The sequence below is a fragment of the Dryas octopetala genome, chromosome 6 (assembly GCF_963921425.1).
Source record: "Dryas octopetala chromosome 6, drDryOcto1.1, whole genome shotgun sequence".
NCBI classification, from domain to species: domain Eukaryota; kingdom Viridiplantae; phylum Streptophyta; class Magnoliopsida; order Rosales; family Rosaceae; genus Dryas; species Dryas octopetala.
In genome coordinates this window covers 15,748,629-15,892,807 of record NC_141371.1, presented here as the reverse complement: position 1 = coordinate 15,892,807, position 144,179 = coordinate 15,748,629, and the positions used below count along the sequence as shown (strand labels likewise).

General features: G+C 35.6%; 9 protein-coding genes, 1 non-coding gene and 2 pseudogenes across 14 annotated transcripts; 6 read left to right on the top strand and 6 right to left on the bottom strand.

The window, feature by feature from the left end:
• Positions 1–953: 953 nt before the first annotated feature.
• Positions 954–2,695, top strand: LOC147282795 (uncharacterized). Its single transcript, XM_086248280.1, has 3 exons — positions 954–1,247; positions 1,852–2,181; positions 2,474–2,695. Exons 1-3 carry the CDS (start codon positions 954–956, stop codon positions 2,693–2,695), a joined length of 846 nt encoding a protein of 281 aa, XP_086104406.1.
• A 1,859-nt stretch (positions 2,696–4,554) lies between these two features.
• On the top strand, positions 4,555–10,396 carry EMB1241 (Co-chaperone GrpE family protein). 2 transcript variants are annotated; one of them, XM_086247078.1, is made up of 4 exons: positions 4,555–4,901; positions 8,655–9,197; positions 9,537–9,676; positions 9,887–10,026. In XM_086247078.1, the coding sequence occupies exons 1-3, from the start codon at positions 4,641–4,643 to the stop codon at positions 9,639–9,641; spliced, it is 909 nt and encodes a 302-aa protein (XP_086103204.1). In that variant the 5' UTR covers positions 4,555–4,640; the 3' UTR covers positions 9,642–9,676; positions 9,887–10,026. The 2 variants fall into 2 exon arrangements, with proteins under 2 accessions (XP_086103204.1, XP_086103203.1); XM_086247077.1 differs by lacking the exon at positions 9,537–9,676 and having other exon boundaries at positions 4,559–4,901; positions 9,887–10,396.
• Positions 10,397–15,835: 5,439 nt separating this feature from the next.
• Positions 15,836–18,648, bottom strand: LOC147282793 (protein FAR1-RELATED SEQUENCE 5-like). The gene is made up of 3 exons (XM_086248279.1): positions 16,421–18,648; positions 16,220–16,289; positions 15,836–16,024 (listed from the first exon to the last, which is right to left on the bottom strand). Exons 1-3 carry the CDS (start codon positions 18,646–18,648, stop codon positions 15,836–15,838), a joined length of 2,487 nt encoding a protein of 828 aa, XP_086104405.1.
• Positions 18,649–34,466: 15,818 nt separating this feature from the next.
• On the top strand, positions 34,467–40,376 carry LOC147282792 (protein DETOXIFICATION 21-like). The gene is made up of 9 exons (XM_086246565.1): positions 34,467–34,626; positions 35,427–35,719; positions 36,956–37,497; positions 38,497–38,583; positions 38,675–38,731; positions 38,995–39,233; positions 39,422–39,540; positions 39,941–40,027; positions 40,128–40,376. Exons 2-9 carry the CDS (start codon positions 35,456–35,458, stop codon positions 40,197–40,199), a joined length of 1,467 nt encoding a protein of 488 aa, XP_086102691.1. The 5' UTR covers positions 34,467–34,626; positions 35,427–35,455; the 3' UTR covers positions 40,200–40,376.
• Positions 40,377–44,522: 4,146 nt separating this feature from the next.
• LOC147282791 (protein DETOXIFICATION 21-like) lies at positions 44,523–53,704 on the bottom strand (annotated as a pseudogene).
• Positions 53,705–58,930: 5,226 nt separating this feature from the next.
• On the top strand, positions 58,931–69,759 carry LOC147282790 (protein DETOXIFICATION 21-like). The gene is made up of 8 exons (XM_086248563.1): positions 58,931–59,197; positions 60,459–61,000; positions 66,253–66,339; positions 66,506–66,562; positions 66,785–67,023; positions 67,217–67,335; positions 69,344–69,430; positions 69,587–69,759. Exons 1-8 carry the CDS (start codon positions 58,931–58,933, stop codon positions 69,656–69,658), a joined length of 1,470 nt encoding a protein of 489 aa, XP_086104689.1. The 3' UTR covers positions 69,659–69,759.
• A 643-nt stretch (positions 69,760–70,402) lies between these two features.
• LOC147282789 (ELMO/CED-12 family protein) lies at positions 70,403–79,447 on the bottom strand. Of its 2 annotated transcripts, none has more exons than XM_086247283.1 (10): positions 79,218–79,447; positions 78,623–78,781; positions 78,421–78,523; positions 77,830–77,942; positions 76,673–76,741; positions 75,673–75,788; positions 75,469–75,523; positions 71,094–71,214; positions 70,757–70,899; positions 70,403–70,669 (listed from the first exon to the last, which is right to left on the bottom strand). In XM_086247283.1, exons 2-10 carry the CDS (start codon positions 78,761–78,763, stop codon positions 70,568–70,570), a joined length of 963 nt encoding a protein of 320 aa, XP_086103409.1. In that variant the 5' UTR covers positions 78,764–78,781; positions 79,218–79,447; the 3' UTR covers positions 70,403–70,567. The 2 variants fall into 2 exon arrangements, with proteins under 2 accessions (XP_086103409.1, XP_086103408.1); XM_086247282.1 differs by having other exon boundaries at positions 79,223–79,446.
• An 11,384-nt stretch (positions 79,448–90,831) lies between these two features.
• LOC147282788 (small nucleolar RNA R71) lies at positions 90,832–90,938 on the bottom strand. Its single transcript, XR_015123196.1, has one exon. It is a non-coding gene; the product is annotated as a small nucleolar RNA R71 (small nucleolar RNA).
• Positions 90,939–91,478: 540 nt separating this feature from the next.
• On the top strand, positions 91,479–95,800 carry LOC147282787 (uncharacterized; annotated as a pseudogene).
• Positions 95,801–105,335: 9,535 nt separating this feature from the next.
• On the bottom strand, positions 105,336–123,222 carry LOC147282786 (uncharacterized). Its single transcript, XM_086248660.1, has 8 exons — positions 123,051–123,222; positions 122,016–122,126; positions 120,041–120,288; positions 119,367–119,522; positions 119,111–119,267; positions 113,408–113,547; positions 113,276–113,311; positions 105,336–106,830 (listed from the first exon to the last, which is right to left on the bottom strand). The coding sequence occupies exons 2-8, from the start codon at positions 122,095–122,097 to the stop codon at positions 105,955–105,957; spliced, it is 1,695 nt and encodes a 564-aa protein (XP_086104786.1). The 5' UTR covers positions 122,098–122,126; positions 123,051–123,222; the 3' UTR covers positions 105,336–105,954.
• Positions 123,223–124,958: 1,736 nt separating this feature from the next.
• Positions 124,959–129,481, top strand: LOC147282785 (uncharacterized). Of its 2 annotated transcripts, none has more exons than XM_086248651.1 (6): positions 124,959–125,199; positions 125,301–125,471; positions 125,624–125,815; positions 126,080–126,169; positions 126,701–126,820; positions 129,298–129,481. In XM_086248651.1, the coding sequence occupies exons 1-6, from the start codon at positions 125,011–125,013 to the stop codon at positions 129,355–129,357; spliced, it is 822 nt and encodes a 273-aa protein (XP_086104777.1). In that variant the 5' UTR covers positions 124,959–125,010; the 3' UTR covers positions 129,358–129,481. The 2 variants fall into 2 exon arrangements, with proteins under 2 accessions (XP_086104777.1, XP_086104776.1); XM_086248650.1 differs by lacking the exon at positions 129,298–129,481 and adding an exon at positions 127,427–127,705.
• Positions 129,482–138,694: 9,213 nt separating this feature from the next.
• Positions 138,695–140,874, bottom strand: CNX7 (co-factor for nitrate, reductase and xanthine dehydrogenase 7). Of its 2 annotated transcripts, XM_086248834.1 has the most exons (3): positions 140,742–140,874; positions 140,433–140,563; positions 138,695–139,188 (listed from the first exon to the last, which is right to left on the bottom strand). In XM_086248834.1, the coding sequence occupies exon 3, from the start codon at positions 139,140–139,142 to the stop codon at positions 138,825–138,827; it is 318 nt and encodes a 105-aa protein (XP_086104960.1). In that variant the 5' UTR covers positions 139,143–139,188; positions 140,433–140,563; positions 140,742–140,874; the 3' UTR covers positions 138,695–138,824. The 2 variants fall into 2 exon arrangements, with proteins under 2 accessions (XP_086104960.1, XP_086104959.1); XM_086248833.1 differs by lacking the exon at positions 140,433–140,563 and having other exon boundaries at positions 140,742–140,873.
• Positions 140,875–144,179: the final 3,305 nt, after the last annotated feature.

Genomic DNA, 144,179 nt, shown 5'->3' with positions numbered 1-144,179 from the left:
ACCCCCACACCCACACCCCCACCCTCAACCCAAACCGTTACCATTCATGTTAAGCGCCTCTCCCAAAAGGAAATGATCGATCGTCGTGCAAAGGGCCTTTGTTTTAATTGCGATGACCAATATAAGCCAAGCCATGTTTGTAAACACCCTCAGTTGTTTTTGCTTGCTGCGACCCCAGACGATCCCCCTGTCAAGGACCTTAAGATTGTTGTGGATGAGGATCCTGAGCCAACCCCACACCCATTATTTTGGTTTCGGACGCTGTCAATGAAGAGCCCCCTCTGACTATGCGTCTACATGGATTTATTGGTTCTCTTTTGGTGAATGTGCTAGTTGATGGCGGAGCCATTTATAATATTCTCAACCTTTGTGTGGTTCGTTGCCTTAATCCTCCCATTGATTGTTCCACCTCTCATAAAGTGACCATTGCCAACAGTGGTGTCCTCTCTATTAAGGGTGTTGTTCATCAAGTGCCTATATCCCTACTAGGATTACTCATTCTCCACTGCTTGTCATGTTTTGCCTGTCACAGGTTGTGATTTGTTGTTAGGGGTTGCTTGGCTTGATTCGCTTGGTGTTATTTCTTGGCACTTTCGCCATAAGAGAATAGAATTTACTATTGGTGATCAATCTTTCTGTCTTCAAGGCCAAATTACCCCAAACCCTGCCATATAAGTTGTTCTTCAATTGCTAAGCTCCTCCAGGCAGAGCAATTGGGTCTCCTTGCACAGCTTGTTCCCACCACCACCTCTTCCTCCGCCTCTTTTTACCCGCCTGCAATCCTGTCCTTATTGGACTCTTTTGCTGACCTTTTTCAACCTCTTTTTGGCCTTCCTCCTCACCGATCCCAAGACCACAAAATTCCCCTCCTCCCTAGCACTAACTCTGTGAGTGTCTGCTCTTATTGATATCTCTATTTCCATAAAAAAGAAATTAAGCTCTTAGTGAAAGAAATGCTTGCTAGTGGGATTATCCGGCCCAGCTTTAGCATATTCTCTTCACCTGTCCTCCTTGTGAAGAAGAAGGATGATTCTTGGCGCATGTGTATTGATTATCGTGCCTTGAACACAGTTATTATTAAGGATAAGTATCCGATTCTAATTATTGATGAGTTACTTGATGAACTCCATGGTGCTCAATTCTTCTCTAAACTCGATCTTTGTTCGAGTTACCACCAAATCAGAATGAACGACGCCGATATTCCAAAAACAGCGTTCCACACCCATGATGGCCACTTTGAGTTTCTGGTAATGCTCTCTGGTCTCTCAATGGCACCTTCTACATTTCAAGCTACTATGAATGATATCTTTCGTCCATACTTACGTCACTTTGTATTAGTTTTTTTTTTATTTTTTTTTTATTTTTTATTTTATTTTATGATATACTTGTGTATAGTAAGTCTATGGAAGATCACCTCTCACATCTTTCTGCGGTTTTCACTACCTTGCACAAACATCAGCTCAAGGTGAAGCTATCTCATTAAGTGTTCATTTGCCCAATCTAGCATTGTGTATTTGGGTCACATAATCTCTAAAGAGTGTGTGGCTGTTGACAACTCTAAAATATCTTGTATCGATGATTGGCCCAAGCCCACAACACTTAAGGCCCTTTGCGGTTTTTTGGGCTTAACGGGGTATTACCTCAAGTTTTTGAAGAACTATGGCCTCTTAGCTAAGCCTCTCTCTGACCTCCTAAAAAAGGATGCATTCCAATGGTCATTCGCAGCTGAAGCAGCCTTTCTTCAACTCAAGCAAGCACTCACCACTACACCGGTGTTAGCACTCCCTGACTTTTCTAAGTGATTCGTTATTGAGTGTGACGCTTTTCATGCCTATTGCTTTCTTGAGCAAGACCCTTTCGGCTCGCAACCTTACTCTTTCGGTCTATGAAAAAGAGCTGTTGGCCATTGTCTACTCTATACAAAAATGGCGGCCTTATCTGGTTGGTCGTCAGTTTAAAATCATCACTGACCACCAACCCTTTCGTCACCTTTTGGATCAGCGCATCACCACACCAATGCAACAACGATGGTTGACCAAACTCATGGGCTATGATTGCATTATTGAGTATCGATTTGGACCTCTTAATACAACACCTGACTGCTTATCTTGGCGCTATGAGCTACTGCCTCTTCTTGCGCAGTCTATCCCCATTTTTGATTCAGTCCATGACATTCATCAGGTGTGCCTTCACAATCCACCCACTTTGGATATTATCTTTGCCCTGCAGCAGGGGCTCCCAACTCCAACAGGTTTCTCACTTCACGATGGTATCTTGCTCTACAATAATCAAATTTTTGTGCCCAACCCTTCCCCTTGGCGTCGTCGCCTCTTGGCCGAGTTTCATGACTCTTCGACCGCTGGGCATTCTGGCTTAATTTCTTCGAACATATAAGAAATTGTCCAGCAATTTTTTGTGGTCGGGTGTACGCAAGGATGTTAAGCTATATGTCCTTGCTTGTGATGTATTCCAGCGCCAAAAATATGAATCTATTCATCCCCCTGGGCTTCTTCAACTCAATTTCATTCCTGAGGCAGCATGGCAAGACATATCACTTGACTTCATTGAAGGACTACCTCCTTCGAAATCCAAAAACGCCATTTTGGTTGTGGTCGATCGATTTACCAAGTTGGGTCACTTCATTTCATTATCCTACCCGTTTACAGCTAAGAAGGTCGTTGATTTATTCATCTAACATGTCTTCAAACTCCATGGCATGCCTAAAATCTATTATTAGTGATCGGGACCCGATCTTTGTTAGCAATTTTTGGGAAGCCTTTTTCAAAATGCAAGGCACTAAACTTTGTCACAGCTCTTCCTATCATCCTCAATCCGATGGACAAATTGAAGTTCTCAACTGTATATTGGAGCATTACTTGCGATGTTTTGTCGATCGCAAACCCAATTCTTGGACCCAATGGTTGCCTCGGGCAACCTATCAATCTTTCATTCGCATGTCTCAATTTCAGGCTCTTTATGGCCAACCCCCACCAACGATTCTCTCTTATTTACCTTGGTCCTCTGTTGTGGATTTTGTTGTTATTACTTTGCGAGATTGTGACGCTTTATTAAGAGAGCTCAAAACAAACTTGGTTGAAGCACATAATCGCATGAAGTTTTTTGCCGACAAGAAACGGACAGAAAGAGAATTCCAAGTTGGCAATTAGGTGTTTTTACGTCTCCAACCCCATTGCCAGCACTCTGTTTCTCGCCGCCATGTGAACAAGTAAGTCCAAGATTATATGAAGCCCTTCAAGATTCTAGCTCGGATTGGGTCTGTTGCTTACAAATTAGAGCTCCCTTCTTCCTCCAAAATCCACCTTGTTTTTCACGTCTCACTTCTTAAACAGCGAGTTAGTGATCATATCCCGACTTCTACAATCCTTCCACCTGCCATTCCTTTGGACTCCTCACAATGGACCTGCTCGCATCTTGGGTTGCCGCCTTGTCAAACGTGATAATGCACCTGTAACTTATTGGTTTGTCCAGTAGGAAGGTACAACACCAGAACATGCAACCTGGGAAGACGCATATTCCATGTTGGAGCGTTTTCCTGACTTCATGGTCTAAGGTCAGGCCACTTCTAAAGGGGGAGGAGTTGTTGGGCTCTCTCTTACTAAGCCTACTACACACTACCATTGTGGCCCAATAAGCCCACTACATGTGCTACCATTGCAACCAGCTAAAACCTGTTAACAAGATTCCTAGTCTAGATATTTTGGTTAGGCGTAGAATTCTCTGCTTTACTTGTAATTGTTCTCATTTTGGTTATTGCCCTAAAGACTATGTATTTAAGATCCCAGGGAATCTCTTGATCATTATGAAAGAAGAATATTTTCCTTTCATAGCTTTTCCTTTTTACAAGTTCTTCCTCTGACTCTCTGTGACCCTACCATAAATCAATAAAAAAATTTATAATTACATTTTAATCAATACACTTTTTCATAATTTCATTTTAGTCATTATTGACCAAAATAAAAAAAATATAAAGTACAATAGATTAAAAAATATACATTACTATTCAGATTTAGATTTGTTTTTGACTGCTACGTAGCAAAACGGGCTTAGGGTTTAGCTAGAGCCTAAAACCCGAGACCGAAATCCTAAGCCATAAGCTCCAGAACCCTAATTCTAAACTCTGCAACTCATTTATAAACCCTAAACTAAATTAAAAGCAACGTCATAATTTTATGCCCATAAGTAATAAAAAATAGGGATGAACAAATTAGTATTTTTCAATACACCAAAAAACATGATATCATCAAATGGATTGAGCTTAGTAATTAAAATGAGATATAATTTCAAAACTCATAGAACTTCACGAAAAAAGAAAATTTACATTGACCATTAATATTGAAATTTTTTTTGATATAAATGTAATTTGCTATTAAAAAAATTATAAAGGTATTAAAAATAGTTATTTCACAAAATTTCGGTTTATAATTAATAACTAAGAAAATAGAAATGAAAGCTCCCAAATTCCCAATACTACTAGAAGCATCGGATGGTTGGGAATTAAAAAAAAAACTGAGCCTTTTCATTAGCCATCATATTCATCGCCCACACTCCCAGCATCCTCTTATTAATTCCATTCTCTTTTTCAATATTGCCACCCTTATCTCCCTCTGAACATCTCTCCAATGGCCAATGTCCTCCGAACTTCACCCTTCAGCAGGGTACCATTTGCGCCACTTGCTTCCACTCTCTCGCCAAACTCTCCAAAACCCTTATACGTTTCGTTCAGACGAAGCCAGAGCAGCAGCAGCAGCACACCTTATCTCCCTCTAAGCTCTCTACGGTTCTCTCAATTGCCGTCCCTCCGGTTCGCCAAGTTCGTGCCTTTGGCTTCCCAGGGTGAAACCGAAACTACCGAGACCGTGGAGGAGGTTGAGGAGGTCGAGGTATACCATTTATTTATTTATTCTTGAAATTTTTAGACTATATTTTTTTCCTATATTTCATAAAGGGTTTGAGAAAAAAATAAAATAAAATACTGGGTTTAAGATTTATAAGTTGCCTTTGAGATTACTTTTTTCTTGAACAATTTCGTTTGGTTATCAAATGCTCATTAGCATAATGTTTATGAATTAAATGATGAAAGTAGAAGGCTTTGCTTAAACAAACTTGGACAAAATAAATATGGTTCTGAAATGCCTCACTAGCCCAATGTTAATGAATAAGTGATGAAAGTAGAGGGCTTAGCTTTGTCCATGATTTATTTTGATGCTGAAAAGAGTTTCTGTATGCAATCTTTCTTGAAACAAACATAGTTTTCCGGGGGGGAAAAGAGTTCACTTCCTTTGCCATGAACAGATGTAGATTAAGGCCCCAAAGAAAACAATCGATTGGGATAACACCTCCTGCGGATGTTTGAGATTGCTCCTTTTCATTGGAATATTATATATATGTGTGTGTGTGTGTGTGTCTATATATACATTGAAATCATGGGTACATATAATGACTTAGAATTATCACTTTCCATTATTTTCTATCTTAGTTCCTCTTCCTAGACTGACTCCACGCACACCTGCATTGTGTGTGATAATTCTTCTAGAAACTTAGAATTTTGAAGTAGTTTCCCAAAATTTGTGGGTGGTTATCTCCTTTTTCTTTAATATAAAAACCAGAGATACTTTATTAACCCTTTTGCCATCACCTTGTTACTTTTCGAAACAAAACAAATATGCTTGAAATCATGTATCTTGACAGTTATGAGGGTGATGCGCAACTCAAGTTCTCGTTTTCTATATTTAATAAAATAGATGACATACTACTAAAAAGTTCGTGCAAACCAACACACTAAAAAGTTTCAAGCAAGTGTGTTGCATGTGTATCTTTGCCAACCATATTTTTTTGTTGAGTAAATTACACCAATCCTTATGCTTAGTACCTCCTCCGTTTCTTCAAAAATTACACAGAACTTCCTTATCATAGTAGATATCCAGATAAGTTTTATACTTTTATTGCTAGATGTATGGCTCAGTTTTAAGATTAGTTTCAATTTCAGTTTGAAGACAGAATCGATGTTTTCAGAGGCGAAGTGCAAGGCATTTTATGTCTCGCATATAGTCAGCCGGTCTCAGCTTTTTCCAATATATCTGTTACTTGTCCTTTAAGCTCAGTTTTTTTGTGCAATAGCTACAAATTGGTCAGAACAGAAATGTTTCCTTTGGAAGCTCAAGACTAAGTCCATTGGCCCAAATCTAACAATAAGGCCTTTTTGGTCAAACATTAAATTCCCATGGAAGTTTAAGAGTCAGTCAATAAAAAAAACATAAATAAATAAGTCAAGGGTTAATCTAAATTAATGTCAATTTTTGTTAGGAGTATTTGTTTGGGACAAATGCTATTAAGAGTATTTATTTGGTTCAAGTGCTATTAAGAGTATTTATTTAGGTCATAGGAAAAACATTGTCTTGGGCATCAGAGCATGTCATTCTTACATGATTCTAGGATTAAGTAATGATTGGTACCTCTTTCGTAATTGTATAAGATGAGTGCAGTGATGGGGTATGGGCTGTGAGTCAAGTTACCAAGGAAATTTTTGGAAGGGTAAGGTTTTGGGAGGACAGGTGGTTGGAGGATGATTCCATGGAATTAATGTTCCCTTGCTGGTTCCTTCTAAGCCGGATAGAAGAATATGGATGTTGGAGTTGTCAGGAGATTTCTCATGTAAATCCTATTCAAAGCAATTGATGGACAATTCTTCTCTCTCTTCTTTTGGTCCCTCTTACACAATTCGAATGGCAAAAGTACCTCCGAAGGTAAAGTTGTTGGCTTAGATTATAGCCCCTGGGAGGATGAACACTTGTGACTTAGTTCAAAGGAGATGGCCTTCTTGGTGTCTCTCTCTCCATTGGTGTGTAAATGTGTAATGTGTAAGAAGCTTGCTGAAAGCTCAAATCATTTGCTGTTTCATTGTCCCATTGCTCTTACTTTGTGGCAAAGACCATTTAGGGAGTCTAAATGGAGCTGGGATGTTCCAGCTTCATGTGAGGACTTCTTGTGTGCTAGATATAAGTTTTTGGTGGGAGAAGAGAGGTGTGGTGTTGGGAGGTGTTCTGTGATGGTTGTTTTGTGGGTAATTAGGATGGAGAGAAATGAAAGGGTCTTTGATTTTGTGGATAATTTGTGGGAGAGAGTTTGGTTTTGGGCTTGATTATGGGCATCAGTCACTCCAGCTTTCAGGGACTACTCATTTTCTGCAATTATGTCTAATTGGGAAGCTGTTGTTTGTTAGGGTTTGATTATTGCTGTTTTTTTTACACTCTTCTACTCTGTTTGTTTGGCTTTCATAATATCCTAGAGGTTGTTACCCAGGATCTTGTAGGATAGTGGACATCGTGTCCACTGTATTGTACTATGTACTACTTTATTTTCATTTAATGAAAGTCTGTTTCTCATAAAAAAAAATGGTTTCTTAGGTAATACTTACTGTCCAGGAAGCATAACAAGAAGATTGCAAGGTTTTCAGATGCCTCTGTGTTTCCCTAAACTTGGTATTTTGGCTTTAGGAGAAACCTGAATGATTTGGAGGTGGAAAAATTTTCTGTGTTGCCAGTTAAGCTGGAGGGAGTATATCTGTTTTCTTCCTTCGAGGGTGGATGTTAGGCTGTTTCCGTTGAGGGTTGGAAGCTAGAAAGTTCAGGGGAATTTTGTGTAAATCTTACACCAGATTTTTGTGCAACAGATCCTTTCTTATTTCAACCTTTCAACCAGGTTTGGGAAATTAAAGCTCTCCCAAAATTTAAAAGTGTTGGTGTGGCTGGTGGCAAATGGAAGGGTTAATACTTGTGACCAAGTTCAACGGAGAAGACTTAATATATGTCTTTCTCCTCATTGGTACTGTCTCTGCTAGGCTGGGGAGGAAAGTGTTGACCATGTATTCCTGCACTGCCCTGTTACTTTTTACAGATTTGGTGGAAGTTTATTAGGGAGTTTCAATTGAGCTGGGTCAGTCGTTGGTGGTGCTACGATCTGCTTAGCATACAGTATAAGCTTTTGGGAAGGGGCAAGAGAGCTAAAACATTGTGGGAGCATTTGGTGTTGGCAGTATTATGGGTCATTTTTGAAGATTATAGTGGGGTGGGAGTGGATGAACTTTGGGAACGAATTAGATTGTGGGTAGCCCTTTGAGCTTTGGTCTTGGCAGATTTTAGGGAGCTTAATTCTGTTTGATTGGAAAGCTACTGTGAGTTGATGTTAAATTGAGGAGATGTCTCAGTTTCACTGTACAATAAGGACAAACTAGAGATTTTCTGTGTTGTACATTGGAGGTGGAGTTCTTGTCCACGACTTCACTTTGATTAATAAAATTTTGTTTTCATCCAAAAAAAAAAATGTTACCAAGGAGATTCTTCTGTCACATTTTAATTGACATCCATGGTTCTCATTTAAAACTATTGTTAACTTGCTAAATGGTTATTTCAGTATCCTTTTTTTTCCCTTAGAAGTAACAGTTCCTTTACTTGGAGGTTCCAACAGATTACTAATGTTTGGTTCAGATATTAAAGTTTAAATGCTCATCAGTTTATGTGATTTCTTGTATATAGAAATGAATTCTTTAAAATCCACACATTGAAAATGTGAAGACATTAGGTTTTTTTTTTTGCTTTCCCTACTTTCCTACTTTTGCTAATAGATTTATGTAACAGGACTCTTTAGATGGTGCAGTTCCTGTGGAAGATAGTACAAGTGCCGAAGAAGAAAGTGGTACAAGTTATGATGGGGAAGGTGATGTTGAGGAAAAACCTGTTTCAGCCATCACAGCATCACTGCAATTATACAAAGAAGCTTTAGCCAATAACGATGAATCAAAAGTGGCTGAGATAGAATCTTTCCTAAAATCCATTGAAGATGAGAAAATAGGTCTTGAAAGCAAAGTGGCTTCTTTGTCTGAAGAACTGTCGGCGGAGAAGGTTCGGATTCTGAGGATAAGTGCAGACTTTGACAATTTCCGGAAAAGAACAGATAGGGAACGCATTTCGTTGGTAACAAATGCTCAGGGGGAAGTTGTGGAGAGTTTGTTGCCCGTACTGGATAATTTTGAGAGGGCTAAATCTCAGATTAAGGTAGAGACAGAGGGAGAGGAGAAGATCAACAATAGCTATCAGAGCATTTATAAACAGTTCGGAGAGGTCTTAAGCTCACTCGGTGTTGCCCCAGTGGAGACAGTGGGGAAGCCCTTTGATCCATTGGTAAGTCATTCAACCTTGATGGTCATGTATAGCTGAAAGACTCGTTAGCATAGAAATGGTGCCCTTCCTTACATCCAGTGTAGGACATTTTCCTTCTTTGCTCAGTCAATAACAAAGAGTTAATGTTAGTTAAAAATAGGCGTTCAAGAAAGATAACACCATTCACTAACCATAATCCCATAAATTATCCTATTACTGGAGGGATGCACAATTACAGTGTGATCTATGATTCTTCCTGATGAACACAATGTCTTGAGGATCAATAACTTTTGTGTGCAGGATTTTGTCCTTTTGTTAGTTGACATAATGACTGTTCTATCTTATTATTGCTTTATGCAGGTAAGATACCAAGTTGGCTCGAAATTCAATCAATTACTTGATGATCTTTATCAAGTACTTGGTCAATTTTGTTCAGGTTTGATGAAGACCTGGATACGGTTTTAAGTTGGACCAAATCATGATTGAATCGAGCCAATTTGGTGAGTTCATGAGAGTGAAAACTGCATGTGAACTGTTTTGTATTAGTAGCATGAACACCTGATTATAACATTAAGGTTTTTGAATTGTAGAATCTTATGAAAAGATTGTTTGACATCATACTTGGTATGCAGTCTTTAAATCTATTAGTACATAAAGAATTTATGCAATTTCTAATGTTGAAAATTGAATCTGCAATTTTCTTATACCAGTTGCATGAAGCAATTATGCGTGAGGACTCTGCAGAATTCGAAGAAGGTATTATAATTGCTGAATTTCGCAAGGGGTTTAAGCTTGGTGACAGGCTTTTGCGTCCGTCAATGGTAAAGGTATCGGCTGGTCCAGGGCCTGCCAAGCCAGAGCAAGAAGTACCACCTCCATCTGAGGAACAGGATGTGAAAAAAACCACCGAGGAGGGCAGCACAGAAACTGATGAGTCAGCTTAAAGACCAGATATTCAATATAGTTTCAGTTTTGTAAAAGCAGTAGTAACATTATTTGTATTGTTCAATCAGTAGGATAGTAATTTTTGATGGGCATGCTTGCTTCTGGTGGCATATTACTAATAATTTCTTTTCTACTGAGAAAATTATACCGCATTGAGGGAATCACATGAATTTGAAGGAACCTGTCCTAATATGTTTGTATGTCTGTATGCGCTATGTACTCTTTTGAATGCACCTGGATGTTTAGTGCCTGCAATATTATCAAGTTCATACTTCTCTTCTTTGTGTTGTGTTCTAAATAGTTAATGAGGAATTAACGTACAAAGGGTTTGATAGGTGCAAAAGTTTTATCTACGCTTTGGTTTTAGCTAGTAAAGGATAGAAGATAATCAAAGGGGGTTGAGAACAACATTTATAAACAACAAAATGGATGTGTTGCGGAGCTGAAAGTGAGAAGTTGTGGAGTTGTAGGGTGTTTGAATGCCCTTTGATTTTGATCCTAAGGGCATCTGCAATGGTGAGGTTCATTTTAATTTTATTATAATAAACTAAACTAAAGGTAAAAAAATGACTTGGAGTGGTATAGTTCATTTTAAATTGGAGATTAATAGTTTATTTCAGAGATCAAAAATATGAATTCGAAAGTGAAATTCATTTTAATAAACTGGCCCACTATGTGAAAAAGTATATATTTATAGCCTCTCTCTTGTCGATTCATGAACTACGTTATATTTCTTTATTTTTCATCTTAAATTTTTGAACAGAACTATTGAATAACTGCTGCAATTAAAACTGCAGTTAAGTTCAATAGTTATCAAAACAGTTCACAAAATTGAACTATTGAATAACCACTGCGGATGCTCTAAGACGGTTGACTACTTTAAACTTTAAAGTGTAGGGTGATCAATTTAGAATATTAAACGATGGGATTTTGGGTTTAGCTCTTAGTTTTGGATGGAGTTTAATTCAGAAGCTAAACCTGAAATTCTAAGCAATAAACAAAATTGATCGATTTCAAGGTTATTTTGGGGTGTAGAATTGTTGTATTCAAAATTATTTCTCATGTTTTAGGCTTTTAAGTGATAAACAGAGTTCTATGGAAATGACTCTTTTAAATATATATATATATATATATAGAGAGAAGTGCTTTAAAACTAATTAGTTAGCAAGTTAATACGAAGCTAACCATACTTTTGGGACCACCACATAACTAATTTCATAATCTGAACCGTCAATTATTTAGGTCATACTTCAAAGATCATTATTGCAAAAAATCAACTAAATCGGAAATCATTTAGTCATCTAATTGCGATAAAATAAATAGACAATCAGTGTTTTCGATAAAAGCATATAAATAGTTGTTGTTATAATCAATTGACTACATGACTTCCGATTTTGGAGATTTTTTACAGGGATAATCTTTCAGTAGGGCCTAAAAAATAAACAGTTCGGATTTTGAGATTACATTGTGCGGTGGGCCCAACATGGTAGTTAACTTTGTATTAACTTACTAATTAGTTAGTTTTAGAGCATTCTTGTATATATATATATATATATATATATACAGGAAGCTTCAGTTACGGGATCCCGCATACCAGCCTATTTGCGGGACTTGTTTGCTGGCCGTTGGATCTCTTTTAATGAGATCCAACAGTGGATATTTTAACATTCTCTCTAACCCCGCATAACCCACTTAACCCATCCCCCAACCCGTGTAAGTCTAGCTACAGAGAAAACCCACACCTGAAGAAGAACAGAGGCGCTGAACCTGAAGAAGAACAGATCCACCGTCGAGCAGGGACGAAAGTCGGCCTTAGTGATCCGACGGTGCCGAGTGGAAGGGGGCGGGGACGCGACGGGTAAGGGAAGATCGTGTTTTGTTCGCGACGGCCAGGAGGGCTCGCGACGGAGAAACGTGGTGGGTTGTTCTTCGATTTGCGCTTTGACCGAAGCAACTCGGATTCGCCTCCCCAAATCTCTTGATTTTTCGATTTTCACGACGGGGAAGGGAGGTCAGGCTCGCGACAGGGAAGGGAGGCCAGGCTCGCGACGGGGAAGGGAGGCTCGCGACGAGTTTCAGGTATGTTCTTCTTGGTTTTTTGATTTGTATGATGAGATTTTCTTGAAATATTTAGGATATGGTTTCAAACTGATTTGGGAGTTAGGGTTGGGGATTTGTGAATTTCGAAAAATCAACAGATTTGGGGTTTTTGTGTTTTTTCTTTGTAATTCCATTTTGGTTAGTCTTGTACAATTTATGCTTGGTATTGAAAGAGTTGCTGCATTGTTGGTTGCTGCATTGTTGGTTAGTCCTGTACAATTTTGGTTAGTCTTGTTGGTTGCTGAATTGTCTTGTACAATTCTATAATGTTTCTAAATTATATGAATCTGAAATCATGAACACTAGATGGATTGGATAGCTCCATGTATTCAATTTATTTGGGCTCCATGAGATTTTCTTGAAATATTTAGGATATGGTTTCAAACTGATTTGGGAGTTAGGGTTGGGGATTTGTGAATTTCGAAAAATCAATAGATTTGGGGTTTTTTATTTTTCTTTGCAACCAAAAGGTACCCTGTATTCCCATTTCCCAGCATTTAGCTTTTACATACAACCAAAAGCCGAGGATCATCACAACCACGAAGTATGACCATGTCTGCTGACAAGAATATGCTTAATTCTATGGTATTTCGACAGGTTTAATGTTCCAGATGTCTTTAGCATATTCATGAATGGTTCTGTCACTACCTAACTTGTGGTTGCAATTTTTTTTTTTGTTGTGTGTGTGTAGATTTTAGTAGTTCTAAAATATCATTGCATAAAGTTCCCTCAGTTTGGTCTTCTCATTGAATGATAAGCATGGACAAAAGTGCATAATGGTAGCTGGTAATCAGTGAAATCCACAATGTCTAATCGTAGCGGAAGCAGTAGCAGTGAAGTTCAACATAGGCCAAGACAACAACAATGTGTGTGTGGCAGTGTTTTGGAGTTGAAAATGTCTAAAACAGATAGGAATCCAAACCGTCTGTTTTGGACATGCATGAATTGTGGGAAATTTATATGGGCTATTGAGAATTTAATTGATGACGTTCATGAATTAACAGTAAGATTTGATGTAATTGAGCAACAGCTTCGAACAATGAGAAATTTGAACGAGACTGTGATTCGATTATCTGCACAGGTAGCCCATATTTCAAGGAAAAATGTAGCCCTTGAGGAAGAACTCCAGAGGAGGAACCAAGCTAGATTTGGCTTTCTCATGAAAACTGTTGTACTACTTTTGATGTTTTTTATGTTTAAATTTACTTTGTTGTAATGTTTATTCCTTTTGTAACAAGAACAAACTTGGTTGTATTATTGCTTTGGAATGAGGTATTCAAATCCTTACTTTTGTAATGGTTATGTATGAATGATGGCCATGTGTGTTCTAAAAATTTGACAATGTTCTTGGTAGAATGATTATTGCATTAATTGGTATGAAGCTCTTTGTCTTTGTGTTGGAAGCCAGAATCTCAATCTTTGTGTTTTCCATATCCAAGTGAGGGACTGCTGCAGTGAACAATGTTACTCTAATGAATAAGAAACTCTACATAGTCTCATTGATTTGTTTAACCAAGAAAAATAGGATCTGATCTTACAGCTTTCAAGTACAACATAAGCATTCATATACAAAGCACAATGGAAAACAGTTTGGCCACTTGCAGGACATTATCCCTGTATGTAATGTAATTGTAACATCATCATAGAAACAAGTCAACCAGCCATAACAACATTGGATACATCAAGCATTTAAAACATTAAACACCAAAGATTTCATTATACAGACTACAAAGATAGACAAAAGATAAAGATAGAAAAATAAAGTACAATACAATTAGAGGAAAACATAGACAAAAGATGGTCACCAAGCCATCTAAACTAAACCACATATTTAACAACAAAGATTTTCTCCTCTTTTTTTAAGCAAAAAAATTATTTATTTGCCTAAAAATATCATCTGCAGATTTTCTTGCAGCTCTTTGAACAGATTTTCTTCTTGCTCTGCAATCATATCATCTGCTGCAGCTTGGTTTTCAAAATAAAAGGCAGTGTCGCTATCCACCTGAAGAAACTCCATGACCAACCTGCAAGGATGAGCAGGGCTGAAAACCAATTCAAAAGGATTACTTCAAAAAATCAAATTGACAACCCAATGAATTACAACTTTTTTCTTACCTGCTCCATATTTTCTTCTAATAGAGGAAGGTTATAACTGCTAATTTTAATATTATTTGAATATACACCAGGCATGATCCCTGTGTTCAGAAAATGAATGCCCTTTGCTATGCCTATTGCAGCTGCTATGCGTTGTGTCCAAGTAAGTGATCGTCTAGGATGTCCCTCTTCCAAACAAAATATAACATAAAAAGAATGAGACAACTCATTTATAATTTAGAGTGTCTTTTGATCCACTTGAAGACCAAGGTTCAAGGGTTGGGATAGTTCAGACTAGAAAACAGCAACCACTCCCCATTAAACAGTGTTGGAAGAATCCAAATCAGGAGTGGCCTTCCTGTATGCACTCGAAGATGAACTCATTTATATTAAGAGTTCCAACCGAAGCCAAATTTAAATTAACTCTTGCAATTTTGAAGAACCCAACTTCTGTAGAACAGAACAGACATGAGTACCTGCAAGAAATATTTGGCGCACACGCAGCTCCTCAATCCTCTTAAGTTATAAACTAAATGCCACTATAGTAGTTTGAGGGAGGCACATCGCAACCGACGAAGTTCAATGAAAATAGAAGAAGCTCTACAGATAGCAGGCTGGGACCCCCAACCATTCAAAATTGAAGATCCCAGAGCAGGGCAGTAGTGGAGAAATCCCAGGGGCCAAGTGAGTGCAGAAGCACAAAACCAATGAAGCAGAACCAGACGACACCTCAACACAAAAAGAAAAAAAAAAAAAAAAGCATAGATTTTTAGCAGCATTCTCAGAAACACTCTTAAACAAAGTTACGATGTTTACCACTTTACCTTTAAGATCCTTATGCCTACAACTATTGTGCATAGGTAAAATAAAACTAGCTCAAATGAAGAAAGGAAGGAACTTAACCAAATCAGAGAGTAGAGGCTGAGGGCGTCCCCCAATTTAAACAGAGTTGTGCTGAGGTCCAAGCACACAAAACAACACTTAATCCCAGTATATCCTCTCTTAAAAAAGCCATAAAGCCCCATGTATGCACTCTCAACTCCTGCTCCTGCGTCGATCCTTCAGACCATTACTGCAAAAGTTCAACATATAAAGATGCATAATTTATTATTTAATCAGAATGAGACAACTCACTCTTCAACTCCAGGTCGCAAAGGTAGACTTTTTGACATCAAAAACTCATTCATCGCAATTTTCTGTAAAATACACACCAATTATTAATTAGCTGGACTGACTCTTAATAGGAGAGAGCTAATAAGTCCTTAGCTAAGGTCCTTATTAGATTGTCATCTTACCTTCTTTTGCAGAACATTTTTCACAAATGGTTCCTTCTCACTTGTGGGCAATGAAGCAGGACATCATCCCCTGTACGTAATGTAATTGTAACATCATCATAGAAACAAGTCAACCAGCCATACCAACATTGGATACATCAAGCATTTAAAACATTAAACACCAAAGATTTCATTATACATACTACAAAGAACAATTGGAATCAGAAAATTCAAAGTGCTACTTAGTTAAACAACACTCCTAGAAAACCCTCTAGCCTTAAAAGCAGCTCCATGTTTTCGGCTGTTGTTCAGAAGTAAAGTGCGTTCCCTTTCCTTTTCTCGCTTCTCCCTTCTCAACTGTTCTTCCCTCAATTCTTCCAATGTCTTTTTTCCACTCTTGTTCTTCTTCTCCTCTTTGACCCCTCTGTGACCCCTCTTGAATGGATAGCAGAAAAAAGAAAACACACCAGCCACTTATGGAAAACACAGCAGCCCATCATCCTGATAAAAAAAAAAAAAAAAAAAAGCAAGTACCATTACTAACAGCAGCCCATCATCCTGATATCAGTACGTTGAAGACCTACAACGAAATAAAAAATAACTCAAATCAACTAACAAAGTCTATATTACCTCTGACGAAGAGCTATCATCATCCAAGGCCTCAACTTGAGAGTCATTAGGCTCTTGGGGATCAGAAGACCTACCAGAAAATATAAAAAAACTCAAATTAATCAAACCAATCACCTACAATTAGACAAATAATGCAGCAACAACAAAAAAACTCAAAAATAGCAAATGAAGAATTAGTGGCAGAAAGGTACAACTTCATACCTATTTAATAGCAGTGGACAATTTCTTTTGTCATGAGACACTCCAGTTTTCCCACAACCATTACAGCGCCTACCATTTTCACGTCGCTTTCCTTTCGACTTTTCTTTTCCTTTCTTAAGTCTTTTTCCACTCCCTTTAAACTTAACTGGATCTGGCTCATTATAACTAGCATCACAAGTAACACTCGGTCTATTAGAAACTCCAACACAAGAGCCAGTACTACCAATGTTTAAGATGGCCTCAATCTGGTCACTAACAAAATCCATGGCCTCACAAAATATTTGTCTTGCCTCATCATTTAATATGGCCTTATCAATCACATATGAGTATCGGTGGAATAAAGTACTACGTTTTTCAAGCAATGATTTGTCAATATTTATCTCCACACCAGAGTTGTCCACCACAACATCATCTTTAGCAGATCTAGTCCATCTCCTCAAAATGTATTGATCCGGCAAGATATGGAGTTGACGTACCTTATGTAAAAATGATAAAATATGGCTGCATGGAATTCCTGCACAGTCGAACATCTGACAGCTACATGATGCAAAGTCCAGAGACTTGTCATACATAATCTCCCGAACTCTCCCACTATGATCATCCATGTAACTTTTATAAATGCAATTAGTGACACTCTCTCTGATAAGCTCTGTGTTATAGTTGTAACTCTCCCACAACTCATCTTGAAACTTATAAAAATATTTGCGCGTGTAAATGTCAGCCATTTGCTTTTCCATCTTAATAGGGCACTTAAGTCTAGGCTTCTCAGTGATATCAGTGTGATCTGCCATAACCTCATTTTGACGCTGTCGTAAAAGTCCCCTATTGAATTGAATCATGAAGTCCACCAAAGAATTGGTCTTGGCCACATATCCCTTGAAGAATGAGTGCCCACTTTCTGCTCGTTGACTACTAGACATGTCAGCTCCGAAAACATGGTTTACATAGGCTGGCACCCATTTAAATCTAATTTCATATAGTGATTGCAGCCACTTATTTTCTTTTAACCCACTTTTTTCAAGAATATCCTTCCACCTTGAGTCAAACTCATCTCTACTCTCTGATGTCCAAACACAACGTTTGAAGTCATCCCAGTAATCAGTATATTTGACCGTGTCAAGTTTCTCAGAGAATTTATTTAGAATATGCCAGCTACAATATCTGTGAAATGTGTTGGGGAGAGTTTCTCCAATTGCTTTTGTCATTGCTGGATCTTGATCAGTAATAATCATCTTAGGAGCATGACCTGGCATAACTTTCAAGAATTCTCTGAATAACCAATTGAATGAGTTTGTAGTCTCATCACTCAAGAATGCCCCAGATAAAATGATTGTCTGGCCATGATTGTTTACCCCCATCATTGGTGCGAATATCATCTCATACCGATTAGTGTTGTAGGTAGTGTCGAAGATAACCACATCACCATAGAAACCATATGCTTTCCTAGAATTTGCATCTGACAAAAAACAATGAGTTATCTTCTGTTTGTCATCTGCTTTGATCTTGTAAGTGAATCCAGAATTTCTCTCTTGTTCCAACAGAAAATGGTCCCGTAACATGTTTCCATCATGCCCCTTCAACTCAGCACGTTTATCTCTGCGATAGTTGTACATATCTTGCATTGTACAACCAATGTTTTCAATTCCTCCTGATTGCACTCCAAAAATGTCAAATTGTCGATGAGGGGGTATGTTCACCATGCTTAGTTGTTCACTTAATGATTTTTGAGCACTTGAAAATCGACGACGAGACTTCATCAAGTGGCGTCTTCGTGGGCTTACCAAGGCATGGGTGTGAGCCTCATCAAAGATGGTGACTACAAATCCACCTACTTTCGACTTCACAATTATCAATCTCGCTTTACAACTTTCTCTTCCTACTCCACGACGCCTTTTTTCGGTACCTTTCAATTCTTTTGGGCCTTCTCCCTCTTTATTGCACACAAACTCCTTCCTTGTGATCTCATTATCCTTACCCTTCTTAGTTGAGTGACTTCGAATGTCAAATCCAACATTCTGTGCATATCTAGTGTAATAGTGTTCAGCTTCTTCAACTGTCTGAAATTGTTGACCTTTGAATGGCTTCAACTCATTGTTTTCTTCATCATTGGCATTACACATAAATGAATTTCCTTCTGACTCACTTTCCAATGGAGCTACCATCTCATTAGCTTCTACCATTACCATCTCATTAGCTTCTACAACTACCATCTCATTAGCTTCTGCCATCACTGCACCTGCATTTTGAAAACCCCAAATTCTAAGAATAAAAGCCCAAATAAATTGAATACATGGAGCTATCCAATCCATCTAGTGTTCATGATTTCAGATTCATATAATTTAGAAACATTATAGAATTGTACAAGACAATTCAGCAACCAACAAGACTAACCAAAATTGTACAGGACTAACCAACAATGCAGCAACTCTTTCAATACCAAGCATAAATTGTACATGTGTTCATGATTTCAGATTCATATAATTTAGAAACATTATAGAATTGTACAAGACAATTCAGCAACCAACAAGACTAACCAAAATTGTACAGGACTAACCAACAATGCAGCAACCAACAATGCAACAACTCTTTCAATACCAAGCATAAACTGTACAAGACTAACCAAAATGGAATTACAAAGAAAAAACACAAAAACCCCAAATATCTTGATTTTTCGAAATTCACAAATCCCCAACCCTAACTCCCAAATCAGTTTGAAACCATATCCTAAATATTTCAAGAAAATCTCATCATACAAATCAAAAAACCAAGAAGAACATACCTCAAACTCGTCGCGAGCCTCCCTTCCCCGTCGCGAGCCTGGCCTCCCTTCCCCGTCGTCAGCCTGACCTCCATGTCCCGTCGTCAGCTTCCCTTCCCCGTCACGAGCCTGGCCTGCCTTCCCTGTCGCGAGCTTCCTCTCTCGACGGGTGGGTTTTGCGTTAATGGATCTCTTGTTCGTCTGTTCAGCGCCTCAAGTTTCAATTCGCATTTTCTCTGTAGCTAGGCTGTTCTATTACATGAGTTGGGGGGTGGGTTAAGGGGGTTCGACTGTTGCGTTAATGGATCTCTTCTTCTTCAGGTTTAGCGCCTCTGTTCTTCTTCAGGTGTGGGTTTTCTCTGTAGCTAGACTTACACGGGTTGGGGGATGGGTTAAGTGGGTTATGCGGGGTTAGAGAGAATGTTAAAATATCTACTGTTGGATCTCATTAGAAGAGATCCAACAGCCAGCAAGCAAGTCCCGCAAATAGGCTGGTATGCGGGATCCCGTAACTGAAGCTTCATGTATATATATATATATATATATAGAAGAGTGCTCTAAAACTAACTAGTTAGCAAGTTAATACGAAACTAACCATACTTTGGGACTACCATATAACTAATCTCATAATCCGAACCGTCAATTATTTAGGTCATACTTCAAAGATCATCATTGCAAAAAATCAACTAAATTGGAAATCATTTAGTCATCTAATTGAGATCAAATAAATAGACGATTAGTGTTTTCGATAAAAGCATATAAATAGTTATTGTTATAATCAAATGACTAAATAACTTCCGATTTTGGAGATTTTTTACAAGGATGATCTTTAAAATATGTACTAAAAATAAGATGGTTCGAATTTTGAGATTACATTGTGTGGTGGGCCTAACAGGGTGGTTAGCTTTGTATTAACTTATTAACCAGTTAGTTTTAGAGCATCCTTGTATATATATATATATATATGTGTATATAGAAGAAAATATTTGCCCCTTAAACTAATTTTTTATAGAGTCTAATACCATTAGGTTTTTTTAATAGCTAAAGCTCATATTTAAAATAGATAATTTCAAATAAATCAATAAAACATTTCAAAATTATGAAAAGGTCAATACCAAATTTTCTATCCCATTTGAGTCAATCACATAATTTTATAAATTACGTTTTGATCAATAACCCTGTGGGACCTAGCCCATTACTGATTTTTCTTTGAGTTCGTTTTACCCTTTTGTCACAGCCCATTGTTTATATTTTAATTAGTTTGTCACCTTTAATTTGGACACGTGTCAACTTTTGGTTAGTTTTGACCTTTTTTTTTTATTTTTTGAAATTTTCATGGTAATGGCAATGGCTGTAATTTCTAGTATTTGTTATATCTTCTTTTGTATAATGCATAATTTCATTTAATTCATTTTAGTTAATAATGACTATTTTGGGATTTAGGAAATGTTCATTGACCTTTATGTAATTTTGAAATATTTTATTGACTTTTTTGTAAATAGCCCTATCAAAAATCTTACGCCACGTTAGATAACAATAATCCATTAGTTTTCTATTATTTACAAGTTTTGCCACTATGTAATGGGTGTTGTTATTCGGACCCAACTTTTTTATTTCTATCCCTAACACTTTAATAAAAATATAATTTTCAATTTTACCCTAATGTAAATTGACCTTCAAGGACTTAAAAATTTAATTCAAATTAAATTAAATTAACTTGAACCTATATCCAACATTTCTCAATACCCAATCAATTTTCCACTCACATTACATCTCAACTCTCTATCAAAACTCTAAACATACTATAACACTCTCCATATTGATGCAAACAAGTTTAATATTGACAAATGAATGGTTAAATTGTGGTTTGAGAGTCTTTAATAAAGTATTTTCATCATTCCTTTGAGTTTTAATAGACTAAATGCTTATTTTCAAATTACAACTGAAATCACAACATGTTCGGCACACTAGAGCCGAACATGTTATGAGTTGTTCAACAATAAAGCACTAAATATAGTGTTGTCCGTTTGGTCATAGACTACCGAACACCTCTAAAAAATTTAGAAAAAAAGGTGTTCGGTGATTGCCAACTGAACATCCTTCTAATTGTTCGGTTGTGCGCCGCTAAACATCCTTCTACCCATTCGGTTATTCGTCGCTGAACATTCTTATACTTGTTCGGTTAACCAGTGCCAAACAAAATTAGAAATTTTTTTTTTTTTTCCAAACTCTCCCCTCTATGTTCAAGTTCAACATTAAACAACTAGAATTTAAACTATTGCAGTCCAAAAATAAAATTTTTTAAGTAGAGGGCAATGGGTGGTGGGTGGTGAGGTATTGGCATTGGGTGTTGGGTGTTGGGTGTTGGGTGGTGGTGATGGTGTTGGGTATAAAAAAGTTGGGTCCGAATAGCGGCACCCTTATGTAATTAATGTTGATTTCAAATTTTTTTCTCCAACAAATTACTAAACTATAGAGAATCATTAAATTACTAGAATTATGGTTGTTCATATTTAAATATAGAAAGTAATAGATATATGAGTTTTTTATATTTTTTATTAGAGATATGTGAGATTTTTAATTTTTTTTTTATTGGAGATATGTGAGTTTTTATATTGTAGGAGTATTTTTTGTTGTTGTCTGGTGCAGGTGTATTAGCTATTGTATATTTGTATTTTCATATGTAGGTTCCTTATTAAATAATTCCAATGTAGGTTTCTTATTGAAAGATTTTGATGTAGGTTATTTATAGTATTTTTATTAAATGTATGTTCCTTATTGAATATGATAATGTAAGCACTTAGTGATAATTCATGAAGGTTCCTTAGTTTTTTTCTTTTTTTATACAATGTTCGTTCGGTTGTAGGTTTTTTATTTGTTTATGAGAATTGTATATAGGTTCATCCTTAATTTCAAGGTACTGACAAACTAAAAAATTAACCAAAACTGCCTTAATACACAAATTTAATTTGCTGGTAATCTTCTAGAAGAGCCAATAAAAAACTGAAACTAATACAAACCCAACCCACCCAAAATAAAAACTGAAACTAACACAAGTCCAACCTTTTCAAAATTAAAAACTGAAACTAACACAAGCATAACACACCCAAAACAACTTTAGCAAGCGCCAAACTAAAATCGCAACCTGAAATTGCAAACTAAAACTGTGACTGCAGACATATTTTCACTATACTTTGGACAAATATAAATTTTATATACTAAAGAAACTAAGAGAATTTGAGGGAAGAACATTCAAAACGAACAAAACAAAACGAGCTGAAACTAAACTAAATAAGCTAAGTGATCTAGAAATTACAAATATTATCTTATTGTTACATTTTAACAATAGGTGTACTAGAGGTTAAGTAGGATGTTTGTCATGAATCCTACGCTAATTTATTCTTATATTTACTTGTAGTGTAGGTCATTTAGTTACTCTGTAAGCTTATTAATACACATTAATTCTTATAATTAAAGACAAAGTATAGAATTCTATGTATATGTGAGTAGTGAAATTTTATGGTGTAGGTGCGTTAAAGTATATTCCGTAGACTCATACTTATTGCATAATTCTAATTTTATTACTGTAGGTTATTTAGAAGTTTATGAAAATTCATATTTGAAATTCAAAAAAATAAAAGTCCATGTAATGTATTATGAGCGTTAAGGGCCTGTTTGGTTCAAGTTTTGGAGACCTGAGAATGAGAAATTAATTTTATTTCCATGTTTGACAAGTACAGGGAAGACAAATCAATTCCTGGCCCAAATGAATATGATGCCCTTATTAGTGGGAAAATAAAACTCTTACTGGAGTAATGAAATTGATTTCCCCCCTCTGAAGAAAGCATTTATTGCTTATTTTTGAACAAAACTAACCCTGCTATTATTTCAAAATAAATAATAGATTATGGTACAATTAAAAAACTGACCAAACACAACATTGATTGCTTTCAATTCCTAGTTTACTTTTTGAAGCTTACCAAACACAAAAAAATAAATTTCACATTCTCTTCCCCTGGAAAATGCAAAAAATTGATTTTTCAAGAAATCAATTTCGTGAACCAAATGAGCCCTAAAAGCACAAAAAATTTAGGAAGTAATAACAGCAGTTACCAACAATAAAGAGTCAAATAATAAAAGAAATTTACAATATCTAAATTTTAAAAATTGCTTACTAGAAAATATATATATATATATATGAAAAGCAGATGAGTTGGCAACTAATCAAATGGGTTCATACATAAAAAAAAGAAATACTTGGGTTTTAATGAAAGAAATATAAATTTGAAGGAGATTTCTCTAATTTTTTTTTTTTTTAAGAAACAACAAGAGAATTGTTTCTTCATCCTGTCAAATGAAGTAATGTCATGTAAGTTGAGAAACAAAAATTGTTAAAAAAAAAAAGTTGGGACGTTAAACATTTTCCTAAACAAATCAAAAATATATGGACATAATTTGAATTAAAATGTCGATCTCTACATTAGTGTCGCATAGCAATATCATTTGCTAGGGTGGTTGGATTGAAGGAACACCAAAAGAAGGTGCACAAGGGCCAATTGCAATTGTAATTGTCCATGGAAGTATTTAAACACCATGGAGACAAGTGTGACAAGTCCATAGTCAAAGACTGAATATGTGAAACCCGAAATTGATAGTAGTTGGATTTGTTTCCATTCAGCCTATGTTTGCTAATTTCATTATCATTGTAGCCTTGCAGTTAATTCGGCTGTGTGAGTCTGGATTCAATTGTCAAGGAAGTACTCGAACTCAAATAAAAATTCCATTGTTAGAGATTAAGAGGACGCGACAGTAAGAGATAATAAACTAAGCTATTTGTTAAATTTATTTTATTCTTTAGTTTACTATTTTATCCCCTTTTTTTTCCCTAACAAATGGAGTATTTAGGTTTTCAAAAATTACACCCAAGTGATAGACATATTTTTAGTTTGACTCTGAGATGACAAATGATGTTTCTTTTCTTTTCTTTTCTTTTCTTTTTTGTAATGCTCATTTAAATATGAATGATATAGCAAATCGATTATGACACAGTAATTGAATTAACGGGAGCAACAATTGCAATAGTAGGCCAGTTGGTGGTTTTGTGCCTCAATCACACAATTAATGTACAACTGGAATCCTTCCCATATGGGAAATTTTGTCCCCCACCCACATTGCGATGGTCCATAACACAACAATTACAAGGACAAGTGTGATCAGGATCGTCGAAATTATATGAATACTGGGGAGTCTACATGCATCAACAGAGAGCTCCTCCAAGGATCCTTGTAAGGTCTATATGCATCAACCAAATACAGTTGCATTTTCCTCAGCCAAATACAGTTGCATTTTCCTCGGCCAATAAGTCCCTTTGCAAATCCCATGGGTTTTCACGAGATTTTTTATAGAACTAATTAAGCTTAGGTCTTTTAAAAACAAATAGGGCCCATTTGGAAACAAAGATTTCATGAGGTGGATTTGCATTTGGAATCCTCAAATCCAAATCCTCATGTTTGGATAATGAATTTGGATTTAACCCAAATCCATGGTGGATTTTAGAGGCCCAAATCCATGGATTTCAAATACTTTCTCAAACTAGGTATTTGAAATCTCACCACCTCTCTCTCTCTCTCTCTCTCTCTCTCTCTCTCTCTCTCTCTCTCTCTCTCTCTCTCTCTCTCTCTCTCTCTCTCTCTCTCTCTCTCTCTCTCTCTCTCTCTCTCTCATCATCATCTTCGGCCACCATGGCTGGCGACCACCGCTAGCCAACTTTCTAGCAACCCTCCGGCCAACTTTTCCTCCAACCTCCTCCGACCAATTTTCCAATGATCTCCGGCCAATTTTTCCGGCGACCCTCCGGCCAATTTTCCGGCAACCCTCAGGCCAACTTTTCTAGCGACTCATCCGACCAATATATATTTATCATATATTGCAAATTTGCAATATATATAAAAATTAAAAATTCTTAAATTGAAATCCTCATATCTTATTTTTTTATCCAAACAATAGGATTTGAAATACATGAATTTAAAATCCAAATCCAAATCCCCAATCCAAACGGGTTCATAATGTTTAGATAAAAGTTGGCAATGATTTCAAATTCATAATCAAGCCCTTTTGCATTGGTTTTTAAGTCCTTTTTTGAATGCCACAACAGACTATTAATTACAAGTCAACATTTCTGTTTTTTTTTTTTTTAATAATTATCATTTATTGTGTAGATATTGTTCAACATTATCTTTAAAATATATATATATTATCTTATTTTCAATTTCAAATTAATGTAGGAGATAATTATCATCAAAATACGTCTATTTTATCTCTCCCTATCTCGCAAAGATGGAAGATTCATAGGCATGTTCAATCTCCAAATTGTTATCCTCCATGTACACATGTAAAGTTGTGATCTCATGGTTGATTTTACTTATTTTTGGGTGATGAGTGTGTTCTCTCTCTCTCTCTCTCTCCACATAAGGTGAGTTGATGTAGGAGCTTTGAATATAGCACGCCAGTCATAATTTCTGTCCAAAAAACGTTACATGACATGCTGGATATAGCTGATGTGGCATTTTTAATGATATAAATACCAAATTTATGCATGTGGCCAAAATTAAAAAAAATTAAACCAAAACTTGTATTAAAAAAAATAGAAATAGAACAAAAAACCAAAAGAATTTGAGAACACCCTGCGAATCGTCCCACCTACCCACCATTCTCTCATTGTATCATTAAAATTGTCATGTCAGCTATGTCCAATGAGGCATTTAACGTTATTTTGGACTGAAATCTTAATGGGCATGCTATATTGTAAGTTTTCGTTAGTTAATATATAAATTTTTTTGTTTGTGGACCAACTTGAAATAACCGTTATAATTGGTTATTGTATTTGTATTTGAGCCTATTTTTTATGATACTTTTCTACATAGGCTTGTGGACCTCGTAGAGGCACTGTGGCAATCCAAAGGAGGGCTAGAGTTGAGAAAGTGATCTTGGAGATGGATGCACATGAAGCTGTTGGCATGATCAACGATTAAGATTTTTGCTTGGCCATGTTGGAACAATGTGTATGTGGGTAATGGCTAGAGAGGGAAAAATGCTTCAAAGGCACGTAAAAATTTACGCTTTCCTTAAGACTTTATTTGCTCCCACAACAAGTGTGCAAAGAGGATATGCAAATAAGTCTCTAGGATACAATGAAGCCTAGCAATATGCTAATGTTGGTCTGCGTTTTGTACAACCGAAGACCAACCCAACACTCAAATGAAGGTTTTTAAGAGACTCAAGGCTCCTAGTAAGTGTTTCTGCAGTATAACAATTACTAGATGTTTTTCTAGAATAATAACTATAGTGAAAGCTTGTTAGAAATCTCAAAGGAGATGAAAGCACAAGATACAAGTAAGGAATTAGAATTTTGGATGTGATCAATCTGCAGGAAATCATCTCTTTATATAGAGATGATGTACCTTTTCCAAATGGTGTAATACCTTTTCAGATTTTTGGGTTACCACTCTTGTTGTCAATTGCAGCCAATATTAATTAATGGCTATTAGACACCTTTTGATCAAAAGTCACGCACTAAACTCAACAGACATCTTTTGATTAAAAGCCATATATTTTAAACTCAATAGACACATTTTGACAAAGACATCCCTTTGCAGATTTAACCCTAGTGGTGCAAAGTGGTTCACAATGAAAAGTTAATTTCATGCGGTTATACAACCACCACTTTACTAAATCCACTTTCTATCTCATATTTATATTATGAAAATGCAATGGAACTTCTTGCTTCCTTAACCAATGCAGATTGTCAATTACAATGTCATGAAAGTAATAAAGTAGCCGAGTAGATAATATATTTAGAGCAAACATGTTGTTTATTGAATTTCTATTCTGAAAATTCTCAAGTGGCATTAGATCTTGGGATTATGGATGGAGAGCCTCATATCATCCATTCAATATATGTTGCCTTCAGAGTAGAAAGTCCTCCATCCTAATAATTTATGCCCATTCATATGGTTTGGTGGGTCTTGATTGTTTGATCGTGGCTGTCAAATTCTCTGATAGACAAAATATCAGGGTGTTAATTCATAGTGCTAGGGCAGATACGTACAGCTGGTGCAATAATTTTTTTTATTAATTTAAAATTACAAATTACACATTGAAACTTGAATTGCAATAAATTTGATAGTTGAAAACTTTCTTTGTTCTCTCTTTTTCTGTCAAATGATAGTTAAAAACCTTGATGGACCGAAGATAGTTGAAAACCTTGGTGATTACTTAACTAGCTAGAGTAACACTCATTTAATTTGTTTCAAAAGGACAATTAGCGCACGTCTATATCAAGATTCTCGAGAGCTCGGTAGTTGCGGTGCAACTGCATTTGTAGTTGTATCTGCAGTTGCCATTCAATTTTTTTTCTTGTTTTTCTATTTGAATTTTAATATTTGTAGACTTGATTATGGCTTTTCACATTGTGTTTACGTTTTGGGTTGATTAAGTAAATTTAATGCTTTTATTGATATATCTATAATGTTGTAATTGCAAATGTAGTCAATTGTAGATGCAAATGCCAAGCAATTGGTGATAATTTTTGTCTTCGAATGTAATAATGCAACCGATTGTCCTCTAGAATCAGAAAATTAAAGTTGTCAAGTGTTTTAAGGTAAAATATGCTTTTTTTAATCTACCAACTTAATTTGGGCTCAAGTTTAAATCTAAAATCTTAAACTTTTATAAACGCAAAATTTTTATAAATTTTTAGACAATCATAATTATGATTATGAGACTGTCACACAAATATAGAAATTAAAAAACCCTATAGAGCAATCGTAGAGAAATCAAATAATAGATCAATAGATCAGTCGATGTCGGTTGATTAGCAGCAAAAAAAAAAAAAAAACCTTCGTTTCTCAGGACATTTTTTGCAGAATAATGTTATATTTACCACATTTTTATACCATCTGACGTGTCATTATTTTATTGGACAAAGTTTTTCTTTTCCTTTTTAGATTTTTATTTTTATTTTTTAGTATCCAATATATAAATGTTATGTAAGTTGCCACATAAAGTGATATAAAATTGTGGCAAAAAAAAAAAAAAGTGATATAAAATTATGGTATAAAAATGTGGTATATGTAGTATTACTATTTTTTGCATGATAAAAAATGTTTTGCTTCATGTTGGAATCCTAAATTCCTAACTGAAAAAAAGGTAGTCATGTACTATTTTGCTAAAAGACTTATTTCCATAATTCCATTTCATATTTAATCCATGTTTTTATTATTTTATTGCTGAATAATATGTGTAAGTATTTTTATTTTTTTAATTTAAGTATATTAGAATATTATTATTATTATTTTTTTTTTGAGAAGAAAATATTTTATATTTTTGTAAGCACACAACTCAACTAAAAATAAATTCATTGGTGTTCAGAACTTCAGCGCACATGTTATAATGTATTAAATATTAATGTGCAACCGACGCCTTGTGGTCCGATGCCTTATGATGACGGTACCATACAATCAATAAAGCTTCGGACACCTTCAGGAAATGGTTTTATGATGACGGTACCTTGGACTCTTGTTAATTAAAGCTTCAGACAGCGCCGTGCAACCAATCAAGTCTACACAGACGATCAATATTCTTTTATATTAGACATTAGTTTTTTAATGGATCACCCGTTATAAAATTATAAAAATATTATTTATAATTTTATAATATGTTTTTTATTTTTAAATTACGTCATGAACTTGTTAGGATAAAAAAATCATATTGGTTAATCAATAGATTAATTCATCTTTGTGTTGACTTTTTTTGTTTCGATGGCAACTGAGTGAATATTTTTATCCATAAAATTTATTAACAATTAACTTCGAAACAAGATATATGATAAGTTTTTTGTTTATTGTATAGTTGTTCACATTAAAAAAAGATCTTGTTAATACTATAAGTTATAATTCTGTTATATATTGATGATTTTTATGTTATGAAAAATTGTATGACACAACTTAAGCAGGTGTATTTTTTACTGTTTATTAATAAAATTCACTTCAAATTTTTTTTGAATAAATTACATTTTAGATTAATGAAATATTTTGACAAGTTATTTAAATTTGAAAAATATCATAAAAACAAACAATATGATGCCAAAATTTCGGTAGTCTTAAAAGTTTAACCTATCTCATTTTAAACTTTTGGGTTCATCCTTGCACACACCCACCATCCTTCCACTGTATTATTAAAAATTTCATGTTAATTATGTCTAATGAGGCATTTAACGTTGTTTTAGACAAAAACTTTGAAGAACGTGTTATATTATAAATTTTTATTAATTAATATATAAATTTTTTCTATTTGTTGCTCAACTTGAAATAGCCTTTATTATTGGTAATTGTATTTGTATTTTAGCCTATTTTTTAGGATACTTTTCTATTTTCTACGTAGGCTTAGGACTAGAGTTGAGAGAGTGATCTTGGAGTTGGATGCACATGCAGCTGTTGGCATGATCCACGATTCAGAGTTTTGATTGGCAGAGGCTGGCTCTATGGTCGAGGATGCAGATTGTCAATTCCAATGTCATGAAAGCAATAAAGTAACTCATAGTTTTAGCTCAGTACGTTTTGTCTAGTCATGAAATTAATGTTGGTTTAATGTGAAGAGCAAAATGCCGTTGGTCCACATATTATAATCAATTCCAATGTCTCCAAATTAATTTTCGTTCCAAATTGATTTATTTATTTTTAAATCGTTAGTTCGTTGCTCAAGTTGATCTATTTTATCAATTTTTAGTTAAATATCATTAAAATTCAGTAAGTGCAAAACATGTACCCTTTTTCTAGGATAAATATGTCTTTTCCACTCCCAAGGAATTTTTAATTCTTTTTTAAAAATCACAGAAACTAAATAAATACAAAACATATAAAGAACTAAAAGAAAAAAAAAAAACTAAAAACCATTGGACCTCCTCAAACAGTCAAACCCACCACCTTCCCCTCCTCATCTCGGGCATGTCGAACCTCATCTTGTACTCTGTCTCGACTTCTTTGATCTCCCATGGCGTCCTTAATTCCCTTGTTGTAACCACCCATCTTGCTTGGCAACAGTGATGATGCCCACGACCCGCCCGAGTACGCAAACGGGTCGTCCATCATTCTCTCCATCGTCCCCATCATCTGTTGCACCGTCCTTGCCATTGGAAATCGTCCCACAACCCTACAAATGTGTAATTTTGAGATGGGGTTTTGGGTTAGTGAGTGAGTACCTTAGGGGGGGGGCTGGATTGGCGACTCGCTTCTTGGGTTGGGCTTGCTGGTCCTTGTTGCGCCTCTGCAAGTGGTCAAGATTGTCTCTTGCATCGCTTCTCATAGCCCTCACACTCCCATTGATTGGTTTTGAGAAGGTAGGTTAAGCAACACTTTTGGGTCTGATCCTCCCAGATGACATTGGGACAAAGAGGCTCAAATTCGATAGGGCCTGTGAGTCTGTGACATTTAAGCCTGTGAGGCTTAAATGTTGGGTTATGTTTTTTGGGGGTGGGGGGCCGACAGTGGTGTCGCTACCAGTAGAGACAGAAAGAGCGTGACGAAGAGATAAAGAGACTGAGAGAGAGAAAGAGTGACAAAAAGGGTTTGAGAGAGATGCGACAAGGTCGGGGGGACAGCGGGGCTGGGTGGGGGGAACGACGTCATCCTGGACGGAAGATGATGCGTGGTGTGCTGCAGAAGAAGAAAGAAAGAAGAAGAAGGAAGAAGAAGAAGAAGGGGTGGGGTCAGTTGTGTGTGAGCTTAGGTGGAAAAGACACATTTGCCCTAAAAAAAGGGCACATGTTTTGCACATGCTGAATTTTAATGGTATTTGACTAAAAATTAACAGAAATGGATCAATTTGGGTATCGATTTTAAGAAAGTAAATCAACTTGGACGAAAATTAATTTGTGGACCAATATAAGAAATTTATTATAGTAAATGGACCACAGTGCATTTTGCTTTGATGTGAATGACCGGCCAAATTGGCCTGGAAAAATGTTGTATGACAGTATGAGGATGTTCTTTCTTTCTCAATAAAGATCTCCTTTCAAAAAAAGGACTAGAGTTCTCATCATTCGACCCAAGTCTTGTTGAAGCCGAGTAGATAATATATTTTCGAGCAAACATGTTGTTTATTGAATTTCTATTCTGAAAATTCTAAGTGGCATTATATCTTGGGATTGTGATTTGTAGGGGTGGGTCGGTGTCGGTAACCGAACCGCCAGCCAAATACCGTCGACTGATCGACTAGGGTCGAAATGGGCAAAACGCCAACCGCTGCCGCCACAGACTCTGTCGGTGAAACCGCAAGTGACGGTCGGATCGGTTCAAAATGGATCCAAACCGACCAGCTTAAGGCATCTGTTTGGGTGTGGCTGTGCGATGGTTGCAGGACTTGCAGGATGAAGAAGAAGAAGAAGAAGCTGCGGCGGCATCTGAGGTTGTCCATCGCAGCGGCGAGGTTGCAGCAGTTGAAGAAGAAAGGTCGTCCATCGCGGCGGCGAGGTTGCAGGTTGAAGAAGAAGAAGAAGTTGTTGCGCGCCAGAAACTAGGAGAGGAGAAAAAGAGAAACCAGGAGAGGAGAAGATGAAGAAGAAGAAGCTGCTTGTTGCCAAAAACCAAGAGAGAAGAAGAAGATGAAGAAGGGTCGGTCGGTGCGGTTTACCGACGGTGTGGGGGTTTAGAAGCCGCCTTCACCTCCGCCCCCTGTCGGATCGGTTGGAAAACCGCAACCAATGCGTCGGCTCTCGTTGGAGCGGTTGCTGGGCGGATCGGTCGCGTCAATTTTCGGGTGCGGTTCGGTTATAGCGGTATTTCGACCCACCCCTAGTGATTTGTGGATGGAGAGCTTCATATCATATATTCAATATATGTTGCCTATTCATATGGTTTGGTGGGTCTTGATTGTTTGATCGTAGTTGTCAATTTCTCCTGATAGACTGATAGACAAATATCAGAATGTTAATTCATAGTACAAGGGTAGATACGTACAGCTGGTGCAATAATTTTTTTTATTAATTTAAAATTACAAATTACACATTGAAACTTGAATTGCAATCAATTTGATAGTTGAAAACTTTTTCTTTTCTCTTTTTTTTTTCTGTCAAATGATAGTTCAAAACCTTGGTGATTACTTAACTAGCTAGAGTAACACTAACGTGCATGAGAGACTAATTATGAGAGACAGTTTTATAGAAGCTCTTATATTGATCAAATGGCACATGATTTATTGGTTTTTTGGTTAGGTTTTATTTTGATAAAAATTTTATAGTTAAAACCTAACATATATGCAACCTCTACGAGCCTTATTCTACCTTCTAAGAAAGTATGAGGTGAACCTATTAGCAAATAAGGTAAAAAATGACACGAGGAATAAAATAAGTTTGGGTGAAATTAGTTTTTGTAAGGATTACTAATTTTAAACGGGGTGTTAGGTAATAAAAAGGTTTGAAGGAGCTTAGATATGTGTCATGGAATAATCTAAAGGCTCTTATAAAATAGTCCATCATAAATTAGTTGACTTTAAGTAACAAAACATATTTTTTTAATTTTAAAGATTTATTACTCATAAGGATTTAAAAAACTCAACGGAACACTCACTTAATTTGTTATCAAAAGGACAACTAGTGCACGTCTATCAACTAATTAGATTCTCGAGAGTTAGGCAACTGCATATGCAGTTGCCACTTATTTTTATTTTTTTTTTCCTATTTGAATTTTAATATTTGTGGGGTTGATTATGACTTTTCATATTGTGTTTACATTTTGGGTTGATTAAGTAAATTTAATGTTTTTTTTATTAAGGATATATATTATACCTACAATGTTGTAATTGAAAATGTAGTTAATTGTAGTTGCAAATGCCAAGCATTCGGCGATAATTTTTGTCTTCGAACGTAATAATGCAATCGATTGTCCTTTAGAATAAGAAAATTAGTTGTCAAGTGCTTTAAGATAAAATATGCTTTTTTTAACCTACAAACTTAATTTGGGTTCAAGTTTAAATCTAAAGCCTTAAAACCCTTATAAACGTAAAACTTTTATAAATTTTATGTAGTCATAATTATGATTTTGAGGCAGTCACACAAATATTAAAAAACACTCTGGAGCGATTGTAGAGAAATCAAATAACAGAATTATGAGGCAGTCACACAAATATAGAAATTAAAAAACACTCTAAAGCAACTGTAGAGAAATCAAATCATAGAATTATGAGGTAGTCACACAAATATAGAAATTAAAAAACACTATATATAAAGCGACCTTAGAGAAATAAAATGATAGATCGGTAGAGCAGTCGATCGATTAGCAGCAAAAAAAAATTCTTCGTTTCTTATGACATTTTTTGCATAATAAAAAATGTTTTGCTTCAGGTTGGAATCCTAACTGAAAAAAGGTGGTCATGTACTATTTTTCTAAAAGACTTATTTCCATTTGATATTTAATCCCTATTTTTATTATTTTATTGCTAAATAATATTTGTAAGTATTTTTATTTTTTTAATTTAAGTCTATTAGAATATTATATTTTTTTTTTTTTGAGAAGAAAATCTTTTATATTTTTGTAAGCACACAACTCAACTAAAAATAAATTCATGATTATAAGCTAATTTGGTGTTCAGAACTTGAGCGCACATGTATAATGTATTAATGTGCATCCGATGCACCTTATGATGACGGTACCTTGGACTCTTGTTAATTAATACTTCAGACAGCGCTGTGCAACGAATCAAGTCTACACCGACGATCAATATTTTTTTATTTTTTATTTTTTTTTCAATTTTAGTTATTATTCTAATTAGGAGTACGTACTCAAACTGTTATTTTTTCTAATTTTATAGTTCAATTTTTATTTTGTCTCAATTAGAATGTAACTTCAATCAAATAATACTGACAGACTTTAATCATGTGTCATAATTGTCATCACATGTTTTATACTTATAATTAATTTAGTCCAATTATGAATTTGAGTCGATTAAAATGTCTATGTGCTAGACGCTGTCTGTTAGTAATATTTAACAAAAATTTCATTAAATATCAAATTAGAACAAAATAAAACTTTGAAGTTTGAACACAAAATTAGGAAGAATAATTGTTTGAGTACATAGGAATAATAGTAAAAGTTTAGCACCCAAAATTGACAAATACCCTACTTTTTGTCTTTTTGAGCATTTAGTTTTGGATTTTTCCATATATACAAATATTAAGGAAATAATTAAAGGCCAAGGCAAATAATTTTCTCTGCTCTTCAAGTCTCAACTACCTGATATTATATCTCTCTGTCTCTTCCTCCTCCTCTAGTCCTCTGCTTGGGCAAAACTCAATTTCCAAGACTATACTTGAGTCAGCAAGACTATAGTACTACTCCCAAAAGAATTGGGGACTCTCCTTGGCCTTGGCCTTTGCAGCTGCTGTTAAATAACTCCTGTGAGTCTCTCTCTCTCTCTCTCTCTCTCTCTCTCTAGTGTGAGAATACTTCTTCCTCTCAAATTTTGCATCTCATGCTGCAAAGTTATAATCTTGTTTTTTGTTTTTCCCTAAGCATATAAAATTGGGTAGAAATGAATCCTTTTGTTGGTTGGAGCTCTAGAGAATACAGGGATTGATCTGATGATGGACTTAATAGAAAGTGTATATATATATATACACACACACACACACAGATATAGTTGTTTTGTCAAAATATTCATCTTAATTTTGCTTGACATAATGGCTAGCATTTGGGGTGTGGTGGATGGGCTTGATGCTGCTGAAGCCTCAACTGCTCAAGTGAAAGACCGGAAAGCACCTCCTAGTTACTTTAGGAATTGTCAAGTAATTAAGTTAATTGTTTCAAAAGAGTAATTAATTAAGTTAATCATTCAGAAGTATTAACTTTGCTATGCCATTTGCACAGCTGAATTATATAAATGCATAAAAAAGAAGTTGATCTGTCAACCTTTGTTGGACTAAGTATAGAATTCTGCAAAAGCCTTTCACTTAACTCTCTATAGTCTACAAGAGTCAATAAAGATTCGTTTCCATCACTTAAAAACTCTAGAAAAATTTTACCACATGTCTAAGGGGGTTGTATTCGATTTAGATTCATACAAACTTTTAAATTATCTATATTTCGTGGCCTTGTTTTAAAATATTAGTGGATGTTCATTTGATAATCTATGAGTTTTTTTGTTTACCAGGAGAATAATTTCCAATCTTTGCTTAAGGGAATCATGTATATTTTGCAGGTTAAAGGGAGCTAAATATACTTGCTCAAATGGAAGAAGACATTAAAAAGAATCTTCTGACAAAAGAGATAACTGAACAAGAAAGTGCTGATGAGGATTTGCCTTTCAAGTACAAGCTATGGAATGAGACCAAGAAGATCTGGGTGGTGGCTGGTCCTGCTATATTCACCAGATTTTCCACTTTTGGAACAAATGTCATCAGTCAAGCCTTCATTGGTCACATTGGGTCTACTGAATTAGCTGCCTTTTCACTCGTATACACCGTACTTGTGAGGTTCGCAAATGGAATCTTGGTAGGTTTTGGCTCCTGTTACTTTTTGTAGCTACTGGTATATAATTATGTATCTATAAACAGCTTCACATGTGAGATTGATTAAAAAGATAAGATAAAAGGATTTCTTTTTCTATATTTACACACTTTGCTCTCTTTTCACAGACTTGTTCACATGCATACCAACAACTTTTGTTAAACTAACTAATTGTATATTCACATGAAACTTACAACTTCTATATGCTACTATGCATCCTCTACAAACTACTCCATAAACTGGTACCTGATATTTTCTGATAATTGGAAAGTAAACTTTTATTTTCAGATGAAATTTAAAGTAACAGAATGAAAGCAGACTCTGGAAATATTGACTGAAACTTGGTTAGACATGTCAATTGAAAAATTGGTTTTCTTGGTAATTTTTAGTGATTAATTCATGGAATAAAATCTTATTTTATGTTAAATTGTGTAGCATACAGACAAAGTAACTCATAATATCCTGAAATAGGGTAATTGAGCCATATTTTGACTGATCAAACATTTTGACTGTAGTTATTATCTTCACTACCAATTTGGAACTAGAACGTACCAAGAGAAAATTGTTGTCAGATACAACATTCTTATTGAGAAAAATAAAGATAGGAAATCTATCTAAAAGAAAACAAAGCTAGCCAATATAATGCATTATTGTAGAAAAAATTATTTAAGGTTCATAACTTCAACACTAAATGGGATTTAAGAGGCCTCAGCTTTTTGTTTTTTGTTTTTGTTCAAGTTTTCACTTCTATAAGTACAACATGTGAAGAAATTTTAGAAGCTAAGTTGTACAGTGCTTAACATCCTTAGCTTATAAGTAAATGAAGTTTTGACATTTGTGTTTGTTTTGAACTTTAGCTGTTCAATTTCAATTGCTTTTCACTTATTATTTCTGTTGTTTGCAATTACTGTACTGCAAATGAAAAAAATTCAAATATATGGCTTCTAAGATCAGCAGTTTCTTATTAGTCAAGTTTTTTAATTTATGACGCATCATATAAATTTATGAAATTCATTTCATAGGGAAGTCAGTAAAATTAAAATCCAGATTACATATATTGATCTTTAGTGAATGTATTGGGGCAGTGTGAGATAATCAACCTTTTCCTGTGGCTAGAACATGCAATTAGTTCATGTAGTCATCTGCTCCATTAAAACTTCACATAACAGCTAGGCTTTACATTGTGATATGAATTATGCTTCTGAATCTCTTAATCTACAGCTGGGCATGGCTAGTGCTTTGGAAACTCTTTGTGGTCAATCCTATGGTGCAAAACAATACCACATGCTTGGGATACATCTTCAAAGGTCATGGATAGTATTGTTTGTGAGCGCAATCTTCCTTGTTCCTATTTGTATCTTTACAACCCCAATTTTAGAGGCTTTAGGCCAAGAAAAGAATATTGCAGAAGTGGCAGGATATATTTCTCTCTGGATAATCCCTGTGATTTTTGCCTTTGTTCTATCCTTTACCTGCCAAATGTACTTACAATCACAGAGCAAAAATATGATCATTACTTACTTGTCAGCATGTTCGCTTGCAATCCACATTCTCCTTTCATGGCTTTTGACCATGAAATTTAAGTTTGGGATTCCTGGTGCAATGGTGTCGACAATTGTAGCATTTTGGTTACCCAATGTGGGTCAGTTTTTTTTTGTTATATGTGGAGGATGCCCACAAACGTGGACAGGTTTCTCGATGTTAGCTTTTAAAGATCTGTGGGATGTCATCAAGCTTTCTTTGTCATCTGGTGTAATGCTTTGGTAAGAATTTTTTCTTGTGTATTAATGCTTTTTGTCTTTCCTTTGCTTCTTTGTTTATTTTTCTTTAAATGTGTAAGTTCTTATCAATAATAATGTTAATGTGCATTCCTTGAATCCCAAGGAATCCTAGTCTTAGTGCTAATTTTGTAATTGTGTTTAGTTTGTAGTCCTTTGTGTATTGGCTCGGGTGACCTCTGTACCTATAAATACATGTATAGATACAATCAATCAATCGGAACTTATTTGTTCTACTGAATAATACAACCAATCAGAAGTTCAGAACTTATTAGTTCACAAATAATCTATTGATTTTGGTCATTTGAGAAAATCTAGATAGAGGCATGATCAATTAAGAGCTGTCATATAGATAGATTCGCATAATGCAATATTGGCTTAAGCTTTGTATTTCAAGAAACAAAAGAAATCAACTCTTTTCTCTCCAAATACATCTCATATTCTCATCAAAGCTATTTATTTAGTGTTTAATGTGCTAAGGTCTTTTCCTAGTCCTGTGTTAAGCATTATTAATCTTGAGCTATGCTACTGCATGGTTATCTGCGGCCATTAGCAGATTCTGTGGTCTATTATCCTTATATAGGTCACTAGACTTTGAGGATATATAACTTGCTAAAATCTAATTGATGGAAAATTTTCAAGAGTATGTTTAGCTTTTTATTCCATTTGAAATCTAGTATCTAGGTTTCATATGTTTTGGAATATCATTGTTAAAGGGGTCTGTATATATATCCACAAAGCGCTTTAAGTAAGGGATCCCTTACTTTTGAAAATAAGGTGACCGATAATGAATATGTATGTAGAGCGTAGAAAACTAACCTTGCAGTAGCTTCCTCATTACTAATTTGGTAGTAGCTATTGATAACCTTCATACAAAAAATGGTATGGTTGTGTAGGGAATGAATGTTTTATGATTCGTCATTTTAGTATACATTTGGAGCTTTTGAGTTGAAAGTTGATTTTCCTTGATAAATTATTGTACAGCCTCGAGCTTTGGTACAGCACAATCTTGGTTCTTTTAACGGGAAACTTGAAAAATGCTGAGGCTTCTATTGATTCTCTAGCTATTTGGTAATTTTCAAAAGCTACTTTTCTTCTTTCTTTTGTTTTCTTTGTATTCTGATGTATTCAACTAAAACATGTGTGCATAAAATAATTTCAGCCTCAACATCAATGGTTGGGAAATGATGATAGCCTTTGGCTTCTGTGCTGCAGCAAGGTACTTATCATTCTGATAATCATTTTCTTCAGAAAATATTTGATTCGCTGCAAAAATATAGGATCATTGAAAGTATTTAAGATGTCTATCAAAAAATGGGATCGATAGTACCTACATTTCCAAATTGTAAGTATAAGACTTGAATCACTACAATGCCTTAAATTCTGAACATACGGCCACTATTGTTCCATTTTACATATGTTTCATGAATGCTTTGTAACTAAATGTTGTAGTAGTACTGATGTTTGGTTGAAATCTTCTAGTGTACGAGTGTCGAATGAGCTTGGAAGAGGTAGCTCAAAAGGGGCAAAGTTCTCAATTGCAGTTATAGTGTCCACATCGTTGGCGATTGGTGTTGTGCTTTTCTTCATCTTCTTGTTCTTGAGGGAACGTCTTGCCTACATTTTCACCAACAATGAAGAGGTAGCTAAAATGGTCGCGGAGTTGTCACCTTTATTGGCCTTCTCCATCTTGATGAACAGTGTTCAACCTGTGCTCTCAGGTATTAATGCCATTTCATTGATACTCAAATCATATTATAATTAATTTAACCATTACCAGTATATAATGACACAAAAGGAGAAGAGAGTAAGAAATAACTGATTGGTTATCTGCCTTGCAGATATATTTTGATGTAATGCATTATAAATCTTGAATAATTTGCAACATAAAATATATTTTTATCAACAGGAGTTGCTATCGGAGCTGGATGGCAGAGTACTGTAGCATATGTCAACATAACATGCTATTACGTTGTGGGGATTCCTGTTGGAGTTGTGCTTGGTTATGTTCTAAATCTACAACTCAAAGTGAGCAATTTTTGTATCTTCTCACTCATTGTAGTTGGCGTTATTTCACCTTTGGCTCATTTGCAGGCAATGTCGTTTTGAACAAAAGCTTATGTTTATTACACTAGAGAAAATAAATGTGCAGCATCATAGGCTCATATATAGCCTAGCTTCTTATGATAAGAATACTTTTTAAAGATTTAGGTTCATTTGTAATCTGTAGAATATGACTTCTTTGGCAATTATCACGCACAAACATACATGCCGTGTTCTTATTCGAACTCTAACCTTAGGTGTAGGGTAAAAGCTATCAGTGGAGCAACAAGCTCCCACGCAAAATCACATCACAGTCATACGTGTTTTTTCCTCTTTTTCTTTTATTTTCTTATTAAAATAACTCATTTTCTCAACTCTTCTGCAGGGTGTTTGGATTGGAATGTTGTTTGGAACATTTGTTCAAACTATTGTTCTTGTCATACTCACCTACAAAACTGATTGGGATAAGCAGGTATTAATTTATTGGTTTTCATATGAGGCCTTACTATGAACTACTTTAATGCATGTGACTCTTAAATACTTAAAAAAGCTGTATCAATGTCACTCTACAGGTAATAATAGCTCGTAATCGTGTTAACAAGTGGGCTGAAACAGATATTGCAGAATCGACGCCCAGCACATAAAATGTCTGGCTTTCATTCTTTTGTTTTTCTTCTACAGTACTTCATTCTTTTGATCGAGCGCTTTGCGTCTCCTTTATTTTTTGTTTTTATGTATTGCGCATAGAAACAACAATTGTTAGTGTTGAACAATAATAAACTATGTTGAACAATAATAAACTATAATTGTTACTGTTGAAATTAGGTGGATGTGACTCCATAAACTTGAATTTGATGTTTTATTTTAATCGTCTCTCAGTTCAGGTCGTATATTCTCAGAGATAGCAGCCTTTTATTGTTTGGAGGCATTTTTACTCTTTATCTATGCGATAACCTTGTTCTTAATGGCTGGTGGTACATTAATGCATTTTCTTTACACTCTTTGATGGATTATAACCGACCAAATAGTACTTCAAGTGTGTAATGCATCCACTTTTCATGATAAAATATGCATGTGGTTGCATATTTATTGCCTTCTACAGTAGTGTCATACTTATATGTTGGATCAATCCCAGTGCTTACATTAAGCATTACTATTCGCCATTTGAAATTTATCATCACCTAATACTAGAAGAAATTACAGATTTAGTCCAGTTATTTTATACCTAGTTCAATTTTGGTCCACAATCTTTTTTAAGTTCTGTTTTGGTCCACTAAATGTTCCACTTGTTCAGTAAAGGTCCATATTTGTTTTCTCAAATTTGGCATGTTTTTTATCCTATCAAATCTCACCCAAATTCAGCGAACATATACTTGTTTTAAAGCTATGTATTTCCTCTTTACAACCATATAAAAATCATTCAAATTGGAATTCTAAAACTCAAGATAATTGACCCCAAAGTAGGGTACCCGAAACTGCCAATTTTTCAAACTTCACCCAATCTCAATTCTTTTAGATTATAATACTCCAAATTTGTTTTTATGACTAAGAAATGATGAAATATAACTTATAGTTCAATTATAATTGAAGAAAACACAACCCAAAGGATTTAAAGTCACAAATCTGGACCTTTACTGAACAAATGAAACAATTAGTGGACCAAAACAGAACTTAAAAAAGATTATGGACCAAAATTGAACTAGGTACAAAATAAGTGGACCAAATCTGTAATTTCCTCCCTAATACTAATAGCATATAATTAATTGTATAACAGTCTAAGTGTATAGCTTATACTATAAACCTATTAATAACTGTAAGGTTTTATAGTACGTAATTGTAAAATTAAAATAAAAAAAAAGTCCAATAAGAAACATCATTAAACAATAAAGCCCTTGAACAATAAATAACAAACCTATAATAATAATAAAAAAAAAAACACAGCTATTATAAAAAATAGTAAATTATATAAATACAAGTATTATTAGATAAAAGAAAAAAACAAACCATGTCTATATAATTTTTATTTATTTGTTATTATTAGAATGTTATTCCCTATTAAATGAACTTTATACCATCTTACATGACATTCATATATTGGACATTAAAAATTAAAAAATAAAACCTAAAAAAAAATGAAATACCCTTCCAGTAAAGTAATGACACATCAAGTGAGATATAAATATGGAAAAAAAAATGTGGGACAACTAGTATTATTATATTATTTTAACATTAATGCTAGTTACATCCACTTTTCATGATAAAATATGCATGTGGTTGCATATTTATTGTCTTCTACAGTAGTGGCATACTTATATGTTGGATCAATCCCAGTGCCTACATTACTATTCACCATTTGAAATTTATCACCTAATAACATATAATTAATTGTATAACAGTCTAAGTATATAGCTTATACTCTAAACCTATTAACAATTGTAAGGTTTTATAGTCTGTAATGGTAAAATTAAAAAAAAAAAAAAAGTCCAATATGAAACATCATTAAACAATAAAACTCTTGAACAAAAAATAACAAACCTATAATAATAAAAAAAAAAAACACAGCTATTATAAAAAATAGTAAACTATATAGTAGGTTTGTAAACACATCTAAATTTGGAAGATTTTTAAATTTCGACAAAAATTAGATGGAAACGACGGCAATTACTATCAAAATACGAAAATTTTGAACGAAATTTTACCATATGTTTATTTAACATATTATCTACTACATTAATAAAAAACATTGAAGAAATCAAATTATATAGTAGGTTTTATGTGATATAATATGAATAAATGCGCGCTGGAGACAAATACTGTTAAAAAAATAGTTTACTAATTAATAATTACATAAATTTGATTGAACAAACACCTCAGACCTTGTGTAATTTATTTTCCAGCTGTTCATAAATGAAAAGAACTTTTCAGAGCTTTGGATTGTTGTTGTTTGTGCTTATTTGAAGTTGTTCCATTATTACTTTAATTTAAAATTTCAAAGACGAAATTCTTTGAAGGGGGATAGATTGTGAGACCCCTTTGAAGGGGGGTAGATTGTGAGATCCCGTATTTTTCCAAGTTTTATTTTGAAAAATATTTTAAATATTTTAAAAATTTATTTGAGAAATAAAATATTTTAGGTTCATTTTATAATTTTTGTTTTAAATTAGTTTGATCCGTTCTTTGACTTTTTGAACTATTGTGCTTTTGACTTCGATCTGTGGTTTGTTGGAAAGGTCTCAAACACATGAATATGTGAGCGCAAACTGTGCATTAATCGGAGCTACGGTTTGAGAGATATGAGCATTTGAAATGATTGACATTTTTGTAAATTTATAAACATGAATTTTAAAAATCCAAAATCAAATTTTGTATGTTAATTCTCTCTCCAAATCATAACACCAGATGACAGAGAAAGGTTGATGATATTCTTTTTTTCTTTTTGCACACCCTTTCACTCTTTTTTTCTCCTACACACCCCACACACTCATCTCAAATTCAAAATCTTTCAACACACACCTAACTCATTACCAAAATACCCTCATTTCATTACACACCCACACACCCCATTTTTCTCTTTCTCACACTCTCTCCTTCCCTCTCTCTCTCTTTCTCTGTCAACACACACCCGCGCAGCACCAGCTTCCCCACCATCCTGCTCGCAGCAGCACCACCGAGCGCAGCACCACCACCGAACCTTCCTCGCAGCACTACCACCGCGGGCAGCACCACCTTCCTGGCACCACCACCGCGTGCAGCACCACCTTCCTGGCACCACCACCGCGCGCAACACCACCTTATGCACCTTTCTCTCTCTCCTCACTGCTGCTCTGCCCGACAGCTCTGCCCAGCTCATTTCTCTCTCTCCTTCGCGCCCGACAACTCTGCCTAGCTCGCTCGACCACGCAGCAGTGCCAGCCAAGAGGATGAGCTTCGCAGGCCGTTCGACAGTCATCCGTCGAAACCGGCTGGTTCGTTCGGCAGTCATCTGCCAAAGCCGTTAGTTTCGTTCGGTGGCTGTCTACCGAACCAACCGCAGCGACAGAGAAAGGGAGGGAAGAGAGAAGGGAGAGAGAGAGAGAGAGAGAGAGAGAGAGAGAGAGAGAGAGAGAGAGAGAGAGGACAATGGGAGGAGCTGAGGAGGGGCTGCCGGGCTAGTTGTGGTGGCTGTTTTGGGGGTGGTGTGGTGATGGTGCATGCGGAGAGAGAGGAAGATGGTGGTTAGTGGTGGCTCAGGTGGTGCTGCGCGCGGTGGTGGTGCGAGGAAGGTGGTGATCGGGCGAGTGGAGAGGAGAAAGGGAGGAGCCGAGGAGGACTGCCGGGCTTGGAAGGAAAAAAAAAACAGAGGAGGGTCTGAACGAGAAAAAAAAAAAAAAAAGAGGGAAACAGGGAGGGGAGGGGAGGGGCTGTTTAGTCCTTTTTTTTTTAGTTTATTTTATTTTTTAATAGAGGTGTGCAAAAAGAAAAAAAAGGGTGTGTAAAAAAAAGAAAAAAAAAAGTATGCAAATAGCAGCATTCATACTTAATCTCAAATGGCAAAGAAACCTAAATATACTCTTGAAAGTGTCTTTCGGTTAAATTGTAGTCAGTTATATATATCCTGCAAATATCAGGATAATACACTACCGAATATGCTAATGGTTTCAGGTAGCTCAAGATTAATAATGCTTAACACATTAAACGTAACACTAAATAAAAAATAGCTTTGACATGCAAGAATAATAATGCTAATATGCTCAGGATTAATAATGCTTAACCCATTAATAACACTAATTCTCTTGATTTAATTTGTTTCTTGAAATGCAAAGCTTAAGCCAATCTTGCATTATGTGAATGTCTCTAACTGATAATGCCTCTATCCAGATTTTCTCAAATGGCCAAAATCAGTAGATTATTAATGAAAACTTACAAAATTAAAGAAAAAGAAACAAAGACAAAAAACCAAAAACCAAAAACAAAACAAGCAAAAATTCTTACCAAAGCATAACACCAGATGACAGAGAAAGGTTGATGATAACCCAGAGATCTTTGAAAGCTAAGACCGAGAAACCTTTCCACGTCTCTGGGCATCCTCCACATGTAACAAACAAAAACTGACCCAGGTTGGGTATCCAAAATGCTAAAATTGTCGACACCATTGCACCAGGAATCCCAAACTTAAATCTCACAGTCAAAAGCCATGAAATGAGGATGTGGATTGCAAGTGAAAATGCTGACAAGTAAGCAATGATCATATTTATGCTTTGTGCTTGTAAGTACATTTGGCAGGTAAAGGATATAACAAAGGCAAAAATCACAGGGATTATCCAGAGAGAAATATATCCTGCCACTTGTGCAATATTCTCTTCTTGGCCTAAAGCCTCTAAAATTGGGGTTGTAAAGATACAAATGGGAATAAGGAAGAATGCGGTCACAAACAATACTATCCATGACCTTTGAAGATATATCCCAAGCATATGGTATTGTTTTGCACCATAGGATTGACCACAAAGAGTTTCCAACGCACTAGCCATGCCCAGCTGTAGATAAGAGATGCATCATTCAGATCACATTGCAAAGCCACAGAAACTAATTTCATGTTGTAATAGAGCAGATGACTGCATTTAACTAATTTCATGTTGTAGCCACAGAGAAGGATGGTTAAATTATCTCACATTGCGTCAATAATTTGGAAAACAGATGCTAAATTAGAATGTAGTTGGGGTATTTACAGTCACGTAAGACAATATATAATCTGGGATTCTAGTTTTATTGACTTCCCTATGTAATGCATTTCATAGATTTATATGATGTGTCATAAACTAAAAGAAACTTGACTAATTAGCAACTGCTAATCTTCAAAGCCATATATTTGAATTTTGTTCATTTGCAGTACAATGACAACAAACCAACAGCACTAATAAGTGAAAAGCAATTGACTTTGAATACCCAACACAAACACGAATGTTGAAACTTCATCTACTTATAAACTAAAGATTCTTAGTACTATACAAACTTAGCTTCTAATATTTCTTCAAATGTTGTAATTATACAAGTGAAAAATTGAACGAAAACAGAAGCAAGAGAATGCAAATTAATGTACCGTGAGGCCTGCAGAATCACATATTATGTTTAATAAAGCTGAGGCCTCTATTACAGGACTAAACAGGTTCTCTGCCATTCAGTGAAGTTATAAACCTCGAATATTTTGTTCTACATTAATGTCTTATATATATTGGCTAGCTTTGTTTCATTTTTGATATATTGCCTAGCTTTATAGTAGCATGTAGAAGTTATAAGTTTCATGTGAATATACAAAAATTGTTGGTATGCATGTGAACAAGTCTGTGGAAAGGGAGCAAAGTGTTTTTTTAATCAATCTCACATGTGAAGCTGTTTATGGATACATTATACACACTAGCTACAAAAAGTAACTGGAGCCAAAACATACCAAGATATATGCCATTTGCAAAACTCACAAGTACAGTGTATACAAGTGAAAATGCAGCTAATTCAGTAGAACCAATGTGACCAATGAAGGCTTGACTGATGACATTTAATCCAAAAGTGGAGAATCTGGTAAATATAGCAGGAGCAGCCACCACCCAGATCTTCTTGGTTTCACTTCATACCTTGTATTTGAAAGACAAATCCTCATCAACATTCTCTGTGATGTCTTCCTTCATATTTAGTTCTCTGTAACCTGCAAAATACACATGATTCCCTTTAGCAAAGACTGGAAATAATTCTCATGGGGAAGAAAAAAGTGCATGGATTTTCAAATGACGATCTGATATTTTAAAAAGAGAGCCGTGAAATATTTATATTTATACAGACTTTTTCAGAGTTTTTACGTGATCAACACAAAATTTTATCAACTTTGACAGAGTTAAGTGATAGGCTTTTGCATAATTTATATTGAGTCTAACAGAGCTTCAGAGAATTTTTTTCATCCATTTATATAAATCAGCTGTGCAAATGACATAAACTAGTTAATACTTCCAAATGATTAATAACAGTTTTTTTTTAGCAAGATATCCACCTGAACTTTAACTCGATTTGCATGTTATCACCTAAATTAAAAATTAAAGCAAGTTGCCTCCTCAATTAAATTTTGTTTGCAAGTTACCACCTCCATCTAAATCCTCATGGGTTTTTTGGTCTTTTCATAGAGAAGAACTTGGGTGAGGAAGCTTTTGCCACCTCAGCATGCTGAGTGACAAGGCCTAACTAATTACGAGTGACCACATGTACAACCATTTTTCTATTTCTATTTTCCAATTTTTACAAACTTTGAAAATTAATTAAAAATAGTTTCAGACTTAGAAAAATACACGAAAAATTCTTACGGACTCGTCTTGACTAATACTAATTTATTATGAAGTTAAATTACCAATTTGCCCTCTAAGAATTTCCAGAAAATTTAGGAAGTCCAAATTTATTTCTAAAAAATTAAAATACTCTAGACTCTTTAAAAATTCATAGGATAATCTCCCAAACTCCAAAAAATACAAGGTCTGCACCACTGGTCTTCTAAAACTTAACACTACCTTTTTCGTGAACATTTGCTATCCAAAAGACCTCTAGGTCTTAGAGGAAAATAAATTCAAGAAAAATTCTAGAATTTTCGTAAAGTCTCGAAAGAATATATTCTCTAAAACAGGTTTTTGGTAATTTTCAAAATATTTTTTTGAATTCTTCTAGGACTTTACGGAAATTCTATAATTTTTATAGAATTTATTTTATGGAGGTAAATTTATTTTAATTTTTTAGAAATAAATTTGGACTTCCCAAATTTTTTGGAAACTCTCAGAGGGCAATTGGTAATTTGACTCTACAGTAAATTAGTATTATTCAAGACGAGTTCATAAGAATTTTTTCGTATATTTTTCTAAGTCTAGAACTATTTTTAATTAATTTTCAAAGTTTGTAAAAATAGGAAAATAGAAATAGAAGAATGGTTGTACATGTGGCCACTTATAATTGGTTGGGCCTTGCCACTCAGCATGCTAAGGTGGCAAAAGCTTCCCCACCCAAGTTCTTCTCTATTAAAATATCAAAAAACTCATAAGAATTTGGATGAAAGTGGTAACTTGCAAACAAAATTTAATTTAGGAGGTAACTTGCTTCAAGTTTTAATTTAGGTGGTAACATACAAATCGAGTCAAAGTTCAGGTGGGTATCTTGCTAAAAAGCCTTAATAACTTAACTACAATACTAATCCCTATAACTAGGAGGTGCTTTCCGGTCTTTCACTTGCGCAGTTGAGGCTTCAGCAATAGCAAGCCCATCCACCACCACCCAAATTAATGTTAGCAAACTTAAGATGAATATTTGGACAAAAACAACTATACATACACTTTGTATCAAGTCCATCATCACATCAATCCTTGTATTGTCTCCTACCAACAAAAAGGATTCCTTTCTAACCAATTTTATATATTTAGGGAAAAACAAAACAAGATTAAAACTTTGCAGCATGAGATGCACAATTTGAGAGGAAGAACTAGAAAAATATTCTAGTGAGAGAGAGAGAGAGAGAGAGAGAGAGAGAGAGTCACAGCCTCACAGGAGTTACTTAGCAGGGAGAGTCAGAGTCCCCAAGCAATCACCAAAATTGTTTTGGGAGTAGTACTCTAGTCTAGTTACTATAGTCTAGTCTTAGGAGTTGTTTTTTGCTCATGCAGAGGAAGTGGAAGAGAGAGATATCAGGTATTTAAGGCCAAGGTACAGTCCGCAGAACACAAGACCTCGGACCACTAAAGTAAACAGAATCTCCAACAGGCAACAGTCCAGCCCCATCGGACTATTTCAATACTACAAGCCACGTATTTGGGAGCAATACACTATCAGGTATTATTATTAGAGGGCTGCTATTTGCACACCCTTAAATTTCTTTTTGCACACCCTTTCTAAACAAAAAAAAAAAAAAAAACTCAAGGGAAAAGCCCATTTGGCCCTCCCCTCACCCTCACCCACACACCCCCATCCCCATCTCCCCCCCTCCCCCGTACACACCCCATCTTCCCATCTCCATCTTTTTTTTTTTCTTCTTCACCATCGAAGCCCACCCCCCACCCTCCACCCTCCTCTCTCTCTCTCTCTCTCTCTCTCTCTCTCTCTCTCTCTCTCTCTCTCTCTCTCTCTCTCCTTCCTCTCTCCTCTCACCCAAGCAAACAACCAAAAAAAAAAAATTTGCAGCGGGTTCGGCGGACCAGTGCCGAACCCGCTGGTTTCGTTCGATAGGTACCCGCCGAATAGAATAGGATTGTTCGGTGGGTACCTACCGAACGAAACCACTGGGTTCGGCATTGGTCCACCGAACCCGCTCCAATTTTTTTTTTTGTTGGTTTTCTTCTCCGGTGAGCTGGGTAGGTTAGGTGGTCGGCATGGTCTTGGTGGCTATGCATGCATGTGTGCAAGTTGGGTGGGGGGAAGAGCGAGGGAGGGGGTGGGTTGTGTATGGAAGTTTGTGGTCTGTGGGGGTGGGCTGTGGGGGTGTGGCAGGGGGAGGGGAGGGCGATGGCAGAAGGAAGAAGAGAAATGGAAGGAGAAAAAGGAAAGGAGAGGGGGAGAGAGAGAAGAGAAGGGAAGGGTTGAGCCGCCGGCAACCTTGCCGGCGGTGGGGGTGGCTGAGGGAGGTGTCGGGGTGGGGTGTGTGTTGTCTGGGTTTTGGGAGGGGTGTGTATAAGTTGGGATATTTTGGTAATTGGGAGGGGTGTGTATATGAGAAATGTTAATTGTTGGAGGAGTGTGGGGGTGTGAAGTGAGAAAAAGTGAGGAAAGGGTGTGCAAAAAGAAATTTAGGGGTGTGCAAATAGCAGCACTCTATTATTAAAGTACACATCATATTATATTATAGTAAAAATCCCATGAGCCTCTTATCCATTCTCATTCGATCACGGTGGAAAGCAAGTAAAAATAGAAAAACTCACATTGGGTTTAGGGATAATTAGGCTCGAATTGATGACTTCCACCATGTCAAGGTGACACTCAACCGCTGAGTTATAGCTCTTCCCTTAGACCAACTAATGAACTCAGGATATAAAGCAGCTTAATGCATGTGACTTGAGACACAAGGACGAATCCATAATTTTAAAATGGGGTGAGCTAAACTTAGCTTACGAGTAAAACTCAATCGTATGAATGAATTTTATTAGCAAAAAAAAAAAAAAAAGTTATACCTAGTTAGAGAGAACATAATGAGCCTTACTCTAAAAATGCATATCTAAACAAAAAAAAATCGCACAAAAAAAAAAGGATAGCAATACAACAATTAAACATGTAATGCAAATACAATATAATACTATCTAAGTTGGGCTCTAGATATATAATACCTTTTAAAATTTCTAATTTTAATAGATAGTTGAGTAAAAAAAAAAAAAAGTATAGAGATTGGGTGCAAATACACATATAATACCTTAGCGGCTTGGCACCCTTGGAGATTAGAGAGTTGAGCTATTTGTTTGGGGACGGAGAAATGAGTTTTGGAGTTGCATAGGAAATAAGTTGAAGCAAGTGGGGATCTATGGGCTGTTTTTGGGAGAAGTGGAAATAAAAGTAATTTTATTTCATTAAACAAAAAGGCAGTAGCTGTGCATGTCACTACGCGAGAAGTTGCTCCTCAGCAGAAAAAAAAAAATACTTAAACAGATAGTGCACTAATATTTGTAGTGAGTTGTATAATCATAACCATGACTATAATCATAACGTGCATAAACTGTGGGCAGTGGGCTTGGATGGAAATTGGGTGGGCTAAGCTACCTAGATAAGTTATAAAAACCAAAAAAGATGGTGCACGAATATTTGTAGTGAGTTGTATAATCATAACAATGACTATAATCATAACGTGCATAAACTGTGGGCAGTGGGCTTGGGATGGAAATTGGGTGGGCTAAGCCACCTAGATAAGTTATAAAAACCCAAAAAAGATAGTGCACTAATAATTGTAGTTAGTTGTACACTCATAACCATGACTATAATCATAACGTGCATTCGTCCCTGCTTGTGAGGTCGTATAATCGTAACCATGACTGAAAATAATAGTGCACTAATATTTGTAGTGAGTTGTATAATCATCAATTAAAAGACCCTTGGCCGAAAGAAAAAAAAAAATATCAATTAAAAGACAACTTTCAATAATTAAGCTTTTGCACCCCTGCCTTACTCTCCAAGTCTCCATAAATATTGCTTTGTGTTTTAGTTTATGGTCCACGAAAATATATATCAATATCTGGCTCTGCCCCTGTCCAAGGGTCAAACAATAGAAAATTATTGAAAAATTCTAAGTGAGAGTTAAACTCTTTCATTGCCACCAAGCTCTTTTTCATTTATTTTTCTCCTTAAAGAGTCAAAATATAATTTTTAGTTTTATGTTTGTTTAATTTTATGATATTAATTAATTAGAGTTTATTGGGATTTATTAGTGTAAGATTTTGCATGTATAGTCTATAGTGTTTGAGCTAGAATTTAGAATTGATTACTTTATGGTGTGGTGTAGAATCGTCATCATAAAACATTATGGTTTGTGATTTAGTATCATATTTTGGGCTTTGTCCAAAATTTGGGAATTAAGCATTAAACCACAACTCGTTTGACCATTTGATATCATCATGATTATTTTACTGTTTATTGGAAATACAGTGTTTGTCAATCTATTTATTTGGACATAGTTAGATGACTAAATAATTCCCGATTTAGTTCATTTTCTTGTAAGGGTGATCCTTGAGTGTGGATCTAACAAATGGACGGTTGCATCATTAAATTATATCCCTTTTATTCTTATAAAAAAGGAATACCTTTTAAGAAGCTCCTCCTATATATGTAGGGCTATTATGTTGAGGCATACCTAATCTTAAGCATAATGAGGTACAGTTTGTAGAACCTACTCTGCATTGTAGTTTGATATATGATCAAAAGCGTCAATTTTCTAAGTCTCAATTTAAGGATCATCCTTGCAGAATATTAAACAAAATATTAGACATCTAACTGTGACCAAATAAATAGGCAAATATAGTGATTTTGGTAAATACTTGAAATGATGACCATTTAATCAAATAGTTAAGCAATGTTTGATTTGTCTAATTTTTTGCAAGAATAATCCTTAAATTAAAATTTAAAAAATAGTCAGTCGATCATTCAAATAAAATACGGAGTGGGTCTCACAAACCATACCTCATTATGCCTAAAATGAGGTACACCTTAATGGAATGGCACTCTACATATATATGTATATAGAGAGAGAGCTTCAAGTGTGGAATCCTACATTTAGACTTCCTTGTAGGATCCCTCATGGGGCCCACTCTACATTATATTTTGATAATCAGAATCGTCTACTTTTTTGGTCTCTATTGAAGGATCGTGCTTGCTAAAAATTAGGTTAATCAGAAATCATTTTACCGTTAATTAAATGATCACCATTTCAAGTGTTTATCAAAAATATTTTGTTCGTCTATTTATTTAATTAAAGTTTGATAGCTTAATGGTTTCTGATTTGCTTAATTTTTTGCAATGATAATCTTTGAATATAGATTTAAAAAATAAATGGTTCGGATTGTTGAAATACAATGTGGATTGTGGAGTAAGCCCCACTTTGGGATCCCACAAATAAGCCTAAATGTGAGATCTCACACATGAAGGGAGATCTCACACATGAAGGGGCCTGGATATATATATATATATATATATATATATATACAGAGAGCTTCAAATATGGGATCCCACATTTCGGATTATTTGTGGGACCCCTTATGAGACCCACTCCACATTGAATTTTAACGATCTGAATCGTCTACTTTTATTGTCTCCATTGAAAAATAGTGCTTGCAAAGAATTAGGATAATCAAAAACCATTTGACCATTGATAAATGATCACCATTATCGAAAATATTTTGTTCGTCTATTTATTTGATCAAAGTTTGATAATTTAATGGTTTCCGATTTGCTTAATTTTTTGCAAGGATATCCTTGAATATAGACTTAAAAAATAGACGGTTCGAATCATTAAAATACAATGTGGATTGTGAAATGGGCCCCACATTGGGATCCTACAAATAAGCCTAAATGTGGGATCTCACAATTGAAGGAACCTGTATATATAAATATATATATATAGGCCTCTTCAATTGTGGGATCCCATAAATAGTTTTATTTGTGGGATCCCTCATATGGCTCACTTTATATAGTATTTCAACGATCCAAATCATCTATTCTTTAGATCTCTATTCAAATACCATCGCAAAAAATTAGCCAAATCGAAAATCAATTGCCTATCTAACTTTGATCAAACAAATACATGAACCAAATATTTTTGACAAAACCATCTATTTGTTTGATCAAAGTTAAATGGGCAAATCATTTCGATTTGGCTAATTTTTTGTGAGAATGATCTATGAATAGAGGCTTAAAAAATAGACAGTTCGGATTGTTGAAAAATTACATGGAGTGGGCTCATTCGCCCCATCCCACATTTAACACTAAATGTGGGATCCCACACTTGAAGCTCCCTGTGTATATATATATATATATATATAGAACTTTAGGTGTAGGTGTTCGTTATATTTTACTACTTGCAGTGCATGAATCTATATATAATATAGATGACAAACAAGGTTGGTCCTACGAGGACTAATTAAAATCTTCAAATAATAAACCTTAGAGCTAAAACAAAACAAGAAAATAAAACACAAGTGGCTGCCCAAGTTGTCACACCTAGGGCAGCTACTTACTGAAATGAAACACACACACACACACATGAGTTGGATGAGGTTTGTATGACTTGAAAACAACAAATTAAACCTACTTTAAAGACTAAGATGCGCAACTAGTAGAGAGGATGAAAACAGCAAGTTATCTTGTGAAAATAGATGGATGATGATACTAGGACTCTAGGACTTTACCACTAGATCTTGTACTCAATGTCATAGTGCAATTTCTAAAACCTTTACTTCCTATTGATGATAGCATTCGCATATTCACCTATGGCATAGCATGAAATGCATGATTCCCCAAATGTACAAACTAATGCATAGCGTCTACCCTAGTTTTGTACCCTAAATGCAACCTAGGTGTCACGGGCTCACTTTTTACGCAGCGGAATTTGCCCGTGCGGCGCCAAGATTCCTCTGAATCAAGGCCAGCATCCTTTCTCTGTGCTCTTTTTAAGATTTTGACCCATTCGTTGCCTTCTTGAGGCTTGCCAGCAAGAACTACTCATCTCGAGTCTCGCTCATAGCGACTATACGATTGCTTCCTTGTGCCAAGGTTCTCAGCCAAGACACTCGCCCGATCGATAGGTTCTCATGACGCCGGCATTCCATTCTCACATGTCGGGTCTTACTTTGCTCCCACGTCTCATTTGTCATGGCACTAAGGGCTAGCTCGCGCCCATAGTCCTTTCCTCGAGTTGAACATGCAAGCCAACTTGCAAGCATGCCACCCGAGTGAGCAACTCTTCTCCAATGCCCTACATTAACTTTCTCTCGTTGGCACGGGGTCGCCCCTCCCGTGCCTGCTAGCATCATGTATTGTGCATGGCCGAACCCAAGCCGATGCCCTCGTTGAGTACTACATGGCCAATGTGCACCATCAAGTCTCCGGGAGTTCACATGTAGTGGGCGTGATGTGCATACGGTGCGGCATAAGGGAATTCCTCTTGTAGCCTTGTGTGCGCGCGCCCAGCGCAATACAAGCACTCCCGCTCGCTTGTACTGTCCGTGGGACCTCCTGTCCCACGGAGACACATGACCGCCCTCCGGAAGTCATGTGCCCGCCCCCTAGGTCCCCAAAGGTTCCTAGAGTAGCTCGCTTAACGCTTCATGGGTGTGAGCGTTGGGGGTGGTGGAGAGCCTGACACCATGTCTCCCCCTAAAGAGCATTTTATGACTTTCTTCACAAAGCAGGAGAAAATATCAACTTGCGCGATGAGTCATAATTGGCCATAATTAATTCATCCGAACTCTGAATGACGAACCGTCAGTTGCGTTGGACTCATTTCGACCTCCTGGATTTACCGGTATTTTTAGATTTTCCAAATTCCAACCGAAAGACTCCGAAACAGCCAAATTACAAAATTACCCTTCCACGCGCACAACCCGGCCACTCTTCGCCAAACAATTGCTATTCTCTTGCCATTTGACCCTCCATACTTCATATTAATGTCACGGAAGCACAACTCTAAGTGCGGACCATGATACTAGGCATGGCATCTACCTAAGAATGCAGCAAGGTCCATTAATACACAAATGAGATTATGAATGTAAATAAAACCCTAAGGCATGGCGTCTACCTTAGGTGATTTAGTATTGATTTCACACAATTAGAATTCAGCCAATTACTAAATCCTAAGTTGTTTATCACTTGTATTAGGGGCTAATTGGTTGTCCTCACCCTAAATTGATTAATTCTAGATGCAATAACCCTAGGTGATCAAGGATTGTAAACACATAAAGAACAATGATAAAAGTGAAATCAAAATCATCAAATCCATGAAATTAAACAAACAGCAACTACATCACCAATCCATTGAATATTCTGCCTAGGGCTGAACCCTAGGCCCTAGAAAACGTGATTAGTTCATGCTAGAAAACAAGAACATCAAAGAAATCATGTTTTTCATCTCCAAAATTACAAGAAAAGAGGAGAAGAAAAGCCAAAACCCTAGGAGAGCTCACGCCTCCAAGCTGCAGCCCCTCTCTCTCTTTTTCTGATTTTTCTCCCAGTATGGGAACCTTAGAACTCAGCAAGATTTTGGTTTAAATAGGTAAGTGTAGCTGATCCCTATAGACTTGCATGTAGCTGATTTCCTCCCCTAATAAGCCTCCAATAAATCAGAAATTAAAAGGAGATAATTAAGAAAATTAAAAATCTGATTTTAAGAGCCAAATTAGGAAGGAAAATCTTTGCAAGGTGCGGCCAGCCATTCACTTAGCACACACGCCACTTCTCTTATGGTTTGGGCTGGGCTTTCACCTTTTTTCGTACTCTTGGACCCTCTCTTGGTCTTGGGCTTCTCTTTAAACAAAAAATACTCATTTAAGCTCAAAATAGGCTGATTTGCATCCATTTGTTACCTATGGGCTTTCCACCTACAAAAGAGAGAAACACAAATAAATAACACAAAATATAGGGACTAAGTACTAAGTACTAAATACATGAAGATAGAGGGCCTAAACTGCACACATTTAAGGACCCAACAGTAGGATTCCACATTTAGGCTTATTTGTGGGATCCTCATGGGGGCTACTCTACATTGTATTTTAACGATCTGAACCGTCTACTTTTTTTGTCTTCATTGAATGATCGTATTTGCAAAAAATTATGTTAATCGGAAACCATTTGACCATTGATTAAATGATCACCATTTTAAGTGTTTATCGAAAATATTTTGTTTGTCTATTTATTTGATCAAAGTTTGATAGCTTAATTGTTTCCGATTTGCTTAATTTTTTGCAAGGATAATCTTTGAATGTAAATTAAAAAATAGACAATTAGAATTTTTGAAATCTAATGTGGATTGTGGAGTGGCCTCCACATTAGGATCCCACAAATAAGCCTAAATGTGGGATCTCACACATGAAAGGGCCTGTATATATATATATATATATATATATATATATATACAAAGAGCTTCAGGTGTGGGATCCCACATTTAGGCTTATTTGTGGGATCCCTCATGGGGCTCACTCCACATTGTATTTTATCGATCCGAACCATCTACTTTTTTAGTCTCCATTGAAGGATCGTGCTCAGAAAAAATTAGGTTAATCAGAAATCATTTAACTGTTGATTAAATGATCACCATTTCAAGTGTTTATCGAAAATATTTTGTTCGTCTATTTATTTAATAAAAGTTTGATAACTTAATGGTTTCTGATTTGCTTAATTTTTTGAAAGGATGATCTTTGAATATAAACTTAAAAAATAGACGGTTCGGATCGTTAAAATACTATATGAAGTGGGCCAAATGAGGAATCCCATAAATAAGCCTAAATATGGGATCTCACATCTGAAGGGACCTATATATATACAGGACCCTTCCGTGCATATTTAAGGGATCTCTCATGGGGCCCACTCCATAGAGTATTTTTTATAATCGGAACCATTTATTATTATTTTTTTTCATTGAAGTATCATTCTTGCAAAAATTAGGAAAATAAAAAATCATTTGACTGTTGATTAAATGATCACAATTTCAAGTGTTTATCGAAAACATTTTGCTCGTCTATTTGTTTCATCAGTCATCACAATTAGATATCTTAATGATTTCCGATTTGTCTAATTTTTTTTATAAAATCATCTTTGAATAGACACCAACAAAATAGACGGATAATTGAAATACAACATAGAATGAGCCTTATGAGAAATCTCTTAACGGAAGGGGCTTATATATATATATATATATATACAGCCTCCTTCCAATAAGAGATCCCTCATTTAGTATTAAATGAGGGATCCCCCTTGTAGGGCCCACATGAGTCGTTTTGTGTCGATCCGAACCGTCTATTTTTTACATCTTCATTGATAAATCATTCTTGGAAAAAATCAGTCAAATCAGAAACCATATACCCGTTTGATTAAGCGATCAAAGTTTAGGTGTTTATAAACGAACTTGTTGTTCATCCATTTATTTGATTCAAATTATATATCTTAACGGTTTTCAATTCAGCTAATTTTTACAAAGATGATCTATCAATGGAGATGTAAAAAATAGATGGTTCTGATCGACATAAAATGATCCGTGTGGACTCCACAAAGGGATCCCTTATTTAGTGTCCCTCATTTAACACTAAATGAGGAATCCCTTATTGAAAGAGAGCTATATATATATATATATAAGAATGCTCTAAAACTAACTAATTAATAAATTAATGCAAAACTAATCGTATTTTCAGGTCACCACATAACTACATAACTAATTTCATAACCTCATGTATATAAAAGTTTTTGTCGGTAGATAAAATTGGACTGTAGTTAATAATGTGCATCCGAGCTGGTGCCTAGTGGTAACTGGTAAAGCTAGCGGCCATGCAATCCATTCCAGTCAGACGTCTATTATGTAGTCTATTATGTTCTTAGCTTTTGTCTTTCTTATAGACCGAATACCAATAATTTGGTCTGCTCATTATTCATTAATGCTCTCATCGAACTGGTATCGATCTCTCTCTCTCTCTTCATCTTCCTCTTGCTCTGGTAGCTTGGAGCAAAACTCAACTACCAAAACTAGACTACTCCCAAAACAGTTTTGGTGATTGCTTGCTAAGGATAGCACTGAAATGGTCAACTTCGTTACTCTATAAGTCCTTGGCCTTGGCCTTTTCAGCAGCCGCTAAATAACTCCTGTGAGTCTCTCTCTCTCTCTCTCTCTCTCTCTCTCTCTCTCTCTTACTCTTTGGTTTTTTCCCTAAACATATATATGATATATAATTTGGTAGAAAGGTGTCCTTTTTGTTGGTCTGAGAAAGTACAAGAATTTGATGACTTACTTAATACAAAGTATATATATAGAGGGCCCTTCCAATAAGGATTCCTCATTTAGTGTTAAATGAGAGATCACCCTGTGTGGCCCACACCGGTCGTTTTGTATTAATCCGAACCGTCTATTGTTTACATCTCTATTGATAGATCATCCCTGCAAAAAATCAGCCAAATCGGAAATCGTTTACCCGTTCAATTAAGCGGTCAAAGTTTATGTGTTTATAGAAGTATTTGTTGTTCGTCCATTTGTTTTAAACTTTGACCGCTAAAACGAACGGGTAAACGATTTCTGATTTGGCTGATTTTTTGTAAGGATGATTTATCAATGGAGATGTAAAAAATGGACGGTTCGGATTAATATAAAACGACCGGTGTGGGCCACACAGGGTGATCCCTCATTTAACACTAAATGAGAGATCCCTTATTGGAAGGGCCCTGTATATATATATTGATCTTAATTTTGCTTGATCAACTGTTCAAGTAAAAGACCGGAATTGTCACAGTTAAAATGTTAGTATGGTAGTTAAGTTAATCATTTAATTTGCAAGTATTAACTTTGCTGTGTCAGTTGCACAGCTGAATTGTATAAATGAATGAAAAGAAGTAGATCTGTCAAACTCTGTTAGACTCAATATAGAATTTTGCAAAAGCCTATCACTTAACTCTCCATGGTCCATAGTCTATAATAGGCGTCAATAAATTAAAATCTGTGTCCATCACTTAAAAATATCTACGAAAACCTGTATAATATAAATCGAGTACACATCTAAATAAGTTATATTTCACAGCTCTCTTTTTAATATATCAGTGGATCATCATTTGAAAATCGATGCACTTTTTTCTTTACCAGGAGAAATACATTTCCAATCTTTGCTAAAGGGAAATCATATATATTTTGCAGGGTAAAGAGAGATATATACTTGCTCAAATGGAAGAAGATGACATTAAAAAGAATCTTCTGGTAAAAGAGATAAGTGAACAAGAGAGTGTTGATGATGATTTGCCTCTGAGGTACAGGGTATGGAGTGAAACCAAGAAGATCTGGGTGGTGGCTGGTCCAGCAATATTCACCAGATTCTCCACTTTTGGAACAAATGTCATCAGTCAAGCCTTCATTGGTCACATTGGGTCTACTGAACTAGCTGCATTTTCACTTGTATTCACTGTACTTTTGAGGTTCGCAAATGGAATCTTGGTATGTTTTGGCTCCTGTTACTTTTTGTAGCTACTGGTATATAATTATGTATCTATAAACAGCTTCACATGAGAGATTGGTTAAAAAAACTGATAAAAGGATTTCTTTACCTATATTTGCACACTTTGCTCCCTTTCCACAGATAATCACATGCATACTAACAATTTTTGTTAGACTAGCTAACTGTATATTAACATGAAACTTGTAACTTCTATATGCTACTATGCATCCTCTGGAAACTACTAGATAAACTGGTACTTGATATATTCTGATATTGGGAGAAAATATAAACTTGTATTGTTCGGATGAAATTTTCAGTAACAGAATGAAAGCACACATCGGAAATATTGACTGAAACTTGGTTAGACATGTTAATTGAAAATTATGAGGAAACATGTGATTGTTTTCTTGGTATTTTAAGTGAATAATTCATGGAATAAAATTCAAATATCTTGAAATAAGGTATGAGCAATATTTTGACTGCAGCTTTTATCTACACTACCAATTTGGTAGTAGAATGTATCAAAAGAAAATTGTTGCCAGATACAACTTTTTTGTAACTTCAAAAAGAAAACAGAGCTAGCCAATATAACGCATTAATGTAGGAAAAAAATATTCAATGTTTATAACTTCAAATCTAAATGGCAGAAAACTTGTTTAGTCCTGTAATAAAGGCCTCAGATTTATTAAACATAATATGCGATTTTGCAGGCCTCATGGTACATTATTTTGCTTTTAGCCATTTTCTTTTATTCAAGTTTTGACTTGTAACATGTGAAGAAATTTTGGAAGCTAAGTTTGTGTAGTACTAAAAAGCTTTAGCTTATAAGTAGATAAAGCTTTCACATACGTGCTTGTGTCAAACTCAAATTGTTCAATTTCAATTGGTTTTATTATTTCTGTTGTTTTGTTGTTATTGTACCATGCAAATGAATAAAATTCAATTATATGGCTTCGAAGATCAGTAGTTGCTTATTATTCAAATTTTCTTTAATTTATGACACATCATATAAATCTATGAAATGCATTTTGTAGGGAAGTCAGTAAATTAAAATCCCAGTTTACATATATTGATCTTATGTGAGTCTAAATACCCCACTATATTCTAATTTATTGATCGAGGCTATGTGAGATAACCATCCTTTTCTGTGGCTAAAACATCCAATTAGTTAATGTAGTCATTGGCTCTATTAAAGCTTCACATAACAGCTAGGGTTTGCAATGTGATCTGACTTATGCTTGTGAATCTCTTAATCTACAGCTGGGCATGGCTAGTGCTCTGGAAACTCTTTGTGGTCAATCCTATGGTGCAAAACAATACCACATGCTTGGGATACATCTTCAAAGGTCATGGATAGTATTGTTTGTGACCACATTCCTCCTTGTTCCCATTTGTATCTTTACAACCCCAATTTTAGAGGCTTTAGGCCAAGAAGAGAATATTGCAGAAGCGGCAGGATATATTTCTCTCTGGTCAATCCCTGTGATTTTTGCATGTGTATTATCCTTTACCTGCCAAATGTACTTACAAGCACAGAGCAAAAATATGATCGTTTCTTATTTGTCAGCATTTTCAATTGCAATCCACATCCTCCTTTCATGGCTTTTGACTGTGAGATTTAAGTTTGGGATTCCTGGTGCAATGGTGTCAACAATTTTAGCATTTGGGATACCCAACCTGGGTCAGCTTTTGTTTGTTATATGTGGAGGTTGCCCAGAAACATGGACAGGCTTCTCAACCTTAGCGTTTAAAGATCTTGGGGATGTCACTAAGCTTTCTCTGTCATCTGGTGTTATGCTTTGGTAAGAATTTTTGCTAGTTTTTTTTGGTTTTTTGTCTTTCCTTTGTTTCTTTTTTCTGTAAATGTGTAAGTTCTTATTATTAATCCACTGATTTTAGTCATTTGAGAAAGTTGCTTCTTTTTCTTTAAATTTTGAAGTTCTTAGTATGAATCCACTGATCATAATTAGTCATTTGAGAAAAAGATAGAGGGAGAGGGAGAGAGAGAGAGGAGAAAATTAACCTTACAGTAGTAATAGTTCTGTTTCAAAAAAGGAAAAAAAGAAGAAAAACATAGTAATCTTAGTACATAAATAAGAAACATCAGTTATCTCATCACTAGTTTGGTAGTAACTATAAGTTAGCTTGTATATAGGTTTTTCTTATTTAGTTAGGAATTAATGTCATAGCTGTATAGTTGACTTATCTTAAATGGTCTTATGTATCCTGTATAAATATACCTTGAGATATATGAAATTAAAACATTCAGCCATATTATCAAGTTGGTATCAGAGCCTAGAGATCTAGGTTTTCCAAAGATTTTTTTTTTCCGTTCTACAGTACCCGACGCTACAGTGTCTCCGCTACAGTACTGCTACAGTACATCATAAAAAAATATCTTTGTTTTTTGCTGAAACCCTAACCTGAAGAACTGCTGCTGCCGCACCCTTCCAAGAGCAACTCCAGCTCTTCTCTTGTGCCGCTGCTAGCCTATCTTCCTTTCTTAAAATCCTAGCTAAACACCATCAGCAAACCCTAGCCAAACATGAAGGTGCCGATCAGTGATCAACCAAGCCGAAACCCTAGCCTCAATCTTTCTTTGAAAGAAATCCTAGCCGCATCCTATGTCTGACGAAATTGTCACTGCCTCTGCCAGCGAGACTCCTGTGATTTCTGAAAACAAGATGTCATCCATTGTGACTTTTCAGGAGACCTCTTCTCCAATCCATATCAAATTGGATGGTACTAATTATCGCATTTGGTCTAAGATTTTGGAGATGCATATTGCCGGCAGAAATAAGAAGGGCTATATTACAGGAAGGAAGGTTGCACCTACAGATCGAGACTGATCCGACCTATGATGAGTGGGAAGCTGCATATGCCATAGTGAAGTCATGGCTCATCAACTCCATGACGCCCAACCTCATGTCTCATTTTGTTCAGTGTGGAACAGCGAAGGAGGTTTGAGATGCTGTTAAGAGGAGCTATCTTGATGCCTTTGACTCTTCTCAGGTTTATGAATTGATGAATAAGACCTTTCAATTGCGTCAGGGTGGCCGACCTCTCACTGAGTACTACAATGAGTTGAACTCCATTTTCATGGAGTTAGATTATCGACGGCCTAATGATATGGAGTGTACAGCTGATGCTGAGAAACAGAGGAAGCGTATAGCTGAGGATCGGGTTTATATGTTTCTTGCAGGTCTTGATCACAGTTTGGATCAAGTCAGCAGTCGTGTTTTGGTTGCTTCTCCTTTACCAAGCCTGGAAGAAGCCTACTCACTGGTTCGTCGCGAAGCACAACGACAGGTCACCATGGGAACTGAAGATAGTTCTGTGGCTTCAACCCTAGTAGCCCAGAAAAGCAGCTTTCGGCTAGCCCCTCCTGCTGTTTCCTCTGAGCTTTCTGCTCGCCACTGCACTCATTGCAATAGTACTCAACATACAATGGATGTTTGCTGGAAGAAGCATGGTTACCCGGAGTGGTATAAGCTTAAGCAAGCCGAGAAGAGGAACAAGAAACCCTCTCAGCCTGTCCTTGTTGTCCTTCTTCTACTTCTCAGGTCTCTCGAGTTTCTTCCCAAGGAAGAGGTAATTTTGGTTTTGCCTTTCTTTCTTCTACTAACACTTGGGTTATTGATTCAGGGGCTACTAATCATATGACTAGTAAGTCTTCCTTGTTCAATTCTCTAATACCTCCGCCTGTTAAGTCTGTTCAGGTTGCCGATGAGACTCCCATGTCGATTACAGGGGCCGGGACTGTCTCTCTTTCTCCTTCATTCTCCATGTCTTCTGTTTTGCTTGCACCTAATCTCTCTAATAGTCTCCTCTCCATTAGCCAGATTACTAAAAGTCTTAATTGTTATGTGACCTTTCATTCTACTCACTGTGTTTCTCAGGACAATCTCACGAAGATGATGATTGGAATTGGTAGGGAGAGAGGGGGTCTTTACTACTTAGAGGGGACCCGACAATTGCAGTCAGAGTCTAGCCGTGGGCTTCAAGTAGAAAGAGGAGGGTCTGAAAGGGAGAAAATTCTTTTATGGCATTGTCGTCTAGGACATCCATCGTTTGTCTATCTAGAACGTTTGTTTCCTAGGTTGTTTATCAATATTCATGTTGCTAGTTTAAGGTGTGAACAGTGCATTTATGCAAAAAACCATCGTGTTCCTTTTAAAGTGAGTTTCAATAAAAGTTCTATTCCTTTTTCATGTGTTTATACAGAAGTTTGGGGTCCGTTTTCTACTCTTTCTGCTTCTGGTCTTAAATATTTTCTCTCTTTTATTGATGACTGTACTCGGGTGAGCTGGGTGTACTTGCTAAAGTCTAAGAGTGATGTTATCCATGTTATTCCTTAATTTTACAAAATGATTATTACACAGTTTAATTCTCAAGTTCAGGTATTCATTCTGACAATGGTCGTGAGTTTGTTAATCAGTCACTTACTGATTTCTATACACAACATGGCATCATCCACCAGACGACGTGTGCCTACACGCCACAACAGAACGACATAGCAGAACGTAAGAACCGTCATCTTCTTGAGGTGACACGGGCCTTATGTTTTACTATGCATGTTCCGAAACGCTTCTGGGCTGATGCTGTCATGACTGCTGTCTTTCTTCAATAGAATGCCTGCTCGTATCATTGACTATCAGACTCCATTGCGGATGTTGTCACGATTTCACTCTATCCCTTCTGCCCTAAATCTTTGCCCTAGGGTCTTTGGTTGTGTTTGTTTTGTTCATGTTCACTCTCTTCATAGGGATAAACTTGATCATCGTGCTCTTAGGTGTGTTTTTCTGGGTTACTCTAATTCTCAAAAGGTGTATAAATGTTTTCATCCTCCTATAGGTAAAATCTATGTGTCCATGGATGTTGAGTTTTGTGAGCGTGTGTCTTATTTTTCTGGAGAGGTTTCTCTGGTTCCTCTTCAGGGGGAGATTCGAAGTAAGGAAGAGGAACAATTGTGGTTGGATGAAAAGAGATTGTGGATTTCGGGTAAGGGGGAGGATGCAGCTGTTTCGGGTTCTGATCTTGTGATGGCTGAATCCGAACCTGAGGAAAGGCCGGCCCGGTTGTTCCAAAAAGGCTATACAAGGAGAAACAAAGTTACTACTGCTGTGCCTCCCTCTAATTTCAGTACTCCTCTTGATGATACTATCATGCCATCGGATGACTCTTCTGAGATCGACTCTGAGGTACATGTTTCTTTCCCTATAGCTTCAGTTTCAGATACTGATTTGAATCCTAGTCATTTTCAGGAAGCTCTTGGAGATCCCAAGTGGAAGTCTGCTATGGTAGAAGAAATGAAGGCCCTCCAGAAGAATTCTACTTGGGAGCTGGTTGAGTTACCTCAGGAAAAGAAGAAAGTAGGGTGTAAGTGGGTGTTTACAGTGAAATATAAATCAAATGGTACAGCTGACAGGTACAAGGCTAGACTGGTTGCCAAGGGTTACACCCAGACTTATGGGATTGACTATTGAGAAACCTTTGCTCCTGTGGCCAAGATGAATACTGTTAGAGTCATACTTTCTCTTGCAGCTAATCTGGATTGGTCATTACGACAGTTTGATGTGAAGAATATCTTTCTTCATGGTGATCTAATAGAGGAGGTGTATATGGATCATCCTCCGGGATTTACACCGAAATAAGGTAAGGTATGCAAGCTGAAGAAGGTGTTTTATGGACTGAAACAGTCGCCGAGGGCTTGGTTTGGCAGATTAAGCCACTCAATGAAGGCATATGGTTTTAAGCAAGCCTTGGCAGATCACACCCTGTTCTATAAACGGGATGGTGATGATATTACTTTGCTTATTGTTTATGTTGATGACATGATTGTTACAGGTAGTAATCCAAGTAAGATAGATAAGCTTCAGGGTTATTTGGCCAAGGAATTTGAAATGAAGGATTTAGGAGCTCTAAAATACTTCTTGGGCATTGAAGTGTCTCGGTCCAAGTAAGGAATTTTCCTCTCTCAACAGAAATATACATTAGATCTCTTGGCTGAAACTGGTAATTAACTCTGCCTGCGAACCTGTGGATACTCCTATTGAGGTGAATCATGATCTGACTATCTATCCTGATCAGGTTTCGACAAACAAGGAAAGGTATCAGAGGCTAGTAGGGAAGTTGATCTATCTAGCTCATACTAGGCCTGACATATCATATGCAGTTAGTGTTGTGAGTCAATTCATGCATAGTCCGAGCAACCGACACATGGATGGAGTGAATCGTATTTTGGCTTATCTAAAGTCCTCTCCAGGTAAAGGTATTATGTTCTCCAGGCATGGACACCTAGATATTGTGGGATACACTGATTCTGACTTTGCTGGGTCCAGATTGGATAGGAAGTCTACTTCAGGGTATGTGTCATTTGTTGGAGGAAATTTGGTGACTTGGCGGAGTAAGAAACAGAATGTGGTATCACTGTCTAGTGCAGAAGCTGAATACCGTGCCCTTCATCATGCGACTACAGAGATTACTTGGCTCAAAATTCTCTTAGGTGAACTCGAGTATGGTCCTCAGAAACCGATGATGCTCTTTTGTGATAACACGGCGGCTATTGAGATTGCTAATAATCCTGTACAGCACGATCGAACCAAGCATGTTGAACTTGACAGGAACTACATCAAAGATTATCTAGATGCTGGTGTGATAAAGGTTCCTTATATTAAGAGTGCGGATCAGCTGGCTGATATGATGACTCATGCTATTGCTAGTGGTCCATTCCATGCATTGCTATCCAAGTTGGGCATGAACGATATCTATGCACCAACTTGAGGGGGATAGTTAGCGTGTATATAGGTTTTCCTTATTTAGCTAGGAATTAATGTCATAGCTGTATAGTTGACTTACCTTAAATGGTCTTATGTATCCTGTATAAATATACCTTGACATATATGAAATTAAAACATTCAGCCATATTATCAAGTCTATAAATAACCTTCATACAAAAATGGTATGGTTTTATTTTTTTGGAATGAATGTCCTATGATCCTCATTTTAGTATACATTTGTAGCTTTTGAGAAGAAAGTTGATTTTCCTTAACAGTCTGGAGCTTTGGTACAACACAGTCTTGGTTCTTTTAACGGGAAACATGGCAAATGCTGAGGCTTCTATCGATGCTCTATCTATTTGGTAATTTGCATAACATTCCTTCCTGTCATCATTTATATTCCCTTACCCCTTTCGTTGTATGTGAACATAAGCTACATCATCCCAATGTTTCAAAAGCACTCTCTTCTTTTTTTTTTCTTCATATTCTGAGAGTTCATCAACTATAACGTGTATAAAATAATTTCAGCCTCAACATCAATGGGTGGGAAATGATGATAGCCCTTGGCTTCTGTGCTGCAGCAAGGTACTTATCATTCTGATAATCGTTTTTCTTCAGAAAATATTTAATTTGCTGCAAATATAAGATCATTGTACCTCCATTTCCTAATTGTAAGTGTATGACTTGAATCATTACAATACTATTTTGAAATATGGTTAATTACTATTGTTGTATTTCAGATATGTTTCATGAAAGTTTTGTAACTTAATGTTGTAGTACTACTGATGTTTGGTTGAAATGTTCTAGTGTACGAGTGTCGAATGAGCTTGGAAGAGGTAGCTCAAAAGCTGCCAAGTTCTCAATTGCAGTTATAGTGTCCATATCATTTGCAACTGGTGTTGTGCTTTTCTTCATCTTCTTGTTCTTAAGGGAACGTCTTGCCTACATTTTCACCAACAGTGAAGAGGTAGCTCAAATGGTCGCGGAGTTGTCACCTTTATTGGCCTTCTCCATATTGTTGAATAGTGTTCAACCTGTGCTCTCTGGTATGAATGCCATTTCATTTATACTCAAATCATATTATAATTAATTTAACCATTATACCAGTATATGATGACACGGGAGAAGAGGGTAAGAAATAACTAAATTTTTAACTGCATTGCAAATATATTTTGATGGAATGCATTATAAATCTTGAAGAATTTGCAACATAAACATTTTTTTTTTTTTTATCAACAGGAGTTGCTCTGGGAGCTGGATGGCAGAGTACTGTAGCATATGTCAACATAACATGCTATTACCTTGTGGGGATTCCTGTTGGAGTTGTGCTTGGTTATGCTCTAAATCTACAAGTCCGAGTGAGCAATTTTTCTATCTTCCTCTCACTCATTGTAGTTGATGGTTATATTTTGTATTGTCTATCAAATCTCTTAATTGCATATGATAAATTGATAATTTGCATGCAATCTTATTTTGAAAAAATGTTTTATGTTTATACACTAGAGAAAAAAGATGTGCAGGGTCATAGGCTCATAGCCCAGCTTCTTATTTATGATAAGAATACTTAAATGAGTTAGTTAGAGATACACCCATTTTTGAGACTCAATTTGATCTTACCTCATCCTTTTGATATACACCAATTTTTTACTTTGCCACGTAGGATTATCCATTTTCTTTAGAAGATTCATTTTGTGATTTCCTCTTTTACCCTTTGTGTTGAAAAAAAGGTAAATTTTGGTTTTGTCAATTAATGCTTTATTTCAAGGTATTTTTATGGAAAATTTATGTAATTAATTGGCATTAATTTATGAAGTTGAATATTAAGATTTTCCATTTTTTATTTTCGTTTTCAAATTTCAAAGTTTTGTGCATTATGTACTAATACCTTATTTCAAGGTTTTGTCATTTATTTTTTTGGTAATTAATTGCATTGTGTTGGCTCTCTCATTAAATAACGAGAAAGACATAAGATATACAAAATAGGTTTTATTCCACTTTATACTATATTATGTGTAGCACTTCATCATCACATTATTTTATTCCAACTCTTTGGTGCAATGAATATGTTTGTAAAGCATTGCGAAATGTGAAGACTAACAGTCTAACACCTTGTCCAAGCCCAAATTAAATTTTTCACGATTTCCATTGTTACTCGGGTCAAAGCATGGAAAATATATTTCTTTGATTTTTCTTCATCTTCTATCCTTCATCATCAATCTTCGATTTTCTTCTTCTTCGATCTTCTTTTTTTTAAACACCAAGCCCTCTATATTGAGTAAGAGGTGATGAAACCATTGGTATATGTATCTCAAAAGGAGCTAGGTTGGATTTGGAGGGATATGTATCTTTGGTTTTTACCTGAGCAAAAGATATCTTCTTCTTTTTCTTCTTTTGTTTTATATACCTGAGTCTAAGGTTTTGGTATTTGTATTTATATATCTTAGCTAGTGCTATGTTATTTTTGTGTTGGACGTTATATTTTTTACCAAAGTGGAGGCTTACTATGTTCATTTATATATATATATATATATATTGTAGGTATATTATATGTATATATATTGACCTAAGTGATAGATATCTTTTTCTTTTTCTTCTTTTGTTTTATATACCTGAGTCCAAGGTTTGATATTTATATATCTTAGTGCTATGTTTTTTTTATGTTGGATTTGTTATATTTTTTACCCAAAGTGGAGGCTGTGTTCATTTTTTAATCTATATTCTAGGTATAGTATATGTATATTGACCTAAGCGATAAGTATTTTCTTCTTTTTCTTCTTTTGTTTTATATCCTTGAGTCCAAGGTTTTGGTATTTGTATTTATATATTTTAGTGCTATGTTTTTTTTTTTTATGTTGGATTTGTTATATTTTTTACCCAAAGTGGAGGCTTACTGTGTTCATTTTTTTTATCTATATTCTAGGTATATTATATGTATATTGAGTGTTTAATTTTTTTTTATTTGAGTGTTTATTTTGTGATGCTCATAATTGGTAAGAAATTTTTTTTTGAATTGGATGCATGAATCATTAAATTTCATCAATAATAGCATTCAAAATTAAGAGTAATAAATGCCTCAAATCATGGATCTTTAAATATTGCTTAAATTAGAGCAATGTCATATTTAGTAAATATTCACAAATTCATGCCTAAGCCATTATCTGACGTGGAAAAAAAAAAATCTCACACACATTTATTTACATACTGGGCCTACTCTAAAATGAGATATTGAAAATGGAGGTATATCTAAAATACTCTACTTAAATAGATTTAAGTTCATTTTTAATAAAATCACTCACATAGTTGTGTTTTCTCCTCCTTTCTTTTCTTTTCTTATTTTATTAACTCATTTTCTTAACTCTTGTGTAGGGTGTTTGGATTGGAATGTTGTTTGGAACATTTATCCAAACTATTGTACTTCTCATAATCACCTACAAAACTGATTGGGATAAACAGGTATTTATTGGTTTTCTTTTAAAAGCCTTCACTATAAACCTACTGTTTTTTTTTGGCCAGGATACTATAAACCTACTTTTTTTTTTTTCTTTTTTGCCAATGAATACTATAAACCTACTTTAATTACTTTTAAAATGTTATTATTTTACTCTACAGGTAATAATAGCTCGTAATCGTGTTAACAAGTGGGGTGTAACAGATATTGCAGAATCTACCCCCAACACATGAAATGTCAGACTTTTTACTCTTTTTCTTTTTCTCTTTTTTCTTTTTCTCTACTGAACTTCATAATTTCTTGAATCACGCTTGAGACCAAATAACTTATTTTATTGAATGTGTCACAATTAATAACTTATTTTTATTATTAATTAATATATGTAAGAAAGTGAAGAAATAGAATTCGTCTTCTAACCTACTTGCTACAACAATATGGAATCAAATTACCACTATTTTTTGGACATGTTTAGTAGTGTTTGATAGAAAAAATTGAAAATACTTTTGAATTATAAAAGCACTTTGTAGTGCTTCCCAAAGAAGTGCTTCTTCAGGAAGTAGTTCCGAATACATACAATCAAATGTTATGTACTAACAAAAGTGCTCCAAATAAAAAGCACTAACGAGCAAAAGTGCAACTATGGCCACTGATAATGGAACTATGCAACTATTTCCCGTCAGCAATGGTTAGGCACCACCAACTATGGCCACTGATAATAACCTTTTTTTTTTTTTTTTTTTTTCTTTCTATACTCGAGTGTCAAGAGAAAGAAAGTAAAAGAGAATAGGATAAAATGGTAATTTAATTTGCATAGATGGGCATGGAGAACAATTTATAGTTTTTTAGGTTTAAACGGAATCAACTTTTCATTGTATGTCAAAGCAAAAGTAGCCAAAATGTAGCTGGGAGTGAGAATATGAGGAAATTGGCCAAGGATGGAATCCCGATGGAAAGATGAGACAAATTGGAAAAGAACATGAAAAGTGAAAACAGTCACTTCTACATAGACAAATAACCTTACTGGATTTTCAAGAAAGAATTTCTTCAATGATATTACAGATGTTGAGAACAATATATATGTAAGAAGAATTGCAAGCAAGGAAGGAAAACTGGAAGTAAACATACAAAAGACTGAGAGGAGATCATCTTCTCAACAGATTGTATGCTGGTAAATCTTTTACACTGGAGACATCTTCAAGTGCCAGCTCGCGCTCTAATTGAGCTGTTGTAGACTTCATAACATCCTGGAAAAAAATAAACTAAAAGTACAATGAGCAGGAGTGATATAACACTTGCATCTTAAAGTAGCAGAGTATGACTGGATCATTTACATTGAATTCCATATAGGAAGCACGCTTTGCAAGCCATTGAGCATCCATCATTTGAAAGGCTACACAATAAAGGTTATCAAATGCCATTTCGTCTTCACTAAGCAGTTCTAGAAAGCGGATTCCCGCCAAAGAAGTTGGCTTTGCTGCAAGAAAGATATAATCCAATTATATTCACTCTTCAGAAAATCGGATTAAGACAATAATAAGTTACTGACTAATCAAATAAACATTCTAAGATCTAGTAATTTTTCATCGACTAATTATCTTATCTGACACAATCCTCATCAACATTGTCATACTATCTTGAGTATCCTTTCTGTCGAAAATTTATCTTTACCTGACTGAAGATCCAACATTTGTGCCAAGACAAATGAAATATTGATGCCAGCTGTAGCAAAGGGATATTCCCATTCAGCTCTGGTTCCATCTTGTTTGTGCAACAATCTTTGGAATGATTCCTATAAGAGAAACTCATTAACCCTTTAATGATTTTTGTGAAAACACAGAACAAAAACAATATTTTTTGAAAGGTCACAAAAACAATATTTAATTATAAATAAGACTGCCTCTTCAATCGAATGCTCCTTCCAAGAGAATGAAAGAGCTTGACAACTACACGTTTAAGCAAAGGGAAATCACTTTTTTTTCCTTTCTCATAGGAAACAATACTTTATTAATCAAAACAGAAAAATGTACATACTGAGGACAAGGCCGGTGTCCTCTAAAGGGAAAAGCAAAAGTCCAAAACCATCATCTACCTAAACCAAAGTAACTACAAATTATATCCAAGACTTCTACAGGATGCATTAATAAACAACAACACTCCAATCTGCGAAAACAACAGAAAATGAGCTCTCCTTAAAACTCTGATAACACTGATGGCCAAAGAGATGCCTAGAAACGAACCCACTCCCATAAATAATTCACCTCCTCACCCCTCACATCCTCAAATATCTGTCTATTCCTTTCTAGGTTTCTAGCCAAACAACTCAAATAATGGTCACCACTGCACACCTTCCCAGCAACAAACCCTTCTTTCTTGCTCCCAAAAAACTTGTGCTTCTCACAAAATAAAGCCACACACGTAGCTGGAATCACCCAGCACAGATTGGCTTCCCTGAAAAACCTTAACCAAAGATTCAATGCTTTCAGACAATGCAAAAACAGATTACCCGCACTCTCAGCATCTTTCTTACACATTGCACACCACTACCTTTGCCATGAGCAATAATCCAACCTAACACCCTTTCCTTTGGAGCTACTTTGGTCTCCCATGTTGTAGAAAAGGGATAGAAGTGAGAAAGAGTGGGATTATCCATCAGCTGCCTCGAATAAGATTTACAAAAATAAATTCCTGAAGCCTCCAATATCCACCTCCTCCTATCCTGCCTAGATGGGAAAAACATAACACTCTGTAACCGAGATAATAGAGATGTGAGTTCACCAACTTCCTTATCATTTAAATTTGTCCTAAACCCAAAATCCAAACTCACAAGGAAAGGAAGAATATTTCACAGACATCCTTACAATAGAAGAATTATGATGTTGTGATCATCTATATAAACAAGGATAAAAATGGCACAAAGTTGTTTCCCCCACACCTCTCTTCCCAAAACCTCAACCTTTCCCCATTATCCATAAACTGACAGCAAGAAACAAAAAAAAAAAAAAAAAAAAACTGGATCCTTGGGAAATGTCTTTCCATAGGCATCGGCTTGAGCCCCAAATAAAAGAACCATCACAAAATCAAGTCAGAACTTCCTTTTCATGTAATGCAAGCAGTCAGCTAAAACTTTAAATAAGATACGACAGAAGTGTAAGACAAAATGTCCTTCAAGCATGATGCATGAGAAGCAAGGAATATCTAGAGGAAGTCAGACTAAAATATAAGAGGGTCAATATGGAGGAAGTGGTAAACTTCAAGTTAGAACAGGAAAAATCAGCGTCATCTTCCAGACAAATAACCCAAGAAGAGAAAACAGCCCCTACATCCAACACCAAAAGCATGTATCTCTCTGTAGTAATGATTTACTTGAACCCTTCTCTTCTTAGATGTGAAGGTAAAATCATAAAAATAGTACTAATTAACCAAAATATCAGAGAGGGTCAGACTTCCAGTTTATCTCAGGCTAGCAACCAAAATAGCACCAAGATATGCCTTAATACCACCACTAAAAGTAGGAAGCTGCAACTGTCATATGATAACACAAAATACAGCTGGGACAGTGCAAACTTAGTAGAATTGCTTTTGGGGCCTCGGATTAGCATTTAGACTGAACAATTGAGGGAGGCACTAAGTATAGGAGTTGTACAGTTGCACCATTCAGTCAAACAATATTTAAACACTGTATGAGCGCATTTATAAAATCAGAGCCAAAATGCATACACAACCTTACATTCTTCACTGGTGAATACATGCTTGAAAGACATTAAAACTATAATCCTTGAGATAAGAAAAATCCAATGTTCATTAAGGAGGTATGCATATAACTAACAAATTCAGGATATAAAAGCATAATATTTAAAAGAAATACTGATTCTAATGAACTGCTCTTTTTTTTTTTTTCTATTTATAAATGAGAATCAGGAAAGGCTAAAGTAACACCTAAGGTAATTTTAATTCACCGTATAATAATTTACAAACTAATTAACTTACATTGAAAATACTAAAAAAAAAAAAACATCACTAATCCCCCAACAGAACAGCAGCCTCCAGTCAGCAAAGATTACACAAAAAGGAATTTCCCAAAATTCTGAAGATATTGAAGCCTGTAGTGATGCCCAAACACAAAAATTATCCCATAAAATCTCCACCTCCTCTTCCCTAAAACTATCAAATATCCTCCAATTACATTCCAACAAAATTACCAACACACAGCCATCACACCGGATCTCCATAAAATTTCACCCTTCTTTCTACCACCAAAAATCTTGTGCCTTTCAAAAAATAAGGCAGTACATGATGCTGGAACCCAACTCAAACTAGCCTATGAATCCTATGAGAAAAAAACCCAAGCTAAAACTTGTACCTTAGGTGGTACTTCAGCCTTCCAAATCATATAAGAGGGATTGAAAGAAGAAAGAAAATGATTGTTCATCAACTTCCTTGCATAGGATTTGCAAGAAAAAGGCTTGAGAAGTCTTAACTTCTAACTCCTCCTATCCGAACTAGATGATACCAAGGTGATATTCTCTAACACTGAAAGGAATGAGGAAAATTCCCGAATTCAAAGTCAATTAAATTTCTGTGAACTCAAAATACAACTCAAAGGAAGGGAAGAAAGGAATTTGCAAGGAAAGGTAGTACACAAAGCTGTTTCCCTAACTCAAAACCTTACCCTTTCTTCATTTCCCAACACAAAACGACAACAAGAAAAAGAAATTGATACATTGAGAAATGTATTTCTATGGGCAGTGACTTAAGCCCCTGATCACTACCTTGAAGTTCCAACCATTCTCATGCAATCCATATTTTATTCTTATGATAACATTCTACAAAGGTATCCCACCAAAGGGAATCTGCACAACCATTTCCCAACTACTGCCTCACCTCTTTTCACCAAACTACCCACTTCTAAACCCTCTTTTTCCTTTACTCTAGATACAAAATAACATCTAAGCGGATGGTCCTTCCTCCCCTCCTCAACACTTTCCCATCAAAAATTGCTCATCAAACTCAGGATCATTTTGTCTTATCTTCAACCCAAATAAGGCACAAAAAGGTTCTACCACCGTTAACAAATTGCTCATTCTGCTCTTCCCCCAAATGAGAAAAGATTGTATCATTCGCAATATGCAAATGAGAAATTTACACTCCACAACCAACTAAAGTGGACCCAAACTATAAGGAAGAAAAATAAATATAGCCAAAGTTTATCCATGCAGTAATCCGTGTTTATTGCACTTTTTTTATAAGAAACACAATGTCATTACAAAGAAGATGAAGTTATAACAAATGGGACAAGGTGTCCCCTGACAGATCTTCCTTTTAGACTACATCTATAACTAGAAAAACAACAAACAAGACTTACATGACAACAGCATTCCATTCAGAATAAATTGCATGAAAGGACCAATCCCTAAATTCAAAGGAAACCAAAGCCCACAATGACGTCCATAATCAAACTCTAAAGGTCCCCCCTCCTCCTCCTTCCTCCTTAAAAAAATCCTTCGATTCTCCTTCCAAATCACCCAAAAGAATGCTAACATAGCACATCTCCCAAGCACCAAACCCCTATTCCTTCCTCCAAAAACTTTCGACTTTTCACTCCACACCATATCACAAGAATCTGGAATGACCCAGCTCAAGCAAACCACTCTCATCAACCTCATCCACAAAGGAAAATGCAAATGGGCAGTGAAGCATTAAATGGTTGAAACATTCAGCATATCTTCTACACATTACACACCATTGAGGAGAAACACACCAAAAAGGTCTCCTCCTTTCACCGTGTTTATTTCAATTGATACAATCACTTTCGGACTAGGACAAATGAAATCACATAATTACAAGAACAATGAAAGGACCAACGAAATTAAATGGTCCAAACTTAATGAAATAAAGAAAAGGATAAATCTTAAAGGAAACAGGGGAAGTCTAACAGAGATACATAATTTTTTATAATCTGATATTGAGATTTATGTTGAAAACATGAAATAGAACTAGTGGCCTAATATAACTGGTAAAGAAATTAAGAGAGAAAGAGACAAACCGGATACTGTTGAGCGAAAAAGATGAGATTCTCCAATGATATAAACCCCCCACCTCTACAGATAAGGCAGAAAATTTCTCATTACCAATTTATTTAAAAAATAAATCTAAAAAAACAAGTAAACAGAAAATGAATTAAAAAAAATTTAAAAAATGGCAGATGTGACTCACTTTATGTTACTCTAATCTTGTTTCATCTACTTACCTAAAATCTGTAGAAGGATCAGAACCTTGCCAACCCATCTCTTTCCAAAGCTCTGATTTAAGAGGTGGGATCTCCCTATCCGGATAAGCCAACCTCCATAACTGTTTAAGTGCATCCTGCAATCCACATACGTAATTTGTCTTAAATATTGGAATAAAATTAAAAGCAATTACTCCTCTAAGGTTTAGTGAAAATACAGAGAACGCTTCTTATTTTTAGAAATACCTAAGGACCTTCCCGGGACTGTGAATTTTATAACATTTGTGGCTCTTCAACGTTTCATGTATAACTGAATTCAAAATGTTTATCATCTAAATAAGTATTCTCAATATTTTTGTCATAACCATTCTAAATAAAAATTTTAAAACTGCAATTTTGCATCCAACGGTGAAACAACCATTAAAACCCATCTTAAATTAAAAATTGTATATCTAGTACAAAAATTTACAAAATCAACAATGGGAGGTTAGAGTAATTTTTGAAAGCTGCATCCGATATTTCCCCTAAACTCAGAGAACTACTAAGATATTTATGCTAGACATAATTGACCGGTAGGCAAAGCTTTTTTCAGTTGGAGGGTACACCAGTGAGAAAACAGGGAAAAGGGGCATAGTATGAATAAGCATAAACTTTTTGTTTTTTGGAATCACAACAATTTTTTAAGGCCCGATCTGCTTGACACCTTCACAACACAGTGCGGACATGCAGACATGTCCATCTAAGGAATGAATTGTATATATAAAATTTGCTAGTATGGCTTCCTAAATAAAAAGAAAATCATTCCTAAACCATCTTTTTTTGGTCATGAGAAGTAAACCATCTAACTTTGAACAATTAATTTCTACAACAAAAAAAAGAGAGAGTATATTATTGGGCATTGTGTGAATGAAAGGTTCAACCAAAATAGAATATACACATAAAAACATAATAGTATTAATAACTCTAAATCTTTATATTTGATATAGTGGTAATACTGATGTAAAGTGGAAAGAAGACCTACTTGATGCTCCACACGAGAACCATCAAAGGGGACTTCAAGCCTTTGCCGTAGATTTCTGAGTCTTGCTTCCTAGTGGACAGAAATACCAATAACAAGTCAACCCTGTACTCAAAAAATATGTAATATGCAAAATATACAAGCCAACTATGTAAGAGGTAGAAAGTAAGTGTTATCTCACTGTTCCCAAAAGCCTTAGTGTAGCTTATAAAATGCATCTCATATTTTTACTAAACAGAAAATACTACTGGAGGCTCAAGAGCAAAGAGATCCACTAGTAAAATTACACAATCCTCAAAGCCCAAAAACAAAAGAAAATTGAAAAACGAAATAAGAAACTACCAACTTACAAAGCAATGGGCAACAAGAACGACTGTATTTTTCCATCACATATCAACCCATAGTGATGAAGAATTTCACAGTCCAAACTCTAATCCCCCGAAGTTAGCAAGCCAGAAAAGAAAAATGCAGACTTAACAAGCATGAAGGAACACCATTGTGTCCTAATGGAAACCCCTAGAGCCTATAAATTATAAACTAATGTTTCAAAATTATGCCATGCAAAATGTACATCAGTACCCTCCTGATTGAAAGAAGATAAATTAAGAGTACAACATGAATTATATTAATGAAAATGAGAACTGCTGAATCGTTTCTCATCTTTCCACCTCAGATGGTCTAGAATTAAAACATATGTCAAAGATATATACAATCATTCCCAATTGGCATCACCACCCCTTTGAACAGACATAAGTATTTTACACTCATCCTAATGCAAAGCTTTTTCAACTGGAGTACCAGTGTACCGCCAATGAGAAAACATGAAAAACAGTCTTATTAAGGATAAGCCGACTTTTTTTTTTTTAAATCACAACAATTGTTTATAGAGTGAATCACCTCCTCACTCCAAAAAACTTTTTCACAAGATATCAAATCCATTGATAAATATAAGAAGATAGTGAGCCTATAAAGTAGCCCATATCACTTGACAATACCACCAACAACAACAAAAACATATATCACAAAGATAAACACATTTGATAAAATAATATTAGACATTTGAAATGTAAGGCTACGTATTAATTGTTTTCATTTATCTAGGATCTCAACTAAATATAAATTGGAAGGAGATAAAGGTAAGATCATCTTATTGGACATACTTGTAGAGGACTAAGGGGAGGTGCAAGAAGCTTCGTGCTTTGTCCGTTTTGTATAGTTGAAGGGAACGTCAAAATTCGTCCAATTAGCGATCCAGATCCAATGACAATAGTTGCTACAAAGACCATGATGGAAAAAATTAAGTTACAAAACTAAAAATATATTCCCACCATGAAAACTATAGACAAAAACCACTAAATCACAATATCTCCAGTCACATAGAATGAACAGTATGCAAGTAGATGCCTATGAGCAGGATCCTAAGTACCCTTGCAAACAACAATGAAACTGTCTCTTATCAGTTTTAACTGCGGTTCTTTACCTCATTGAATGAATAAGTTTCTACCAATGAAAGATAATTCAGTAATTTGAAACTTGAATTCAATGAAACATTAAAACAACTGATCAGCAATCATATTCACTTCCTAATTAAATGGTTTCATTATCAACTGGGACCTTCCTGAGCATGATTCTACAATCAGTTCAAGAATAAAATAAATTTAACAGATTCTGCTACTTAGCTAGATCATGTTATAAATATGTTGGCTGAATAATATGTCATGCCTTATTGAAAGTGTTGAAAAAATCCATACCTAACCACTGTGCCCACTGTGCAATCAACTGAGAAAACAGAAAGGTCCAATGGAGGTGTTCCTTTCTCCGCCCATCATCCCATAGCTCTTCAAGTGTGCTTTCCTATAGTACATCCCAAAAAGATATCAACCACGAAAGGCCAAAGAAAATGATTTAACAACAGAAATTGCATCCATGTAAATGAACAAATAAAGGCCTCACCTCTGCATGCCTCTCTGCATAATGATAATTCCCCAGTAGAGGCTCATCAAGACCATCTGCCCCGGATGTCTCCAAATGCTCATGCTTTTTCCCGTCAACATCCCCGTGATGAAGCCTTTTCCTCAAAGTTCTCGATGACATGACGGTTCTTATATCTGCCTGCATTTTCAAATAAATCATTTCATCAAGAGAATCATTATGAGCTAACTGCAGCATCCTCATGTATATGACAAATTCTCAGTAAACAACCCAATGACAGATTCTCTCCAGATTTCCATTAAAGCAACAGCATGCCACCAAATTCAAAACCAAATCATACCCATAAATATATAGCCGATATTCACCTACTGTATTACATACTGTAAACAACTACAACTTCATACTAATCAACTTTGATTGACAAAAAAAAAAGAGACATACTAATTAACTAGTGCATACAGTGTCACAGTTACTGTGATATATAGACGACATATTTAAAATCAAGAAACCCTAAAACTGAAAGTTTGGGATTCAGCTTTGAATATCATATGGGTTTGTGTCGTTAGTCAATTCAAAGACATAATTTGCAAAGGAGACAGAGGGTTGCTATTGCTACCTTACCTTTGGCTTTGGGCTTTTGCAAAGGATCCCAAACTGAAAAGCTTTTGTTCCTTATTTTGGCTAACAATCCAATAGCTTTTAGTTTTTCCCTCTCTGAACGAGTTAAATCTTTGAGCAAATATCCAATCCAAATGCTCTACGTGACTTTCTGAATTCTGAGTTTGACCCCAATTCAATGTGAGAGCACCACCGACGTGACGTGACAAACCAATAACGTGTTAGCCTGTACCCCTTTTTTTGTTTTTTGTTTTTTTGGTGTTAAAACGTACTGACCAAGAATTTAGAAGAGTTCAGCTCACTTAACAGCTGCGACTATTAGTTAAAAGTCGAACTAAAATATTTTTTTGGCTCAAAAGCATCAAGGCAGGTAAAATTTATGGTGAATCTTTTAGGTCCGGTATACCGGTCCAAAATATTTATTTGGTGTGCAAAATCTAGTTCAGGACATTATTGGTTACCAAAAAATATATATATATTTTTGGCTCAATTACAATATGGAAAATTCTAGCTATATCTAATAATCTTCTTTTCTTATCCAACGTAAATATTGAACATGAATAGATCATTTTGTCCCACTATAAAATTACTATTAAGGATAAATTATATTTTAAAAAAAAAAACTCAATTTTCTCTCCATTCCCAACTCTTTAGACCCAACAACTTCAGTCTTCATCAATCTCACTTTTACTCACACTCTCAAAACACACTTTGAACCTCACCTTTTAACAAATATCAAACCCTAAATAATTTTGAAAACCATAACATCAAAACAAGGCTTTTTAGGTGAATGGATGGTGAAATAGTTCCTTATGAGCTTTCAAATGAGGTATGTGTGCATATATTTTTAATTTTTCTGTAGTTTTTCATGTTTATGACGTCTTGGGAGATTGCTGGTTCGCGATTCGTTTGGTGGACCAGGACCGAACACGATAACCATTTTCGACGGATGCAACCGAATATTTAAAACTAATTCTATGGACATCTGACGAACAATGCGTTTGAAAATTGTCCCAGGTTGTCTATTCGGAGTATGTCAACCGAATATATGTAATTTGTTCGACTGCCATACTCCAAAAGTACAGACTTTGTTCAGTTTCATGAAACTGGATACTGGGAGTGCCCAAGGTGTCTGTCCAGAGGATGGTAATCGAATATATGTAACTTGTTTGGCTATCATGCTCCAAATAGACTGACTCACACACTGGGAGTTGGCTTTCATTTTTCTGTTTTATTTTGTAGGAGGAGGAAGAGGGTGAGCAAGCAGAAGGTGATGCATCTACTCGAGGTAGCTCAGTTGGAACTGAACATGCCGACCACACTAATTAATGAATTCATGACTGATAAGGTACCAATTGAAACCAACTTAAAGCATGTACCTTTTCCAAAAAAAAAAAAATTTTATGTTAAAACTTACTATCTAAGAATTTAGAAGAGGGCAACTCACTTAACAACTACAACTTTAGTTATAACTTATATCGAACCAAGATATTTTTTTGGCTCAATTACAATATCTTACACTAGGGTTGCAAGTCAGGCAGGTTGGGCGGGTTGAAAGGTCAACTCAAGCTCAACCCATACTTTATTTTTCGGGTTCGGGTTTACCCGGAGGAAAATGTTAAGTGTACCACATTTTGGTACCATCTTGTGTTCACCTTTCTAATAAAGGTGAGACCTACCAATACAAATAGGTTTCACCTCTATAAGAGAGGTGGTACACAAGATGATACCAAAATGTGGTACACCTAGCATTACCCTTAGGCAGGTTGCAAATTAGTGAGCCCAACACAACCCAACCTTAATTCGGGTTGGGCTTAGATTGGGTTCGGGTTGCCCAATTTCCTTAGGTTGGACTAATCCCGCAAAATCAAGGAATGAGTTGGTTTCAACTTGTGAAAAAAAGAATCTCGATAAAACCCCCAATTAATTAAGGATCATAGTTCAAAACTTCAAATATCAACCAGGTTCAAATAAAATCAAGCAATATCTTCAAGGCTTCAACATGAAGAGAAAATAATAATAACAACATCATAATCATATTGCTACCAAACACCATAGTTTAGGTTTTATTCCAAACAAAAATATATAAGTTAGAATAGATATTTCGACCTCCTTTAAAATCTCTAGTTACTCTTCAATAACAATATATCAACTAAATATTATATTACTTATTTAAACTAAAATGTAATCTACTATATAGATTATAGTATAATACTAATACAAATCGGGTTGGAATTTGAGCTCGGGTTCGGGTTCGTAAACAAATATATATTTCAAGCACGTCCATTAATTATAAAAAAAATGCAAACAAGGAGTAAAATTTTGGTTTCGAGAAAATTTTCAATGGAAATTTTTGCCGATTTTGACAAAATTAGACAAAAACGATGAAAATTCATGACCATATGTTTATTTAACATATTATCTACTACATTGAAGAAACCAAATTATAAAGTAGGTTTCATATGATATAAGGTAAATATAATGCACATTGGAGACAAATACTGTTAAAAAAATGGGTCACTAGTTGTCCTTAAAACATATGTGGACAAATAAGAAAATGACATGTATTGTTATTTTCTAAACCCCTTAACTCAATAACCAAACACAATCCAAATAGATTGTGAGATCCTAGAAAGTTGGTTTCTAATTTATTTTGGAGTAAATAGTGATTTATTGATAATTATCTTATTAATTTGGAGATATTAAAATTTTTCTGAGAAATTTTGGAAGGCAATAAATGAATTTGAAGTCATAGAAAAATAAGATTTATTGAGACGAGCTCACGGGATTTTACAGAACATTTTTCGGACTTCAAAGTTAATTTTGATAGAGTTATTTGGATTTTAAGTGATTTCTGCGGGCCATCGAGGAACAATAAAAATTAGGAAAGGCTCAATCTTGATTTTAGTCTTGTTGGAAAGGTCTCGGGTCAACGAGCGCGTATAAGCGAACAGAACGTGTTTTGAAGTTACGATTTAAGAGTTACAGACAAACGAATGTTGAGGGATATTTTAGTCTTCTCACCAACTAGGGTTTAGTATAAAAGAAACCCAAACTGAGAATTTCTGTTTCATTCTCTCTTCCAGCCGCACACACCAGACTTCATCTCTCTCATCTTTCTCTCTCCCCAACCTCATGTCTCTCTCGCTGTTCCTCTTCTCTCGGCGATTTCGCCGCCTCATCTCGCCCCTTGTCGTCGCCCCTATTGCCGAAACCACTGAAACCCAGAAATCTCACCCCTAAGTCGATATTTTTGCCGAAATTTCCGAAATCTTGACGAAAATATTTTGGTGTCGTGATAAAATCTCTCCCTCCCTTATAAACGAAAATTTTCTCCTTGAATGCAAATGAGCATTCTGTCAAGTATTCCAGCAGGTTGGGTGTTAAGTTCCACTCAATGAAAAATTATTATATGTAATCGTAATATCACGTGTCATAATGACATAATGTTACCAATCCATTTAAATTATAACACGTGTATAATTTTAAGGGTATTTATTAGGATTTAGGGTTTAAAAATTATACACGTGTTATAATTTAAATGGATCGGTAATACCACGTTATCATGACACGTATTGTTACGGTCACACATAATAATTTCACCTAGTCTAGACTTGGATGAAGAGAAATTTTAATTGACGTGACAAATCTTTTCCCGCCAAAACCATAATACGTCGCCACCTACTCTTGACACAGGCCCATGCACCTACTCATCAAAATTTGGCAGAAACCCATAACTTTTCAAAGAGGATTTTTTAGGTTCAAAGAATATGGGGTAATTGAATGTTCAAAGATATGTACGTGGGCTCCCAAAAAGATGGGTTTTTGTGTTGTTGATTTATTGAGTTTGTATTTAGCTTTTTGTTTTTGTTTTTTTTTTTTTTTGAGTTTGTGTTTAGCTTTCTGGTATATTCGATTATGACTTAATTGGAAGCTTGAGCAACCAGTTTTTTTCTTCATTCCTTGTCGATCTAGTGGTTAGGTGGCTGTAATGTTTTTCACTGTTATGGATTAAATTTTGTTGTTTGCATTAGGTACTAAAACTTTTCTTTATGCAGCAACTCTTATTTTCTATTTGTTTTCTCAGCACATTGGTAGAGATATGCAATATATTTTTCTACTTTGATTGCTCTTGGCTCATGTTTTGCTTTCAAACTTTGGATATGAAGCATATAAGATGCAAAGCCTCACTTTTTCCTTTCAATGGCACGAAAGATTTTTTTTTTTTTAGAACCCTTCTAGCAAACATACCCTATTTTCTTTGCCATAATTAAGGTTGAGTTTTTTTTCTCTTTATTTTTTTTTTTTATCTTCCTCTGTTTTGGAGTTGGAAGAATTTTGGTAAAACCAGAAAGTCAACTTAGTTGAGTGCTTGTGTGTGAACTAGTTGGAGGAAGTGTTGAGTCCAAGTTTGAAGGCAACAATAACGTGAAACTTGAACTTGAGTTTTAGACTAGAAGTTGGTTATGCAGTATAATTTTCCCCTGAAACTTGTATTTACAACTATTTCGTGTATCAAGTAGAAGAGCATTAATTAGGAATGGATGCATTATATTGTTACTTTGAGACATTTTGTCTAATGTGTACGTAAAGGGTTATAAATTGGTATTTACAAGGGGTTATCTGAATCTATGTTTATTATGGCACTATATGAAAATAATGAAGGCTATTTTCTACACATGAAACATACTTGTCCATTGACTATATGATTGGACAAGATTTGTTATCTGTTGGATAAAAGTACACTCTATATGGTCATATACTAGTTTTGCCGCTAATGAAATTTTGAAGGATCATGAGTCATGAGATACATATGTTCATCAATGAGAACCATGTAAGAAATCATGTAATTTATTCAAAGAAATCATATAATTGATTCAAAGCTTTCAACTATGTAATTAATTAGGTGCATTTCATTCTTCTTCTCCCTTTTTTCAATTTTGGGCTTTTCTTTTGGGATTTTTCAATTTTAAAAGCCTACAAAAATTAAAACAAACTAATAAAAATAAAATAAAATAAAACTAGTAAATCCTAATAAAATCTAGGAAATAAAGTAAAAATCAATAAAACCATATAATTAAGTAATTAATTAAAACAAGAAATAAAATACAAAAAATGCTAAAAGACAAGGACTATAATGTAAGATTTAAAGGATATAAAATATATATAAATTGAGCTCAACAATCAAGTATCCTAATTTATTGACCTAAACCTAAACAGTAATGCTACACTTACCATATTTTTATACCACAATTTCATACTATCTTACATGGCATTCATATATTGGACACTAAAAATTAAAAAATAAAACCTAAAAAAGAAAAAGAAAATACCCTTCCAGTAAAGTAATGACACATCAGGTGGGATACAAATGTGGGAAAAAAAATGTGGGACAACTAGCATTATTGAAACCTAAACCAATGACTGATAACTGCCAAAATCAAATATCCAAAGTTAGGCAACTTTTCAAAATCCATATACCTAAACATAAATTGATGACTGCCAAGTTCCAAAAATGCACATTCCAGAAAATAGACATAACAATATCTTATACAACATTCCAAAAAGGGTTAAATGGAGCAATAGTTCTTCAACTTTTCCTCAATTCTCACTTTAGTCCTCCAACTCATTTTTTAAACTAGGGCTCCGTACACTTTTCCACTTTTCCACTTTTCCTACTTTTGTCTATTCCGTTAAGAATTCTGTTAAAAATGGTCACATGACCACTTTTTTTAAGGATGATAGTTTAAATTAATATTCTAATGTGGATGAACTTTTTTGTCCTTTAAAAAAGTGGTCATGTGACCAATATTAATAGAATTTTTAACAGAATAGACATAATAGACTAAAATGGAATAATTGGAAAAGTTTAAGGACCCCTAAATTTAAAAATGAGTAAGAGGACTAAAGTGGGAATCGAGGAAAAGTTGAAGGACATATTATTGCTCCAATCAACTCTTCCAAAAAACATAGTGAATCATGAAAGTTGAGCCTTTAAGCCTTCTTCGATCATATCTCTTCCCACCACTTGTTGATGTTAAGGCTATTGATGTTTGGCTTGCATGCATAAGTCCTTAATAGTATTAATGATACCATTGCACAAACTATTTCTTAATTTTCTAAAAAGTATTAATAACTGGATTACCTGAGTATTCTTTACGAGTCTTGATATTAGGGGTGGGTTCGGTACGGTTACCATACGTACCGAAACACCCATACCGAGTTCCGATACCGTACTGTCATAAGACTTCATATAAGTTTTTACTAAATTGCATGAATTAATCAACATATTCCTCAACTGTCTTCCCTCCTTTATAGTGTATGGCATGAATTGCATGTTCGCATGAAACCTTTAATAAGTCGCATAAAAGTGTAAACAAATTTAGTACGGAAAACAAAGTGTCAAAATTTAGTACGAAAAACAAAGTGTAACACGTTACTCTAAGTCATAATAATACATTTTCTTCGTAAGTTGATGGGTAAAATTATTTTACTGTAGTTGGTCAAAAGGAGGGGTTATTTGAACTCAACTTTTAAATGGTTAATACTTATCTGAATTATACACTACTGTTTGTATAATGATATATTTATGCCGATTAGACTTACACTACTAAAATACGACCGACCAATACCTAAGAAAAAAATGTGGAAACCATCTAAATATAACTAATAAAAAATCCCAAACATTTTAAGGAATTATACTTTGTTTTTTTTGTACACAATGAATACCCCTTTTCTAATTTATCTTAATGCAAATCGATATTAAGCAACATTATTTGAAAAAAAAAATTTTGAATAAGGTATTTGACGGTATTAAGTTTGGGGGATAAAGTGTCAAAAATTTAGTACGAAAAACAAATTGTCAAAAAATTTAGTACGAAAAACAAAGTGTCAAACATTACATACTTTTGGGTTGATATTTATAATTAATAGTATTGGTAGCTTGCTTCATCTTTAAAATACTCTTCAAAATATGTTAATTGTATTGGCATTATGTCTCAAAATTAAGGATTTAAGTATTTGGCTTATATTATAGTGACACGTTACTCTAAGTCCTAACAATGCATTTTCTTGGTAAGTTGAAGGATGAAACTATTTCTTTTTAGTTGGTCAAAAGGGTGGGGTTATTTGAGCCCAACCTTTAATGACTTATACTTCTCTAAATTATACCTTACCATTTGTACCATTGTATATGTTGAGCTTAATTTATATACATATTTTATCCTTAAAACCATACATTTTTGTCTATGCCTTTTAGCATTTTTAGTGTTTTAATTCTTATTATTATTATTTAGTTAATTAGTGGGTTTTATTAGTTTTTGTCATAATTCTTAGATTTTATTAGGTTGCACTTATTTTTCATTTAGGCTAGATTTAAAATTAGAATTTTTATTAATTAGTTTCTTTGAATTTTGTAGGTTTAATTAAAAGAAAGAGGGAAGCCCAAAAGAAAAAGAAGAGCAACCGGCCCAAAATGAATTGAAAGAAAGAAGGAGCCCAGTCCGGCCAAACTCACAATTGAAGCCCAAGCCCGCGGGAGGCGAAGAGTCACTCGCCAACAGAACGCTTCCGCCCAAATGACGTTGATTAATATTGGCTCCAGTCAATACCAAAGTGACACGTGGCGGAAATTTTTCCTCCCCAGCGCTGTAGCCTTCCGCCTCCCTCTTTTCTTTTGATTAATATTACCTTTAGCCACTTCTTGAGTGACACGTGGACTCCTTACCCCTCTTTTCTCTTCCGCAAATCAGCACCTCACCCATGTGAGCCACTTCCAAGCCACAAGCCACGAAGCTCACAAACCAAGCCGGCCCCCCTTCTCTCTCTCTCACATTTTCCCATGCAGCCACTCAGCCAGCTCCAAGCCGCCAGCCGCTTCTATTTTCCTTCCGACCAGCAAGTTGATTTGATTAATCAATCTCTTAGCCACTCTTGGAGCAACACGTGGCGCATGAAGACCGGCCCAACGACTCTTTTTCCTTCCATCTCTCTCTTTTCACAAATATCCTCTCTCAGCCAATCAGCATGCGACATGTGGCGATCCCAGCTGTGTCCAGCCTTGCACTAGCCTTTTGTGCTGGTCATTTTCTCATCACTAGCCCTAGTATTTGCCTATTTAAAAGAACATTCAGCCCCTTCTTCACAGTTTTTTACTCTACATTTTAATTTTCTGCCTTTTTCTAGTATTCTCCTAGGATTTCTCTCTCAAACCCTTTGGCTATGATGTTTGAGAGAGAATAGGAATGTAATTTTCTTGCACTTTTAATTAATAAAACTTTAATTTATATCTCTATTCTCTTTTCTCCTAATCTTTTATTTACTTTATACATTTTATTTTATGTAGTTCTTTACTTTATGGTTAACTTTAATTTATGTCTCTCTTCTCTCTTCTCCTAATCTTTTATTTACTTTATGCCTTGTATTTTATGTAGTTCTTTACTTTATGCTTAGTAGTGTTATTTATTTTCTTGTTCTTTAAATTACATGCTTCTTTATTTCCTTCTTTATGGTTAACTTTAATTTATGTCTCTCTTCTCTCTTCTCCTAATCTTTTATTTATTTTATGCCTTATATTTTATGTAGTTCTTTACTTTATGGTTAGTAGTGTTATTTATTTTCTTGTTATTTAAATTACATGCTTATTTATTTCCTTCTTTATTTAAGATCTAAACTCATGGGTGGTCACTAAACCCCCTTACCAAGGGAAGCACCACCATGAATATTATTAAGTGAGGTCTTTATGTTAATTTCTCCCTTGTTTAAGATCCTACAAGCTCTAGATTTTGATATTAAAATGAGAAAGAGATCATCTTTCACCCATAATGTCATATATTATGGGTAGTTAGATTTTTTTTTTCCACATTTTAGCTTTATGGTTAATCTTTTAAAACACAAACTTTTTTTGAACTCTAGTTGTTCCTTAGTTTTGGTTCACTTGAGTTGCTTAAAGTTTGTATTCTCTAAGCAAAATCAATATCTACCATATAAATCTTCAATTTTTGTGTTCAATTCATATTAATCTTTGTAAGAGGGAATCAAGTGACTCTTGGGTGCCCCCCTTTTTGGGAAATTACTAAAAATCTCACTTAATATGTTCATAAGTGGTGTGGAACCCTAACCTTGGTTCTTATACCATTGTTTAGCTTCTAAAACAAAAAAATTGTTATTTTCCTTTTTAGATTTAATATTTAAATTCTTACACCTTTATTTAGTTTATTATTTTTTCAACTACTTCATTTGCTTTTTACTTTAGTTGCATTTTATTTTAAGTTGCCTCACAAATCAACAAAATTTTCAAACTAGGTTAGTTTTAAATTAACTTAAGTTTAAGCTTAGTGTATCGTTTTGCATGACTCCTTGAGGTTCGACCTCGTTAGTATACTACTAGACTCGTATATTTGCGAGTAAATAAAATTTCACAAGAAGTTTTTGGCGCCGTTGCCGGAGAGTGTTTTGATGCACTAGTTTAGGCTTTTTGTTAGTTTAAATCTTCCACTGGTTTTCATTTATTTTGTTTTTCTAAGCAAAAAAAAAATTCATATATTAAAAAAAATTTCAAATTTTCCTTTAATTAGTATTTTTTTTTTTTTAGTTTCCTTGTTCTTTTTCTCACTTTTATAAATGCCGAAAAAAAAAAAACAAACAAAAAAATTTATTTTTCTTTACACTTTCTTGCATCTCTTCTCTTGTAGGTGCCAAGAAAAGAAAGAAAAACAAATATATATTTATACTTTACCATTTTTAGTTTATTATTTTTGTGGTCTTCTTTATTTTGTGCTTGTGATAAATAGAAATTCTTGCTTTTATTTAGCATATTTATAGTTTCCTCTTTCTTTATAGCTTCCATAACTAGTATCTAGCATCATCTTTTATTTTCTTTACCTTTAATTTTGTCTTCTTTGCCATTTAAAAAAAATATATAAAAAAAATTATATATCTATTAACATATTTATTTCTTTGTTGTCTTTAGGTTGTTGCATCTAGTTTCAATTGTTGAATTTTTCTTATTGTTTTTGTATTTTTTGTTAAAAAAAAAAACTCATATATTTTTGTCATTTAGTATAATTTGTTTAGATCTTATTTATTGTTGTCTTGTGCATCTTATCCATTGCAACATTAGATAAGGTAATTTATATTTCCTCTTCTTTCATTTCTTTTTTCCTATTTCCATCTCTTGTTTATTTTTATTTTAGTTCTATTTCCTTTTCTCCTTTTGTTATAGTTTTAGTATTTATTCTAGTATTTTTCTTTTTAGTGCTTGCATTGGGAAGAAGTTTGCAAATGTGTAGTCATTAAGAAAGAGGAATTGTTAGCAAAAGTTTGGTTGCCTTCTCCTAGTGTGTTATGGCTAATGTCACCACACTAGTGGTATACTCTAAACTTTTTCTTTTTAAAGCTTTCTTGAGTGGTGTTTGCCTTACTTGTGCAATTTCAACTTCCATATATCGTTGTTTTGTTGGATTGTTGCATATTCAATTAGCATTCTTGCATAATCAACTAGTAAGGGCATTCACCCTAACAAGATAAGGATTGGATTTCATCACCAAGTCCTTGCCCACCTAGGCTAACCATCTCTTGCATTTGTTAATCTCAAACTCAATTTAATTAAAATCAAGTAGACATTGGCCAAAGGGTTCACGAAGCTTATAGGACCCTTTTGGAAGGAGTCAATTAGTAGATACTCCGGTGAGTGTTTTTGAAAGTACAATGTCTAGAAAGGTTCTTTAAGGTTGCAATCATCTTGATGCTTAAAGAAGACTGGTTTTTAAGAGAAACCGTATGTGACTCCTCCACCCCTTCCGGAACCGGTCTGGTTGTATTTTTGAGAACCTTATAACGGTACGCCACAAATTTGCTTTGAAAAAGAAGAGGAGCTTGTCAAGTGCTTAATCAAGATTAGGATTGTCTAAAAGACACCTCCCAAGGCTAAATCAAAGATAATTAAATTGCTTGTTTGGATTAACTCTTTGTTTTGTGATTTTGTTTGGTTGTGTTTGCTTTGTTTGTTAGTTTGTCCATATTTTCGTCTAAGAGGGGTAGTTAATTAAATTAAGAAAAATTTTTTAAAAAAATCTTAAAAAATATATATATATAGTTTTTGAAAAATTCTTTTCCTGAAAGCCGTCTAGTGTATGCTTGGTCGTCGTTCATTGAATCACGATTTAACACTTTTTGACTTTGAAATTGAGAAAACACTTAGACATTTAAGAAAAAGAATTGAATCGATAATTGAAATAGGTGAAAACATTGAAATTCGTCCGTTAAGAGAGTATTTTGCTTCCGTTATCATTGACACCCCTTCTTGCATAGTTTTGCCCCACACTACGACAACCCATTTTGAGATTAAACCCCACATCATTCAATTGTTGACCTCTTACCACGGATTGGATCAAGAAGACCCGTACACACATGTTAAAGAATTCATTAAAATTTGTTCAACCTCTAAATACCAAAATTTTCCCGATGAGTCTGTGCGTCTCCGTTTATTCCCATTTTAGGTTAAGAACAAAGCGGAAGCTTGGTTGAATTCCAAACCCCTCGGTTCCATCACTTCATGGGATCAACTTGTTAAAAAAAATTTGTCAAATTTTTTCCCAATGTTTAGGACTAACGCGCTTAGGAGAGACATTTCGCAGTTTAGACAAAAAGACGATGAGCAGTTTTATGAGAGTTGGGAGCGATTCAAGGATTTAATTTTAAGATGTCTTCACCATGGTTTTTAGACGTGGCGTTTGGTGCAATACTTTTACAATGGTTTAACTCAAATAAATCGCAATATGGTAGAGTCCATGAATAGGGGTGCGTTTTTAAATCTTGGGGAAGAGCAAGCCTATGATTTCTTTAAAAAATTGTCCGAAAATTCTCAACAATGAGATTTCTCCAACCCACATGATAGGCAAGCCAAAGAACCAAAGCGTGGGGGGATATATGAAGTAAGAGGTGATGTAGACTTAGGGTCTAAGATTGAGAGCCTAACAAGAAAGGTGGAGGCCTTGGCCTTGAGTCAAACCATGAGTGCTTTTAACCATGTCCAGAATGAGGTTTGTTCTCATTGTGCTAGCCCGATGCATAATGTTCAAGCATGTCCTTGTATACTTTTTCCGAGAGTAATGTTGAACATGCAAATGCCCTTAACAATTTTAGGAAGCCGTTTGTGAACCAAGGCACCTTTTCCGAGACCTACAACCCCAATTGGAAGAATCACCCAAATTTTTCTTGGAGACAAGGCCAACCCTAAACACATTTAGGAGGAAATTCAATGCCAAACAATTCATTCCGTCCTCCCAATCCCTCATATTCCCATGTTCCCCATGTTCCTCATCCTACTCCACAAAGTGTTGCCCCACAACAAAATCCATCATCTCCTTTAAAGGACACACTCCAAACGTTCATGCAATTGACTGGTCAAGCCTTTGTTGAGGTTAAAGCTTCCACCCACCAAAATACACAAGCCATTGTGAAGCTAGAACATCAAATTGGTCAATTAGCTAACATTGTGGGAGAAAGAGAGAAAGGAAAATTTCCAAGTCAACCCATTCCTAATCCAAAGAGTCAATTTCATGTTGATGCATCTAGTTTATCCAATACTCATGAGCATATCAAGTCAATTACAACCCTTAGGTCGGGTAGACAAATTGATAATAAAGTTCAAATGCCCAATTTGGAAAAAGAAAAAGATGAAAAAAATGAAAAAAAATGGATTAGGTGGTCTAGAGCGTAATGTTGATCACATATATTGTCAAATCAAAAGAAAAAGAGTCTTTCATTGTTGATCTTTCTCCAACTTTTGTCCCCAAAGCCTCATTTCCTCATAGGTTGCCTAAGACTAGGGGTGGGCACGGTACGGTATAGGACGGTATGAGCCCCATACCGATACCATACCGAAATTTTTATTCGGTATGGTATCGGTACGGTATTGACATTTTTAAAACTGGTACCATACCATACCAGTGTTTTATGAATTCGGTATGGTTCGGTATGGTTTCGGTATGTGCCAACATTTTAAACTTCTTTTTTTTTTTTTTTCAAAAAACAACATTTAACGACCAAAAAGACATACTCTCAATCGCTTGCACTTTTATTCTTACATATTAATTGTCAATCATTTGCTAGTAATTGTCTAACTTTACATTGTAAATATTTGGCTGTATAGAATTAGAAATCACAAACAATAACAGCATAGAATAGAATGCAGTGTGCACTGAGTTATTCAGTTACAACTTACAAAAAAGAAATATTTTTTCCCAACCAAAAGATAAAACAAAACCCAACCTGACAGTCCTCAAAGCCAAAATAGTTAAGCCTTATGGCTTATTACAAAGTACAAACAGTCAAAAACAATAGTAGTACTTAAGCCTTATGGCTTATTAGTTATTACAAGCAGTCAACACAAATACACAATGATAGTTAGTACTTAAGCCTACAATAAACACTACTTAGTTAGTACTTGCAGGCTGCAATATCACCAAACAGTCTACACTATTTTTCCTTTCCCTTTGCCCAAATAGCCACTAATATGGCAACACCTAATTAAAAAAATATTAAATAATTAAATTAAATATAATTTGGTACGGTACGGTATATTACGGTATTGAAAGTTTCATACCTATACCATACCGATTTAGAATCGGTACGGTACGGTATTGGTACAGTATTGGTACAGTATGTAATCGGTATTGTTTTTCGGTATAAAATTGACACGGTACGGTATGGTACGGGTTCGGTTTCGGTTTCGGTATTTCGATAATAAATGCCCACCCCTAACTAAGACAAAGAAAAATGCACAATTTAATGACATCCTAGAAATGTTCAAGCAAGTCCATATTAATATCTCATTCTTAGATGTCATCAAACAAGTGCATTCTTATGCAAAATTTTTGAAAGACCTTTGCACCATAAAAAGAAGAACCAACGTTCCAAAGCAAGCCTTTCTCACCGAACAAGTTAGTTCAATTATTAAGCATCGAATTCCGGTTAAGTAAAAGGACCCCGGTGACAGTCCTACCATTGCATGCACGATAGGAACTCATCATATAGAAAGGGCATTGCTAGATTTAGGAGCAAGCGTGAACCTTTTACCATACTCCGTTTATGTACAACTTGGCTTAGGAGAGATGAAACCAACCTTGGTGACTCTTTCTTTAGCGGATAGGTCGGTTAAAATTCCTAAGGGAATGGTGGAAGATGTTTTGGTCAAAGTAAATGAGTTTTATTTTCCTGTGGATTTCATTGTGCTTGACACTCAACTCGTGACCAATGCTTGTGATCAAATTCCGGTAATTTTAGGACGTCCATTCTTTGCCACCGGAAATGCTCAAATTAATTGTAGGAATGGAGTCATGAATTTGTCGTTTGAGAATTTAACTATAGATCTTAATATTTTTAACATAAGTCACCAACCACAAGAGGGTGAGGATATCATTTGTAAGATTAATTTAATCGAACATATAGTGGTAAACTCTTTCCATAGGGATAGTGTTGAGGACGCACTAGAAGCATGCTTAGCCTACTTTGGTTGTAACTTTGATTTTAATAAAGCCATAGAAGAAGTCAATGCACTTTTGGACTCTACACCCATCATAAACACCACCAATTGGAAACCAAGGGTAGAACCTCTTCCTATTTCCAAAAATCCACCACTTCCTTCCACTGTTGAGCCACCCAAGCTAGATCTAAAATCATTACCTGATAATCTCAAGTATGTGTTTTTAGGATCTTTCGATACCTTGCCCGTGATCATAGCCTCCGATTTAAATGATGAGCAAGAATATAAGCTTGTGGAAATTTTGAGGGAACATAAGGAAGCCATAGGTTGGTCCATTGCTGACATTAAAGGCATTTCTTCATCCATTGTCATGCATAGGATCCACTTAAAAGATAACACTAAGACTTCTCGTGAGCCCTAAAGACGTTTAAATTTTCTAAGGGAATTGAGGTTGATAAGGCTAAAGTTGATCTAATTTCTAATCTTCCACCTCCACGTACTATTAAGGAAATTATATCTTTCTTAGGACACGCCGATTTTTATCGAAGATTCATTAAAGATATTAGCAAAATTTCACGTTCCTTGTGCAAATTACTTGCCAAGGATTCCTCTTTTGTCTTTGATGATGATTGTATCTATGTCTTTGATAAATTAAGTCTTTTTTGACCTCTGCTTCCATCATTAGACCTCCCGTGTGGAGTGAACCATTTGAAATTATGTGTGATGCATCCAATTACGTCATAGGTGCCGTTTTGGGCCAACGAGTTGGTAGGTTGCCCCATGTCATTTTCTATGCAAGCAAGACCCTCACTGATGCCCAACTCAACTATTCCACCACTGAAAAAGAACTTTTGGCGGTTGTCTTTGCGTTAGACAAGTTTAGGTCTTACCTTTTAGGCACCAAGGTTATTTTTATTCCGATCATACGATTTTAAAATACCTTTTGTCTAAAAAAGATGCTAAACCCCGCCTAATCCGTTGGATCCTTTTGCTACAAGAATTTGACATTGAAATCCGTGACAAAAAGGGGTCCGAAAATGTGGTTGCCGATCATCTTTCTAGATTGATAGTTGAGTCATGTGAGGAATTCATTCCCATCACTGAGACATTTCCTGATGAGCAACTTATGCTTGTTTCCCATGCCAAACACCATGGTATGCGGATATTGTGAATTTCCTTGTCACTAATGAGCTGCCTTCCCATTGGACCAAGCAAGATAGATCTAAGTTTCTAGCTAGGGTCAAGCATTATTTTTGGGATGATCTTTACTTATACAAATATTGCCCTGATCAAATCATTAGGAGATGTGCCCCGAATAGTGAGCAATCCAATATCATTTCTTTTTGTCATGACTATGCTTGTAGAGGCCACTTTAGTGCTATGAAAACCGCCGCCAAGATCCTTCAATGTGGTTTCTATTGGCCTTCCCTTTTTCGTGATGCCCATGTGTATTGTCAATCTTGTGAGAGATGCCAAAAGTTTGGGAGTCTCACTAGGAGAAACATGATGCCTTTAAACCCAATCCTTGTTATAGAAATCTTTGATGTTTGGGGCATTGATTTTATGGGACCTTTTCCTAATTTCTTTGGCAATTTGTACATACTTGTGGGTGTGGATTATGTGTCCAAGTGGGTAGAGGCAATTGCATGTAAAACCAATGACCATAGAGTAGTGCTTCGTTTCTTTAAGGAAAACATTTTCACTCGATTTGGGACCCCACGCGCTATCATTAGTGATGGTGGGAAGCATTTTTGTAATAAGCCATTTGAACATTTAATCAAAAATTATGGCGTCACCCATTGAGTAGCCACCCCTTAACATCCCCAAATAAGTGGTCAAGTTGAGATTTCTAATAAGGAGATTAAGCATATCTTGGAGAAAACAGTTAACCAATCCCAAAAAGATTGGTCTTTGCGACTCATTGATGCATTGTGGGCTTATCGAACTGCTTTTAAAACCTCTATTGGAATGTCTCCTTATTGCTTAGTTTTTGGAAAGCGTGTCATCTACCTGTTGAATTGGAACATAGAGCATTTTGGGCCATAAAACAATTTAATTTTGCTCTAGACAAAGCAGGGACTCATAGGAAGCTCTAGTTAAATAAGCTTGAGGAACTAAGGAATGATGCATATGATTGTGCTAAAACTTACAAGGACCGTATGAAAGTGTTCCATGATAAACACATTTTGAGGAAAACTTTTTCACTTAATCAAAAAGTCCTTTTGTATAATTCTCGTTTGCATCTTTTTCCTAAGTCTTGTTGGACTGGTCCTTTTCTTGTTCGCACTATTTTTCCTCATGAGGCGGTTGAAATTGAAAATCCTAAAAATGGTGATGTTTTTAAAGTCAATGGTCAAAGATTGAAACCATTTCTTGAGTTCCAAAATTATGAAGTTGAGGAAGTCTTACTTTGTGATCCGGTTTATCATGATTAATGTTTTTTGTTTAGTTAATTAATTTAGGATTTTTCTTTTCTTTTCTTTTGTTTTTCTTTCTTTTTATGTGTATATTCTCTTCATATCTTTGGGAATTATCATTCATTATTTATTGAGTTTCATTGTTGGTAATTTCAAAGAAATGAGAGTATCATCTTTCAGGTAATTTCTTTTCACCATCTTCGTTCTTATTTCTTGTCATTATCATGTTTTCATTTCCAATCATTGAGGACAATGTTTGATTTAGGTTTGGGAGTGAAGTTTTGAAATTTTTCTTGAATTTTCTAGTACTTTTCTAGTAAAAAAAAAAAAAGTTTTAGTTTTGTTTTTGTGTTGATTGCTTCACTATGATGAGATTGATTTTCTTGCATTCAATGCTTAGCTTCAGAAATACATGATTCTCTACTTTAACATTTTTGCATGCAAAATAAGAATATCTCTCATTAGATTTCCTATTATTTTCATGATAGAATCATTTTTCAATTCTTGAACTTGGAATATTTTTGCACTTAAGCCAATAATTGCATTTTGAAATTGAAGAGTGAAATTTGAATTGAATTACCTAAGGAAAAATAGTGGAGACTTGACCCTACTAAGCTTAGAGCCATTCTATTTTTGTGAGTGTTATACATTTATCTCTAAATTTTTCTTGGGTCCACATTTTTTCGTTAATGATCTCATTATTTTTTCTTGTTTGGTCAATTACTTGAAAATGACATTGAATTTTGAATCATTGCACTTTAAGCTCATTTAGTTCAATTGAAGCATCATAACCATACTTGACTTAGGAAATGATTTTAGGCCATTTGTGTTTTAGTTTGAGCCTTTCTTGCCATCCTTTGTCATTAAATAAAACTTTATCACTAGTATCCCTTTTAAGCCTTAGTTTTAAGTCTTTTTCGTTTGTTTTACACTATCACCCTCCTTTCTGAAGATTGTTAGAAAAAGTAAAAAAAAAAAAAACCAAATGAGAGAAAAAGACATGCCTTAGTATCATTTTATTTTCAAATAAACTTTCTCAGAAGTGTCTTACATTTTCCACCTTAACCTTACATTACAAGCCAATAAAAGTCATATTTGATCTTAGGAAGAGTTTGGTTAGAATGTGGAGAGAGAACGAATAGGAATTAAAGTGCTTGATTTAAAATTTTCATGTATTTGATTTCCTTTCATGAGATCTTGTCTTTTTCTAGATTTTCGTTCTTCATGATACATATATGTGAGTTATTTTTGAAAATTGTTCACATTTACTCATACTCATATATAACTTGAGAGAAAATAGTTAACCTATCTCCATGTGCTTCATTTGAGAGTGATTTATCTTGTGAGAATTGGAGTCAAAGCATATTTTCCAAAAGTGATTTAATTTTATTTTACTTAGAGATTGAAATTTGCATTCTTTGTTGGCTTTGTGCACTTATACTCTGAGGTTAGAATCTTTAAAGATGATTTTACCACTTTGAATAATATTTGATCTCTTGTTCATATTCTTAAGTGCATGTTTAAGTGTTAGGGTAGTTAAATTTTGTTTCCAAAGTTTATGAATTAGAATGATAGAATTTCTTTGAGAAAATTTGAAGTAATCAATTTCTTTTTATCTTAGTTTTGCTCGAGGACTAGCAAAATGTAGGTTTAGGGGTATTTGTTGAGCTTAATTTATATACATATTGTATCCTTAAAACCATACATTTTTGTCTATGCCTTTTAGCATTTTTAGTGTTTTAATTTTAATTTTTATTATTTAGTTAATTAGTAGATTTTTATTAGTTTTTGTCATAATTCTTAGATTTTATTAGGTTGCATTTATTTTTCATTTAGGCTAGATTTAAAATTAGAATTTTTATTAATTAGTTTATTTAAATTTTGTAAGTTTAATTAAAAGAAAGTGGGAAGCCTAAAAGAAAAAAGAGCAGCCGGCCCAAAATGAATTGAAAGAAAGAAGGAGCCCAGTCCGGCCAAACTCACAACTGAAGCCCAGGCCCGCGAGAGGCGAAGAGTCACTCGCCAACAGAAAGCTTCCGCCCAAATGATGTTGATTAATATTGGCTCCAGCCAATACCAAAGTGACACGCGGCGACAATTTTTCCTCCCTAGCCTTGTAGCCTTCCGCCTCCCTCTTTTCTTTTGATTAATATTATCTTCAGCCACTTCTTGAGTGACATGTGGACTCCTTTTTCTCTTCCGCAAATCAGCAACTCACCCATGTGAGCCACTTCCAAGCTGCAAGCCACCAAGCTCACACACTAAGCCGGCCCCCCTTCTTTCTTTCTCTCACGTTCTCCCATGCAGCCACTCAGCCAGCTCCAAGCCGCCAGCTAGGGTTGGACGCAGTGCGGTTCGGCCCATTTCACCCCCGGAACCGTGCGCCGCGTCGGACGTTCCTATACGGTACGGTTCGGTGCTAAAAACCCGAAAGGGAAGAGAAAAACCAAACCAAACCAAACCATTTAAGGTGCGGTGCGGTTCTCCACTACGGTTCTGAGCCTAATAGGTTATTATTCATATTGGCACTTTTGGGCTTCAACTTTGTTTTTTTAAGCCTAAGCCCAATTATTTTAATGATGCAAACCCAACCTAATTAACAAGTTTTGGCAAAAAAAAAAAAAGTTTACAAGTTGATTCAATGAATTAAACCAAAAAGGCTCACACATTGAACTTTGTTTTAGTGCTTAAAACTTAAAAGTTAAAAACAAATACAATTATACAATCAGTGACTACAACTACAAGTTAATGAACATAAAAATGTGTATAAAAAGTATATAAAAATGGTATAAATATGTATAAAAAGTATATAAAAATGGTATTAATATGTATAAAAAGTATATAAAAATGGTATAAAATATAAAAATATATATTTGTTTTATTTATGCGGTGTGGTTCGATGCGGTTTGGTTAAATGAAGTGTGGAACCGAAAGGAACCGGTGCGGTTCGGTTTTCTTTGCGGTGTTGACTTTTTTTTGTCAACACATTTTTTTACGGTGTTTTACCGGTGCAGTTCGGCCGGTTTTGGCGGTGCACGGTTAAAATGCCCACCCCTACCGCCAGCCGCTTCTATTTTCCTTCCGACCAGCGAGTTGATTTGATTAATCAATCTCCCAGCCACTCCTGGAGCAACACGTGGCGCACCAAGACCAGCCTAACGACTCTTTTTCCTTCAATCTCTCTCTCTTTTCACAAATATCCTCTCTCAGCCAATCAGCATGCAACATGTGGCGATCCCAGCTGTGTCCAGCCTTGCACCAGCCTTTTGTGCTGATCATTTTCTCATCACTAGCCCTAGTATTTGCCTATTTAAAAGAACCTTCAGCCCCTTCTTCACAGTTTGTTACTCTACATTTTAATTTTCTACCTTTTTCTAGTATTCTCCTAAGATTTATCTCTCAAGCCCTTTGGCTATGATGTTTGAGAGAGAATAGGAATGTAATTTTCTTGCACTTTTAATTAATGAAACTTTAATTTATGTCTCTCTTCTCTTTTCTCCTAATTTTTTATTTACTTTATGCCCTTTATTTTATGTAGTTCTTTACTTTATGTTTAACTTTAATTTATGTCTCTCTTCTCTCTTCTCCTAATCTTTTATTTATTTTATACTTTGTATTTTATGTAGTTCTTTACTTTATGGTTAGTAGTGTTATTTATTTTCTTGTTCTTTAAATTACATGCTTATTTATTTATTTATTTCTTTCTTTTTTTAAGATCTATACTCATGGGTGGTCACTAAACCCCTTTACCAAGGTAAGGGGGTAGCACCACCATGAATATTATTAAGTGAGGTCTTTATGTAATTTTTTCCTTGTTTAAGATCCTACAAGCTCTAGATTTTAATATTAAAATGAGAAAGAGATCATCTTTCACCCATAATGTCATATATTATGGGTAGTTAGATCTTCTTTCCACATTTCAGCTTTATGGTTAATCTTTTAAAACACAAACTTTTTTTGAACTCTAGTTGTTCCATAGTTTTGGTTCACTTGAGTGGCTTAAAGTTTGTATTTTCTAAGCAAAATCAAGATCTACCATATAAATCTTCAATTTTTGTGCTCAATTCATATTTATCTTTGTAAGAGGGCATCAAGTGACTCTTGGGTGCCCCCCTTTTTGGGAAATTATTAAAAATCTCACTTAATATGTTCATAAGTGGTGTGAAACCCTAACCTTGGTTCTTATACCATTGTTTAGCTTCTAAAACCAAAAAGTTGTTATTTTCCTTTCTAGATTTAATATTTAAATTCTTGCACCTTTATTTACTTTATTCTCTTTTCATCTACTTCATTTGCTTTTTACTTTAGTTGCATTTTATTTTAAGTTGCCTCACAAACCAACAAAATTTCCAAATTAGGTTAGTTTTAAATTAACTTAAGTTTAAGCTTAGTGTATCGTTTTGCATCACTCCTTGAGGTTCGACCTCATTAGTATACTACTAGACTCGTATATTTGCGAGTAAATAAAATTTTACAACAGTATACTTACACTGATCAAACTTGCACTACAAAATACAGTCGACCAAGACCTAATCAAAAGATGTGGAAATCATAGGATCGATCCTCTAGGATGAAATTTTAAAAATAATTTTAGGCCAAAAATTCATTTTAAACCAGATTTTTCATACTTTTTTATTCCGAAAACATTTTTAATAACCAACATACTTACAAAACAAGATACACACATATGCATATGAATCTAACCACCTAGAATGAATGCACCATCTCTAACTCAAATTACCTTTTCTACATGAATTGAACATTGAATCATACTTAATGAAATTGCTTCGATCTTGAACCTTGATCAACACACTTCTCTTCATGCATTCCTCATCTTGATCTTCTTGGCTTACTAACTCTAACATAACTTAATGCTTACATAATAATTTTTCTTAGGAAATTACTGATTTATAAACATTACATTAACAATATCCTTAGACACCCTTAAGAATTTAAGTCCACCCTTCATATGGGTGAATGCCATAAGATTTATTAGCTTACATCAAAGTTCTACTAGTTCTACGAGTTCTACGTAAAGGTTGTGTATCTTGTGTTAATGATACAAGTTCATTTATCTTTACTTGTGCCTTTGATGTCTCCCCAAGAGGTTCCTCGATATCAAACTTTTGTCATTTGCCTTTTTCATCTAGGATAAACTCATTTAAAAAAATGTGGCAAATTTACTAACGAAGACTTTATGTTCGTCGGAATGATAAAATTAATACCCTAAATATTCTCTTGGGTATCCAACAAACATACACTTATCTGCCATATACACTAGTTTGTCCAATTCATGTTGTTTGACATTAGTCGGGAAACCTTAGATCTTAACATGGTTTAAGCTGGGCTTCTTCTCATAGAAAATTTCATATGAAGCCGTATGTGTAGATTTAGAGGAATCCCTATTCAGTAGATATGCTGATGTTTCAAGCGTGTATCTCCAGAAAGAAATGTGAAGGTCTGCATAACTCATCGAAGCTCGTATCATGCTCATCGAAGTAGTCCATTGTGATAGAATACCATTGTCATTGAGTTAATCCAAGAACTCGAAACCCAAATACTCACTGCCTCGATTTGAATAAAGAGTTTTGATTTGTTTTCCAGTATGTTTCTCTGACTTATGCCTCATACTGTATAATTACTATAACTGTGAATAATCATCGGTGAAGGTGACGAAGTAGGCATAACCTTCTTTAGCCAGTGTTGACATGGGCCCACACACGTCAATGTATACGAGGCCTAATATTTCAATGGCTCTTTTTTCTTCTCCACTAAAAGGAGTCTTCGTCATCTTACCCATGAGGCATGACTCACATGTACGTGGGTGTTGGTTTTGAACCCATATGTCCATCCTTGACTAATTTCTATATTCTATCATCACTAATATGACCAAAACATAGGTGTCATAGATGATGAGGGTCAACCTTCTATCTTGGCCTTTTGGGTCTATTAGCAACACTGTCTCATTTTATGTAATTAACGCTACCAATAGTGTCAAGATAGTATAAGCTATAAAACAACCTCCCATTGCCATAAACCATATTATCAAAATAAATGTTGCAAATCTCATTTATAAGAAAAATTTGGAGAGTGAGTAAACAAGAAATAGAAATCAAATTCTTTATGCATGTTGGTACATAATAGCAATCTTGAAGCTCCAGAACTTTTTCGATAGGCAGCCTTTAGATTATAAGTCCAAATAGCTAGTGTTGAGACCTTAGCTCCATTGCCAACTTTAAGAGTAAGTTCTCCTCTGCTAAGTCTCTTAGCTCTTACTAGCCTCTGCATGGTATTAAGCACATGAAAACTAGCACCTTAATCTATCACCCAAGCCGAAACTGATTCACCAGTATCAATAGACTCTATGATTATAGTTTCAAAAATATCTTTCAGAGCCTTGGTCATTCTGATGAGATGAAAGAAACTCCTTCCAGTTCATCTTCATGTGACCATCCTTGTCACAATGGAAACATTTTGCGTTTGGCTTCTTCTTCTTCTAGATCTTTGACTTGGGCCTTAGCTAGGTTCTTAGCCTTTCCCATATCGGATGCCAAAACTATTATGACTTTCCGATACCGGTCCAGGACATTGTTCTAAACCAAAAATTTGGAGAGTGGGTTAGACAACTCTTTACTACAAAATCATGACTTTTAATTAAACAGAGAGAAAAACCCTAGCCGCCACCCTAAAAGAAAAAACTTTTTCTTCTCTTCAACCTATCCATGAGGGAGGGGCGGCCCTTGTGTTCTCACAGACTGCTCCTCCCCTCACCCCTCGCCCCTTTGTTTTTCTTTTCATTTTTCTGTGTTTTTATTTTTGTCCTTTGGGATACTCTCCTCCCAATAAGTGATGGCGTTTCCATCTCTCCTTGCGAGAGTTTCTCCACCTCTCTTCGTGAGAGTTTTTCCGATTTGGTTTGTTTTGTGTTTTGATGCTTTCAGGTTTTCTCTGGCGCTCATCACAAGGTGTTAGGAAGTCACTATTTTCGCCGGTACCGGTCATGTTTCCACCGGTTACTACTGCCTGATCCGCCACTTTGTGCTATTGTCAGCCTCGACTTAGAGATGTTGGTAGGATCGTGAACCCAAACTTGACTAGTTCGCTAATTCCTACGGTGTCTCTCTGGCTCCGTTTAGTGGCTATAGTATCTGCTCGATGCTGATGTTATGAGATCTTAAAATTTCTGTGGGCTTTTATGCTCCATTTTTGTGAGTTTTTGTTTTCTTATAAGCCTTTGGGCTCATATTTTGTATTCTCTCTGTCTTTTTAGCTGTTTTAATGCAATGATATGCTTTATTCTCAAAAAAAAAAAAAAAAAAAAGACAGCTCTTTACTACATAAAATAAATAAATACAATTAGTCATAAGCAGATTTGTCCATTAGGATTTAGGGGAATACTAAATAACTAACGATGTCTCCCACTAGTTGTTTGGAATTCCACAACCCTTAGTGAAATAGCCCCACCATATTAACTAAATGACGCTTCCAAAAGCAATGAGAGAATAACTCTTGTTCATTCACATATCATGTGATTACTAATCATTCTTTGACCTCTAAGTTCACATGGGCCCACATAATAGTTAAGCGCCTATTGACTTAGTTAAGATTGACCTATGGTTCTAGCATGTATAGGTTATATATATAGACTCCACCTAATAGTTAAAGGAGAGAAACTTACCTGCATCGGTGCTACTGAGGTGGCATCCCGGTGCAGAGAGAAGGTTGGGCAAATGGTGGGTCCCACTGATGCCCACCCTTCTCTCTGCACTGGGATGCCACCTCAGTGGCACTGTTGCAGGCAAGTTTTTTTCTAGTTAAAGGCCCATAAAAATTCTTTGCCCCTCAACAACTTATGTGTGATAAGAAAGTAAGAATACATGACACACTTAGTCCCCCATATCTAGAGATAATTAAGTATTCAAGCAGCTTACATTCTTAATATTTTTTTCATTTTTCAAACTTAATATATTAATGAGGGAATCTTTGAAGTAATTAGGGTCTCATCATATAACATGCATCAAACTATTTGGTGTGGGCCCCATTTTGTCTTACTTAATCATTTAATAAATTCGGCTTGGTAGTGGCTTCATTAATGTTTTGAGAAACAATTTGGCCCAATTCTTAATTAATTAATTTGGGATTTTAGATTTCAAAAATAAAACAGCCCAAATAATTATTTAAATGATAATATATTATTATCAAATTAATTTAGATAATGCTAGTTGGCTAAGGCTTGCTTTTAGGGATACGAATAAACCGAAACCCAAAATCAAGAGAAAAAATGAATAATCAAATCCCTGAAATCAAGGAAGAAGACTAGGAGTCAAAACTATGAAACACAACCTCTGTAACCAATCATCCATAATATCAAATAAATCATTTTCGTCTTTGGTAAATTTACCAAGGGCTATAGTCATAGTGATCCTTCTATTCAACTATTTCAACTATTTTCGAACACCTCATTGCATTTTCAAAACGTTCGAGGCTTCTATAATTTATGTATGATTTGATTTCTCGTACACTGCCCCTTCTTTCGAATGGGTTTCGAATAGAAAAATAATTTATTGGTCTATATTGTAACCCGACCTAGTTAAATTCATAAACTCAATTCGGTTATCGACCATTCCCCTTTCCTTGGGCTAATCCTTGCTTAGAAACTTTCCAAGCAATTAGGCTAATTTTTTCACAAAAATCCTAATTATCCAATTAATTATTAAATAAATAATTTGAGCCTTAAATATTTAATTAACTGATAATACATTATTATCAAATTAATTTGATAATAGGAGATGGATAAGGTCATGATTTCAGGAATCAAATAAACCATATCTAAAAATCAAGGGATATTGGATAAACTAATCTCCAAAATCAATAAAGAATACTAGGAGTCAAACTGTAGTTGAGTCCTCCCCACCAGCCGGACACTCCTCCCATAATGGTCGTTTCATAATGGGATATAATGGTCCATTTATGGTCAAAAATTATGTTAGGTAAAAGAAAGACTGTTGGGTACGAATAAATCTCCCTTCAACCAAATTGAGTTTGGGGGATAAAAGTTAAAATTAAGAAGGGGGGGGGAGGGGGTGGAATTGTCAATTAGTACATAAACATCATAGCAAGAAATCGATGCTGCTACAACAAGCTCTAGCCAATAAAATCTTACTAACTTGTTTTTGGGAAGACTGCTTATAGCATGGCATAGACAACGTAACCGTACTAAAGGTCTAGCAGAACTCCACATTGAGAAATTTATAACGTTTACACTAAATATTGAGCATATAATTACAATAGCTACTAGTATAATCATGCAATTTACTCGAGCACGATTCTAACCAACAAAGCATTGTCCCACAGGTAAGGTGAGTCAACAAAATCATTTCCCAAGAGCTGCGTCCAATCCAAGACTACTCATGATTGAAACAGACTGCTAAGATGTTATAGTCAGTTTGGATACAGCCTTTTAGAGGCAGCTGAAGGCACATGCAGCATCCAAAAGTACACAGTGATGCCCCAAACTCAGTTTACAATGCCAAAACAGTTTGCACAGGTACATTTAAGCTAGGCACTTCATGTCAAATTGAAATATAACTACCAAGAAACTTCCTTTCTAGGACACATCAAAGAACCCTGTGCAGAATTTGGCTGGGGAAGGCGGACCTAGACGTTTAGAAGACACTATTCTACTAATTTACATAATAACACAATGCCTCTGAGATATTCCACTGGCTCCATAGAATTCCAATACAAAACTGTGGCCAAAGGTTGTGGCAATCTTGGCTGGTGGCTTTGCCCACAATTCAGTATAGGAAACTCTGACTTGGTAAAATAACAAGTCACTGTCGAGGTACTGGCTGTGTAGCTGACTGATTACCTTGCCCATAGAACCCTATACCCAGTGGCCGATAATAACCTCCAGTAGCCGGCTGCAGCTGCTGTTGCTGCTGCTGCTGAGGCTGGGGCTGTGACTGCTGTTGCGGCTGAGAGGGCCTCGACAAACCCATTGAAATATGTGGAGGTATGGGGGGTGGAGGTGGCAGAGTATTTGATCCATATCCATAAGGCATTACACCCACCATAAGACCAGCAGATTGGACATATTGATTTGCTGGTGGAGTTGCATGAGATGGTGATGGTGCTGGAGGCGGAGGTGGTGGTGGACCAAAAGGAGTTTGCATCTGGTTAGTTTGGGACATAGGTTGCATGTTTGTCGATGGTGCAAGTGGCACATTGGTCATTGTTTGCTGCTGTAGAGAAGTAAAATATGCCGCACCACCTACATCCGGATTGTTAGCATCAGATGCAGACATTGGTTTCTCAAGTTTGGGCCGTTTTTCGGGAGGAAACATAGGTAATCCTGTTGCAAACCCAGCTGACGTTAAGCTACCAGTCATAGAGGCAGCTTCTTCAGCAACAAGAGATGAAAGAACAGAGGTCAACATTTGTGCAGAGGATGTAGACGCAGCAAGCTTAGCAGCAACAGCAGCTGCTGCTGCTTTCTTGTTCTCTTCATCAGTAGTCTTGACAGGAGCAAAAGAACTCACAGGCTGGGTTGGAGGCTGAGGTGGGATGCCAGTTGGTTGAACTAATGGTAAATTTGGTTCTGACACCCTTGTAGATTCAGTTGTCATGTCAATTGCATTGCTTTCAACAGAGGACAGCGTCAGTCTCCTTTTAATATTACTTACTTTCTCAATCTGATGCTGGGCAACCTGTATAGCAACAAATAATCCTGTTAATCCCAGGAAGTAGCTGCTATAAAAATATACTTTTGACATGAAATTAACGTAAAAACTTGATATGGCTGCATAAGATCACCTACAAAGCAAACAAATAGGATATTTTCTGAATGTAGAAAAAGAATGACATAGGTCCCAGAAATCCTGGCTACTAAAATTCTAAGAAGCAACTCCGGTACCTAAGGGCGAGGTTATTGTGATTGGTGGATGGCTACCTCTCTTTTCCAACTCCAATGAGATATAAAAAAGAAAAATAAAAAATGTTAAAACTACAAAAGTATAACTATATATTCCAACACTTCCCCCCTCACAAGCGGACCTTTCCCTATAATTAGAATGCCTAAAATATTGAATTCAATTAAAAAAGAAAGGTTGCAAGGAAAGATTCAAACTTGGATCTCCTGATACCATGAGAAGATTTGTTACTTACCACTGTTCCCAGAAACTTAAGTTTAGGTTGTGCAGATGTACATGCATGTTCATATGTTCATACTCTGATGGGAAGTGTGCTAAGGGAATTTCATTATAAAGTACTGTTTAATAGATTCTGTTTCTGAATTCTTTTTGTATATAGATTTAAACAGCACATCACCACACAAGAAAGACAACTAAGAGTTCTATGGCTTTCAACAACAGAAATTTAAACCTGGACAGTAAATTTATAACGTGAAAACCCATGAAAGCAAGAAATTATTCCAACCTTTGTCAAAAAAAAAAAAAAAGATTTCCCAATAATGGATAGAAGAGATAGCTGACTAGCTGAGAGTTAAAATTTAAAGTAAGTTTCAATTTGGAAAATTTAATTAGGAGAGGACCTATCACTGTTAAAATTGGTGTTGTATGTGTAACCGAGCATGAGTAATCAACTTATTTATTGTTTCCTCATCCGTCTCCTGGGAACTTTGGGGATTTCAGCTTGTTATATAGAGTTAAATGGGAGCTACACTCAGTGTGACCATTTGGCATCGTTGCATGGCACATTTTGGAATACATGGCAACCAGAATATTTGGAGTTTCACCATTATGTTTACTACTAGCATCTGGAGAAAAGGGAAAATTAGAAAAAGAGCAGGTGAATCTATTTTGGCGTTGCAAATGCAGCATCATTTGCGAGGATCTTACTACCTTGGATGAATAGTTCACTTTAATTCAATGATAGTTTAGAACTTCATTGTTTCTTTGCATTTCTTTTCTTGTGTACTCTGCGCAGATTGTCTAGATCCTATGATGAGGACAAGGGAGTTGAGAGGAAGTTACCCCCATGCCCCCCTAATGTTCCAACTTAAAGTAGAAAATTACTCCCTCCCTCCCTGGGGGCAATTAATATTTACATGCCTATGTATACATCCCTTTAGTCATTATTGTAACATTATTTTACAAGAGGATTGGCGATTAACATGCCTATGTATACATACCCGGTTAAGGTCCAACTCAGAGTGAAAACTCTTAGATCTATATCACTGCCAAAGCCAGACAAAAGGGACTGGGAAAAAAAAATAAAAATAAAAACCTATATTATGTGGAAAGGCACTCAATGAAATAATACACCTAGGTTAAAGATGTAAATGAACATACATTTGCCATGCTTAAACTGGTGCAAACAAATAAAAGGATTCAATTGATGTTAAACTTTTCCCAAAGAAAGATAAATCTAACATCAGTTAATTTTTTGGGCTAATTACAAAATACCCCTCCCAGGTTTATTGTCATTTTCAATTCCCCCCATAAGGTTTCAGTTTTTTTTAATGTGGTACAATAGTTTTCAATTTAAGTCAATGTGCAAACTGAAAAATAAAAATAAAAAAATGACTCAATTACCCCCATTCCCAACCTTGCCCCACCCAGCCCCATCGTCCCCCCACCCTCCCCAGCCCTATCGCATCCCCCTCCCCACCAAGAGAAAATATTAATTTCCTGCAACAGAAAGAAAAAAAAAAAAAAAAAAAAAAAAAACAGAAAGAAATACTATTTTCCATTGAAGCTCATATGAGAGCTTCTCCAAACAAATCCCAACACATGTTTCAAGAATAAAACAAATCCAAGCACAAATCTCTGCACCAAAACCTTTGAAAATATTATTAAAACAAGCCATTTTCATATCTTCCCTCATAATCCTCTGGTACTCATCAAACATTGGCTCCTACTCAACAAGTTCTTACATTCAAACTATGGCTTCCCAATTCCCAATCTTCCTCACAATGTGCCGCTGGGGGAGCCAGAGAGAAAGAGAGATGGGGCAGAAGGGTCGCTGCCGGGGGAGGGGGATGCAACGGGGCTAGGAGGGTGGGGGGGGGGGGGGGCGACAGGGGAGCCAAAGAGAGAGAGAGATGGGGCTGGGGAGGGAGGGAGGGAGGGAGGGAGGGAGGGAGGGTGGGGGGGGGAACAACGGGGAAGCTAGAGAGAGAGAGAGAGAGAGAGAGAGAGAGAGAGAGAGAGAGAGAGATGGGGCTGGGGAAGGTGGGGATAATTGAATAATTTTTTATTTTTTTAGGTTTTTTCTTTTTTCAGTTTGTACATTGACTTAAATTGAAAACTATATATACCACATTGAAAAAATAGAACCTTATGGGGGGAATTGAATATGACACTAAACCTGGGAGGGGCATTTTGTAATTAGCCCTAATTTGTTTTTGAGTGCTACTATTTGCACACCCTTTTTTTTCTTTTTGCACACACTTTTTCTCTTTTTTTCTCCTACACACTCATCTCAAATTCAAAACCTCTCAACACACACCTAACCCATTACCAAAATACCCTCATTTCATTACACACTCCATCTTTCTCTTTCTCACTCTCTCTCCTTCCCTCTCTCTCTTTCCCTGTCAACACACCCGCGCAGCACCACCTTCTGCACCACCCTACTCGCAGCAGCACCACCGCGCGCAGAACCACCACCAGACCTTCCTCGCGCGCAGCACTACCTTCCTCGCAGCACCACCTTCCTCGCAGCACCACCGCGCGCAGCACCACCTTCTGCACCTCTCTCTCTCCTTCGCGCCGGACAGCTCTGCCCAGCTCGCACGACCACGCCGTAGTGTCAGCCAAGAGGATGAGCTTCACAGGCTGTTCGGCAGTCATCCGCCAAAACCGGCGGGTTCGTTCGGCAGTCATCTGACAAAGCCGTTAGTTTCGTTCGGTGGCTGTCTACCGAACCAACCGCAGCGATAAAGGGAGGGAAGAGAGAAGGGAGAGAGGAGAGAGGGAAGGATAGAGAGAGAGAGAGAGAGAGAGAGAGAAGCCGAGTAGGGGCTGCCGGGCTGGTTGTGGTGGCTATTTTGGGGGTGTTGTGGTGATGGTGCATGCGGAGAGAGAGGAAGATGGTGGTTAGTGGTGGCGCACGGTGGTGGTGCGAGGAAGGTGGTGATCGGACGAGTGGAAAGGAGAAAGGGAGGAGCCGAGGAGGGGCTGCCGGGCTTGGAAGGAAAAAAAACAGAGGCAGGGGTCTGAATGTGAGAAAAAAAAGAGGGAAACAGGGAGGGGAGGGGCTGTATAGTCATTCCTTTTTTGTTTGTTTTTTTTTTCAATAGGAGTGTGCAAAAAGAAAAAATAAGGTGTGCAAATAACAGCTTTCTTTTTTTTTCTTTCAATTTAATAACACTTTTTTTCTAGGATTTAAATTTCTTTTATATGCACAAGTAAAAGCTTGTTTTCTCAACCCTTCTTTTGATTAATTGGTATAGAATTACCTATAAATTGTTTATACACATATTGAGCTACACACATATGTAACCATGACACAGAACAACTTGGGAGGTTAGGTGCATCGCAGAGATAATTTGAATTGATGCATAACAAATATTATACGTTTTGATAGGTTGGAAAATATTAGGATCTCTTAAAGTAATATGCATTAATATATAGCTTAGGATCTCTGTTGCATTTAGGTGTAGACGATTGGTGGAAACTAAACACAACAGTTTATGGCAAACTGAAAGAACAAGATAAGAAGGAACCTAAGCATCAAACCTATACATGAGATCACACCCAAGAGAACCAGGCTTCACACATCTAACTTAGCTGCTAAAATCTCAATATCTCTTCTTTTCTTTTTCGGTTGGTAATATCTCTTTATTTGTTCCAAAAGATATCCTTACATCACTTCTGTTTTTTTTTGGTAACTAGAAAGAGATAATACTAAAAGAGTAAATACTTCATAAAGTACATAAACTTCTTGTCAAATAGCCTAGGAGACAAATCTGGGAAACTAATCTAAAGTAGTAATACCTAACCTGATTTCTTAGCTACTGGATCCATATAGTAAGACTAAACACCACCAACTGGCAGTAAGACAAACTACTCTTATGCCAAATAGGCATCATCGCTATTCCTTGTTATATATATTCAAAGACATTTAAACCTATGCCTTGTAAGCTTCAAAACTCAAACTAGCCTCAAACTTGGACCTATTCTAGTCCCCAACTGAAACTGCCACAAACCAATTTCCCATGACTTTTTTCTTTTTATCATTCTTCTATGTTGTTGCATATTCGCGCGCACACACATAAATGGTTACCGTGAAAATTACAAAAAATTTCAACGCCATGACCAATCTGCGATTGCGCTTGTATATATGGAAATGTTCTATTGTCAAACTACGTGTGGTACAAATTCACAGTCTGGCAACATAAACATCCTATGTTGCTAGTCAAACTATTTGGCAAGAGAACATTACCTTATATATCGGGAGCTTCAAATGAGGATGTCCTCATTTTAAGTTAAATGAGAACTCTTTGGGGACCACCTCGCCATGTTCAAATGATTGAAACCATACATTTTTTCGGTTGGTATTTGTGAGATAAAAATGAAATAATGGTAATGGTAATCAAATGGCTAAACAATTTTCGATTTGCTTGATGTTCTGAAGGAATAATCATTGAAGAACCTTACAAATGGATGGTTTCGGTCCAATGATTGAGGTCGAAAGTAGCATGTTTTTCCATAAATGAGGGCATCCTCACTTGAAGTGTTTGTGTGAACTTTAAAATGTTTCAAAGTAAATAAGCATAGGCATGTTTAATAACTTTCTAGAGCACTACTGTATATATGAAAGCATGCATGGATGATTAATGGTTACCGATTGGCTAAATAGTTGGAAATATTAGCAGGTCATAAACTACAATGGGTCTACAACTAAGATAAATTCAAATTGAACTTCAAAACTCATCATTCAAAAAAGGGACTTTCCCTAATATCAACTAGAGAAAATCACGTCTCACATTCATGGGATAAGATTTTCTTATTCTAGTTTAAGTTTACCAAGCCTTAACAAGGGCTAAAATTAAAATAAATTGGAAATCAAATTGAATTTCAAAACTCAGTCACTTAACAAAGGGACTTCCTCTAATATCAACTAGCGATAACATGTCTCACATTCATGGGATAAGACTTCCTTAATCTAGTTTAAGTTTACTAAGCCTTAACAATGGCTATTCCAGCATCATTTTTGGTTGCTAATAGTGAAAACCAATGCTTTATTCAAGAATTTTAAACATATTGGCTTTCAGACCTTTCACGGTCATGACCCATCTTTGAAAATTGACTTATCTTATACTAAATGTATTTGACTAATATTTACACCTATATGAAGTTTGATCGATGAACAACAAAACCCCAATTATTTTTCGACCTGAAGCCGTGAATTTCTGGGTTGTATTTGAGCTCGAATATTGTTGTTTGTTATGAAGAAGAAAACCAAGAAATGTTGCAGAAGCCTGGAAATGGGAGGAGGTGAACAGTCTCACAGGGAGAAAAAGGGAGAGAGAAAGAGGTTGAAAGGAGACACATGAAAGACAGAACTTTTATATTCATATCATTAGAAATATGTAGGGAATATTTGATTCTACATATTTCTTTAAGCAGTTCCATTTCTGGAAGAATTCATTTGCTAGTCTACACTTGGTGAGGCTTCCGAGAATGGAAAATGAATTATTCTCTGAAGTTATCATCCTCCTATTACAAAGATCAACGTAAAATGTGTTTACAGTGCTTTTAGAATGGAAGATGAATAATTCTATCCTGAATATTTGACTTCAAGATATCAAGTGTAATTTATCCAAAGTAAATAAGAGTTCAGAAACATTTAATAAACTTTTCAATCAACCTATTGACCTTTTAGTCCAAAAATTATAAGAAAAAGTAAGCACGCATTCTAACATACAATGAACCAATGGAGGTCAATCTTGCATTGTCCTTCATTCTCCATTGAGGATTTTTTGTTTTCACTAGACCTTACTCTGCTTTTTTAGGCATCCATATTTAGTTAAATGTTCCTTAACTAATTAAAAACAAAAAAAAAAGAACCATCCATAGTATAAGAATACTGTTATTAATTTTTTTTTTTTTTTAAGTCATATTGTGTTTTCAAAAAGCAAGGACTTTTCACTTTTAAGACGGACAAAAAAAAGGTAGCTGCTCTTACTTGCAACTGAGTGCGAACAACATCCAGCTTTGATTCCTGCAGAAATTGCATTGGCAATCAGCCATCAATATGTTAAATTTCATAAGAAACTGCAGAACTGAGAGCATAAGTGGGGTAATAAGAAATTTTTACTTGGTCCTGAAGTGCTTCTTTAAGATGAGAAACCAAGGCAGATCTTGTTGCCTCCACATTTTCAAGCTTCCCAACAGATTGATTGAGTACATCTTCCTGCTCTTTCAGATCATCCAACAATGTAGATCCCTGCTGAGTTCCTGATTACAAAAATTAACAACAGGATACACTGTTTAAAAACCATTCTATATGGCACTAAGAAAATATACATCAGGAAACCTTAAGAGTTATTAAGTAGGGCATAAAAACTAATTCTATTTTGTTTTTTTTTTTTAGGAAAAAGTAGAACAAGAAACACAACTAAGTACATGAAAAACAAGAGACTTTTATAAAGCCTACTGAATGCAGCAAGGAGTTCAACTATCTTCATTACTCTTACATGCATGTAAATCAAAAGGTTGTATCATCATATCTATCAAAAGAAGGAGTTTCATTCATCTTAAGTCTTATTTATTTTTGAGATTCTGCGTTTCTTATAAGTATTTCAGTCACTAGATTATTTTTTAAAAGGTTAAACTATTTTTGTAATAATACAGCAATAGAAATAGACAGATTATATTTTTCCAAACACATTGGGCACATCATGTCCAGCACTGGGTATGTCAACTATGTCATGATTCCAAAGCTCATTAACACATTCAGAATAGAACTTGATTATATTTTCCCAAATCCATACCAGAATCATTTCTAACTATAAACACTGATAAACTTAAAATAAAAGAAATAAAAAAGTCTCTGGCAGCACAGTAACGAAGATACCTCCCCCATTATCATAATAGAGGAGTTGACTCCATTATTTCTGTTGCTGGAAAGAGTTCCTTTGTCATCCACCAGATTAGATTCAAGGGCTTGGAGATAGGAATCTGCAGGGACTTTCTCTGTAAGGTCTTTTTCTAAGATACCTCTATGGGATGGTGACGGTCTTATTTTCTATCCAGCGGGTTTGTCATGGAAGGCACAAGTTCCTCCAAAAGTCATAGTAATGGCGTGGTCAAAGATTTATACATGTGACAGTCTTCATAAGAGAAGACCAAATGTTTACTCATCTCCAAGCTGGTGTGTTAACTTATGTGTAGGGAGAAGGGGGAGAGTGTAAATCATGCCTTTCATAGTTCTGTGGCTTCAAAGATGTGGTCCAGTCTGTTCAAGGAAGCAGGTTTGTTGTTGGTATTGCCAGAGGGGAGTTGTTCTTTGCTGAGAGGAATTTGGTGAGAGAGAAAAGCCCAAGGTTCTTTGGATTTGCAGGATGTTGGCCATTATATGATCTTCTGGATGGAAAGAAATTCTAACGTTCAAAGATTATAGAGGGGCAGATGTGGAAGAGTTGTGGGATATAAGTCTTTTTGGTCATCTCTGTGGGACTCTGTTTCCAGTGTCAAGTGAGGTGTGAATTTGTCTGCCATTAGATAGACAAATTTGGACTCTGGCAGGCAGATATCAGTTAAATTCCTCTTTTTTGAGTTTGAGGCTGATTTGTTTTTGTTTTTGTTTTATTTTGGTTTGATATGTACTATAAAAATGGAATTCTTGTCCATTGATTGTATAGTTTGACCCATCCACTTCCTCCATACACCAAGAGGTCCAAAACCTTTATTTACCAATACACTATCCAAAAATTCCACTCATAATAGAGAAATTTTTCTACTTCTCTCCAACCACAACCCAAATAGAATCCAGCGCAGCACACATGCAAAGTGTATATTCCACCGCCCCCTCAGAAAGTCCTCTATCAACAACGAATAGCCACTCCAAACCCAAAACAAGCAACAAATTACACCACATTTTTTAAATGGACCAATGTAAGAAGATGTACTCAGTCGATTCACCAGTTGTCTTGCAAAAGACGCCCCAATGAGAAGATAATGAAGCATAAGACCTCCTTTTTGATGCATATCACAAGTATTGATTGTACCATGAGCCACCAACCAGGCAAGAGTGAACTAAAGTAGATATACTAGTCTTGCAATTATTTTACTAGTTTTGATAATGGCAGGATCGGTTAGATGTTTTGGATTGGTTTTGTGCAGTTTTGGATTGGTTTGGTGCAGTTTCGGGGCTAAAAATCAATAAATCACAAGCGTCTTGGTGGTAATAAATTTGGAGGTAAGTAAAGTGGTTGGTTTAGCTAATTTACTTTGGGGTAGTGATGGCCTATGAAGTATTTTGGGGCTCCCTTTGGCGGTTAATCCTAGAGCTACAAAATTTTGGAATCCGGTAGTGGAAAAAAATTGAACAAAGGTTGGAGTTGGAACGAGTATCTCTCTAGAGGAGGTCAACTAATGTTTTCTTTTTTTTGGGAAAAGAAACATACTATATTAATTCAGAAACAACTACTACAATTTGTGGACATGAATTCCACATCTATACCATCAGTGCACAACTGATAGCTACAATTATAACATAACTACCCAAAAACACAAAGAAAACCACATCAAGACTCTAGAGAAAACCAACTGGAAACCAGATCAACGAGCAGCTGCCCTCCAATCTAAATAAATGTCGGAAAAAAGAAAACCCATTGAATTCCCCAGCCATCAAAGCCCAAAATTAAATTATCCCCCATAGTTCATTCGCTCCCACCCCTTTGTACTCTTCAAAGATCCTCCTATTTCATTCCATCCAGACAACCCACGGTAAAGCTAGCATCAAACAACCCCAAGTAACTCCTGGTTCTTGCCCTTTCCTAGCACTTTATTCTTACCCTATATTCTAACAAACGACTTTCATGAAAATTCTCCCAAACATTCCAACCTCCATCCCTTTGCGTCAGACCTAGTTGGTGAAAGATGCACATTTTCTAGTAGCATCAGCATTGCAGAGATCTCCCCCACCTCAATTCCATTTAGGTTTTGTCCAAAACCCAAGTCCCAACCATACGGATAGATAGAACAGTCCACAAACCTGGAAATGTTTGAGCTCTTATATCTTTACAGCGCATATAATCTGGGATACAAACTCCCCAATTTTCTTTCCCCCACCCAACTATCTTCCCAAAACCTTACTATTTCCTCATTAACTACTACAAACTTGCAGCAATGTGAAAATGACTCAAGACCTTGAGAAATCTCTCCATGGACTTCAACTCAACCCCCTCAACACTGGTTCTGCATCCCAACCATTTCCCGAAATCCCATACTTGCTTCTTATCACCTTATGCCATAGAGCTTCTTTGAGGCTGACTTATCTTGATAAGCGTACTGGGAAGTATTCCATTTTACCATTCGTCTTTAATTAAGGTCTAAAAGGGGTTACTAGGAAGGTAACCTTATGAGGGATTTTCTAAGTACTGGGGTAGGGGAGGAAAGGAAACTGCATTTAATCAGGTGGGAGTTATATCTCAAGTAAATGAAAGGGGAGGACTAATGATAGCTAATTTGGTTGCAAAGAATAAAGATTTGCTGGGCAAGTGGTTATGAAGATTCCCTTTGGAAAGCGAGTCACTTCGGCATGTTGTGATTAGAGACAATTATGAAATTCACGAAAATGGGAAGGATGCAAAATTGATTGCGAGGGGGTCAAGTCAAAGTCCATGGAAGGATATTTCAAAGGGTCTGCTGGCTTTCTAGAATTGCAAATTGATGGTGGGAAATGGAGTTATGGTAAGGTTTGGGAGCACCGTTGGGTTGGAAAGGAAGCGTTGAAAGATCAATTTACCAGGTTGTATAACCTGTCAAAGTACCATGGTTTAACTGTAGTGTATATGGCAGAGGTTTCAACGTCCACATTGAGCTGCGATTTGGGGTTTAAAAGGAATTTGAATGACTTTGAGATGGAGGAGCTGACTTCACTGTTAGGGATATTGGAAGGGGTCTACTCGGTAACAACCAGATCATTTCAACAATATGGAGGCTAGAATCTGCAGGAGGTTTTTCCTGTAAATCATCCTTCAGATATCTTTGTGAGGATGTTACTGTTCCATGTTTTGATCCAGCAACTATGATTTGGAAAGCAAAAGTTCCTCCAAAAGTCAAAGTTCTGGTGTGCAAAGCTCAATACATGTGATATTCTTCAGGATAAAAGATCAGATGCATGTTTATCCCAAATTTGGTGTGTTATGTGTCAAGACGAGGGAGAGAGTGTTAACAGTGTCCTGATTCATTATTCAGTTGCTTCAAAGTTACAGATGCATTTTTTCAGGGAAGCGAGGTGGCTTGGAAAGTACCAGAGGGTGTTATTCTTTGCTGAGTGTAAGGATAAACGGTTTAGGCAGAATGAAAAGAGCCGAGGTTCTGTGGAGATGTAGAGTCTTGCGGTCATATGGGTCATTTAGATGGAAAGGAATAAACAAATCATTGAGAATTATAGAGAGGTTGGGGTAGAGGAATTGTGGGATAGAGTGGTTTTTTGGTCCTCTTTCTAGGTATCTGATCCAGCTCTTTAGGGGTGTAGGTCTTTCTTCTGTTTTGTTGGATTGGAATGCATCTGTTAGTTAGGTGTCTATAAGGTTGAGTATGGTTTTATTGCTCTGTTTTATGTGGCTTGTACTATAAGAGTGGACTCCTTGTCCACTGCATGTAACATTTTTAATAGTTGAGGTAAAACATCCACTGTATGTAACATTTGAGCTTGTGTTAATAAAAGTCTCTTTCTTTCTCAAACGAAATATTTTACACGGACCAAAATTGGGGTTACCTAGAGTATCTAACAACCAAAGAAAAAGGGACTTACAATTTACAAGACAAGACCCCTGAACCATGAACAGAACAAAGACTTACCAAGTCGGGGTGAACTTAAACTAATATTATTGAGACCAGACAACAAATCTGAAAACTCTATGAACTCTCTATTATTTAGGTTCCTCCTAGAGGTTAAGTTCCAAGACAAGGGTCTAGAAGGAGCAAATCAAGCTAAGGAGGATATAACCGCATTATGATTCAAATAGAAATAGCCCTACTTGAATCACCAAAGCATCTTCCCATAATCGAATCCTAGTCCCATTCCTGACAAAATTTTGACAAGGAGGAAAATAGGGATGGCCCTGCGAGATGTATTTTTCAAGGGCATCGGAGACGAGAGGACCTCCCACAACACAGGAGTTCCACCAGTAAAATGAAGTAAAATATACTAGTTTTGGTAATCCCTATTTTAACACTAGAGTCTCTTATATTTTTCCATCTATTTTTTCGTTTTATGAACCAGACTTTCATTAAAAGAAAATAAGAAGACAGAGTACAATGCAGTGGACAAGATGTCCACTTTCCTAAAAGATCCTAGATAACAAGCTCTAGGATATTATAGAAGCCAATCAACAGAGTAAAACATTGTAGCAAAACAGAAAAAACTAATCCCTAAGATACAACAACCTCCCAATTCAACATAATTGCAGAAAACAAGAAAACCCTGAAAGCTGGAGTGACTGACCCCCATAATGAAGCCCAAAACCAAACTCTCTCCCACAAATATCAATCTCTCCCCCCCCCCCCCTAGCATCCTCAAAATCCTTTTATTTCTCTCCATCCAAACTACCCATAAAACAGCCATCACAGCACACCTCCCCAACACCAAACCCCTCTTCTTCTCTCCCTCCAAAAAAATTTAAATTTCTGAGACAGCAAAGCAGCACAAGAATCCGGATTAGTAACATCTTTCCAAGGGCATCGACTCGAACCATTAGTAACATTTTTGTGATGCGTAGGCTATCATTCTTGAAAAAATTACATGTAAATAACATTAACGAACTTGACCGCATGCTCTAATTCTTACCTTGAGTCAAGGTGTTTTCAACATCTTCCTCAATTTTACCCACATGATGTACTGCAGCACTACACTTGTTTAAAGCAACTTCTTCACTAAGATGTTCATCAAGAACAGGTTGAAATGCGGTAAGTATCTTTTCTGGCAGACCTCCAACGGCCAATTTCTGAAATTTAGAAGAATGATAGGACATGTTCAAGCTAAATAAAACAACAATAAAGAAAATTGATATAAATAAACAGCAGATACTACCCCGAGTGCTTACAATTCTCACTGAGTGTGCATCCCTCTTCACTATCTTGATTGGATTTGAACTTTTTCCATTGCTTACAGTCACAGGAGGAGGATTCTTTCCCAGCATTTCATCTTTAAGACTCTGCCCTCGAGAACCAAAAACCTTCCTTTCTTCCCATATGTCAACCTGAACAACCCAAAGCAGCAGTCCCCCACCCCCCAAAAAAATAAAAAATAAATAAAACATCCAAAAGATAAAGCTTCTTTAAAGATGAAGTAATGTGACTAGATTGCTATGCACACACAGTCAAAACAAAGCATAAATAAAGAAGAAAGGACACCAAACTGGTTTATTATATTTCACTACATCCGCATGGAAGGTGCTTGTCTTCCAGGACAGTGGAGCAAACTAAGAATTTTATTAACTGATAGAATGTGCTAGCTCAGCTGGCTGGCTAGCTAGAGCATCAAAAAAGGCCCTAGGATCAGATCCCACTTTCTTCAAGTTACAAACACAGTTGAAACACTACAGAATCTTTTAGTTACTCAGGCCCACTATTTTGGAATTAATATTCAATTCTCAAGGCGTGTAACTGCATGCATGCACACATCCAAATTTTCAGGTATGTTAACTTCAAATCTCTCAGCGATTTACTAATGTCATGCATAAAACAACAATTTAAGAGAACATTCATAAATGCTCACCAGTCTGGTGGCGACTTTCTTTCCATGGTCATCACCATTTTGATAGACACGCTTGAGAGCTGCAGGAAGGAATTTCCAGAATTCACTCACAAACTCACTGCCCTTTCGCCTACTATTTTGCAAAATGTCATTGGCCAAATATAGAAAGGAAACACGCTGGTCTTTTTGGGAGGAGTTGAAATATTTATCCCATGTTTCAACAATCTGCTTTGCTTTCTTCCGGTGAGAAATACACCAACGAGATAGAGCTGTTTAACTGTTTAAAGAAACACAGAACACATAACAACATCAATGTCCTAGATAAGTGGTCGGTTAGTCCGATCACTTCTTGAATGGTCACATAGGAAACCAGCAAACTCTTTTTATTATCTACAAGATTTTCTTGCTTCTTTTCATTTTATAATTACATATCATTCTTTCCATTTCTTGATTCTAATAATATTGGGCAGCGCCCATCAGAGTTATTTATAAAAAAGTTCTACTTATCCGGGAAAAAAAATATGACTGGCACAAAGAACTCAATGCCAATAATTATTAAACCATGTGATTTTAAACAATTAACTCAGTAGGGGGGAAAATCTGAGACATTTTCTTTCTCCCTGAATAATATCCAGTTTCTAAGGAAACTTATGTTAAGTATTTTTTATGGGTTATTGCACAATATTTTGTACCGGAAAGTTGTTCCTAAACATTTCAAAAAAAACATATCTAAAATAGTGAAAACTAAACAAAACTGCAATGAAAGTTATAAATAGTTATAAATTCTACTATTCTGAACAGTATATGTGTCATCAAGTGCTAACCAAACAATTCAAACATAATCACATGTGACATGAAATCAAAATTTGAAAAGGGACCAGTGGAATTGATTCTATTTTAAGAGTAATCAGTAATCTGGAATATTATCGTTGCTGAGAAAACAACAAAAATATGAAACCAAACATGTATGAGTTCAGAACCAGAACTCATGCAAGTTATTTTCAAAAAAAACAAAACAAAACCATGCATGTTATGCCCCCCCCCCCCCCCTCCCAATAAATGCATAACTCCATGCAAGTTTAAGCCCCAGGCTTGTGAGCCTTAATTACCAAGAGGAAAAAAGAAAACAGCCATTTAGGAGTGGATCAGGTTTCAGCTTATAGATGTCATGCTGGAAAAATATTTTTTCATGTATAACTTTATGACAGATAATAACCCAAAAAACAATCAAAAAGCTTATTAGGAAATATTGAGAACTAAAAAATGACCAATTACAAAATATTCACATCAGCAATGGAATCATAAGCTCATAACCAAAATTATATTGTCATAGCCAAAAACAAGATTGTTGTTGAGGGAAGAAGGGCTGAACAGATATGCACAAAACTCATTCTCTATCAATTTTTTTTTTTTTTACTATCAACAACTATCGTCCATGAGATTTGAACTCTCTCCTCCTCCCACAATGGGATATTGGTTGCCACCACTAGACCAAATGGTCATTGGCTCATTCTCTATCAAATTTAAAAAGTTATATTCAACAACAAGAAGAAAAGTATCTATGAAAAAATTCAATGAAAAATTCATTTATATTAAAAATATAAATTTACATGAGCAAGTGTGAATGTTATAGTAAATAGAGAAAAAAATATAGATACGGGTGAAACATCACCAACTAATGCAATGTTACCAGAGCCAAAAACAAGATCATACATAAGAGGAAGAAACTTAAACATTAAAATTTTCCCCATAAATCACTGAATTAGGGAACAGTGTAAATTTATTTGATTTAGAACCAAAATGTTAATTCTTGCCAAAATTATTATCAGAAAGTGTGTTAAATTGTTAATGATTACATATGTGATACTGCCAAAAGAAACATCTAAGACTCCCTCAGTTGTTGACATGTATTACATTGTAATCATGATCATGACCATAAAACAGATAAAGTGTGCACTATATAATATATATATAGGGGATTTTTTATGAAGGATACATTCAATGCTTTGTTGTGAATTGTTGAGTTTTGAAAGCTTCTCAGATAATATCTGTCCGTCAAAAGCTTCGTTGTTGCTCATCCTGCTGTTGCTCAGTTTTTTAACATCCCCTGCAGCAAAAAGTATATTACGTTGAAACATAAAAAAAAAATCCAAAATATATATATGTATCTGTAGAATGTTTCTCCAGAGTGGACCATCCAAGTTTGCAGATGGAATTGTTGGGGCAATCCTGTAATGTAATGCAATGATATAAACCATCCATGTCTTGGACCCATTCAAGAATCATCGTCCAGTGAATGAACCAAAACGGAAACCATTTGACCATCTAATTATGATCAACTAAATAGACAATCAATAAACACTGAAATAATCATCATGATAATCAAATAACTAAACAATTTCCGATTTGGTAAATTTTCTGCACAAATGATTCTTAAATGGGAAAAAAATAGACGTTTTGGATCATTGGACAAAAAAAAAATGTTGTCTAAGGATGTGCCCTTGTGGAGTGTCCACTTAAGAGCCGGATTGTATATATGTATAATTTGTAGTGTTTTAACTTTTGCAACTATTCAAATAACTGACTACATTAACCGAATAAAAACCTCTTTATGCTATCCGGTAAGAGAGCCTTGCCCCAATCATTTCAGGTTGGTTACATTAATCTAGGTACTCACTTCCATTGTATCTTTGTCTAAAAACATACATAACAGAAAACTGACCCATTTCATAAAATTTGAAATCAACTGAATAGTGCACTCCATGGCCTTCATCACTCACAACCCACCAATTTTCACATGACTGTACCGCCATTTCATAAATGAGGTCATCTGTTACTCTTCTATCTCTTATTCTATAGTGACACATACTTCGCAAGTTCAATACTTTATTCAATAATTCGCAACAAAAACTCTTTCTTTCCCACCAAAATTGAATAACAAAAATTCTAGGGTTTCACTGAAGAATGAAATCGGAGAGAAAGAGGGAAAAGAGAACAAGAACAAGGAGCAGGACATCTTTCGGGGACTTACCAGAGCAGCGGATGGACGGTCTCTCTCTTCTTCTTCCAAGGGCCAAGTCCTCGGTCCCCTCCTTCGTCTCTGGGCTGAAACGACGCCGGCCTGAACGATAAAGCTATGCTCTTACAAAGCTTCTAACTTGTCCTCAAGAAAGAGGAGTGAAATAAAACAGAATCATATTCCAAGGCCGATTTTGTGACAAAAATAAAAGAAGCTCGTACCTACAAAAACCCTAATATTAATAACAATAATACTATACTTACTACATTTTTATATATTATCTTTTTATATCATCTTACGTGTCATTACTTTATTAGATAAGATTTTTTTTTTCTTTCTAGATTTTTTATTTTTTATTTTTTAGTGTCCAATGTATAAATGTTATGTAAGTTGTCACATAAAGTGGTATAAAATTATAGTACAAAAATTTAAATTACTTTAAAATCCATTTTACAACCCTAAATGATAAATAAGCTCACCTAAAATATTGAAATGATTGATAAGCCACTTTTTACAAATAAAACTTACCTTATAACTCTTCCATATTTTTGGTGTCGGGCGCTTAGTACCTTACCGAGCATTTAGTGGGTTTTAAAAAAATAAAAAAAATAAAAAATGGGCAAATTGCCATTGTCGAATAGTGGTAATTAGTAACAATTATTTTTATGCTATAAGTGAATGTGACTTCATAAACTTAAATTATGTGTTTTATGTTGATTTCATTAGTTTTTGACATGTTTATGTAAAAAAATATATAAGGTAAATCAATAAGTATCATTTTTATGCAGTTTTAAATAGTTATTATCGCATCCGTGACAATTGATGAGCACTTGGTGAACAATACCGAGCGCTCAATAGGTTTTGGGTTGCACGCATTTTATTATGGTGCGTTTGGATGAAGTAGTTTGAAACTATTAAGGAATTCACAAATGACGGAATTAAAAATGACGTGATTTAAAATTCTAGAATTTGTAAATTCTCTTGTTTGGATAAATGTAATCATAATGGAATTTAAATACGAAATTTATAGTAGTTTGATAAAAGAGTGATGGTGATTGTGATGGTGACAACAATAAAAATGATGCTTGTGGTGAGTTGACGATGGTAGTAGGGTTGATGGCCCACCGGCGATGGGAGAAATGGTGGTGGCAAAAATTGGGGGTATTGGAGGTGGTGGCAACAGCGACATTGGCGGTGGTGGTGATGGTGGTGGCAACGACGACGGCGATGGTGGTGATGATGGCACTGGTGATGGAGGCGGCGACGGTAGTGTCAGTGTCGGTGGTGGCGGTGGCGGCGACGGTGGTAGCAGTAGTAGCGACGACAATGGTAGCAGTAGTAGCGGCGAAGGTGGTGGCGGGCGGTGGTAGTGGTGGTGACGATGGTGGCGGTGTTGGTGGGAGTGGTGGCAGAGGTGGTGGTGGCGGCGGAAGTGGTGTTGGTGGTTGTGGTGGTGATAATGGCGGCGGCGATGGCGGTGGCGGTGGCAGTGGTGGTGGTGGTAGCGGCGGTATGGTGGAAGTGGTGGTGGTATTGTAATTAATTGGTAATGTGATGGATGAACACGACTTTTTTTTTTTTTTTATAAAAATTGAAATTTTGAAAATGACACCAATTTAGGTGGAATTTATACTTGAAATTTACAGTTTTCAAAACTCAATTTTTTTTTCATATAGAATTTATAAAATTCTATATTTATGGATTCAAATAAAGAAATTAGAGCATATAATTTTTTAACTATTGAGTTTTGTTTAAATTTTAAGTTTTTTTTTCTCTATTTAAACACACCATTAAAGTAAGCCGAGTTGAGATTTATTATGGAGGCTGTTTTATCAGTTTATTTTTGAACTGGAATTTGAAAAAATATATCCGACCCTGTCACCTATATGGGCCTTAACCTGACGGATACTACATGATAGCTCTCCCACTCGGAGCAGTGGCGAAAAAAATCGAACACAGAAAAGAACAGAGAATGGAAGTGGTGGAAGACACACTGTACCTGCAATTGCATAAGCTTTCCGCCATAAAATCAGAGGAAGCAGCACTTGACCAATTGCTTTCCACTCTCTGGAAAACAAGGAAGACCGGCCTCCGCTCCCCCCAACACAAGTCCCATTTCCAGTCCCTCCTCAACCTTCCTTCTCTCTCCGAACTCGACCCGGTATCTCTCTCTCTCTCTCTCCTGATTTCTACAGACCCATATCATTATATCAATCAATTTGTTCTTCTTGACATTGACAGCGAACAATAACATAATAACAGGTTTTGGCATGCCTTCGTTCGATTATCAGGAAATGGGTGCATGAAGACTTCACTAGTGACGACCTCTTGAAGCTGTTTCCACCCGATTTGCCGCTCGATTTGCAGAGCATTTTGGTGTTGCTGCTTCACAAGTATCAGTCTCAGTGGAAGGACGAAGTAGCCAGAGAACAGGTCTCATACTTTGAAATTGACCCTTTAATTTCTAAGCATATCAAATTGGTCTTACTGCGAATTCAGTCATTTTCGCATATTGTTTCTGGGTTCTCTTTGGAATTTTCGTTGCTAGTCAATTTTTCTTTTTCGGTTTTCGATGTTTTTTTCAGCGTTCATTGCCAAGGACCAATGTTTCGTATCAGGTCAAGACAAGCGTGCCACCATCTTTCACGTCTTTGCTTACCTCAGGCTTATCAGATGATCATGTTGCCCGACTAACCCGAAATGATTTCGGAGCTTCAACACCGGTTATTTCTGTCCCCAGCGCGTCTCGACTCACTCCCATGTCTCTTCACAACCTGGTGGGTATGAATTTTTAGGAGGAAGTTGTTGATTGTTTTGTTTCATATTACATCATTGGTTTATATTGCAGGTCTTATTCCTTCTAACATAACTAATTACAAAATGAAAAAATGCAATCTTATGTTGTAATGTCTGAAAGAATAGCAAAATGGCACCACTCTTTGCTTTGTTAGGACTTAGGAAGCTTGGATGTCATGTTCTTTTAGAAGGTGTACTGGCTTAGGAATTCCCTTGTTATGTAACTGACTTATCTCTATATGTAGGGAATTCTACCTCGCCTGAAGTCCATGACTTGGACCGTGGAGAATTGTAACTCAGGGCCAGCTAGTAGAGTGGCTATCATCAATCTTAAGGTAGGCAAATTCAGAGAAGGATTCTTTCTAATAGAGATTTGAACAAGCCAATTAAAATTTATGATCGGGCAACTGTATGTGTAATACATATATATAGTACCTGTGTGCATGCACATGTATAGATATTATGTGCGTGTGTGTGTGTGTGCTTAAATGCGTCTGAGACTTTTGACAACTCCACCCACTACTTCCTTTACCCTGAGCCAAGGCGTAGGGACTTCTTTGACAGAGATGCAACACAATTTGAAATACTAGAGCTTAGATGTAACTCCTACTGAGTAACGAGATTTTTTCCTTTCCACTCCCCCCCCCCTTTTTTAAGAATATAATGTTTAAGCTCGTTAGAAGATTAAAACAGTTGCAATTTTGTGATTATACTTTCACAATGAGTTCATGAAAGTGTACCTCGTTATTAAAACTTCAAAGTTTCTCACCCCTTTCATATAGCAGTGTCATTAATTTGTTCCAACATTTTGGTTAGACACGTGATTTATGTTATTTTGTTTTGCTTTGTTTTTTTCTGTCTTGTAGTTGCAAGATTATACCAAATCTTCTTTAGATGAAACAGTGGTGAAGTTTCAACTGACTAGGGACACTCTCGAGGCTATGTTGAGATCATTGACCTACATCAGGGAGCAACTCTCAAACATGGTAAGCATGTTCTCTAACTTATTGAGTAATTGCTTTCTCTCTATTCAAAATCTTTCATCTGAACTATAGAGATGGGTGTAGGGCATCATAAGGTGGGTGTTTCCTAGGATTGTGGAGATGGTAGAAAGTTTAGCAAACATTATATGTTTAGAGAACTGTTATTTGGAGGAATTAGATAGATGGAGAAAAATGTGGAAGAGAAGAGAGAGGAGAAAGTAAAGGAGATATCATGACACCAAGCTTTCAACAACACTTAATTTCTATTCATCCAAAATCTGATTTTCTTTTCAAGAGAGAGTCTTATTTAATAGGCTTCAAATAGAACTCCCAAAGACTCCTAAAATAATACTCATTAAATTACGAAAAGACCAATTAAATAATACATAAATACTAAAAGACTCATGAAACATCAGAGAAATACACAAGACTCATTGAATGGTGGGATCTTAGAAAACTTACAGACATTGGGACTAAGACCTAAATACATTGATTCTTAATAACACTTTGACATTAGCTCTTAAATTGACTCTTTGAATTTATTTATTATTAATTTCTTTATTGACCAACACTTGCACTACCATGGGCATCTTTCTTTGGACCAAGAAGGCCTTACTGGCAACTGGCTTAGTCTTGAGCTTTCAAAGAGGTTATTTCTTTCCAACTGAGTTGCTGCAACTGCATTGTTTCTACCCAACTGAAAAGAACTCAACGTGATCGAGTTTGGAGTTGGACTGGGATCGAAGCATCATCTCAATGTGTTTAAGGAGGAAAGTGCTAGTTGTTGTCTTGAGCTTTATGGGGGACAAAACTTAGTAGGCACAAGCTTAAATCCATAAATCCCATATGTATGGAAAGTGCTTGTTGTACTTTTTTCCACCAAATTCTAGCAGTCCTCTTCAATTCAGCCTTTGAAAAAAAGAATTTTGCTTGTATGCCAATTGATGCCACCTGAAAAATGATCCCCAGTCTGTGTATCCAACCAAGGAATACTTAAGGATTAATATGCCCATAGACATCAACCACTTATAATTTCACACTTTATTGTTTTTTTTTTTTTTTTTTTTGAAAAGAAAGATACTTTTTATTGATCAAAACTCAAAGCAATTCACGCAATGGATAAGATGTCCATTATTTAAGAGAAAAGATCAAAAAGAAAAACATAGAAGCTTAGGCCAGCATTCTGCAATTCCAAAACACCTTGGCCTTCTTAACCCCACCAAATCCAAAACACCTTGGCATTATTTAAGAGAAAAGATAAAAAAGAAAAACAGAGAAGCTTAGGCCTTGTAAAGCAAATAGTCTAGGTTCTTGCCTAGGGGTTGAAGATGACGAACCGGCAATTCCATTTTTGCCACCTCCATTCATGTTTTCCCTAAGCATAGCAGCAATAGTTTGAAAACTATTTTCCAAGGAACTTACTTTCTCAACAAACTTATTGTTTGCTTTCTTATTGTTTTCACAATTTTTAGAAGAACCTCAAACTCTTTTTACCAAAAAAAGAAAAGAAACCTCAAACTCTAGATGAAAGTTCTGCATTTGTAACATTTGGAATTGAAGAATAAGAAGAATTTGAAAGAAAGCTGTAGTTTACAAGGAATCAGAGAGATGGAGAAGAATGCGGAAGAGAAGAAAGAGGAGAAAGTAAGGGAAATATCAAGACTATCCTTTCAATAACGCTTAGTTTTTTATCATCCAAAATTAGATTTGCTTTACAGGAGATAGCCTTATCTACAGGCTTGAAACTTTATTTTTAACATGGTATCAGAGCAATATGCTCCTGGGCCGCAATATTTCTTTTGGTCTCCTCCTTCCCTTTTCCCAGGTAGTTGCATGTGTAGTAATACTTCAACACCATGTTAAATTGCACAATAAAATAGAGAAAAGATAGAAGAGTGTACCTCAAAGGTTGATAATTTCCCCTGTGGTTTCCAACCACCCACCACCACCACCGGTTGTCAGTCGTTTGCCTGCTGTCGCCCCCTTTCCCTGTGGTCCATTGGCAAACACTAGTCACTGGTTGCTGTTTGCTTTCCGCCAGTCACCAGCCACCAGCCACCAGCCACCCACTGTTGATTGCTATCAACCATCCAACTGCTCAACACCAATTGGTGATGACCTTTTACTGGTTTGCTTCCAATCACTGAGTACTCTTTTCCAGTCGCTGGCAAACTCCAGTTGCCAAAATTTATAAAAAAAAATTATGAAAGTTTCTTGTGTACAGAAAATATTAGAAAATATCAAGAAATTTCCTAGAAGACATTTTCTGAAAAAACTATCGAATTTGACGGCAAATACCTCTAGATTCATATCAATGTGAGATGCCTGACTTTCATTTTCAACAGAAATAAAATTTTCCTGTTTGATCCAATAAAAGTGGGTTGAACATAGGAAAATGGTAGAATATGCGGTGCATTGTTTCTTTAGCATTCTAGACACAACAATATATCTGAGCTTGTCTTGTGGAATATGTGTTTCAGGTTGGGACTACTTCTGGGCCATCACAGAAAAAGCAAAAGCAATCGGATTATTTGGTTTGATATCTTTTAATGCACAGATAAAGCTAACTTGTCTAACAAAGTACCATGTCCTTGTTGTTTGACTTTTACATTTTCTTAATCTCATTCAATCTTTTTGGATATAAAAGTAAATGATTTTTTTTTTCTGCTGTGTTGCAAAAGTAAATTTGATGGTATTGGCAGCTCACCAACATCACCTTCTGAAATCCAGTTCTTTGTTCTTCTGTTTCAATCGACTTCTCCCTTAAACCATCTGGAAGCAAGCTAATGCATTACATGTGGGTTGAAGATACACCAGAATGGGGAAAAGGAGAAAAAAATATAATTAATATAAGATATATAGAAACTCCAAGTAATATAAAGATTTCTGCAAGTGAGAAATTAGTGTTGTAAAAATTTTCTTCTTTATTTATTTTATTTTGTAACACCTCTGACAAGACCCCAGTTGTACCCAACAAGAACCGATTGCTTAAAGCCATTATTGAATCTCTCTTGTGAAGAACCACATGATTTTATGCATGGAAAACAACTAAAAACAGATAATGAATAAAAGTCTGAACTGTCAAACAACCAATCAGATGCTCTATCCAATTCGTCATCAGAACCATCCCATAAGGATCCATCTTCATGCAACACTCAACATTATCATGGTCTGAAACCAAACATTAAGCAGAGTTCTTACCACAAAAATTAGAAAAACTACAGCAGTTTTTTTTTTGGCCAAGAAAAAAACTACAGCAGTTAAATGGTAGAGATTAGAGAATGACCTGATGGACAAATATAAAATTAATAAGAAAGCAGAATTGTTGTGTGAACAATATTTAAAGGTCAAATGCAGAAGAGCTTCAGTTGTTTTGATATTGAATGCCTGTATAGCAAAAAGTTTCATTTAGATACTAGAAATTTGAACGTATAAAACCATTATATCATGTAACATTTAACTTTCTCAGTCAACTAGTAGCAGATATGTGATTGACTCAAAAGTTAAAACGGGTACTTTGATGTGCATTTACTACAGTGTACACTGTACAGTATAAATGTGGATTTTTACAAGAACTCACTCTAATCTTAATTCTTAAGTGTTTAATGCCTTTTTTATTTAAAAAAAATTATTAATAGCTTAAAATACAAAATTTTGGACAAGTTGCTCACTTTCTACAATAAAACCAAAACCATAAATCTCTACCAGCCAATCTGAAAAATAACATATATTTCTAGAAAATAAGCAGAAACCGAAGCCAAAGGTGAAATCCAAGATCTTACTTTATTCCATTACACCTCCTCACATAGCGAACATATATTCTGCAGTATGACTTCTTGGAATTTGCAACTTAAGTAACTAAAAGAAACTACGCACTTAACAGTATCACAAGCAAAAGAACCATCATCAGACCAAAAAAAGAAAAAGCAAAAGAGTCACAATATACAGATTTTTGAAAAAATAACAGTTAATCACATAGCTATATAATACCTCAATCACCATAACTTAGAACTTACATAAATCAAATTTCATGACACTACAAAATATAGCATAGATATCAAACATAAATGGCCTAACAAAACGGATCACACATGTTCCACAGTAATAGAATTAGAGCATCCAATTCAAAATCAATAGCAATGGGTGGAGAGGCTCAAGACTTATAAGTACATATGCTAAGTTCTAGTTTTCCGATGTGGGATATTGCTTCACATTACTCTCAACACGCCCCCGCACGTGTGGCGAGATTTTGAGCCTTACACGTGAACAAATTGTATTGGGTGACGTGGGAGCACTTGTGGCTGTTGGGCCTTACACGCGATAACCAAGCTCTGATATCATGATAGAATTAGAGCATCCAACCCAAAACCAATTGGCAATGGCTGGAGATGCCAAAGACTTATAAGCACATATGCTAAGCTCTAGTTTTCTGATGTGAGACATTTCTCCACATTACTCTCAACACACAGTACCAAGGATATGGCATAAATGCAAACTATAAGGGAACTATATCCATACACACTCACTCACACTGTGTCACAGTATCCAAAATATTGCATATCCTCTCCCTGCTAGCAGTTGGATTTTCAAATCCAGTTAACACTAGTTCAACCATATATTAAATAAGGGATGAATCCATGTCATTCTATTTTTGGCATAAATTTTGACACAAGTTTTTTAATGGGGTCCACTCCATATAGGATTTCAACGATCCAAACCGTCTATTTTTTAGGTCATCATTAAAGAATCATCCTTGCAAAAAATTAGGTAAATCGGAAACCGTTGACCTACAAATATTAAGTGGTCAACAAAATAAACACTTGAAATATTGACTATTTAATATTTGTAGGTAAATGGTTTCTGATTTACTTGATTTTTTGCAAAAATGATCTTTTAATGAAGACCTACAAAATAGACGGTTCGGATCGTCAAATTCCTATACGGAGTGAACCCCCTTGAAAACTTGTGTCAAAAATAGGATGTTATGGATCATTCTCCATGACTCCATTAAGTAATCCCCCTTAGCTGACTCAACAATGTAAAATATTACCAAATATCTTAAGAGTAACCTCTTCAAAATTTCTTTGGAAGACTGTTAAGTACATTAATTTAAGATGTAGCCTTTTTCTTGGAAGAGGGGTGAAATATCTAGGGTGCAATTTGGACGGGTTCAGTGATGTCTGTGTCTTGGTTGATGTAACGACCCGACCCAAAGTTGACTTTTAAAACTAAGAGACTTTCGTCTTTGACCTTGGGTCCGTTTGATAGATCTCGAGCCCACGAGCTCGTAGACACGCGGCACGCGTCAATCGGAGTTACGGTTTGAAAGTTATGGGCATTTAAAGCGAGGGGCAATTTCGTAAAATGACAAATTTGGGGTTTAAAAATTCAGATTTCTAGAAATTTCTCTCTCTCTCTAGAACACTCTCTCTCTCCTTTATATCTCTCTCCTCTCTCCCCGTGCTCTCTCTCGCCCGCGCGTCTCTCTCTCGCTGCAACTGTGCAGCCGTCACTGTCACCGGCGCGTGGCGGCGCGTCCGGCCGTGGCTGACGACGGGACCGGCCCAGATCTCCTCGCCGTCCCTCCCTCTTCTTTTCCCTGGCATCGGTTCAGCCCATGAATTCCCCAAACCAGAAACCCAGTTAGGGCCGGTTGTAGCTCTGGTGGTGACGCGACGGTTCCGGCGGTTTCGCAACCCAACTCTGGCCCAGAAAGCTCCCTCTCGTCGAACCCATCACGATGGTACCCTCCGATCGTCCATCGGAGTTCGCACGACGGCGAATCGACCACTCAAGGCCGGCGGCTTCCGCCGCCGATTCCGGCGTTTCCGGCGATAATTGGCCGTCGGTCCAGTTATGAGAAATGATCCTCTAGGTACGAGCTTTCTTTCTCCCTTGTTCTTGCGTGTCAATTTTGAGAATCCAGAGATTTGAAATTTTAAGGCTTGTACTCATTTCGGGTTTACCTTGATTTGAACCTATTTAAATGATTCCTGAGTTATTTTTCATCCAGTTGAAGTGTCTATGTTGAAATTTGGTTGATTGTTAGTTGAAAAATCATTTTTATAGGATATGACGCCGCTGCCACCCTTGCTTCCGCCACTTGTGGCGGCGGGTCAGCGATCATTTCTCTCATTTTGCCCAAATTGAATTTCTAAGAGACCCTCTGTGGTTATTTGGTGAGTTCTGTGAAATTTCTGCGTGGTTTAGGACCGGGCAGTCACCGTGCGTGGTGGTTACCGTCCATTTCGGTCATTGAATGGTCAAGCTGTGAATCCTGAATATTTAAATATTGGTTGTCTGGTCTTAACAGGTACATGGGCTCGGGAAATCTCATTCCGATGCCGTTATGTTGCCGGATTTGGTATCCGAGCAATGGCACCGTGAAGGGTATTCCGGACTTTTACGTAGTTAAATTTTAAGTGAAGCTTATCTGCTTATATTGTTGAGTACCGTGGTTTCATTGTCTGTTTTAAAGATTTGCTGTTTTACGTTAGAGAAGATTAGGTGTAGGATTTGAATTAGGAAAATGAATTGACGAGGATTTGAGGCGAAGGAATTAATTGGGAATTATAGCGTTGCTTAGAGGAGAGTCACCAAATTAGAGAATGATTAATTATAGTCGAGGTTAATGATTGATGATTAGGCAGTTATTAGATACAAATGATCAAACTAATTATTGAGGAAAAGTCAGTATGTTTCGAGTGACAGACAAGTGATGGTTTATAAGCGGGGATCAAATTCGGAAGGATTCGGCAGAGTTCAGAGAAATTTTGGGAAAAATGTTGTGAGTTGGAAATGCGAGTACGGATTGGACGAGCCTGCTCGTACGGAGAGACCCCTCCGTATGAGATTGTGGCTAGGATACGAGCCTGCTCGTACGGAGAGACCCCTCCGTATGAGATTGTGGCTAGGATACGAGCCTGCTCGTACGGAGAGACCCCTCCGTATGAGATTGTGGCTAGGATACGAGCCTGCTCGTACGGAGAGACCCCTCCGTATGAGATTGTGGCTAGGATACGAGCCTGCTCGTGCGGAAGGGTCATCCGTACGAGATTGTGGCCAGGATACGAGCCTGCTCGTGCGGAAGGGTCATCCGTACGAGATTGTGGCCAGGATACGAGCCTGCTCGTGCGGAAGGGTCATCCGTACGAGATTGTGGCCAGGATACGAGCCTGCTCGTGCGGAAGGGTCATCCGTACGAGATTGTGGCCAGGATACGAGCCTGCTCGTGCGGAAGGGTCAACCGTACGAGATTGTGGCTAGGATTTGAGCCTGCTCGAGCGCGGAATTGTGGCCAGGACATTGTCTACAGTACAGGTACGAGGATGATGTGAGCTTTAAGAATAAGTGTTTCGAGATATCGGTTTCCAAGGATAAATTCAGTTCAGAGCTTGATTTGCGGTTAAGGGGATTTAAAAATGGTTTTGGAAGGAGATTTTTGAAAGTAGTTATAAAACTGGAGGATTTCCAAGAAACGAAGTGTGTGAAATTAGATAGATGGTTGTTGGGTTGCTTGTATTGCATTTGTTTACTAGGATTTAGTGAAATCTAAGCTTGAATCATGAGGACGGAAATGATGGTGTCTATGCATTGAGGATATTAATTAGGATGTGAATGATTGAGATTGAGGTTAATGGTTTATGATTATGCAATTGATTTGTCAGAGTACAATTATTAGTATGACATTTCACTTATACGAGCTCTAGTGAGCTTACCGGGTTGTTTGTTTAAATGACCCGGTGTACCATGTGTATGGTGCAGTGTGGTTGTTAGTGTTTTGCAGGTTAAGCAGGCTGAGGAGGCAGTGAGGAGAAGACGAGGCAGTGGGACCCACTTTAATTTGATTTAACTGATTTTATACAGTAAATTTTACATAAATGTTTTGGGCTCACACTCTTATTTATCAAATGTATTTAATTATTATGTTAAGTGCATGGCTCATTCTTTGAAAAGAGGTTTAAAAGACAAAGTTTCAGTGTATTTGTGGGCCCTAGGATCGGGGCGTTACAGTTGAGAATATTCCAACCCCATCAAATTCAGGTTGAACTTGAGTAAGAGTTTGGTGCTGCAAAATAAGCTTTTTTAGGAGTGCTATTATGTGCTATAAACAAATGAATGCATATTTTTGCAGTTTCACATGTTCCTCACTAACAGCCATTTATTTTCAATAAATCATACTAGTGAACGCATGAGTGGTATTTTGTCAATATTTTCCTCAATATTTCCAGATTTTCAAATCTTCGGTATTTCATCAACACCAATGCGTAGTACCTTGAGCTGCATAAGCTGTTATTGTTATTGTTTTTTTTTTTTTTTTAATTATGAAATCATCAAAACTAAGTTTCGCAGAAGCCTAACGGAGGAATCCATTTCATAGCACTTGATGTTCAAGATTTTTTATTTTCCTTTTCTATATTGATGAATGAAGAGGTGATAGTCCACAAAATTTTGCATAATTGGCTGATGTATGTAATTGATGATGATATTCTAATCCAAAAGGAGCTCAAAGCCAACATGAAAGGAACAATGGAGAAAGTCTCACTAGAAGAAATTTAACTTTGCCTAAATTCACCCCATCCCAATAATTACAAGCTTAAAATTATTACATTATGGAACATGCAAAAGGATTGTCATCACCCAAATTTTGACAAGGGTAACTATATTGAACTGAATATTGAGGAGGGTATTGGAATATATTTTCCCCTCCTGGGCATTTCTTATTCTTATTGTTATGGCACTTGTCGTTGCCCTTCACAACCACTCTATGATTTGGGTACTCAACCACAACATCTTCAACACCTACTTAATTAATTAAATGAAAAAAATAATGATATATATGCATGTAAAATATAATATGAAAGAGATGCACACCAAAGGGTAAGATATATATATATATACGAAAATTCTCTCTAGAACTTCAGTTAAGGAATGGACGTGGGTCATTTTATGTGTTTTTTGTCATTTTTAGCCCATTATTTAGAGAAAATTAGGATTAACTACCTAATTCTAATAACTTTTTGGAATACCAACACATGACTATTTTTTTTAGTTTGGCTACTAACTTTCTTAAAAACATTTTAGATTAGATACCAAACCTTATTTCCAGCCTAGCCCATTTCTAGTGGGCTTATTTCATATTCCGATTTTGCCCTTGGCCTGTTTATTGGGTTTAGTATAATTAATAATTGTTAAAAAATTACTGTTTGGTCGTTGTGCGAACAGTTACAACTAAATTATGACAGTCACAACTTAGATCTAATTAGTTGTGACTGACTGGATCAATTATTTTAAAAAAAATATATATACACAATATTATATAAATTAGGTTCAAAGCAATTACTTTACACAAAAGAAGACTTAGTGCATTATAGTGAGTGCCACAAAGGTTTTGAATTTTGATGTCAAATTGCGACTTTGTATTTGCACGTATGTTCAGTTTTCATTGTGACTTCTTTTCCATTCTTATGACAAGTGTGTGTTCTTTTAATGTTTTCTAAATTATGATTTTCATTTTGCTACCTGTGTAATTTTTTATTTGAGAGTAATAAGGTTATAACCAATGAATCATTTGGGCTTTTGTTTCCTTTCCCCCCCCCCCCCCTTTTTGGCAGAATAGGTTTACCGATACTTTTGCATTGATGTTGATTATGGGTTTCCATGTATTGTTCATGGGTTTGTCATTTTTTGAAATTAATTCATTGCTCAATGACCAACTCAGAGTTTTTTCAGTAAAACAAGTAATAAAACTCAAAATGGGTAGTAAATAAGAATGCTGGTCTTGGTAAGCAAGGTTGCTTTAAGCCTTTTAACTCTGAATTTGTTCTTTGGGAATTTGAAATATTTTTGCTGGTTATGTAGGGGATACTCTGAACCTCTTCTCTATTGTACGTGAGCTTTTATGTTAAACATTTATGTATTTTATGTTAAACTTATCTTTTTCTTAATATTAGTCACAACTTCAAATTTTGTTATATGAGTTTTGGGGGTGGTTTAGGTGTACTTTCTATAGTTTGCATGCTAGAGTTTATGGTCTATCTTTTTCAAATTGTGACAGTCACAACTTCAGATTTAGTTGTGACTACAGAACAATCACAACTAAATTATGAGACAGTCACGGTTCAGTTGTGACTTGATTGAATGTTTTTGAAAAATTGTACTACAATGTAGTATAAATAGAGGTCAAAACAATATTTTTTATACAAAATAATTACTAGTGCAATTGGGGAAGGTATCTCTTTCAACTTACCATGACAGTCACAACAAATTGTGAGACAGTCACAGTTTAACTTGTGACTTGTGACTGAATTAAATTTTTTTTTTTTAAAATTGTATTACAATATTGGATAAATAGAGGTCAAAGTAATACTTTTATTGAAATTATTATGTAGTGTAGTGGTAAGAGGTGTCTCTTTCTCTTGCATGAGAAGGGTTCGAATCCCTTCTATGCCAAGTTGTTTTTGTGTTGTTGAACGGCGTTGGTCGGTGGTCGGCCGGACGGCGGTGGCCGGTGGTCGGCCGGACGAAGGTGGCCGGTGGTTAGTTGGGAATTTTTTAAATTTTTTTTATTGTAGTGGCATATGATGTAATTTTTATGAATTCTAATACCCTTCACTTTATTAGTTTGTTTGACTTTTCAACTAGTATCTAAACTAAAATGCTATTAAATTTTAGTACCTAAACTAAAAAATTATTAAAGTTTGGTATTTAAAGTCAATGGACCTCATTATTTACAGGGTTCAACATTTTAAGATATGGTTTCTATCTTGTAGGGTATAAAATCATCATTCAAAGGCTCAAAGCTCAAGAGTTAAAACCTAAATCTAGCAAAAAAACAGGAGCTCAAAACAATGAGTTAAAACTGAGAAACAAGTCTCAGTTGACTATTTATACCTTAAAGTACTAAGCTCTGCCAAGAATAAAATCAAAAACTTATAAAAAAAAAAAAAAAAGGGACTATAAAATATATACATCCGTTCTTTAACGTCTTGCAGAGAAAGACTATATATAAGAATTTTTACCTTGGAAAACCTCTCAAGCATTTGGAAACCTTACTTTCACATCCTTCACCATACATTAATACTTTCAACACAATTTCTTTGCAGAAATTAGTATTTTTCTCTGCCAAGTTGTGAAGTTGGGTTATAATGCAAGACTATATATATATAAGAATTTTAACCTTGAAAACCTCTCAAGCATTTGGAAACCTTACTTTCACATCCTTCACACATTAATACTTTCAACACAATTTCTTTGCAGAAATTAGTATTTTTCTCTGCCAAGTTGTGAAGTTGGGGTTATAAGAAATTCTTAAGGCAAGAACCGTAAGATGGGTGAGGTGAGATATGAACGAGATTGTATAACATACATGTATGTATATGTGTGTGTGTAAATTATATATCTATCTTGCTACTTGCTAGAAACAATTTCCTTGCAAATAAATTTTGGGATTACATGACTATTGTGTTAGAAACAGAGATAGTCTACATTTGGCATATCTATCATTTGGATTAATGAATATATTTCCTACCATGAGATTTAACTCCCAACTAGTTGTGGAAAATTTATTTGGCTTCCAAAGATGGTCCTTATAGTTTAATTTTTTTTTTTTTTCAGTTTCATATAAAGCTAAATCTATATTGTACCACATTAAGAAATCATAATAGTGATCCAATAGAAATTAGGCCTTCATGAGATAATAATTTGGTTAATGAAAAGTATAGAAAACACTTGAACGTTAGAGGAAAAAGAAAAGGATTACTAAATCTCTATAAATTTCAGTTGCACAGAATCAAAAAAAGTGGATAATCTATTTGCTAAACCATTGTTTGTACAAATAAGCACAAGATAACACATGCATGTCCTAGGAAACTCAAATTTATGTGTTTATTTTCTCTTTCTTTATTGTCTATCAAATGTTAAGATAAAGCTGAGAACAACTTTCTATTAGTATCCAAGGTTTAGACTACATGTATATTCTTACAGTTCTTGGTGATATGAGATACATTTAACCACCACTTATTGGAGGTATTATGGCCAACTCATCTTTGTCTTTAACAATTGCCGACTCAGTTGTGTACTCCTCATTCAGGGCAAGCACCATACACCTACGGATCTCTTCCAAGCTTGGAAACATGGCGATGACCTTATTTAAACAATCATCAGCAGTACTACCGGACGACACTTCCAATGGCATATCATTCAAGCCAGTAAGATCTCGAGCTCTGGCAAAGAACATCACCTTTATCTTAACAGATGAATCCTCAATCCCCTTAGTTGTAGAGTCCATGGTTACAGTCTTAATCTCCTCTGGCACAAAATCCATTGCAGAACACCCTGCCTTATAAATTAATTGCTGTGGAACATGTTCCCTACAAGAATAACATTAACTTCAATTTTACGACAAAGAAAACTTAATAAAAATTCTAGTTGCTCGAGAAATAATTCAAGGAATCAGAATTTTTTCACGAGTAGCAAGGATGCTCAATAAATAATTCAACTGGAAAATTATTAGACAATGCCAAAATCAGTCCCAATGTTTTCAGAAAAGATTCGTAAGCCTTAGGCATTGAGGCATAGGCCTTTCACAAAATGAATTTTTATAATTAAGAAAAAATATGAGAATAATATAAAATACTTCAACATAATGCAATAATTGCCATTCAAGCATGCGAAGCAATCCCAAAGCATATAATATTCAATTAGTCATAGAATATTCAATCTTAAAAAGAAACAGATTATTCCACATATAATCTTACAAAAAGAGCCTTCTAGGCTTCTAGCTTAGAAACCATAAAATAATAATAATAATAATAACAAAAAAAAAAAAAAAGAGAAAACATAAAACAGAGTATAAAAACGATAGAATTTGCCCCATTCTAGGCTTTTAGCTACTAAGTATTCCACATATTGGAGGGTGGGATAAAAAGATAAAGAAACAATACAGAAGGATAGAGAGTGAGCTATGGAGGTGGTGTTTGATGGGAAGAAAATGAATGCCCTAATTTGGCTGGCTATCAGGTGGGAGGGAAAGAGCTGAATTTGGGCTGGCAAAAGGTGAAACGCACTGTTTCACTAAAACACAAGAAACATATGAAACAAACAGTTTCTTTAAAGAGGCACAGACCAAAGTCTGAATGTTTTCAACCAAAAAAAAAACAAAAGGTTATCCCTGTGGCGAGGCTTATGCCTCTTTTGAAAATCGCACCACTTCTGCAACATGGCGTGCACCTCTCACCACTAAACCGTCAAAGCTGTACGCCCACTATGCTTTTTGCTAAACAATCATGTGCCTCAGGAGAATGGCTGGCGCCTCTGCTACGCCTTTTGAAAACCTGATCAGTCCTACAACTTAACTATTTGACCTTGCAAAGTCAAATTAGTGTAGTAGCCGGATTGTATATATGTGTAATTTGTACCGTTTTAACTTTTGCAACTATTCAAGTAACCAACTACATTAACTGAATAAACAACTCTTTATGCTATACGGTAAGAGAGCCTTGCCCCAATCATTTCAGGTTCGTTACATTCATCCAGGTACTCAATTCCATTGTATCTTTGTCTATATTTCCATGCTATCATAGTGATATAAAAACATAAATAACAGAAAACTGACCCATTTCATAAAATTTGAAATCAACTGAATAGTGCACTCCATGGCCTTCATCACTCACAACCCACCAATTTTCACATGACTGTACCGCCATTTCATAAATGAGGTCATCTCTTACTCTTCTATCTCTTATTCTACAGTGACACATACTTCGCAAGTTCAAAACTTTATTCAATAATTTGCGAAAAAAACTCTTTCTTTCCCACCAAAATTGAATAACAATAATTCTAGGGTTTCACTGAAGAATGAAATCGGAGAGAAAGAGGGAAAAGAGAACAAGAACAAGGAGCAAGACATCTTTCGGGGACTTACCAGAGCAGCGGATGGACGGTCTCTCTCTTCTTCTTCCAAGGGCCAAGTCCTCGGTCCTCTCCTTCGTCTCTGGGCTGAAACGACGCCGGCCTGTACGATAAAGCTATGCTCTTACAAAGCTTCGAACTTGTTCTCAAGAAAAGGAGTGAAATAAAACAGAATCATATTCCAAGGCCTATTTTGGAATAATGCTATTCTTACCACATTTCTTATACCACATTCTTATACCATCTCACGTGTCATTACTTTATTGGACAAAGTTTTTCTTTTTCTTTTTGGGTTTTTCTTTTTATTTTTTAGTATCCAATGTATGAATGCCATGTAAGTTGCCACATAAGGTGGTATGAAATTATGGTATAAAAATGTGGTATATCTAGCACTACTGCCTATTTTGTGACAAAAATAAAAGAAGCTCATAGCCCTCATACATTCTAAAACCCTAAAATTAATAAATAAGTATATTTTGTTCTGTTTAAAAAAAAATGAGAAAAAAAAATTAAAAAAGACTTAAAGTCCAGTTTATTTTATGAGTCTTTTTAGATTAAAATCGGTAATGATTTAGAATTTTTAATTAAATCTTTTTATTTTTCTTCTTTAACGGCTTTATGTTAGGTTTTAACTCTAAGATTTTGGGCCTCAAAATCTCGGAGTTAAAACCTAACATACAGCCTCTACAAAACCTGCTCTACACTCTAGGAGAAGAAATACCCTTCAAATAGGGGAAAATACCCTTTAAATTGGAGAATGACTTTATTATGAATTAAAAAGATTTTTTTATAAATTATTATAAATTAAAAAAAATTTCTTATAAATTTTAAAACATCCCCGGTCTCCATCTAAAAACTGTTTTTCTAAAGAATCTAAGCCTAATTATCTCAAAAATTAATGATAAACAAATTCACCTAAAATATTGCAATGATTAATAAGCCCACTTTTGACAAATAAAACTCACTTTATAACTCTTCCATATTTTTAGCGCCAAGCGCTGGTACCCTACCAAGCACTCGGTGAAATTTTTTTTAGAAAAAAAAAAGGGCAAATTGCCACTTTCGAACAGTGGCAATTAGTAACCGTCATTTTTATGTTATATTACGGGTGCATGTGACTTTATAAGCTTGAATTATGTGTTTTATGTTAGTTTCATTAGTCTTTTATATATTTATATAAGAAAAGACATAAAATATATCAACAAATATCATTTTTATACAATTTCAAATAGTCATTGTCACACGATGGCAATTGATGAACACTCAGTGAATAGTACCACGCTCAATGGATTCCGTGTCGCACGCATTTCATTAAAAGTGAACTAAACTAATATTTACTGTAGAAAGTGGGCTGCGTTATCGGCTTTATTTTTTAACTGGACTTTAAAAAAGTATATCTAACCCTATTAACACATGATTGCTCTCCCTTTCCATTGAGGAATCTCATAAATAAGCTTATTTAAGGGATCCATTATATGACTCATTCTATATTATATTTCAATGATCCTCTATTTTGTTGGCATCTATTCCAAGATCATTTATGCAAAAACTTAGACAAATTGAAAACTATTAAGATATCTAATTTTTATCAAATAAATAGACGAACAAAATATTTTCGATAAACATTTAAATTGGTGACCATTTAATCAACAGTCAAATGACTTCTGGTTTATCTAATTTTTTGCAAAGACAATCCTTCAATAGAGACAAGAAAAATAGACGAATCCAATCATCAAAGTACAATGTGGAGTGGATCCCACAAAAAATCCCTTAAATAAGTTTATCTAAGGAATCCCACATTTAGTGTTAAGTGTGAGATGATGCAAATGGGCCCACTGTTGGAATATGCACTTATGCAAATCATTTTAATAAACGTATTGTATATATTTCTAATATCAATGGGCAAACTTGTCTTTTATATTTCATCCTTCATATACATACTATACCCTTATATATGTGTATATGCATAAAGAGATCCATGATTTCATATTAAGAGAATAATGTTCTAAAGAAGCTAGAACAATGAGACTTATATCTCTTAGTACTTGAAGTCTAAATAGTTCCTGGTTACAGGATTGATAACTGGACAATATCAATCCAGTGAAACCAGCATGATCTATCTCTACTTAACGTCTAGGATAATTGGTCTCAGATTATCGATGTAGAGACACTAGGAGAAATCATGGGTGCTAATAAATGGTTCACTGAACGTGACTGATATAACGAATACCTGTTCTTGAGTATTACACACACATTAGCAAGAATTCGTTAAGCCTTGATAATACAACTGGTCTCTAACTAGAGACGCTACAGTTTGTTATGTGCATTCGGTCACTATGTTTTGACTGTATCATAAAGTTAGATTCCTAGAGTTTAGTTAAAAATGCTGATTGGGTATAATATGCACTTATGCAAATCGTTTTAATAAACGTATTGTGTATATTTCTAATATCAATGACAAACTTGTCTTTTATGTTTCATCCTTCATATACATACCATACCCTTATATATGTGTATATGCATAAAGAGATCCATGATTTCATGTTAAGAGAATAATATCCTAAAGAAGCTAGAACAGTGAGACTTATATATCTTAGTACTTGAAGTCTAAACAGTTCCTGGTTACAGGATTGATAACTAGACAATATCAATCTAGTGAAGCCAGCATAATCTATCTCTGCTTAACATCTAAGATAATTGGTCTCAAATTATTGGTGTAGAGACACTAGGAGAAATCATGGGTGTCAATAAATGGTTCACTAAACATAACCGATATAACGAATACATGTTATGGAGTATTACACACACGTTAGCAGGAATTTGTTAAATCTTGATAATACAACTGGTCTCTAGACTAGAGACGCTACAGTTGTTATGTGTGTTCGGTCGCTATGCTTTGACTGTATCATAAAGCTAGATTTCTAGAGTTTAGTTAAAAATGCTGATTGGGTATAGTCACTGATGTATCTGGGCATGTGTGTGTTCAACATAGGATCTATTACTCCTGATAATAGGGGAGATGTTTCAAAAGACAACAGATGTTTAGATTTAGGAATCTTTGGCCAAAGTACTAGATCATGGAAACAAGGTTTCATGATCGAATATAATCTATACATAAGTGTTAGGTCTCAAGGATTATGCTAAGGTTGATGGAATTCCATACCCGACCATAATTCAGAAACATAGGATAATAGAGAGATTGTATTGTATTGCAATCGAAGACGAAATAAGTTCTTCTCTCTTCCGGTTAATCTGGGTAGTCATGACACTCTGCTAGGCGTCAATTTTGATTTGTTTATTTATTTTTCTTAGGCTTTAATATTAGGTTGCATGCTTAGATTAATTAAGTAGAATTTAATTATTAATTAAGCATGCCTAGGTTTAATTTAGAGATTTAATTGCTTAATTTATTTGGTTAATTAAGCATAATTGGTTGTAACCTTAATTTGGA

Excerpts from the sequence above, each read along its gene's own strand:
- EMB1241 (XM_086247077.1), top strand. The coding sequence starts at position 4,641 with ATGGCCAATGTCCTCCGAACTTCACCCTTCAGCAGGGTACCATTTGCG. Across the intron at positions 4,902-8,654 it reads AGGAGGTTGAGGAGGTCGAG|GACTCTTTAGATGGTGCAGT; the intron begins GTATACCATTTA and ends TTTATGTAACAG. Across the intron at positions 9,198-9,886 it reads GGAAGCCCTTTGATCCATTG|TTGCATGAAGCAATTATGCG; the intron begins GTAAGTCATTCA and ends TTCTTATACCAG.
- LOC147282790 (XM_086248563.1), top strand. The coding sequence starts at position 58,931 with ATGGAAGAAGATGACATTAAAAAGAATCTTCTGGTAAAAGAGATAAGT. Across the intron at positions 61,001-66,252 it reads TCATCTGGTGTTATGCTTTG|TCTGGAGCTTTGGTACAACA; the intron begins GTAAGAATTTTT and ends TTTCCTTAACAG. Across the intron at positions 67,024-67,216 it reads TGTTCAACCTGTGCTCTCTG|GAGTTGCTCTGGGAGCTGGA; the intron begins GTATGAATGCCA and ends TTTTATCAACAG.
- CNX7 (XM_086248834.1), bottom strand. The coding sequence starts at position 139,142 with ATGGATTTTGTGCCAGAGGAGATTAAGACTGTAACCATGGACTCTACA.
- LOC147282792 (XM_086246565.1), top strand. The coding sequence starts at position 35,456 with ATGGAAGAAGACATTAAAAAGAATCTTCTGACAAAAGAGATAACTGAA. Across the intron at positions 35,720-36,955 it reads GGTTCGCAAATGGAATCTTG|CTGGGCATGGCTAGTGCTTT; the intron begins GTAGGTTTTGGC and ends CTTAATCTACAG. Across the intron at positions 37,498-38,496 it reads TCATCTGGTGTAATGCTTTG|CCTCGAGCTTTGGTACAGCA; the intron begins GTAAGAATTTTT and ends ATTATTGTACAG.
- LOC147282795 (XM_086248280.1), top strand. The coding sequence starts at position 954 with ATGCTTGCTAGTGGGATTATCCGGCCCAGCTTTAGCATATTCTCTTCA. Across the intron at positions 1,248-1,851 it reads ATGGCCACTTTGAGTTTCTG|ACCCTTTCGGCTCGCAACCT; the intron begins GTAATGCTCTCT and ends TTCTTGAGCAAG. Across the intron at positions 2,182-2,473 it reads CAGTCCATGACATTCATCAG|CGCCAAAAATATGAATCTAT; the intron begins GTGTGCCTTCAC and ends GATGTATTCCAG.
- LOC147282789 (XM_086247283.1), bottom strand. The coding sequence starts at position 78,763 with ATGTCATCGAGAACTTTGAGGAAAAGGCTTCATCACGGGGATGTTGAC. Across the intron at positions 76,742-77,829 it reads CTCCCCTTAGTCCTCTACAA|GAAGCAAGACTCAGAAATCT; the intron begins GTATGTCCAATA and ends TCTGTCCACTAG. Across the intron at positions 75,789-76,672 it reads GTTCTCGTGTGGAGCATCAA|GATGCACTTAAACAGTTATG; the intron begins GTAGGTCTTCTT and ends TGTGGATTGCAG.
- LOC147282786 (XM_086248660.1), bottom strand. The coding sequence starts at position 122,097 with ATGAGCAACAACGAAGCTTTTGACGGACAGATATTATCTGAGAAGCTT. Across the intron at positions 113,548-119,110 it reads TGAAAACACCTTGACTCAAG|GAACTCAGCAGGGATCTACA; the intron begins GTAAGAATTAGA and ends TTTTGTAATCAG. Across the intron at positions 113,312-113,407 it reads AAGAAGCACTTCAGGACCAA|GAATCAAAGCTGGATGTTGT; the intron begins GTAAAAATTTCT and ends CAATTTCTGCAG.
- LOC147282793 (XM_086248279.1), bottom strand. The coding sequence starts at position 18,648 with ATGGCAGAAGCTAATGAGATGGTAGTTGTAGAAGCTAATGAGATGGTA. Across the intron at positions 16,290-16,420 it reads TGTCCACTGCTATTAAATAG|GTCTTCTGATCCCCAAGAGC; the intron begins GTATGAAGTTGT and ends ATTTTCTGGTAG. Across the intron at positions 16,025-16,219 it reads ATGATAGCTCTTCGTCAGAG|AGGGGTCACAGAGGGGTCAA; the intron begins GTAATATAGACT and ends TATCCATTCAAG.
- LOC147282785 (XM_086248650.1), top strand. The coding sequence starts at position 125,011 with ATGGAAGTGGTGGAAGACACACTGTACCTGCAATTGCATAAGCTTTCC. Across the intron at positions 125,816-126,079 it reads CCATGTCTCTTCACAACCTG|GGAATTCTACCTCGCCTGAA; the intron begins GTGGGTATGAAT and ends CTCTATATGTAG. Across the intron at positions 126,170-126,700 it reads TGGCTATCATCAATCTTAAG|TTGCAAGATTATACCAAATC; the intron begins GTAGGCAAATTC and ends TCTGTCTTGTAG.